Source organism: Hippopotamus amphibius, chromosome 5, assembly GCF_030028045.1.
Source record: "Hippopotamus amphibius kiboko isolate mHipAmp2 chromosome 5, mHipAmp2.hap2, whole genome shotgun sequence".
Taxonomy (NCBI): Eukaryota; Metazoa; Chordata; class Mammalia; order Artiodactyla; family Hippopotamidae; genus Hippopotamus; species Hippopotamus amphibius.
The window spans coordinates 70,564,386-70,708,564 of record NC_080190.1 but is presented as its reverse complement, the minus strand read 5'-3'; the positions used below and the strand labels follow the sequence as shown (position 1 = coordinate 70,708,564).

At 33.6% G+C, this 144,179-nt stretch overlaps 1 pseudogene; it reads right to left on the bottom strand.

The window, feature by feature from the left end:
- Positions 1 to 31,320: 31,320 nt before the first annotated feature.
- On the bottom strand, positions 31,321 to 32,298 carry LOC130854022 (nucleoporin Nup37-like; annotated as a pseudogene).
- Between the last annotated feature and the right edge of the window lie 111,881 nt (positions 32,299 to 144,179).

Sequence of the window (144,179 nt, the reverse complement as noted above, 5' to 3'; positions counted from 1 at the left end):
TTTAAAATATAACTATTGATGTGTCCCTGAAATTCTCTCCTTCAAAGTCAGATACTGCCTCTAGCATATTGACACTGCTGTCAGGGAATAAAGGGCATTTGGCTCATTTTCCTATACTTCTTTTTACGCTGCTTTCTAAATGACAATATGTATATTTGAGGGAGTAACTTTATATGTTCACAGATTGTAGAAAGTGATTTGGGATGGAGCTAGAGGCTAAATTCTTCATCACCATGTGAATGTTATTATTTCTCATGATTTTATTAAACAATTTTTTAAATTTCAGTTCAGATAAGTTTGTTTTACTTGTATGCTAAAGCAGCACCTGTCATTCAGGGAGCCTTTATTTCACTTTTAATGAAACTCATTAACTCAGTATTCCTGGAGTTGCATTAAGGAAGGCACAAAGTAATAATATTAGTTTTGTAGGTCGGGTTAGGAGCCAGATGTGAGGATTCGGAAATTTAAACCCCCTCTTCTCATTCTTATAGTATATGTAAACCAAAACTGAGACTGACAGCAAGGTAAACTGGACATGGGAGGAATTCAGCCTCCCAAGTTGGTTGTCATTGAACAGTATAATAAATCTGAAAAGCATAAATTAATCATAGAATAATTACTGTTACAGAAAGTAAGCATTTTTTTATTGTGGTGAAAATAACACTAAATTTACCATCTTAACCATTTTTAAGCATACAGTTGAGTCATACTGAGTATATTCACTTTGTTGGGCAACAGATCTCTTCATCTTCCAAAACTGAAACTCTATACCCCTTTAGCAGCAAATCCCCATTTCCCCCCTCCCAATCCTTGGCAACCACCTTTCTACTTTCAGTTTCTGTGATTTTGACTTCTTGAGATATGCCTCATGAGTGAAGTCATATAGTATTTATCCTTTTGTGACTGGCTTAATTTGTTTAGCATAATGCCCTTGAGCTTAATCCATGTTGTAGGAATTCCTTTATTTTTTTATTTTTTTATAAATTTATTTATTTATTTTATTGGCTGTGTTGGGTCTTTGTTGCTGCGCGTGGGCTTTCTTTTAGTTGCGGTGAGTGGGGGCTGCTCTTCGTTGTGTTGCGTGGGCTTCTCATTGCTGTGGCTTCTCTTGTTGCGGAGCACGGGCTGTAGGCATGTGGGCTTCAGTAGTTGCAGCACGTGGGCTCAATAATTGTGGCTCACGGGCTCTAAAGCGCAGGCTCAATAGTTGTGGCGCATGGGCTTAGCTGCTCCGTGGCATGTGGGATCTTGCTGGGGCAGGGATGGAACCCATGTCCCCTGCATTGGCAGGCGGATTCTTAACCACTGCGCCACTTAGGAAGCCCAGAATTCCTTTATTTTTAAGGCTGCAGCAGAGCAGCCCAGATGGCAGAGTAGGGAGACCTGAGCTCGCCTCCTCCCATGGGCAAACCAAAATTACAACTATTTACAGAGCAACTAGCAATGAGAACAACCTGCATACTATCAGGAAACATCTTCTACAACTAAAGACACAAGGAAGAAACCACAAAGACAGGTAGGAGGGGTAGAGATCTGATATAGTTAAGACCCACATCCGTGGATAGACAACCCACGAACAGGAAGGTAATCACAACTGCAGCAATTCCCCTCAGGGAGTGAGGGGTCTGAGCCCCACATCGAGTTCCTTAGCCTGGGGGCCCTGCACCAGGAAGACGAGTCCCTAGAACATCTTGCTTTAAAGGCCAATGGGGCTGGTGTTTAAGAGAGCTGGAGGGCTATAAGAAACTGACTGTACTCTTACAGGATGCAAGCAAAAATCTCACATGCTCCAAGACCTAGCTCAAAAGCAGTGATTTGAAAGTAACCTGGGTCAGACTTAGTTGCTGATCTTGGAGAGCCTCCTGGAGAGGCAGGAGGCAGCTGGAAGCCCCCTGGGGACACAGATGCTGACAGAATATATTTTGGGAGCTCATTCTACCAGGAGGATATTAGTGGCTCTGGTAAGTGTCATTGTGGAGTCCTATCTCTAGCTTATTAGCCCTGGGACAGCTGGTTGGCACCAGTCCCAGGACCAATAAGCAGCCAGCCATGTCAGGACACCCACCAGTAGGCCACCACCAGCCATAGCCACCCCACCCATTCTCCCAGCCAGCCACAACAGAATCAGGCATCACCCAAAAGTGGCCAGAAGACTCTGTACTAGGCAGTGCCTTGTAGCCAGCTGGACCAAGGCCAGCCCTGCGTACAAGCATGATCACAGTAGTATTCCCTGTCACAACAGAAAGGACAATGCAGCCCATATATGGGGCACCCCTAGAGCATATAGCTCTGGTGAAAAGAATGGAGTGAGCTGTTGGACCCTAAAAGATGTGTCCTACATAAGGCCACACTGAAGTTATGCTCTTTGACATTGGTCTTGGCAATATCTCTTTGGATCTGTCTCTTTAGGTAAAGGCAATAAAAGCAAAAATAAATAAATGGTGAACTTCCCTGGTGGCTCAGTGGTTAAGAATCCACCTGCCAATGCAGGGGACATGGGTTTGATCTCTGCTCTGGGAAGATCCCACATGCCACAGAGCAACTAAGCCTGTGTGCCACAACTACTGAGCCTGCACTCTAGACCCTGCAAGCCACAACTACAGAGCCCACATGCTGCAATGACTGAAGCACTCACACTTTAGGACCTGTGCTCTGCAACAAAAGAAGCCATTGCAATAAGAAGCCTGCACACTGCAATGAAGAGTAGCCCCCACTCGCCACAACTAGAGAAAGTCTGTGTGCATCAACAGAGACCCAACACAGCTATAAATAAATAAATAAATATTAAAAAAAATAAATGGGACTACGTGAAACTAAAAAAAAACTTTTGCGCAGTGAAGGAAATTATCAACATAACAAAAAGGTAGCCTACTGAATGGGAGAAGATGTTTATGAACAGTGTATCTGACAAGAGGTGAATATCCAAAATATACAAAGAACTGATACAACTCAACAACAACAAAGCGAACCATCTGATTAAAAACTGGGCAGAGGATCTGAATAGATATTTTTCCAAAGAAGACATACAGATGGCCAACAGACACATGAAAAAATGCTCAATATATCTAACAACCAAGGAAATGCACATCAAAACCACAATGAGACATCACCTCACAATGTCAGATGGCTATCAACCAAAAGACAACAAATAACAAATGTTGGCAAGGAAGGGGGGAAAGATACCAGTGTTTGCCAGAGGGGAGGAGAGAGGGGATGGGTAAAGGAGGTGAGGGAGATTAAGAGGTACAAGCTTCCTGTTACAAAACAAATGAGTCACGGGGTGAAATGCACAGCACAAGGAATATATTCAATTATACTGTAATATCTTTGTATGGCGACAAATGGTAACTAGACATATCATGGTGATCATTTTGTAATGTACAGAAATACCAAATCACTAAATTGTACACCTGGTACTAACATAGTGTTACAGGTCAATTATACTTCAATTAAAAAAACCCAATATGTAGACACTGGGAGGAAATGGATCAAAATGCTAATGATGATTATCTCTGGGAGAGGGGTAGGATTATGGGTGACTGTTAATTTTTACTTTATGCTTTCATGTATTTTTAGTTGTCTGCAGTGAACATGTATTGCTTGTAAAATTAGAAAGAACACAATAAATGTCATTAAAAATGATAGGCTGCCTAATACTCCAATGTATGTATATACCACATTGTCTTTATCCATCTGTCTGTTGACACTTGGGTTGCTTCCATCTCTTGGCTGTTGTGAACAATGCTGCAATGAACATGCGATAGCAAATATCTCTTCTAGAAAGTAAGCATATTTTGATTGTTCCATGGATGGTTGATCCATCCCATTAAAAAAATTAAACAGATTTTAAAAAACGAAACATATGAATTTGTCTACAGTTGCAGAACATAAAATAAACATGGAGCAGGAGGAAAGAAAGGCTTTATCTTTGTATTTTTGGTCCTGCTTGGAGAACATGAGGACAACCAGAAGGGTTTGGAAGTGCTCTACAGTTGGCCATGCATAAGGGCTTTTATATATGGCAAATTGTTGCCCACTGTGGAAGATGACAGCTGAAAGCAAGCTTAACATCTTCCCTCATCTCTATCTGCAATCCCCCTGCAACTCATTAATTGGGCAAAATAAACATAGTGGTGTTGTCATACAAAGATTCAAGAGAAATCCTCTCATGTCTTCTTTTAACCTCTTCACCCACATTATTGATCTCTTACTGTATATTAGAGCTTCCTGCTCCATTTATTTCATATACCTTTGGGCCACTGAATTTGAATTGCTTATCATACTTATTACTAAGCTAATATATGTAAGGTTTTATCATGGTTTCAAACAACCATAATATTTAAAATAATTGCAAAGAAGTAGAAATGAACGTTATTTCATTCCATAGACTTATTTTTGCTTGTACAAAAATGTTCACCTGAGAAATCTTATCAATGATTTTGCTTACCTACCCAATGAAGCAGAGAATTTTAAAATAAAGGAAAAAAAGTATACCCTCTTCCTTAATGCCTAATTAGCACAATATATGAAGCATGTCATTTACTTCAGTGGTCATATTGCCCGATGCTTTGTTAATTTTAGTGCTATTTCATTGTAAAAGTTCATTAAAAGCAAGAACCATCCTTTCCTCAACAACATGTTAAGACTGTTTTTGAATAATCTGTCTTTTCTACCACAGTTCCATTAATTTAGGGGAAACAATCTGATTCTATTGAATTTTATAAAATAAATACAAGATGTCTATTTAACCCATTCACCATCTAATATTAAAGGGTAACGTATACACCTTGAATTATGTGATACTTGAAAGAGGTAAACATAAATTAAATCCTTTTTATCAAATACTTAGTTTTTATGTTGCAAAAATAATTTCATTTTTTTTTACCCAATAGAATTTAAACTGCATAAGGGCAGAGACTCTGTTTAAACCACTTCTGTGTCCTGCAGTGCCTAAAAGAGGGTCTCTTACACAGTAGGCAATGAGTGAATTTTTAAATAATAAATGATTGAATGAGTGAGCTAATATGATTAAGAAATATTCTTTGATATTATTTTTGGCATATTATTCTATTCTATAGCTGATTTTATTGTTTTTTTAAGCTGGTTTATTTACCAAATATATCCCAAAAATATTTCCATGTCAAATTACAATAAATTCACTATATGTATATAACAGCTTATTTTCATCTGAACAATTAGATTATTTCTTCATTTTTCTCCTCTGTAAACAATGCCACGATAATAACTTTAGCTAAATCTTTGTGCATATTCATGATCACTTCTTGAAAATAAATTTTACAAAAGATAATTATAGAGTCAATTTATCTATGACTTATGCATAGAAATCAAATTTTTTTCCCTCCAAAATAGAGTATATTATTTTTTCAACTATATTGAGGCATACTTGAGAAATAAAATTGTAATACATTTAAAATGTACAACACAATGATTTGATACGTGTCTACATTGTGAAAGGATTCCTCGCATGTAGTTAATGAACATACCCATCACCTCACATATTAATCCTAATGACTTCACCTTAACTTGACCACATTTGCAAAGACTATTTCCAAATAAAGTTATATTCCAAGGTACTGGGGATTAGGACTCTTACATATCTTTTGGGAGGATACAAGTCAAACCATAATGGTATACAACCTGGCTGACCTATAAATAGCAGGATTACAGACTCATAAGAATGGAAAAAATTAATATTGATCTAAACATTGGGAACTAGTAATGTGCATGTGTATATAAAAGGAAGAAGACGGGGAAAAAAAGCTAAATCCTCAAAAATCTAAAACTTAAAAAAAGCATAAGATAATAACATAAGCAGTTTACTTACACCTTGAAAGTAATACCAAGAGAATCAGGAAAGTTGAAAGTACCTCTGAAGAACTAAACAGTTGCCATTAGACGGAAATAGGATGTAAAATTGTTTTTATAATATCTTTTAGAATTATGTAGATGTAAATATTAATTTTGTATATGACTATAATATGATAAAATAAAACTAAATTAAATCATAATGATTAAATACATGTCTAAAATGTCAGGCATTTAAAAGTATGGCAATCTAGAAGTCTTAAGTCTTAGGCCAACTTACTCTTAGACTGTTGAGACCCTATCCAAATTAGAAATGGGCTAATAAAATCAATACACTTACTAGATTCTGATGAAAAATATCAGTAAGATATACTAGGCATTCCTTATTCCTCCCTCTCTCTCTCCCTTCCTTTCTCCCTCCCTCATTCCCTCCCTCCCTTCTTTCCTTCCCTCCTTCTTTGTCTCAAATTCAGGTATTTTTCTGTCACCTCCATTCTACTGTTGAGCCAATCCACTGAGCTTTTATTTCAGTTATTTTATATTTTTGGTTTTAAAGCTTCCATTTTATTCTTTAATCTATTTTATTTTTGCTGAGGATTTCTACTCAGATATTTGATTCAGGCATGTTCATGGTTACTTGCTGAGACATTTTTATGATGGCTGATTTAAAATCTTTGCCAGATAATCTTCTCAGTTACTTTTGTGTTGGCATCTTTTGATTATCTTTTTTCATTCATTTTGAGATCATGGTTCTTCACTTGACCAAGTGGTTTTTTCAATTAAAAACACAAATTTTTTTTACAGTAATATTTACCCTTTTTATTGTTCAGTGAGTTTTAACAAATGCATACAGTCATATAACTATCACCAAAATCAAAATATATGAGTTCTATTTCCACCAAAGATGTCCCATTCCATCTTGTACATAATCCTTTCCCTCCTCCCTACCCCATTACCATTTAAATTTGAGAGTCATTTTGTTGATTTCTAAAAAAAAATTAAAAACTCTATAAATATTTTATTGAGGTTCTTTTTAATCTATTAATTAATTTTGGGAGAATTAGCATCTTAACATATTAGCCTTCCAATACATGAACATGGAATAGACTTTCATTTATTTAGATCTTCTTTGATATCTTCCTATTTTATAATACTAAGCATAAAAGCCATCTACATATCTTGTCAGGTTTATGTATTTGTTTTTCAGGCTCTTTGTTGCTTATGGAAATTGTACTTATTTTGCTATTATTTTGTTGTTGCTATTTTGTTTTGTTTTTAGTTTTGGTTTCCAACTGTTAATTGAAAAAATATTTGTGTATGTTGACCTTGCATACTGAAACATCCTAAATGTACTCATTAGTTCCAGTAGCATTTTTTGTGAAATTTTTTCAAGTTTTTAATATAGACAGCCATGCAATCTAGAAAAATTTTTTTTCCTTTAATTACTGCACTCACTAAGGCCTTCATTGCCACGTTTCATAGGATTCATGAAAGTGACTTATTTGCCTTGCTCCTGACATTAGGGAACAAGAATTCAATTTTTCATATAATATGGTTTTTCTTCTTAATCTGTTTATATGGTGAATTACAGAACCACTGCTGTATCCCTTGGATAAACCACAGAGTTGCAAGCTTCTCTGGCCTATTATCTAATACCAAGATAATTTTTTCCATTTCACTATTTTTTAAGAAAAAACTAATCAGAATATTGAAAAGCTAAAGGTGGAGAACGCAATCCAAATGCCATGTTGAAACCTGTGTGGGATCACTAGAAATATGCAGTGAAATCATGTACCTAATGGAGCAGTGAATTTCCTTGAAATTCCTAACATAAGTAAGCAGGACAAACTCCTAGCTCTTCAGCCTGTGTATGTCCTTCCATGGCATCATCTTTGCCTACCTCTCCAGCCAGTGTTTTGTTTTATACATTCTGTGAACCTGCCACAGAATAATTTTAAGAAACCTAACAACTGTAAATTCTTTTATCTTCATGCCTCTCCTGTGCCTAGAATATTCCCTGCTTGCTCTGTACTCTTTCCTAGCTTAGTCTTATTTTTCTTGCAAACTTGAGTTATGGTATATCATTCTATGGTGAATATGATCATTTTCTTCTAGTATGTGTAGGATGTCCTACTCTGTATTTACATAGTATTAAATGCCCTGTATTATGTATAGTGTTAAATATCCTGTATCACAGATACTTTGTGCTTTTGTGTGCTTATCTGTGCTACTAACTATAAGCCTTCTGAGAAAAAAAAACAAAAACAAAACAGAAAAGATACTAGTCTAATTTACTCTGTCTTCCGCAGAATCCAGCACAATGTCAAGCACAAGCTTAAAAAAATTAACGAGGAACGAGTGATTGATGGTATTGACTAATCGAGGTCTGATTAAGTTTCACTAGTAAGAAGTTCCTCAGGGCTGCATATTCTAGCTTATTTAGCTTATCGATTTAAAATATATTCATTCACTCCTGGGATAATTATGAGTTTGGCTTAGAGGAAAGTTAAAAAGCATTTGGATAAAGCACTTTTACTAATTATCTAAGACCTGCAAGCTAATGTCAGCTTATCAATTTTGTTTTGCTAGTTGAGAGGAGACAAAATGTGCCTTCCAAAATTATTTTCAATACGAATCCTTTAATAAGTGAGAAGTGACAGTCATGATTGTCATGGTTGAGAAATTTCATCACTGCTTCAAATGTAGCCTCATATAAATCATTTTCTGATCGGTTATTTTATGACTAGAGAGTAAAGGAAGGTCTGGACAACCGAATCTAAAAAATCACGCAAATATGGCTCTGATAAACCCAACAATGTCTCTACATATATCTGGCTTGAAAAAACAGATAGTTGATTTTTTTTCAGACTTTTCTTTTGTCTGCTTTATTTTTCAGGGCTTATCAGTGGCAGACACACAGCTCACAAGTTTATTTTCGCTTCAGTATTCTTTACATTTATAGAGTCATTAAGCTCACCATCACTGTATATTTCTCTGGATCATGAATTCATTTCCAGAAGTAAGTCCTTCCCTGTTACCACCATTCTTTGGTAATCTTATGTGAGAAAATTAAATTATGTCATGTATACCATAACTGAATCAATACATCATTTTAAGCATTGAAATTTTAAAATATTATTATTTAAATCTTAAATATGTTTACACTAATACATTCATATTCACACTGGATTAAAAATATAAAATTATTTCTAAATTTCTGATGAAATATTTACCTTTTTTACCACATATTTTAGAAAAAGCCCTGTCCAGCCGTCAGATGTTGTATAAATTAGTCTGGTTCTACAAGCATAAAATTTCTATGAAGGCATAACTCTGTCTTCTTCACACTTATATTACAATGTGCTTTGGCACATAATAGGTACTCAATTGTGTTTGCTGTGTGGATGACCAAGTAACCTTTTTGACTTGGCTCCAGGAATATTCTGACATCAGAAATATTAAGGTGTGCAATTATCTCTTTATGTTTGACTCTTTTGGCCAACCCATTATTGAGTTTTGAGCAGTTCACAACTCCAATTCATCTTTGAATCTCAGTCCATGCTTGATTCTGAACATTATGTATTCCTTCACATCATTCCTATAATTCACTCCATCTGTGGTCACTCTATGACCCATATCTCATCATTGAACCCTAGTGTTTGTTAACCTTATTAGCACCACTAACTCTGGTAGGTAGTAGAGGTCCTGGGATTTCAGTGAGTGACCAAATTAGTTATTTAAAATACTGCTCTTGAGGATAATAAATAGAACATAAACTCAGAGGTTATAATATGTGATTTTTCATCCAAATTCTGACACAAACTAGCTTTTTGACACTTTAATTAGACCCTTAATATATTCTGTTTATAGAATGCATATAATAATGCCAATTCTGCCTTTATGAGTGTAGTTATCATGATAAAATATTGACAAACCTGGGTAAACTGTAAGATGCCATGTAAGTTTAAGGACATTAAAAAAAAAAACCCTCCTGGAACTAATAAATGATTATAGCAAGTTGCAGGGTAAAAGTTTAACATACAGAGCCTTTTATACTAACAATGAGCAACTGAAATTTGAAATTAAAAATATACTACTGTTCACATTAGCAATCAAAAAAATGAAACACTTAGATATGAATCTAACAAGATATATATAAGAACAATTCTCTGAGCCCAGATAATAAAATAAAAAATAAAATTGATGGAATTGAGAAGCAGTAAAAAACGCTAGTCTTAGAAATCAAAAGAGAATTTTTAATGTGAACTGGAATATTTTCTAGGCTTGATTTTCAATACTGAAGGAGCTCTCTATAATTTTAACTGATTATTTTACCATTATTTTTTATTTAATTAAAAAACTTGTGCCACGGAGCACCTTTTTGTTGAGGATAGTGGCAAGGAGCAGGGTAATGGTAAAAAATCAAATTGTATTTTTTTCCTAGAATAAAATCTGTTTAACTAGCTTTGTAGAACCAACCCAAAGCCCCCAAACCATCAGGAAAACAGCGACAAGTGTAATAACGATAATATGTTGGTCACTTAGGACTTGCATTTTGGTGATGAAAAATAAAAATATAATCCAGAGCACTCTATTAAGCAACTTGGACAGACCCCCTTCACTGTAAGTGCCAGTAAACTGTTCCATATCTGCAGCAACACCACTGGATAAGTACGCAGCTACCTTTTAGACATAAATATCACATGTTCTGAAAAGCATAAAATTAATGGTATCTTTCACTACCAGCTATATTTTCTCCCTCTACCAATTGCAATAATAAAGTCAACTGAAATTACTGCATTGTTCATTTGGCTTGTATAATATGCTTGTTGGTTCAATATAGAAAATGTCAATTTGTACACTCAGGTATTTATATAAATTATGTTTTCTTTTTATTAAAATTTTAACGAAAGAAAACCCCACAAATTCCTAGATTAATAAGCCCCAACTATTCATCAGTCAGTGAATAAAGTGTGTAACAAAATATCACCAAGAGCAATAGGGAAACTTGAGATTTTAGAAAAACTTTGTTGAGTAGAAACTAGAAATATTTATATTTTAACATTTTAAACAATGTTTTTCTTTATAAAGAATGAAGGCTTACATTTACCTTTGACGACATGCTACTTAACTCTGGGGAAAAGTGATGATATATTTTTTTCAGTCATACTAATGTAGAACAAATACCTAAACATCCTTGGAGGAGATTCACATGCAGCAAAATAACTTCAGTAACAGTTGACATACTATGGGATCATTTTTCAAAATTAGATTGCATTTATTTGAACGAGGTTTCCATACATGTTGTGGCTTTCTTGAGGAGAAATGCTACATTTCTAACTGGATTTAGATTATCAAGAATGTTGTTATACTTGACAAACAAGTCTTATTTGAAGAGTGTTTATAATTTTGTTCCCTATTTTCCTCTCTTTGAGTATGTATGTCGTCTCTGTGTGTTTCCTTTATCTTTGTACTGTATTTATTATTCAGAATACATTAATTAGAAATGGTGAGAGATGCAAGATAAAAATATGAGCTACTCTGTACTAGGAGACCCTGTGGAGAGGAATCAGACCTCATTATTCAGGGTGGGAAAGCTCATTCTCAGAGAGGACCTCTTTGACCACTCTACCTTAATAAGGTCTCTTCTGCAATTCTTTATATTTCAAAACTGTCTTTTGGGGGTGTGTATTTTTTCCTAAAATTGAATGCTTATTTATTGTTACATTTGTTTTCTGACAGTATTGAAATACAATCACTAAATTTACACATGCAGGTCACCAAGGAGTTTTATTTTATTCTTATAACTAACCTCATTGTACTCTTGAGATTCTATTTTTTTGGAAGGAACTTAAAATTGTCAATTAAAGATAGCCTGGTTTCAAACTTTCAGTCTTGGGTAAACTTAGTTCCATATATATAAGAACTAAGTCATGAGAACCTTGCTTCCTTCCCCTTGAGAAATGGTATAGCTGTTTGCAACTGGGCTATTCGTTTTCTAAAGCGTGGTGCTATACGATGATTGCTCAACCTGTTTATTCTTTCCCTAGAGTCTTTTAGCACTTTGAGGTAGACTCCATGCCACGGAGATTATTAGAATACCCAAATATATATGTTTGTGTGAGGAAGCAAAATGAGGTAATCTGGCCCTTGCCTATAACCACAGGATAAAGTCAGGCTTGTAGGTTTGGTAAGGGGCCCCATCTAGAGACAGCAGTAAAATATCTTTGCTGTCCTTTCCTTCCCTTCCATCATCATTGAATATTTGGTAAAATTTTGTGTAAAGTCACAGCTTTACATGTAAAATCTTATGTAAACTCACAGTTTGGTTGTTCTACTAGTGTAGTGTATTAAGAATAAGATTTGCCCTGCGTGGTAATTTATTGTTGAGTATAATGGCAATAACCTGAGGGAAGATGTCTATAAAAAGGTCTAGGTCAACTTGACTTAATAAAGAATAAAACTAGAAGACTGGCTGAGGGTGGATTTAGAGAACTATATTAATCCACTAGGAATTCTTAGAAAAACACAGAAGAGGAGGTAGGAGTGATGGACCTTACAGATAGGTTTCCCTAAGGTAAAAATTCAGTAGAATTTGAACTTGACTTTCTTCTTTTTGTAATAAGAGCAGAAAAGAATGCAAACTTAATGGCTGATGGAGTTTCATATAAATTTATTTTAACCCACTCAGAATTTCTGGATATTTATCCTCTCACAATTATCATCCTTGACTTTTATATTGAAATATAGATTTAAACTGATTTTAAGTCTTTTTAAAAAATTTTTTGTGAGAGGAGTTCAAGAAAGTGTTGGGGGCTGAATGACATCTAGGATTTTGCTCATTTAGTATTTCTATGTGTATATTTTATTATGGTAATACATATTTAACATAAAATATTATTTTAACTATTTTTAAGTATACAGTTCATCAATATTGAGTATATCTACATTATTGGGCTACCATCATCACATCCACCTGTAGAACTTTTTTTTAAGCTTCCCAATTGACACCCCATATCCATTAAACAATAACTCCCTATTGCTTCCTCCTCCCAGCCCCTGGCAACCATTCTTCTTCTACCTCTATGAAGCTGAATACTGTGGGTACTTTATATAAACAGATTTGTACCATATCTGTCCTTTATGACTGGCTTATTTCACTTAGAATAATGTTCTTAATGTCCAACCATGTTGTAGCATACGTCAGAATTTCCTTCTTTTTTAAGGTTGAATAATACTCTATTATTTGTATATATCAAGCTTTGTTTATCTACTCACACTTCAATGGACACTTGGAATATTTCCACCTGTTGGCTATTGGGAATTATGTCGCTATAAAGATGGGAGTACAAGTAACTTTTCACGTTTCTCCTCTCGATACTGTTGGTATATACCAAGAACTGGAATTGTTGGATCATATGGCAATTCTATTTTAAATTTTTTCAGAAACTGCCAAACTTTTTCATAGTGGTTGCACCATTTTACATTCCCACCAGCAACATACAAAGGTTCCAATTTCTCCACATCTTACCAACACTTTTCAATTTTTGGTTTTTGGGTTTTGTTTTCTATAATAGATATCCCAATGGATGTGAAGTGGTATTTCATTGGGGATTTTCTTTTCATTTCCTTAATGATTATTGATGTTGAGTATCTTTTCATGTGCTCATTGGCCATTTGTATATCTTTGGAGAAATATCTATGCAAGTCCTTTGCCCATTTTTTAACCAAGTTATTCGCTTTTATGTTGAGTTGTAGGAGTTCTGCATATTAATATATCTGGGGTATTAATCCCTTATCAGGTTTATAATTCACATATACTTTCTTCCATTCTGTGGGTTGCATTTTCACTAGGTTCATAGCATTCTTTAATGCACAAAGGTGTTTTTTTAATTTTATTTTAAATAGTCCAATATATCTATTTTTTCTTCTGATATCTGTATTTTTGATGTCACAATTAAGAAATTATTGCCAATTCCAATGTCATGAAGCTTTTTTCCCCTTTAAGATCAAAGAGTTTTACAGTTTTAGGTCTTACAATTTAGGTTTAATCTATTTTTGATTTCATTTATTTTTGAGTTAAATATATTCTTGTATATGGTGTAAGGATCCATTCCATCTCTATTCTTTAATGTATGGATATCCAGTTTTTCCTGCATCATTTGTTGAAAAGACTCTCCTTTTCATCTATATATATTTATAATGAGTTTAAAATGGATATAATAAGAAATGGTAGTACTATAGTACTATCATTTGAAATGGTTTCTGATACACAGTATATTTTGAATAAGGAAGATTTTGTGATTGCAGATAATGAGAACAGACTTACATTTGCGGATAATTTTGCTATATCTATAACAAAATGAATTTGAGTTTTTTTTATGGTATATCCTATTGTTAAGCTTACTTTATATATTTCAAACTAGTGTACTATTCAAAATGTAGATTACCTTAACTTCCAAGTCCAAAAAAACTCAGAATAAAATAACATCTAAATGCATATTAGAATATGCTCTGGAAACAACAAAAACTGATTTAAAATGAATGGCTTTTTTGTGCGTGAAATTTGAGAGTCATAGTTAGATATTTTATTCCTTCTTTATAGACTTAACTAAAATGGGTACTTTCTGCTGATTTATGTATATGAAAATCCCCATAAGGGAGAACACTACTAGTATAGAACGTCTAAGAGGTGCAAAGTTTTCTTTAAGTAGAGTACAGTGTATGTCTTAAAAATCCAAAATAGAACACAAGAACCCAAAATAACAAGGGCTAAAATTTCCACTTTGTTGAAATTACTAAATTAAAATTACATTTTAATTTATACCTACCTGTAACTTTAATAATTTATAAAATCAAGAACTGTTTTTTTTTTTGCAAAGTAGTTTATTCATGCCTCTAAGGCTTCAATATGTGCTATTGTTAACTACTGAATATTATTTAACATTTCATTAAAGCATACTTTTGGAAGCTTAAGGATATGTTTCTTATATTTCAATAACTTTTAAATGGCACCATGATAACATATCATGTAATCATTGAAAGTTCTTCAATAGTTTTTCACCGAACGTTAAGTAAAATTAAGTACACTGATGGTTTGCCACGTAGTCACTGATTAGCTTGGTTGGACTAACCCTCCTCCCTGATAGTTATGATAAATTGTAGATAAAATATATAAAATGCATCATTTTGAAGGCTTTGGGGAGTGACCAATATATTACATTTATATATAAAAGGTATAGTTTTGGTACTGATAGCCATATAAAACAATGGAACAGAATAGAACACCCAGAAATAGACCTCCACATGTATGACCAATAATTTTGACAATATGCACAGAAACATGAATGGGCAAAGGCAATACTTCAATATACGGTGCTGAGAACACGGGGATATGTGTATAAAAAACAGATGATTGAACCTGGTGTACCCCCCCCAAAAAAAAAAAATACGGTGCTGAAAGAATTGACCACCACATGAAAAACATGAATCTTGATCTATATCTCACACCAATATAAAATTTAACTTAAAATGGATCTAGACTTTGATGTATAATATACAATTTAAAATTAAACAATTAGAAAAAAAATCTTGGGAGAAAATCTTTGTGACCTTTTGTTAGGTTACAAGCCTTATATATGATGCCAAGAGGCTTAACTATGAAAGAAAAGAAAAAGGAGAAATTGAAATTTATAAAATTTAAAACTTGCAACACCAATACTACTAGCTACAAATCTAGTAAGTACCTTTGACAATTTCTTTCATATTACAATATGAATACTTTCTACCATGAACGCCCAAACGAAGTATTAGTCTGCTCTCTGAGAAAATGGAAGTGATTTCACTCAAATACATCTACATTCACAAATATGTAGTCACCCACTATTTCTTCACCTTTATAGCATATCCAAAGATATATTCACCTACATGACACTATCCTTGGATGTGTTTTGCTGAAGCTTTAAAACAAAGCAATTCTTAGCCCAGATAGATAAGAGAATTACATCAGGTTGCAATTAACACTTTTTAATAAATTATTGTGCCTTCATGACATTGATCTTCCTGCAGTATTACTGTTATCATCTCTCTTCACTGCTAGAAAATAAATTTATCTTCAATATGAAGGTTAGTTTATCCAAATTCCTTGGCCTTGTACTTTTTTCCTCTACAGGCTGACACCAATTTACTTTCTCAACAGGTAAATCTGTGAGTACTATCTCTCCCCAATATGAAATGACCCCAGGCTTTCAGTCATATTATCACTTTTCTTGGAATTCCATTATTCCAACCACTTGGATTAAGGTACATTGTTAAAACCCTATGAGTCAGAAATTGTATTCAAAATATTTAACAAACGCTACTTGAAAGATATGCTCTAATAAAAATGGACAAAGACTAGGGCACTGGAGCCATGTCACAGAAGTTTCTGCTTTCCATGCATTAACCTTTTCACTTACAGAACTTGGGAAATTTTAGTTTCAAAGGTAGAACTAGGGCAGCTGGGTGTCAGGTGTAGGGTGTAGTAAGAGATATTGGGGTAACAACTATTTGGCAAATGTAATCTCAATATTTTGACATTGGCTAGAGACTTGTGGGCATGTTTCATCTGGAGAGCATCCCTACTTGGCAAAGAAACACATTCTAACAGTTCTGTAAAATCTACTCATCACAAAAGCAGGAAGTGCTCTGCCTCTCCTTTCTCACAGAACATAGCATTTGCTACCTCACATACAGATCATTTTATATACTGCCTCATACTGCAGATATTTTTGTTAACAGGACCTAAAGCTGCATATAACGGATATAATGACATTGGGAAGAATAAACCCCTCAAGCGCAAGGAAGATGCTTCGTGCATTTTATTGTAACTTCTTATATCCTCAGAATGGAACTTGGAATAGTGTAATTAACCAGTAAGTATTTGTTGATTTAATGGAAACATCTCATTGCTATATTATTTATATATTGACTCACTGCTTTGTGAGAAATTTGATTTTTCCTCTTAAATTTTGTTTTGGGTTCCTTAATAATTGAAAATGTTTTCTTTATTTTTTCAACTTGAATGTTACCCTAGGGCTGCTTATGGAATTACATCCTAGTGTCCAGCATTTCAAAAATGTTGATATGACTGTTATTTTTTCTATCAGATAAAATCAAGCAAATTGCTAGTTATCTCACCTTGACATGCTGCGTGAAGTCAAAATTCAAAGCACTGATAAATATTCAGTAATTTAAAGGTCTGCCAACCACACTAAAAGAAAGTGTTAGGCTCAAACTCATCTCCTTTTTTCCCAAAAGAAGACTTCCTCTATTTTAATCATTTAAAGTAGGGCAATCAATAAGTAAATATGTTAGGATAAAATAAAGCAGTTCTTTGATCAACATTACCTATAGAATAGAATATAGTATGAGAGACTGCTGTTTGTCAGAAATGGAAGCTACCCTGTAGCCTATGTTCATATCATCAAAAGAATTACTTTTCTAAAAAACTAAATTCCTAGAGAAGTAAGCAAGTGAATGTATTTTGGTTCCTAATTTCTCTTTTCATATTTGTTCTCTTTACTCCTCCCTTTATGCATCTCTTCATATAATTTAAATTCTTACACTTAATATGTTAGTATACTGAAATTTATATTCAGATCATTATAGGTGTTCAATAGACTCTGGGGCAAATTTTGACAAATTTTTATGGAACAAAAGCAAGCAATATTCTGTACAATTATGTGTATATATGTATGTGTAACGAAAGTACATACTACAGTGAGATACACGTCTTTATATAATTTGATTAGTTTTGACAAATAAATACTTCTCATTAACCAATACTCCAAGCACTATGTATTACTTTTTCATGACCAAAGAAGATTCTCTGTGCCCCTTGCATAGGCAAGCATTGCTCCGATTTCTGCCACTATAGATTAGGTTGTCTGTTCTAGAATTATCATATAAATGTTATAATACAGTGTGCACTCTTGTGTATGATTTCCTTTGTTTGGCATAATGTTTTGGAGATTCATCCATGTAGCTGAATGAATCAGACATATTCATTATTTTTAGCGCTGAGCAGCATTCCACTGTATGAATATACCAAAAATTTTGTCCATTCTTTATGTGATGAACATTTGAATTATGTTCAAGTTCTGGCTGTTAGGAACAAGGTTACTATAATCTTTTCTGTACAATTTTTTAACAGATGTATTCATATGTTAATAGTTTTCATTTTATTATGTATAAAAAAGACTTGAATGACATTACCAAACAACTTGAGAAAAAACTGATATTTATAAAACTTTCCATTCATCGAGAGAAGAATGCTTAGAACATTTATGAGGATAAAACATATACTAGGCCATAAAACAATTCTCAAAAACTTAAAAAAGACTGGAGTCAGTCTAATATATACCAAATGGGCATAAAATTAAAATTTAACTACTCATAGAAATTTGTGCTACTTCAGATATTTAAAGATTAAAATAATTCACCTCTAAATATATCATCCTCCAAAAAAGTAATCCCAATGGAAATTAGAAAATACTTTAACTGAATGAAATGAAAATGCAATGTATGGGATACAGTTACAGTCATCCACTGAGGGAAAATTTGGCTTAAAATACATATTTTAGAAAAATAAGTGTGTTGGGAAATAAGAACATTTTAAAATGTACAATGTACACTTATGCTCATAAAACTAGGAAAAGAAGAACAAATGAAACCGAAAGCAAGCAGAAGGAGAGAAAATAATAAATATCAAAGCCGAAATCAACGGATTTAGAAAAGAAACAAAAAAATACAGAAAAATCAATAAAGTCAAAGGTTGGCTCTTTAAAAAGACCAAGGACTTTACTAAATCTTTAGCTAGGATGACCAAAAAAAAAAAAAAGACAGAGAGAGAGCGAGAATATGCAAATTCACCAAAATCAGAATATACAAATTCACCAAATTCACCAAAAGAGAGGGAGCATCACAAGCAACTGTACATAAATTAAAGAGATTATGAGATAACATTATGAACAACATTTTACCAACAAATAATACAACTGAAATGAAATAAAGTACAGGAAAGACACAAATTAGCAAGAATGACTCAAGATTAATGAAAGACTCATAATAGACATATAAAAACTAAATGCACTGAATTCATAATTAAAATAAAATTTTAACATAGGAAAAAACAACTCTACATGATGTCACTGGTCAGCTCTAGCAAATATTTAAAGAGCAAGTAATACCGATTCTATAGAAACTCTTTCAGAAAATAGAGAACCAGGGAATACTTCCTAACTTATACTATGAGGTCAGTGTTACCCTGATAACAAAGCCAGTGAACTTACACACTAACAAACTCAGGAACCTAGATGTGTGATCCTTAACAAAATACTAGCAAATCCAATTCAGAAAAAAAAAAAAAAAAAGAAGGATTATACAACCACGACCAAGTGGGACATATTTCAGAAATGCCACATAGGTTGAACAATGAAAAACCAATTCATATAATATACCATGTTAATAGAATAAGGGACAAAACAACATGAGCATCTGAATAGATTCAAAAGAAGCATTTGAAAAAATTCAATATCCATCCACAATAAATTAGGAATGAGAGAATCTTCCTTAATACGGTAAAGAACAGATATGAAAACCCTACAGCTAACATCTTGCTTATTGGTAAAAGACAATTATTTTCCCCTAAGCATAACAAATTTATCTGTACTCACCAGTTCCTTTCAGCGTTTTACTGTATCAATGCAACTCCAGAAGAGAAATTGAAGGAATCTAGATAGGAAAGAAAGAAAATGTCTCTTTAATCATAGACCTCATGCTCTTTCATGTAGAAAATGCTGTGGGGTCTAAATAATAACTCTGAGAACTAATAAATGAATTTAGCAGGATTTAAGGATTTATGATCTATATAAATATCAATAGTGATCTATATGATCAATATGATAAATTCAAAAATAAAGAAAATAATTCAATTAAAATAGCACTAAAAAGAATAAAATACCAGCAAATAAACTGAATATGAGAAATTTAAGACTTGTACACTAAAATTCTCTAAAATACTGCTGAGAAAAATTAAAGAATTTCTAGCTTAAAAAGGAGACATTTATTGTTAATGCATAGAAAAACTCTAAAATTTAAGATAATTATCTCCAAGTTGATCTATAAAGTCAATAAAATTCTTAACTAAATCCAAATGGGTTATTTTTTTAATAGAAAATAAAAAACTAATCATAAAATTAACACAGAAATGAAAATGACCAAGGTTAATGAAAGATATTTAGAAAAACAACAAAGTTAGACTTTTACTGCCTGATTTCAGATATACTTCAAAACTTAGTATAAAGAACTATAATCCAGAGAGCACAGTTTTAGTGTTAAGGACAGGCATATATAAGTCAAAGGAGCAGAATCAAAAATCCAGAAATTAATCCTTGCATTTTTGGTCAATTTTTGAAAAAGATGTCAAGGAAATCCAATGGTGAAAAGAAAATCTTCCATAAAAATGGTCCTGGGATAATTGGATAACTATGTACAGAAAAAAATAAACTTATTCCCTTATCTTAATATATATGCAAAAAATTTTCTGAAAATAGAAACCTAAATATATAAGCTAAAACTTTAAAATTTCTAAAATATCTATGGATAAAAACTTTGTCATCATAGGTTAGTTCAGGTTTGCCAGGTGATCTCTCAATACACCTGCAAAGAATTACCAGTGCTTTGAAAATTGTTAGAGAATGACTAGTAAATTTAGCTGAATAACAAATGCCAGCTATTAAAATTGTTGAAAAATCAAACTAAGCACAGAACACAACAATGAAGGTGCAGTTTCACTTCGCTTGCATGTGGGATTAGCTAATACCAGGCCCTATTACTCAGAAAGTTAAATTGGCAGGAGACTTTCAGATGGTGTAGTTGATTACATCATCCTAGTCTGTAACAATGAATTTAATTGGACTGTAAAACTCTGGCAAATGAATGTTTTTGTTTGTTTTGCTTACTATTGTTGAAGTATGTACAAAGACTATATTTTACTCACCTGCATAATATACATGGTACTATACTAATCTAGGATTATTTTATATAAATTTAGTTTATCTTGACCTTATCAAAACACATCCTATTTTTTCCTTCTGTACTATTATAAATCAGGATGTAATCAGTAGACATAAATAAAATATGTTAAGCAGAGTTCAGACTCATTTTGAGAGACTTTTTTTTCTAATCTATATCTACATTTTCTGTTTCCATTGCTGTAATAACAGACACAGCACAGGAACGTCAAATCATTTCAGCTAAGAGGTAATGTGGAACATGTCTAATAAGAAATTTTCATTAAATAGCTTACATTGTAAAATGCTTCATCAAAATTTAATGTTGTAATTCTGGAAGCTACCATTTTTGTCCCAGATAGTGACTGTCACTGTTGACTTTCTTGAGTCTGATTTGAACCCATCTATGTAGCACAGTCTGTTTTACTGAACAAATGTCCACCTGAAGAATTACGGCACCCACTCTGGTCTTTTGACTTGACCTTCTAAAGTGTTATTTTTTTCTCCCATCAACTCATGGGTATATGCTATAATTTCAGTTTTACACATGAGAAAACTCAGAGTTAGATAAAGTAGCTTACAAGAATTAAATTTAATAGCTAGATTCGTGGCACAGCTAGGCTTATATCAGGGATTGTTTTATGTCAAAATGTGAACCAATATGCAACACTACTCCTGAAAACTTGTTATATCCAGATGCATTTTAATGTATAAAATAAACATTATTGAATTTCACCTTAGAAAACCATTTAGATAAAAACAGGCTCCTTATTTTTGCCTCTCTTCCTGCAGATATTATGTTCAATTGCCAGGTTCCAATTCCCAAATCCCTCTCAGATATTGGAGTTATTTTTCAATGATTTTTTTCCTAACCCAATCGGTCATGTAAAGACTGATATTTTAGATATTCAGCTGCTAACATTTCTGGATTTTTCCATCTTTTTTATTAGATTGCCCATTTACAATGCTTTCCAGAGTCCCTCTGAAGGTGCTTGCTGGCCTAAAAGCCAAAGATTTATAGATTATTTCCTGTTAAAATTTAATATTGATAAGAATATTGCTTAAACAAAATTATCCAGAAAACACATAGTTGACATTTTGGTAAATTAGATCCTAAAATCTACCTTCAATATAAGAACAACAAAAACTTACTCAATTCCTGTATCTTATATCATGAGCAATCCTAGAGGAATAAAAAAAAAATCTCCTTGCAGATGTCAAACTCTAAGATACAAAATGATAAGACAACATTTAGTGGTTCACCTGGTTCCTCTTCTGGCCCATGAAGAAAAGCCTAAAATAAGTTGGATGAAATATTGGCAATTATTTTAGTAACAAGTTTAGATATCACCAGTTGGATACTTGCACCCAAAGGGGGGCAGTTGAGCAAACATTTTAAGCTTAAAAACTAATTCAGGCTTAATGTTTTTTAAATATGACTGATGGCTCCTCTCCTACTGTAAAATTATGTTAGTTATTAAATAATACACCTGACGGCCAAAATTTAGTTTTGAAATTAAACCACATGTGTTTGTTATGTGATTAATGATCCTAAATAATGGAAACTTGGCAACAATCTTAGAAAGGTGGGAGACATTAGTGAGGAAAGGAAATTATGTACCAACAATTACGAATGGATACCAATATTTGGTAGTTTTTACTTGCCAGGATAAATAATGAGAGATAACAATTTGCTATTGATGGCTAAGAATTGATTTAATCATTTTTTAAAGAGTCATAAAGCATCAAAAGATTAGCTTTCTAATTAACATTTAATGGGGACATTCCATGTTTTATTTACTCTATAAAGAGAATCACAAAGTGCAAGTAAAGTTGAGAACAAATTAAAGCACTAATTCAATAATTTACTAATTTAGTTCAGAACACGCTAAATATCTAAGAAGTCTCATAGGGTCTAGATTGACTGTAACTAAGAAAAGAAAAAAAAAGAATAACTGCTGGAGACAATTAACTAAACTTTATGATCCCCTCACCTTTCTCCTCTTCCAAAAAGACATCATAGATTACACACATTTAAAATTTTGTAGATATAGTCAAATTCCTCACCAAGAAAGCTTAACAAATTTATAGTACCACCAAGACTGTTTAAGCATTCATTTTCCTTCAAACCCGCACTAACATTTGATATAACCAAACTAATTTGTGCCGATATAATAAATAAAATATGATGTTGTTAAACTGTTTTAATTTATGCTACTTTTATTATTTGGAGGTACAGGAGCATACTAAACATTTATGGACCAATTGTATTTCTTCTTCTGGGAACTGTATGTTCATATCATTAGTAAATTTCATATTGGTCATATGCATCTAAATTTAAAAAAAATTTAGCATTTTCTTAGATTTAGCACTGTTTAAAATTACAAAAAGGTGAGAGAAAACAAATTATCAATATCAGATGTGGATTTTGTTAGATGTTAAATAGAATCAATGTTCTATAGACATTAAATATGTATTTAGGGACTATTAAATTCTACAGCTTAAATAAGATGGGCAAAGAGTCCTTGAAAACATAACTTACTAAAGTGAAACAAGATGAAACAGAAAATGTAAATAGCCTCTGTGATATAAAGAGAGAACAATGTCCAGACTGATTTTTTTTCCAAAGATTCATTTTTTGCAGCAGCTGATAAAAATACTATCACCCAACAACCTTCAATTTTCAGCTCTTCTAATATTATTTCAGCTTCAGGGTCATTCCACTCAAGGTTGAGCCCTTGCCCAGAAGGCCCTCATTCAATGATCAGTTACTGGGGGGATGGGGGGGAATGGCTCTGCCATTGTGGCCTAACATGGGACAATTCTAATGAACTATTTTAATTCCAGAACTTTCTGTGTGTAAACTGAGTTTGAATTCAGTTCTTCACTTCTCTACCCAAGCCTGTTTTTTTGTTGTTGTTGTTTTATTTTCTCCTCCTCCCTTCCACAGGGATTGCTACCAAGGGCTCTCACAAATAAACTCTCTACACAGTAAGTCTGTCTAAGGGTCTGTTTTCCAGAGAAACCAAGATGCCATGCCCCTGTCTGTACTGAGGAAAGTTAATTTATTTTTATTGATATTTTAAAAAATCCCCCTACAGTGAAAATTTCAGGTGCAGATGGTTTCACTTGTAAATTCTGTCATGCAATTAAAAAAGAAATACCACCAATCTGATGTAAACTTTTCAAGAAAACAGAGGAGTAGAGAATATTATGGGGCATAAATGCAACACCAAAAACAAAATTCTAAAAAAAATATTAAAGACTAATATTCTTATTGAAAATAGATTTCTTAATTAAGTATAAGCAAATCAAATCTATCAATATATACTTGACAATACATTATAACCAAGTGGCATTTCTACCTGTAATATGAGATTGGTTTATCATTTGAAAATCAATTAATAAAATTCACTGCATTAATGAATGGAGAAAAAATAAAATCATCAAACAGATGCCTAAAACGTATTTCAGAAACTTCAATAACCATGAAGAACTTAAGAGCTATTATGGAAATACAGTTTTAAAACTGTGTATATAATGACATAATTATAGAAAATTAGAAGAATGAGAGAAAATATAGAGCCCAAATGTAGGCTCACCCTTCTACAATTTTTAATATTTTAACTGATGCAAAGCAACCCTATGAGCAAAGGAAAGCATAAAGTCTCTAGAAGAAATTGGTAAATGAGCTTGTGACATGCATGTGGCAACAGTTTCTTAAATAAGAAAGCAATAACTATAAAATTTTAAAATGCTTTATTATATTTAATCAAAACTTTAAGATTATGTTCATTAAGAAGTAACAGTAAGAAAATTAATAGAGAAGCTAAATATAAGAGGAAGGATTAACAATACACATACCTACCAAAAGTATTGTATCTGGGACATAAAGAGAACTCACAATTCAATAATGAAAGGATGAACTATCCAATAAAAAGAGATGTAAAGGAATTGAACAAGCACTTCACAGAGGAAGTTATATAGATTGTCAACAAGCACATGGAAAAGTGTTTAATGTCATTTTGAAATGCCACTACACACATACAACAAACTAAAAATTATGATACTGAATGTGGAACAGGTTTGCTCAACAATACATTCTATGATGATAAAAATGTCTATGTATGTGCTGCCTAATAGAGTAGCCACTAGCCACCTGTGGGCATTCAGCACTTGAAATGTGTCTAGTGTGACTGCAGAGCTAAATATTATTTAATTACAATCAATTTAAATTTAATAGCCATGTGTAGCCACTGGAGTGATTATACTTCTTATACATTGTATATGAGAATGAGAAACTGTACAACCACTTTGGTAAATGTCTGATAGGCTCTGATAAAAACCTACTAGATATTTACTCAATATCAATGTAAATGTTAATTTTACAAGATGACCACAAATACTTGAACAAGAATACCTATAACAGCTTTATACATCATAACCCAAACTGGAAAAAAAAAAAACCCAAATGCCCAACGAAATAGTAAATGGCTAAATGACTTTGGTATATTCATATAATGGCATACTACTCATTAAGTACAAGGTATAAAGAAAAACATAGGTGCATCTCAAAAATATTATGGTAAGTAAAAGGAAATTTACAGAACAACATATAGAACATACATTTTATATGATCCCATTTATATGAATTTCTGGAATAGACAATATTAACACAGTTGACAAATTAAAACAGGTTGTCTTTGGGAGTTAGAGAAAGGGGTTTACTGAAAAATGGTGTGAGGGAACTCTTTGAGGTGAGGGTAAGTTTCTGAATCTTTATAGATTTTGGAGTTGGACAAAGATATGCATTTTTCAAGGACTCATCAAATTATACATTTAAGAGTTAGGTATTTCATTGTATATAAACTTTACCCCAAATGAAACAAAAAAGGAATCAAACAAACATAGGACACTAGCTAATGAAATGTGTGTAGGTGTATTTTGGTGGAAGTTTACTGTTACTTGCTGTTTACTTTAAGAGCATATAAAGATGGATTGATAAGTAAATAAAGAGAGAGATATGATAAAGCAAGTATAATAATTGTTAATTATAAAATCTAGGTGTAGGTATATGGGTATTCAGAATAAATTCTTTCAGTTTTTGTGAATACTGGAAAATTTTCATAATGAAGTGCAAAAAATATTAAGCCCAAGTGATATATATATATATATATATATACATATATGTACAAAATATATTTTTCTCATAATTATATTCTGAAAATTTTATGTTTTTTTTCACTTTAGAACCAAAAGTGTCTCCTAATCTGTAAAACAATTTTTGAATTAATTTTTTTTCTAAGGACTATACCCCAAAATAATTACTTGAAGATATCAAGATCCTAGACTGTGATACCTTTTATTAGTCTTCAGTTCGATCTATGGCAGAAAATACAATATGAAAAGTATATTTTCTACAATGGGCTGACGCAGTAACTAAATTGAGGTTGCGTGAGTTTTATCAGATCCTTAGATTAACATTATGGATTATCAAAGTAGATGAAACTTCAGTGGATGTTTGACTACCTCCAATTGTTTCAATTAAAATACAAAATTATGTATTTTCTGAAAATGCAGTCTGTTAACACAAATGCTTCTAAAGAGGTAAATTTCAAAAGGATACATACTAGTTTTCTTGCTTGAAAGCTGTATATTCAAGGCAGTTGTAGAGTCATAGCTGGAATCATTCTAAGACAGAAAAAGAAGAGAATTTAGATTGATTAATGTATAACAAAATTTCTTTGATAAAATAATTTATTTGAAAAAAGTAAAGTGTATTTACAACTCACATTAGCTGGGTATGCTATATTCAGTAGATAACTTAAAGACATTGAGAGACATATAAATAAAAGCAAATAAACAAAAACTCAGAATTCATTAAGGAAAAAAAATGATTGATTGAACCTAATGCACTTTATTCAAACAACTAAATTACCGCTGCCAATGGATGTTTTAACAGCCTTAATAATGGAGTGACTTTTATAGAAAATATAACTATACTATATCATGTTAAGTGGGCTAGTATATCCTTCTGAAATATAAATGAAAGCACCACAAATCAGATATAGAATGTTTAATTTGTCAAAGATCTCAGAATCCCTAGAATAAAACATTGCTGTGTCATATTTTCAAAGCTCTCTATCCATTTATGTAGCTGAGTTAAAAAATAAAAGCTTTTATCTTTTTTTTCTCTTATGGTGAAATCATTGGGTCATGGTGCACAACGTAATGCAAGACATTTCCAAGCACAATAGGTTTAGACAGTAAATGTCAGAATCCTATTATACTGATTCTGCACAAAGCATGAATTATTAATGGTGCACCACTAATTACAATGATTGAACACATGTAAATGTGGGGAAGATATATTTTCTACAAGAATAAACATAAATATAAATTGAAAGTTCCAATAATATAAAAGCTTTAATGTATAAGTATACTTATAGTCAGACCATGATTTAGGTTGCTAAGAATTCCAGGAAATTGTATCATAAATTGAAGATAAAATATCAATAATTTTTGTATGCATTTTAGAGACACTACATACTATAACTTTGTAAAAGGGATGCCAAATGTGTCATTATTTTCAGATGATTATCTACTGGGAAAACTAAAGATAGTCAATGAAAAATCATTAGACTAAGAAACAGAGCTCTTCTGGGTAGTCAGTTATAAAATAAACTTTTTAAGGTGGTAGAAAGAGACTTAATTATCCTCTTCCCTGAAAATTACCTCTAGACAACAAAGAGAATAAGAAATAAGAATGTAAATATCATCTACAATCCTAAATTATAGGTATTATCAAATGCAATTTACATCATCTCAATGTAGGAAGAATAAACACTGTGGACTACTGAACTCAAAAAGCATTGGCAGATAAGTTTTCCAAAAGACGTGATGAAGCATAAGAGGTAAATCCAACCATTTCTTGTTGGCGTAATAGGGACAGCAGTTCCATCTGGTAATGAGACTCCCCTGAACCTCACTTGGCATCATGGAATAATATACTAAAGGAACAAAGGTGAAAGAATCAGGAAATAAGTCAGATGAAGAATGCTCAACCCCCTGCCCCTCAAAAAAGTTGCAACTTCACTAAGCAAATAAAATGTGTAACTACACTTATCACTCTGCATTAAGTAACTCAATAAAGAGACAGGTATTTCAGCACTGAGGAAAGAGCACAAGGCAACACAAAAAGGTGAAACAAGAGCTGGCAGTATTCAAGGAAAGAAATCAGAGAGAAAGATAAATTATCACAGAAGTGTTTCACACGGGAAGCAGTTTAAAGAGAATAAGTTAACACTAATAACAATGACAAAGGTGGAAAAGTGGATTTTATAAAATGAGCAAAATGCTTTGGGAAGGATTGTACTGTTAACAAGGCTTACAGAGAAAATAGTAGCTATTAAATGTGATGTTTGAGCATCAATATTTCTTAGTGTTCCTGATGAAGAGAATGAGAAAAAGGAAAAAGAAAACTATACAAACAGATGATTTTTAAAACCCTCCAGAAAAAATGTGAATCAAAATATTGAAAAGTTGTACGATGTTTATGGATAAATTGACAGAAATATTATCAACAACGAGCTCTGTCCTATTTAAAATCCTGAAGGACAAAGGAAAAGAAATAATCCTTTGTCATCTAAACAATCAGGCTGACCATAGGCTTCTGCACAGCAACATTTTTCTCTAAGCGACATTAAAATCATGCCTGTAATGTCTTCAGGGGAAGAAAAGTAGGATCAAGGATATAATTAAACTGCAAATATGACACTGGAATGTAAAGACTATATTTTCAAATTAACAAACATTCTTCTAAAAACGGTTTCCAGACAAGGACGAAATGAATAAGCAAAAAAATAATATATAAAAATAAAAATGAAAAATAAGCAAGAGTATGTCTGGTGACCAACAAATCTACTTAAATAAGGGATTTCATGTTAAGCTGTTGTAAAATGTATAAAACAAAATGTAAATTTTATACATAATGGCAAATAAAAATTCTATAACAAAAAAAAGATGGAAGGAAAAGAAAAAATGTTTGGAGTCCTTTTTTTAGTTGTAATTTATGTTATTTAATTTTCCAAATTTTCTTCAGTGAACATGTTACCTTTAAATCAGAAAATATAACTTTTAAGATAAAGTCAGTTACTATGAAAGTTCTAAAATTTTACACTATGCAAGCCAGCCTACCACAAACTCTGTAATTACATGTACAATAGGAGACCTCTGAGTTAGAGACAAAGACTATTTCTTTTACTTTCAGCAAAAGAAGCAGACAGAATAACACTGTAGTGCAAGTTCCTTGAGCCCCAATTCCCACAGAGTGTTATGGTGAGGAACTATACATACACAGTGAGGGTGATTGACAGGTGAGGAACCCTAAGTTCCATAGACTCTGACCTTACCTAGGGATTACCGACAAACATCCACACCTGCCCATCCTCTTTTCTGGAGAAAGAGAGATTATTGTTATCGTCCTGGGATACAAGCAAAGGTCTCCAGGCAGGGATGCCTCTAAATCTCTCTAGAGGAAGGCATTGTCTTTATCTTAAGTGATTCAGGAATACACATAGATTTTCTTCAGAAGAATTTCCTATTTCCATCTCTCCAGAGCCTTTATGTCTCCACAAATGTTCCTGAAAAGACAGTTCCGGAGCACATTGTCTCTTTACATCTGGACCTGTAGAAACGCCACAGATTCATGGAGAATCGACTCACAATAATGGTCCAATTTTGGAGGCCTATTTTTTCCCATTATTGCCTTTTATTATTGCCTTTCAAGAACCATGATTTCTTTTAAAATGAGTGGGTAACCTTTAAACACAATTTTACTGCATTTGCTAATTGTTTTAATGGAGGGAAACTAATGGCAGCTAGTACAGCACCTGGAAACTCTGTTCCATGTCACGGTGCCTATAACTGGGAAAGGATAATCTCTCTGAGCACCCACCTATTTGGAGAAGCCTTGAGGGGATCCCCAGGCTTGGCAGGCTGCCCATCTCTATTATATTCCCAATTGCTGGTCAGTTCTAGAGTAAGTGCCTGAGGCAAACACCTCATTCCTGGTATTTCATTCTTCAGGTAATTGATATTACATTTCAGAATCTGTGCTGTGGCTGCCAGGTCTCAGTGAAATGGTTAGAAATGACACGAGTCAAGAAGCAGGATCCTGGACCTTCTGTATCACTAGAAACAGACTTAAGCTTTGCTTCTGCAGTCACTTTTTATCAACATTATTCAAATTTCCTACTTTTTCACAATTTCCAACATGGGCCAAAGAGAAGCATTATTTTTTTGTGTATGTGGCATTGTAAAAAATAATTTATGACTATAAAAGTAGGAAGAATTCTGAGAAAATGTATACAAATTATTAATCGAGAGGTAATTTTTGTAGTGGTAGAAACAGATATCATGCTTGTTATTTGTAAACTATTCAGCAGATAGTCTGCTACTTGCATACACACTAACCTCTCAACTTGTTCTCCAAACCTAATGTAACACAGAGTTTATTCTTCCCCTTTGAGTGTCTCAGGAAAGGTGGCCCCGCAGACCCAAGGGTGAAACGTGGTACTAAACATGAAACCAGGAGTCTGCACACATTTTTCTGGAAAGGGTCTGAAAGTAAGTATTTTAACCTTGCAGGCCAGATTATCTCTGTCGTTATTAATCAAATCTGCCACATACAATACGGAAACGAGTGAGCATGGCTGGGTTCCAATAAGACTTTATTTATGGATATTGTATTAGCTTTTGGGGGCTGCTTTAACAGATTACCACTCACTGGGTAGTTTAAAACATACATTTGTTCTTTCACAGTTCTGGAGGCTAGAAGTCTGAATTCAAAGTGCCAGCTAGTTCTGGCTTCTTCGGAAGGCTCTTGTGAAGATTCCTTCACTGCCTCTCTCCTAGCTTCTGGTGTTTACCTTGCAATCCTTGGCATTCCTGTACTTAGAGCTGCATCACTCCAATCTCTGCCTCCACCTTCACATTGCTCTTTTCCTTCCGCGTGTGTCTTTGTCTCCAAAACTCACTCTTCTTACAAGGAGACAAGTCACTGAAACTAGGACCCACCCTACTTTAGCATGATCTCGCCTTAACTAATTACATATGTAAAGACAATATTTCCAAATAAGGTTACATTCATAGTATAGGGGTTGGGACTTCAACATATCTTTTGGGGGATACAATTCAACCTACAACAAATAATCAAATTTGAATTTCTGTAATTTTCAAATATCATGAAATACTACACTTATAATTTTTTCAACCATTTAATTTTTTTTTTTAATTTTCAAACTATCAACCTTTTATTTAACAAAAGCAACAGCTGGAACATTTCCAGATCTTACAGTATATATTTGATATAAAAATAAGGAATTCTTCAAAATATGTATTAAAAATAGTTTTATGAATCTAAGTACACAGAATATTTATCTTACATTTCAGTCACCCAAAACAACAGCTTGTGGTCTCCTCCAATTGCAGAGTGGGAGAGTCCTATGCCAGGAAAGGCCAGATCCAACAGCTACAGAACCAATGAGGATGGGCTGAGGGTGTCCTAAATGATGAATTTGAAACTGGCTGGCCATTTTGCCAGGATAACCAGTGGTTGCAAACAAGTTTTCATTAATTGTGGACCATCTGAATAAGCAGGCTTGATCTATGTGGACAGGTCTCTTATCTGAGGGTAACTGGATCGAGTAATATCCCAAATTAACCAATCATTCCCTGCAACAGCTCAAACTTTGAAGGTGTTTTTTAAGCACCAGTGTGCTGACATTAATGGCATCTGTTCTGATTCAAGAGATAAAATTGCCTGTTGAGCCAAAAGATCATAAAACTGAATTGTTCCATTCTTCTCTGCAACCATCAGCTTAAAACTTTCCTCAGGATACCAGCAGACACTTATTCCAGGGGAATGAAGAACAAAATGAGCTGTCTGTATTCCTTCCAAGTTCCAAATCCTGCAGGTATGATCATCACTCACACTTGCAATTTCTTGACCTTCTTTGGGATCAAATACCAAACCATTGATGAAATCTGAATGGCCCTCTAAAACCTTGTATTCATTTTTATCTTGAAGATCTGAAGTAAATAATCTAATTTTCATATCAGCAGCAGAAGTACAAAATTTGATTACTGGAGGCAATGAATCAAGTCTAGTCTCTGGGCTCCAAGCTATGCCGTCGACCCTGACTCCATGGTGAAATGTTTGTAGTGTTTTATACTGAATTCCTTCAATGTCTGCTTCTTCCTCCTGAAACGCACATGTGCCAATGACCACAAAATTATTGCCACCATATGCAATTAGGTTTCCTGAATCTCCACTCTCAAAGGGATTGAATTCTACCACATGCACATAATCTTCGCAGTCCACAGTGTAGGCAGCATTTCTTGTGGCATCTTGCTTCATCCTGTATGGCAAAACTTGCACACTTGTAAAAATAGCCTTCTATTGGACAAGGTCACGAAACGGAGGGCCCCTGGAAGCAGCTAGAAGGGAGCTGGTGTTCCCATTTAAATTATTAAAACCATTCTTGCAGGCTATACAAAAATAGGCAGCAGGTTGCATTTGGTCCACGGACCATAGTTTACTGAACATTGCTCTGGATCAAAGATAGTAATTTCCTTAAGAGTGTTTAATTTAGAGAGGAGAATGTGAAGCAACCTGGTCAATTAACTAAGAGAGGAAGAATTCTGAGAAAAGGGGATTTGAGGAAAGTTTTCTTCAGATTTAAATAATGCTAGAACAAAGGCCTTTTTTTCCTTCTTATTTTAAGTTTTTGAACAATAATGTATGAGGATGTTAGGTGACTCTGAGGTCAGTTTATAGCCTCAAGGAAATAAAGTTATTGAGAATGGCAGTTTGTTGAGAATGGGAAAGCAACAAGATGGGGGAAAAATCTGAATTTGTTGTGGGGCTGCTGACTTTGACAAAGTAAAACTGCTTGCCTTTGTACTTCTTTTCATGAAACAAAGAATTATGGAGCACCTGCTATGTAGCACACCGTCCTAGTCCTTGAGGTAAGAGGAACACTGAATGAAGCAGATGGTACTTTTGCACCCTCAAATTTTACATTTGAGTGGAAGAGAGATAAAAATGAAGGAAGGAAGGAAGGGGGAAAGAAAGAAAGAAAAAAAGAAAGGAAGGAAGAAAAAAGGAAAGAAAGAAAGAATCAGAGGAAGGAGAGAGGGAGGGAGGAAGTTAATGCTTCCATCTCAAACTTTCATTGTGCTTGGAAATCACCCAGATTAGGACCTGAGATTTTCACATGTTCCAAATGATGCTAATTCATACGGTTTGCAGACTAGACTTGAAATTGTAAGCATAGAGAAAAAGCGTAAGTAGTAAGGACTTGGGATCTGAGAGGATGGTACCCCTTCATTATATCATAAACATCTGTTGCCAGTCCAGCAGAACATACAACTTACTGTATGTTTCTTAATATTTCTTTCTTATTAATGTGATCATCGATGGAGGATTACTTGCTGAATTTCATATGAATCTCTTACAGTTAGTTTTCTCCAAATGCATGAGATTAGCAATCTAAAGTCTGGACTCTGATTCTAACCTTCACAAAACCTAAAGACATCCATAATATTTTGCTCTTTCTTTTATAATCCATAAAATACTCTTAAAGAATGATAAAAAATTATATCCCTCTTAATAAATATTTTCAGGTAGACAGTTAAAAAATTATCATAAAATTATATGACTGCAAAGGACATAACTTCTGGAAAATTCTATATGGTGAGTGACAGTTTTATGTAATATGGTTATATTGCTTTTTTAGGAGTATCTGATAGAATTTGAATACTATAGTAAGTTGAGGTCTATAATGATTTAAATAAATTAATAATATCATTTTACAATTGAAAATTTTACATTGTCTATTTCTCTTTGAAATAACTTCAATCTTACATTTCCTATAGACTACTACACTACAAACAAACATGTATTATTTAAAACTGTATTTTTAAAATTTATTATAATCATAAAACTACATTTTAAATTCCCTTTGAATAAAGCTATTACAATTGAGGAAAGAGTTGTTTTAAAGATTTCCAAAAATATATTTAAACATAAGATGTAGCACTATGTAAATGTACTTACTTACGAGATGGAATAGAGAGAAGGAAGCTATGAGACCTAGATAAAAGGAGACTTTGCTGCCATTAATATTTATCATTATCTCTTTGTTTTCAGTGCCTTTTTTTATATTTGTGCAATGTATTATAATAAATCAGGACTGATGATAGATACGGCATGTTCTTTTAAAGTGGAGAAGAACAATTGATGAAAGGAGAAATTGGAAAAAGAATATGTTAGTTCTCAGGTAATATGTTTTTAAAAAAAGAACATGTAGGAGACTCAGTTTTAACATCAACATATAGAGCTTAAAAGTCATAATTCTCAACCTTACAAAAATAAAAAGCTAAGGAAACTAAAAATCAATTACCTTTTTGGAATCCATCACAAAACAGGGGACAAAAGAGCACAGGAAAAGAATAAATGAAACTAAAATAAAATTATATTTTCTTATTCTTAGTTTACTTAAAAATAAATGTTTAAAACAATCATAGTAGCAATGTAGTAGCAATGTATTGCTAATTGTAGTGTATGGAGAAGTGAAATTCATGACAGCAATGTTATGAGTCACCGTAGGGAAGAACTGGGACTACACTGTCTTAAGCTACATGTATCACACATGAAGGACTATAGTGTTTCTGAATTTAGATTAGTCAAAAATGTATAGGTAGCCTCTAGGGAACACATTAAATTTTTTTTAAAGAAGTAAAATGAACATGCTACAAAAAAAAAGATAAAATGGAATCCTGTAAATGCTCAATTATAACCAGAGAAAGCAGGAGAAGAAGGGAAAAAAAGGAAACAAAGAAACTTACAATGATCAACAAATAGAAAAGTTATATAAACATGGTAGATATTAATCCAAATATATCAATAAACACTTCAAATATGAATGACCTAAATATACCAAGTGATGGATTAAAAAACAAGACCCAACTATATGTTATTTACAAGAAATCGCTTTAAATATTAAGACTCGAAAAAGTTAAAAGTAAGAGGATGAAGATAGCTATACAATGTTAACAATAGTCAGAAGAAGCCTGGAATAACTATATTAATTTCAGGCAAAACAAACTTCAGAATAAAATTATTATCAAGGATATAGAGAAACATGTCACAATAATACAGGAGTCAATTCTGCAAGAAGACATAATAAGCCTAAATATGTACACAATTAATGGAGCATCAAAAACTGATGAACTGAAAGGTGATACAAATTCACTATCCTACTTAGAGACATCTATACCATCTTTAGATGACTGATACCCAAACGAGAAAGAAAATCGGAAAGTATATAGTAAAAGTAAACAGTTCTACTAATCAACTTAATTTAATTCATATTTATAGAATACGTGGTCCAACTACAGCAGAATACACATTCTTCTCAAGAATGTATGGAACAATCACCAAATAGACCACATTTTGAGCCATAAAACATACTTGAACAAATTTAAAACAATAGAAATCATACAAAGTATGATGCTTTCAGACCATAGTGGAATTAAACTTAAGAACAATAATAGAAAGATAACTTTAGAACCATCTTAGGAAACTAGAGAAAGAAGAGCATGTTAAGCATAAAATAAACAAAATTAAAAATCATAAAAAGCAGAACACAAATCAGTGAGCAGCACAAAGTAGAGAAAATTAATGAAACCAAAATCTGGTTCTTTGAAAAAAAAAATCAATAGAATTAATAAACCTCTAGCCAAGGTAACCAAAGAGAGGACAGAGAAAGAAAGAGAAAGAAGACACAAATTACCAGTGTAAAAAATGAAAGAGGGGTCATTAGGACTGTCCTCACGGACATTAAGAAGAACTAAACAATACTATGAACAACTATGCCTACAATTTTGATAACTTAGATGAAATTGACTAATTTTTTGAAAGTCACAAGCTACTAAAATTTGTACGAGGATAAAAGCAGGTAATAATAGCCCTATATCTATGAAATAAATTGAACAGACAATGAATAATACTTTAAAAAAGAAAGTATCAGGCCCAGATTATTTCAATGATGAATTCTACCAGACATTTAATAATACAAATTCTCCACAATCTCTTCCAGAAAACAGAAGCAGAGGGAACATTTCCTAACTCATTCTATGAAGCCAACCTTATCCTAATAACAAAACCACATAAAGACATTAAAAGAAAACTACAACCAAGTATCTTTCATGAAGAGAAAACAATCTTTGATAAAGCATTAGCAAATCAAATTCAGCAAGGCATAATAAGATTATAAATCACAATCTAGTTGGATATTTATTCTAGGTATCCAGAGCAGGTTCGTCATGGTCTGAATGACTGCATTCCCCTCAAATCCTATGCTGAAATGTTAATGCCCACACAATGGTATTAGGAGGTAGGGCCTTTGGGAGTGGTTACATCATGAGGGCAGAGCCCTTATGAATAAGATTAATGCCCTTATAATAAAAAAGGCTCAAGACAAATATTGTGTTTTCACTGATATGTGGAATCTAAAAAAATAAAACAAGTGAACGAATAGAACAAAACAGAAACAGACTCACAAATACCACTAGAGAATAAACTAGTGGTTAGCAGAGGGGAGAGGAGGCAGGGGAGGGGCAAAATAGGTGAAGGGGATTAAGAGGTACAAACTACTAGGTATAAAATAAATAAATTACAAGGATATAACGTACAGCACAGAGAATATAGTAAATATTTTACAATAATTTTGTATGGAGTATATTCAATAAAAATAACAACTTACTACATATTCCCTTGCTCTGTTAGCTAAGAAGGCCTAAAGGAAATAGCAACAAGAACACCTAGCACCAAGACCTTAGTTTCTAACACCATTCTCTAATACAAGAAATCAGGGTTCCTTGAAGAAATTGCTGAATCTAGGTGTGGGGCATGAAGTATATAAGATGAGTGTGGAGCATCTTGAAGTGCCAATGAATCAGTATTGGACTATAACCCAAAGCATAAAATAAATATCACAGAAATCCATAATTACATCAATAAATTATTAATAGATAAATAAATGTGAGACAACAAATACCACGTGTAAAATAATTCCAAATAAATTATACAGAATCTCTGCTCACAGAAGAGAAGCATAATTCCCCATTCCTTAAACGGGGGCTGAGAATAACTTCCTCTAAAGAATAAGGTATAGAAAATGGGGGGAAAAAGAGTAACTTTAAAGGGAAACCTGATAAGCACTACCTCAGCTAGGATCAAGTTCCACAGCAGCAGTGATAAATTACGTTGCTAGTATATACCTTTGATATGATTTGATGAGAATGGCAGGTTTCCTCTGTGTTTTTCCTCCTCAAAACCCATAACCCCAGGCTAATCATGAGGAAAAATGTCAAATAAATCTCAATAGAAGGACATTCTACAAAGTACTTGACCAGTACTGCTGAAAGCTGTCAAGTTCATCAAAATCAGGGAAACCTAAGAAACTGTCACAGCAAAGAGGAGCCTAAGGACACATGACTACTAAATGTATTGTGTACCCTGGATGAGATCCTAGAACTGGATCAAAAATAAAAGTGATTTCATAAAGAAAAGATAGTTATAGCAGAATGACTAAATCTTTTAAGAAATTAATTTGCAAGCATTTCTCCTTTACTTGAAAAAATTACTCAAACCTGTATTTTCCACTGAGAAGTAGCTTAGTATTGTTACATGTACTGGCAAGGTCATAGAAATTCAAGCCAGAAAATACAGATTCTAATTATCGTACTTTTCCTCTTCTCTGAGAGTCCCTTATCTGTGTCAAAAAAATGCAAATCTTAAAAATAAGGCAAAAAGTTGGGTACGTATACTTCCTTGCTTTGTTTTTTCAATATCCTATGAGAGATACAGCTACTCAAGAGCATATATATGATTCTATGTGCATGTTTTTAGTGAGATTCACTGTTAACTTTGCTTTAGCCTTATTGAAGTATAACTGGCATATAACATTGTGTAAGTTAAAGATATACATGTTGATTTGATACACTTACATATTGCAATGTGACTACCACCATAGCCTTAGCTAACACCTCTACCATCACATAATTACCGTTTCATTTCTTTTTTGTGGTGAGAACATCTAAGATCTTTTTTCTTAGCAATTTTCAAGTATGCAAACCAAATGCGGTGCATTAGATAGCCAGAACTTGGTCATATTCTAACTGGAAGTTTGCACCCTTTGACCAACCCCTCCTCGAATTGTCCCAGCCCCTAACCCTGATATGACCAATGGGTCAAAGAAGAAATCAAAATGGAAATTTAAAAAACAAGCTCAAAACATATGAAAATGTTAACTATAGATTAAAGATCCCATACTTAATAAAGTCATATGCCAAGTTTTATTTTATTTGTTAGAGAGGCAAAAAATTGCTGTCAGTGGATATACCACTTTATGTCCTAGATGGACATTAACCAGTTTTACATTAAATCTAGCAATTATGTATATGTATATCTAAGCTTTTAAAATGTTCTTTGGTTATCACACCTCACTGCTTTCCTCATTAATTACTGAGATAAATAAAATCTTTGAAGTGTGTTTATTTTCTACTAGTATGAGCAGTATTATATTATTTCTTCTTTATACCTTGACATCTGCTGGAAGGGATGAATACAAATTCAAAATCAGTTTCAAGAAATACAGAGGACTGTATTGGGGTTACTGATTCTAATGCTATTAGAGATTAGGCAAATAACTGAGTTACTAAGTGGAAAATCCATTCATATGAAGTGAATAGGAAATATGAGCCGTAGAGATCTGGTGAGAGATGGAAGTATGTGTGGGAAATTATCCAGAGAACATGGGTTATTAAGTATCCTTAAACAAAATCTAAACATTGTTTTTCAATGTTGTCAACTCTTTCTAATCACACGTGTGTAATATCATCACCTTAAAGTAAAAAAAAAAAAAAAAAACTAATAAAAAATAAAATCTGAGACTAGAAATAACTCTTAGGCTACCAAATTAAAGTGTGTTTTAGGTGTATCATTTTTCTATATACAATTTATAATTACAAGAAGTTGCTTTCTCTCTAGCAACAAGATTTATATTAAAAGTGCCTTTATCACAATTAAAAAAAAATGTTGGGAGACTCTTGCTTATATCACTTGAACAGTTTCTCTAAAAGCAATGTCTGATCTCAGAAAAAGACAGTTCTAATATTCTAAGCAAAATCCATCACACAGGAAACAATATCTCAAACACGCTGTTAACATTTCACTCAGGAAATGAACATGGGCTAGCTACCTAAACACACTGTGTTGAACAATTTAGTGTTGAAATGTTGCTGATTTCCCTTTCCAGGTTCCTGAGCAGCTGACAGAAGAAGAATACAGTTTACACTTTAAAACCCCCTGATAATTGGAAACGAGCGTTTTGTTGCTCTTGTCTTTGGAGCAAGCAGTTTTGGAGTCATTTGGGGCGTCACATCAATGCATTTGACAACAAATTGCTGGATGGAAATTCCCAGCAGTGTTACTCCTGAACTTCTCTTTTGTTGCCCTAGGCTGTAGTCAAACTTTCTCAGCAGCCGACAGGTAGAAACTTCCCCAGTATCGATGTTTGTGATGGTATCATTTATTTATATGAAATAAGAACCAATTTCTCACTTTAAGACTGCTTAGATAAAATGAGCAAGTCAGATGTTAGACTGGTCCCTTAAATTATGTGGAATGACACTAGCAACACTGAATGCTATGTGCTTATAAAAAGCAAAAAAAAAGTTGACATATGGTCAGCATATGCATCTCTGTTCATCTCCTCTGTGTACCACTAAATGCTTTTTCAGCATGACCTATGCTGTATGAACACTGACTTAAGAGTTGGTCTAGAAACACCATTTAGAAAAGGAAAAAAAATATTTAAAGACTTGTATTCCTTCCTTTTCAAGTCCTCCAGCTTTCTTTGCAGAAATGCTTAGAAAGTTAGCCATTCAATCAGATTAGTAGAGCAACATTTTGTTAAATGGTTTTAAGTTAATGTATTATAGTATTGACTGGAGGCAAGTCTCTAGTGGTGTGCTGTCCTATCCTTACCTAGTTTAACATCATTACAAATGGCATTGATGCAATGCTCATCAAATCTGCATATTATACAAAATTGGAAGGAGAATTAATCAGTTAAATGACTGAAGCAGGAACTAGACTGTCTTTTAGCTAGAATGATGAGCTGAATTTAACAAGACTAAATGCCAAGGAAACTATACATATACAAATGTTTACATATATACATATATATGTATTCCACATATATGTAAAGATTATTCTAAGGTAGCACAAGTAAATGTTAATAATAGATAATATATTAAGCAGGAGTGAACTAAAATGTAAATAAATTTGTGACTTTTTTCACTTATTCACCAAAGTAATCTTGTGGGAAAATTCATTTATATTAATAAATCTAATTTGAGGGTCACTGTCTCTGCTACGGACAAGGTAACACATTGAAATAAAATGTAAGTATTATTCCATTAAGTTAAAAAGTTTTCCAGAATTAGTTTTGACCATATATCAACTTCTAAATTTTAGTTTTAATACTGTAAGAAACCTCTTGCATGCTACTTCAAAGGATTTTTTTTAATCAGGATTTTTTTATATGAAGAAAGAATTGTTACATAATCGTTTTTACAATGAATATAAGCAGAAAGAGTGCTAGATGAAGATTGCTAGATTTTTAACTGTCATTCAGCGAATTGGGTGAGTAGTATGTTTCCCAGAAGAGGTCTTAATTTCTTTATAGTTTATATGAAAATTGCTTAAGCACTTCATCATGAATGCCAATTTCTTCCTAGAAGGGTACTGAAAGAATCTGTCCACAACCATGTTTGAAATAATATTACAATAATATTTCTTGATTACTTATAATAATTTGAGGATAATTATCCTTCAATTTGTTATTCATTTCTCTTTTAAATTCTTTCTAACCTTTAAAAAATTTCTATATATTTTTGTGTGTGTGTTTTATTTTTTATTTGGGAAAAACCTTCTTCTGGTGATTTGAATATTATATGTATATGATAAATAAACTCTGTATCTATTTGTCTCTCCCCACCCCCAATCCCTGGAAATCACTGATTTTTAAAATTGTCTCCACAGTTTTGTGCTTTCCATAAAGTCATATAATTGGAATCATTACAGTATATAGCCTTTTCAGAATGGCTCTTTTAACTTAGTAATATGCATTTAAGGTTCCTCCAAGTCTTTTTATGACTTGATGGCTCATTTATTTTAGTGCTGGATAATACTCCATTGATTGGATATACCACAATTTATTTACCTCCTGAAGGACATATTGGTTGCTTCCAAGTTTTGGCAATTTTGCATAATGCTTCTGTTAAACATATTTGTATGCAGGTTATTGCGTGGACTTAAGTATTTAAATTCTTTGGATAAACATTAAGGAGCATGACTGCTGAATCACTCTGATAAGAGTACGTTTAATTTTGTGAGAAACTGCCCCAAACTTCCAAAGTATCTGTGCCATTGTGCATTCCCATCAGTACTGTATGAGAGTTCCTGTTGCTCCACATCCCTGTCGGCAGTTGGTGGTGTCAGCTTGCCAGATTTTGGCCATTGCAATAGCCGTGTAGTGGTATCTCATTGTTTTAATTTGCATTTTCCTGATGACCTATAATGTGGAGTACCTTTCCATATGACTATTTGCCATGTTTATATCTACTTTGGTGAGGGTCTGATAGAGTCTTTGGTCCATTTTTTAATCAGGTTATTTTCTCATTGTTGAGTTTTAAGAGTTCTTTGTATATTCTGGGTATTGTTTTTGATCAGATGTGTTTTTTGCAATTATTTTTCTCCCGGTCTGTGGCTCTTCTCATACTCTTGGCATTGTTTCCCACAGAGCAGAAGTTTCTAATTTTACTGAAATCCAGCTTATCAACTTTTTCATGGACCAAGCCTTTGGTATTTTATCTAAAAAGTCATCACTATATCCAAGGTCATGTAGATAGATAATTCTATTTTTATGATCATTTCTGAACCCTTAGGTAATGTTAAAATAGCTTAAATTTTATTAAGAATATAAATGAATTTTTTTTCTGGGAGTTTCTTTACTGAACTCTTTCTTTGATTTATATGAGTTTATTTTGAATTATAGCATTAAAAAATTCTAGCAATATTTGCAGGAATGATTTCTCATATTTACATATTCTTATAAAGAAGATCTGATAGGCAGTGATCTCTTTGACTACTATTTGCTTGTATAATAGCTTATAAAAGTTTGTGTTTGATTTTGTTGCATGCCACTCCCTTAATTTTCCTAATCCAGGTAAAAGGGGACTAAATGAAAACAAAAGTATGTACATATTTTGGTTTCATAAATAGATATCCCTATTCAGATGCTCAAAAACCTGAGAGAATTGATGAAATGTGAAAGTCTAGGAAGGCAGAGCAGAAATTTGACTGCTATTTTCAAATGCTACAAATGAAATCCATATTGAAGAAAGCAACTACTACAAAATGTGATCCTCAATTATATAAATTATGACTTTCCTCTTAGCTCTACACTGTAGGAAGTGTTAGTGGGAACCTGCCAAAGTAGTGTATATCTATTTGTTCATAATGATTTTCTATCTATGGAATTGAATGAATCGACTGTTTAAGACCATTGTCAAACTGTTCCCCTCTGCATTATGTCTTAGAGAAATGTCTTGATATTTTTGGCATGTAGATGGCATGCTTTCCTAGCTGTTGGCAGTAAAATGGGTTCTTGCCTATTTTATATTTAATCAGTTATGTCAGTAATAATTTTAGGGCTAGCAGTTGTTTTAAAGCTGGGCTTTTAAAGAAGTCCTCTCAATCAATTTATTTTTACAAGAAAATGTATTTCTCCTAAAAATCAGTCAAAGAAATAATAGCTAAGTTCACACCAAAATGATAGGCATGATTGTTGGTACTTACATCTCTTTTTAATCATTCAATTTATGTCTGTAACTGAACTGAAAAAAAAATCCAAATTTATAATTATATGAATAGGGAAACTTATTAAAAAGCACTCAAGAGAATGGAGTTCTAACTGTACTAACCAAATGACTGAAGTAATAGTATAAGTACAGTCATACTCATAGATGCTTCTCTTCAAGATAAGAGAGTTTGGCTTCATGAACAGTTCCATTTATTGCTTCTGCTTTAAGTTCATGAGGGATTTCTTTATATAGAGAAGGATATATTTGAATTTCATGTACTTTTCATGAAATTAAGCACTGCATAAAAAGAGCCAACTTTTGGTCTCCTTTACAAAATGTACTGTCTTGCATTGCATTCAATTCTCCTTTATAAGTACTTCCAGGCACCTAGTATTTATTAGTTAAAAAAAGGGGATAGTTTATCACTGGTGTAATATCATTCAAAAGCCTATGATAGAAGAGCATGAGAGCAGAATCAGCCTTATATTATATAATAATTAATGAAGAAATATTTGGTATTTTGAGAGCAAATACTATTTCTTAAAAGTAATTGTTTCAGCATAAAAGCAAATAAGCTCTATGGGGGCAAAAATGGTTGTCTCCTTTATTTCACTGATAAATATTAGGTGTCTAAATTAGGAACTGGCACACATGATAGTTGCTGTATGAACATTTGAAGTCGATGCTGAAAATATTTCCTCATTACAACTTACTGTTTTTCAGGAATGGATGAACTTTATAAGGAAAAATTAACTGAAATTCACTTCACGAATTTTTAAGCTGGTTTCTGCCAGAAAGCACTTTTGTGAAAGGTAAGGATGAGTCTTTTGCTTTGATAAACTCAGTAATATGTAGTTTTAAAGCTACTTTAAATTTTTTTCTGAATGATTGAATTCTGGAAGCCACTGCTAATACAAGAAGATCAGAGAAAGTTTGTTTGTGCCAAACTACTCCCTGAAATAATAGAGAGATCTGTAGCATCCAAACAAAAGGTGAAAATCATTAAATAAATTGATTAGGGAAGTGAACATAGTAAGAAAAAATGTGAAAACTTTCTGCTATTTAATTTCCAATTTTTGCTAAATTTTTACCAAAACCAGTGAAACTCTTGGCATAAGAAGTAAATTCATCCCTAAGAGAAGAAATAATTTCTACCCCAATTAATACTGATAGATAGATTATCTGACATAGATGTCAAAATGTTTGATATAGAAGGACTTTTCGTTACTTTCCTTGACTTTAAGCCCACAAATAAGTATTTGCCTTTATCTCTATTCACCTCAGTCAATCCTATTCAAAATTTGTCTAAATTAATGTAAAGTTTTTTGAAGAATATTTTACTTACCTTAGAAAAAGAAAACTTAAAAGGGACTATTTTTCATGTTACTTAAAACTTTCTTTTCACCTCTCACTGAATTGTACACATTCCATATAAAATGTATGTCTAAATGTTCTTTTAACTGTTGTCTATCTTATCCAGTTCTAGTTTCATTTGCTTCAACATTTTATACATTATTTCTTAACTTAAATCTTTCTTGACCTTTAACTACTGCATGTCCAAATAAAAGATAACTCTATTGCACATGTTGAAGTTAACTTCCTATAACCCTAGAATATGTTGGGCTCCTTTAAATTTGGGAATTGGGGGGGATGCATGTGTTCATGCTATTGCTAGATAGAGTCCTCTCTGCAAAAAACCCCCTGAAACAAAAAACACTGGGTAATAATATTTTCAACACTCCTGGTGAGTTTTGAACTGAAAATTTACACTAAAATATGGATAGATACCATGCTCAAAATAGCTGCTGTGGTTGTAGGAGTTGATTATTTCAGAATCAGTCAGCCTACATTTTTGTATTGGTATGCTCACACATTATCATGTTGAAAAATGTTATTTTATTTTGAGACAATAATAAAATGAATTAAATAGAATCATTCAAAACTCCTTAATGTAGGGTTCGTATTAATGCAAATCAATGACTATTTTTATACATACTTAAACAAAACCAGTATATTAGGTTAAATTATCAAAGAGACTCTGGTTCTAATTTTAATGTATAAGGAATGGCAGACCATTCTCCTACTGCATCATTTAAAAAACTCCACAGATACTGCAAATCATATTTTCAAAGACATTGAACAGAGCTGGGTAGGAAGACAGAGTTATACAAACAAAATTTCACAGAGTGAATAGGCTTTCTTACGTGAACAATCTGTCAGGAGTTATTTCCTTTCCTGGGGTCATTTGCTAGTTCCAGATGTGGGCTATATATTGAGCTCCGCCCACAGAGAGAGACAGAGAGATATGAGTTGGCACAGCAACTTGAAAACTTAAAAAGCTCTAAATGTGCAGCCTATTTCCCCATGGTACATTTATTCTTTTGAAATCTTCTATAGCAAATGTACCATGGCCTCTCCCTCAAGACACTTACCAAATTTGGAAGTGTAGTGAGGTGGGAGATCAATGGGTAAAGTTCCAAATCTCTGAAGGGCTGTCTGGGCTAAGGACAGAGGGAGCTGCCAGGCTCCCAATGTGAAGCCCACGCTCAGGGAACAAGGAAGAGAGGCAGGCAGAATCTTATCAAACCCATAACACAGAAGTCTACTGGCCCAACTGCTCACTGAATTTAGGTAATCAGAGCATCTTACTCTGCTTCTCCAAGAAAAATTGAGCCCTATCTGCTAGAAGATATTATCCAAAGTCGTGACAGTTCCTACACATCCAAAGTCTGATATATAATTAAAACTTACCAGAAGGCATGAAAAAGGAGCTATTAAATTAGTGTTCATTAATATGTTAAAGAGGATAGAGGAAAAGATAAAAAATGGATAAAAAGAGAATTTCAAGGTTTTGAAATCTATAAAATTTTTGATATTTAGAACTCATTGGATGAGTTTAATAGCAGACTGGACTCACACAAAAAGATAACTTCAGCTAATTCAAGGATAGGGCACTAAAGAATATTCAAAGTAAAGTGAAAAGAGGAAAAAAGAGTTGAAGAAATAGAAGAGAGCATAAAAGAGTTAATCCCACAACATTAACAGACTAAAGTAAAAGAACTGATATGATTGTCTCAGTATACTCAAAACTAAATTTCAAGAAGTTTATTTTTTAAATTTCAGAGGAAATTAAGAAAATAAGTACATTTTCTTAAGGTTCTAGAGCATCAAATTTAAGAGCATCAAATACCCTCCAGTTAACATTAAACATACTGGTGAAGTTTTAAGTACTTTTCCTCTAAGATTATAAATAAAAAAGGAGTTCCACTATCACTCACTTCAAGTTAACATTGCCCTTGTAGGAGAGGAAAAATGCTCTACCCTCCTTGGCTCTCTGGCTGGGCTTAAGAATTGAACTGACATAAAATGGATTACAAGAAAAAAGGATACAAATTTTATTGAGTTATTTACATGTTACAAGGGAGTCTTCACAAGAGAATGAAAACCCAAAGTGATCAGAGCAGGAAACTTTTATACCTTTTTTTTTTTTCTTTTTTTTTAAGCTCTTTATTGGATTATAATCGCTTTACACTGTTGTGCCAGTTTCTGCTGTACAACAAAGTGAATCAGCTGTATTTATACATATATCCCCATATCGCTTCCCTCCCGTGACTCCTTCCCACCCTCCCTGTCCCAACCCTCTAAGTCATCACCAGTCAAAAAATATGATTCTTAATTATACACCAGTGGCACACTTTGGAAGACTTGGGGAAGATATGCTGACAGAGGTTCTCTGGGCAAGTCTCGGTCCCAAAGGAAGGTAAGAGCTGCTGGGAATTTATAAAAGCCTTCAGAAGGCTGTCTTAGTGACAGAGAGAGCAGTATGTTCAGGAATCCTGTGATTTATTTTCATTGGAAGCCCAAATCTGTATAGAGATGCCATTAGTGTTGACTAATAACTTTTAAATGATTATTCCGTGTCATGATTTATCAGATAGAGTGGCAGCAACTGTTAAATATTTTTAAATTAGATTTTCAAGTATAGATTTTAAAGTCAACGTGGTAGATCTTATATGATTTAGAACCGTGTTCTTCAGACTTCCTTATTAATCAATCGAACTGAGCAAACAGCCCCAATATTTGTGTGCATCCCGCCCCGATACTGCTAACTTTGGGGGGCGGGGAGGGGCTTCAGTAACCCCTGGCAATATGACTGCAGATCCTTGGTTCCTTCACTTTTACTCTCCTAAGGATTGTTTCATCCTCTCTTCACTCTCCTCAAATATCTACTTCCCCCCAGGCTTGCTCAGCTGATGACCTTGCCCTTTTTTTTTTTTTTTTTTTTTTTTTTTAGGGACAGGAAACTTTTATACCTTTTAGACAAAGAAACAATAAATTTGTGAAGAATTGACAAGACAAAGGGATTTGTTCTTAGGGTAGTAAGTGGTGAAGAAGTAACTGGGAAGATAAGGGTTACACATACAATGTTTGTTCATACAATTGTCCCTCGGTATCCGTGGGAGATTGGTTCCAGAAACCCTGTAGATACCAAAAGCTGTGAATACTCAAGTCTCTTATAAAAAATGATATAGTGTTTATATATAACCTACCTTCATCCTCCAGTATACTTTAAACCATCTCCAGATTACTTTTAATACTGTATACACTGTAAATGATACATAAATAGTTGTAAATGCAAATATACATGCTATGTAAATAGCTGCTGGTGCTTGGAAAATTAAGTTTTGGTTTTGGAAATTTTCTGGAATTTTTTTTTTTAATACTTTCCATCTGCAGGTGGTCTAATCCATGAATGCAAAACCCACAGATACAGAGGGCTGACTGTACAGCCTTCTCAAGCCCTAAATTCTCTGTCTTTTGTGATTAGAATGTCCTGTATCTTCCTCGTACATGGAGGACACCTTTCACTTGGGAGATTTATCTCCTGCTTTCAGAAAGAGGAAGAAGGGTTAGAGTAACTTTCTTATACTGGCTGTTTCTTAAGTACCTTTAATTTAAAATAACCAATATGCCAAAGTGGTGTTATTTTGAGGTGACATATTCCAAACTCCGTCACACTGGAAATTCTAGCCAATGCAATAAGGCAGATAAAGACATAAAGAGTTAGGAGGAGCTATTCAAACTGTCAGTATTCGTTGATGACATGATAGTACAACTAGACTATCTACAAACTATTAAAATTAACATATGAATTTAGCAAGGTTTTTGTTTACATGACCAATATATAAAAATAAATCATATTTCTTTATATTATCAGAAAATAATTGAGAAATGAAATTTTAAAATACCCTGGACTATATATAGCACTAAACTGCAACTATTATCTAGAATTGAAACTAATGAAAATTATGTAAGACCTCTGCAATGAAAACTACAAAACATCACTGAGAGAAATTAAAGACCTAAATAAATGAAAGGGTATGCCATGCTTATACTACACAAGACCCTCCATTATTAAGACATCAAGTCTCCCAAAATTGTTCTATAGATATAATGTAATTCCAATAAAAATCCCAGCAGGAACTTTTTGTTGAAATTAACATTTCCTAGAATTTATATGGAAGTGAAAGGCAATCTTGAAGGAAAATAACGCTGGAGAACGTATACTACTTAATATCTAGACTTATTAAGAAGGTATTGTGTATGAAATAGTAAGTATTGGTATAAGGATAGACATTATAGATCAATAAAATATATTCACAGTGAGCCCAGAAATAACTCCCCATGTACCCAGTCATCATATTTACCAACCAACCAAACACTGTGATGTAGTGGAGAAAGGATATCACTTTTCAATAATTTATGTCAGAGCAATTAGATATGCATAACAAAACAGTATGTCTAGATCCTGTTTTGAAGTTTACATAAAAAATAATTTGAGATGATGTATAATATATATTCAATAGTAGAATATAAAATTAAAAAAAACTTTAAGATGAAAAAAGAAGATGGAAGAATATCTTTATACCCTTGGAGTAAGCAAATATTTCTTAAACAAGACACAAAATGCAGTAAAGTATTTTTTAAAAAATAATGAATTTTCAGGGGGACTCGAGGTGGGGGGGAGTCAAGGAAGGGCGGGAATACGGGGATATGTGTATAAAAACAGATGATTGAACTTGGTGTACCCCCCAAAAAAATAAATAAATAAATAAATAAAAAGAAAAAAATAATGAATTTTCATAAAATTAAAAACTTATGTTCATGAAAAGACAATATTAAGGACAAACAAAGGCAAGTCAATGCCTGGGAGTCGATATTGATCATACATATATAAGAAAAAGTACTCATATTTAATATTAAAATAATTATAAAATTAATAAGATAACAGACAACACAATAATGGACAAAAACCTGGATAGGCACTTTGCAATAGAATATACACAATAAAAATGAACATTATCAGTCATGAGAGAAATTTGAATTAATATCACAACACACTTCCACTTACACACCTATCAGAATACTTCAAATTAATCTTATGGCATAACAAAGTTCCAAACAACATGAACAACTGAGATTCTCCTGCATTGCTGATGGGAATGTAAATCAAAACAAGTGCTTTGGATTTCTGTTTGGCAATGTCTATTGGCCTATACTTGTATCTACCCCATACCCAACAATTTAATTCCTGAGCATATATTCTACAAAAAATGGCATCATGTGTTCCTGAAAGATCGGCACAAAAGTATCTGCAGTAACCTTATTTATAATAATCCCAAGTAGGGAAATGTCAAAATAATCTTAAAAATAGATACGGCTTAAAAATTGTGATATATCCACCCAGTGGAATATCAAACAGCAATGAGAAAGAACTACTGACACACTCAACAACATAAATGCATTTCACAGTAATCATGTAAACTGAGAATGGGAATGGATTTCCAAGGACTGGCCCCCATTGTATTCTGGAAGCACACAATTTATCTGGTCTTGTAGGTTCATAACTGGAGAGTAATTTTGCCTCAGTACGAATTATACGAGTTTCACCCATACCTGATTTATATGCTATTTAGATGAGATTTTGGACTTTAGAATTGATGCTGAAGTGAGTTAAAACTTTTGAGGCTGTTGGGGTGGAATGCATGTATTTTGCATGCAACAGGATATGAATTTTGAGCAGGGGTAGTGGGCACAAATGGAATGTTATGAACTGCATGTTTGTGTTCCCTCAAAATTTATATGTTAAAGTCCTGACCCCCTACTGTGATGGTATTTAGAGATGAGGCCTTTGGGAGATAATTAGGTTTGGGTGAGGTCATGAGGATGGGGCCCCCATGTTGAAATTAGTGTTCTTATAAGGAAAAAAGAACAGAGAGAGAGAGAGAGAGAAAGAGAGAGACTAAAGCTCCTTCTCTCTGGGCCATGAGGGGACACAGCAAGAATGTGGTCCTCTGCAAGCCAGAAAAAGGTCCTCTGCAGAATTCAATCACTTTGATCTCGGATTGCCAGCCTCCAGAATGGTAAGAAATAAATTTCTGTTGTTTAAGCCACCCAGTGTATGGTACTTTGTCATGGTAGCCCAAGCTGGCTAAGAGAGGACTCATTCATTTATTCAAATGACATTTACTGAGAACATATTGTATGCCAAAGCCTCAGGATACAGAAGTGAACAAATGAAAAAGTACCTTTTCAATGTTTTGTCTTCAATTAGCAAAACCCTGAGAGAGAATATAGAATTAAGTATGTAAACTCCAATACTTCGATGATATCCAAGATCTCATCTTTCACTCTGTGGCTGTTGATGCTACACTTCATATTCAGTATTAAGTTTATGTGAGTAAGAAAGTCAATTAGGTAAAAACAGCAGTAGTATTAGGATTATATATATATGCATCCACACATGAGGTGAACGATGTCTAAAATAAAAAATATTTTTGTTCTAAATGAGTCCAGAAATTAAGCCATTGATTTTGGGTGTTTACATTCCATAACTTTCATAACTCTTTTCTTTGCTATTTTGGCATAAAAACAGATCTTAAGTCATTTTCTTATTGGTTATATTCTGTGCTGCTATAGCAGAAGCACATAATCTAATTAAACATATTGTTCTATTAGCAAAATATATTCTAAATTTTCACCAATACTCAGGTCAGTCTTTTCAATGTTCCCATCTCCCATATAATTATCTAACTTTGTATTATGTATAAGGAATAGTCAAACAATGCTTGGCTTCTGTCTCTCTTTTTTTAATAAATTTATTTATTTATTTATTTATTTATTTATTTATTGGCTGTGTTGGGTCTTCGTTCCTACACACAGGCTTCCTCTAGTTGTGGTGAGCAGGGGTGACTCTTTTTTGCAGTGTGTGGGCTTCTTATTGCAGTGGCTTCTCTTGTTGTTGGGCAAGGACTCTAGGCACATGGGCTTCAGTAATTGTGGCGCATGGGCTCAGTAGTTGTGGCTCATAGGCTTAGTTGCTCCACGGCATGTGGGATCTTCCCAGACCAGGGATCAAACCCGTGTCCTCTGCACTGGTAGGCAGATTCCCAACCACTGTGCCACCAGGGAAGCCCTGGCTTCTTAACATAGTTTTCTTCATGGTTGACATATTTAGTCTCCAAACTGCACCAAAGCAAATATGTGTGCACTTGGTGATTAGCTTAAGACAAAATATTACAACTAGTAAAACTGAGTCCAATTGCTAGTTTTCACTTTACATCTCTGCTATTATAAAATGGTATGTTTTCTGCATATTTTAGTCAGCTTAATACGTTAATTAATATTCTTGTGAGAAAATAATGTTTCTTTTGAAAAGTTACTGTATTATACTAATAATGACTAGTGTCAGACACAATGTCATGGGAAGCAGCAAGGATTACATGGAAAGAACAAGTGTTGTTGTTGCTATTGCTGTTGTTGTTGGCTACAGCATGCAGCTTGCAGGCCCTGGCCATGAATCCTAACCACTGGACCGCCAGGGAATTCCCAAGAACAAGGTTTTTACAGCAAAAATCACCTTTTGTTAAGCAAAAAGGGACAGAACATAAGGCTTTGGAAAACTCAGCCTATCCATCTTGCAAAACAATGAGGACACTGAGGTTGTGGCCAAGGGACCTTCTGATAAAGAGATTGGTGTGGATGGGTCATTTAAACAGAAGCCAGGAGCTGTATTGGTCAAGATGACCCCAGGATCCCCAGGGCTCCCACTCCCATCAAAGGCCCAGAGTATACGAGCATGGGCGACACGGCTGCTTCCACCTAGGTTTCAAAGGACAGGGATGCCTGGCAGAGTCACAGGCATGGTACCATAACCTGAGAAAGCCACAGGCCCTGGCAGAGAACTGTAGCAGGGGCAGGGCCCCAGCAGAAAGCTGAACCAGGGCTGTCCCACAGAGCCTTGGGGGTGATTGACCACCCCACTGGGTAGAGACCATTAAGTCAAACAAGATTATTCTCAAACATTAAGGTTGAACGGAATTTTCCTCAGCAGTTTTTGGACTTATTTGGGACCTGTCACTTCTTTCTTCTTTCCTATGCCTTCTTTTTGGAATGGAAATGTTTATCCTGTGCCTGTCTCACTGTTGTATTTTGGAAGCATGTAACGTGTTTGGTTTCACAGGTTCACAGCTAGAGAAGAGTTTTTCTCAGGATGACTCATACTTTGAGTCTCACACATAACTGATTTAGATGATATTTACAAGAAACTTGGGACTTAGACTTTAAAGTTAATGCTGGAATGAGTTAAGACTTTGGGGGCTATTGGGACGGAATAAATGTATCTTGCATGCAAAAATGACTGAATTTGGGGGGGCTGAAGTAGAATGCAGTAGACTGAATGTTTCTCCCCAAAATTTATATATTGAAACCCAGTCCCCAATGTGATAGTGTTTGAAGATGGAGTCTTTGGGAGGTGATTAAGGCATGAGGGTGGAGCCCCGGGGACTGGGATTAATACTTATGAAAGAGACCACAGAGAGCCCCCTTTACCCATGTTAAAACACAGTGAGAGAATGGATGTCTACCATCTTGTGGTCAAACCCATGTGATGGGGAACTGAAATCTACTGCCAATAGCCACATCAGTCAAGCTTTCAAATGACTGAAACTCCAGCCAACAGCTTGACTTCAACCTCAAGAGAGATACTGAGTCAGAACCACTGAGCTAAACTGTTTTGGCATTTTTGACTTTCAGAAACTGTTAATAAATGTTTCTTGTTTTAAGCTTTTAATTTTGGGTTTCAATTTTTATATAGCAACAAATAACTAATAAAATGAGTATGTGGAAGCAAATGAAACAAAATGTATTTAGACATGGCAAGTATAATAAATAATTGGTGCAATAGTATAATTCTTAAATATTAGGATATTTTAATAGTCTTGTATAGATACAGCCTATGTTAGGTTTCTGGAAATTCTCTCAGTTTAGTTCTAAATAAGTTGTAAAATTCATGTATTGCAAGATCATTTGTCCAAAGCTAATCCCCTACAAACTTGACTTTTAGATGAGAAGCTGGTCTTTTGCAATCCCCAGGGAAAATGACTAAAACTCAGTGCTTAAGGCAATTGATTCTCAGTCAGTCACAAATCTTAAATTCTAGGCCCTGATCATACCAGGGAAGAGCTGTAGCTTCACCAGAATAAATGCTGATGTGGTCCGTCCTGATACAGACTTGTTACATTTAAAACTGTTATTGCTTATCCTTGGCTTCCCTTTGACTATAAAAGGCAGTCCTTCTTCATAACTCAGCTGGCGGCATGGGAGAGGAACTGGGCTCTGCCATATTATGCACCCTGGACTCTGACAAAGGCAAAGATGAAAGGGAGGCCCGGTACTTCCCTAAATATGCAATTTGAAAGCTCAGTTGCCAAATGATTGGGAAACTTTTCCCAGAGTCTATGTCCTAGTGTCTGATAGATCTTTGTGTAACTATGTACAAGGCAATGGGCACACTTCCACTGACTATGAAGGAATAACAGAGACCAGTCTGGTAAAAATAAAAAAAGATATATATATATATATATATATATATATATATATATGAATATATGAAACTGTTTACATATTTTGGACAATAGCTAGGGTAGGACTGCAAATGCAAGAATAAAAAAAAAAAACAAGATGAGCCCAACCTTTACCCCAGCTTTTTTTTTTCTTAATAAATTATTTATTTATTTATTTATTTATTTATTTATTTATTTATTAGCTGAGTTGGGTCTTCTTTGCTGCGTGCAGGCGTTCTCTAGTTGCAGCGAGCGGGGGCTACTCTTCATTGCAGTGCACGGGCTTCTCACTGCAGTGGCTTCTCTTGTTGTGGAGCACAGATTCTAGGTGCACGGGCTTCAGTAGTTGTGGCACACAGGCTCAATAGTTGTGGCTTGCAGGCTCTAGAGCTCAGGCTCAGTAGTTGTGGTGCATTGGCTTAGTTGTCCCACAGCATGTGGGATCTTCCCACACCAGGGCTCGAACCCGCGTCCCCTGCATTGGCAGGTGGATTCCCAACCACTGCGCCACCAGGGAAGCCCTACCCCAGCTTTTATATCAGATAATTTCCATACTATATCACAGGAATGAGGAAGCCAAAGTAATCTGGGAAGGTAAAGAAGGCTAGAATATGCAGAGAGATTCGATCTAACAGAGGAAAAAAAAACCCCAAAACCTACAGAAACTGGCATAGGAGATGCCGTAAATCTTTGCATGAATACCAATGTATGCATGGATATGGTGAAAATCCACAAGTCCTAGCAAAGTTGAACTTCAAGGAAAGAAAGAGAATCAATGGGTAGCTGAAATCTAATGCATTCCCAAAGCACAAAATAACAGGGAATCGTTCAAATTCCCACCAGACAGAGTGGTGAGACCATGATAAACTCAAAGGTCTTTAATAGCAAACCCAAAAGCATCATACCTTTCTAAAGGGCCTAAACCAGCTCTGGGATAAAAACTCCTTTAGACTTACCCTCTTTCATCTCAAAAATCACCGTAACATTAAGCCTCCAAATGACAGATTAAGAAAAAGATAAGAAAATAAAAACCATTCATTGAATATGACTTAACTGTGTTCAGAGACAAAACCCAACACTTGAAAGAAGAGAAAAGCAGTAAAAAAAAAAAAAAAGAAAAGAAAAAAAAAGTGAAAATTATAATTGCCAGCCTCTGATAAAAATTTAGTAGATTTGTGAAGAGGTAGGAATATATTATGCACAACCATGAGAAAAATCAGCCATTAAAAGCATACACAGAAATGAGAGAGGTGACAAATTAGTAGACAAAGGTGTTACAGAAGCTATTATAAATATGCTCAGTGCTCAAGTATTTAAAGGTAAACATGCATATAATGAACATAGACATGGAAGATACAAAAAATAAACTACAACTTTAAACATAAAAAATATAATATTTGAAATGGATACTTCCCTGAATTAGATTAAAAGTGCACTGAAGACAGAGATCATGGAACTTGATAAAATGAGAAGGTAATTCAGTGAGAAAAAATTCTCCAGAATTTCTTGTGAATAACTTAACATTAACAAGAAAAATAATTAATCTTGACCTTTATTTTATACCATACATAAAATTAATTACATAGGATTATAAATCTAGATATATAAGTAAAAATTAAACTAAGGGATATTATAGGATTAATCTTTACAATACTAGGACTTATAAGTACAGATGTCTTAGATAGGACACCAAAAATCACAAACCAGAAAATAAAAACTGATAAATTGAAACTCATCAAAATTTAAAATCTGGTTTAAAAAAATCATCCTTAACAAAATGAAAAGGTAATCTAGAACTGGGAGAAAATATATTTTCTGTCAGAGAACATATACTCAGAAGATTTCTTAAAAATCAATATAAAAAAAAGAATATTTAAACAAATACTTATAAAAAAGGAGTTAAATAATTTGAATTACCAAAAAGTACATGCAAAGAAGACCATAATCAGAGAAATTCAAATTAAACTCACAGTGAGATATGATGACACATCACTGGAATGGATGTATTACATCCACTCACAGAACCGAGTGTTTGTGAGGACGTCGAGCACCTACAACTCACACTACTGTCAATCTGGCAACCAGCTTCCTTCTCTCCCCCTCCCTTCCTTCCTCCCTCCCTTCCTCTCTTCCTTCCTTCTCTCCTTCCCTCCCTCCCTCCCTACTTTCCTCCCTCCCTCCCTTCCATCCTCATTCCTTTCCTTCCTTTCTTCTCCCCTTCCTTCCTTCTTCTCTTTTCTTTTCTGCTTTTTCAATCCTTTTCAATGTGATCTATAACATGGTGAGTTCTGGAGGCTGGTGCCAGCATGGTCAGGTTTTGGTGAGAGCTCTTCCTGGCTTGCCCATAGTCACCTTCATTCTGTGTTCTCACATTGCAGAGAGAAGAGAGAAAGGGTGCACGGAGGAGATGGCGGAGAAGAGAGGAGAGGAGGGGAAAGGAAGGAGCTTCCAGTTTATCTATTTCTTAAAAAGTTAAACATTCACTTATCAAATAATCCATCCATTCACCTCTTAGGTACTTACTTAAGAGAGGTAAAAACACATGTGCTCACAAAAATGTACACGCAAAGTTTGGAGCTGCTTTATTTGTAATTGCCAAAAACTAAAAACAACCCAAATATCCATCACCAGGTTGGTAGATAAACAAAGTCTGGTGTATGGAGTAGTATGTGGTATACACACTATGATTCTGTAAAGTGGAGTCGGTAGTGAAAAGGACAAACTGATATGTGCACAACATGGGTAAATCACATAAAACATAGAGCATAAAAGGTGTTAGTCTCAAGAATACAAACTGGTTCAATTTACAGGAAATTTTAGAAAAGCCAAATACGTCTATAATTACATAAAGCAGATCAACGGGCTGAAGGAGGGTAGAGAGGATTGACTGAAAAATGGATGATGGTAATATTGTTTATCTCAGTTGCCACGGTTGGTACTCAAATGGATCCATTTGTCAAAATTCATGGAACTAATCAAATGGTTGCATTTTGTTGTATGTAAATTATAACTCAATAAAGTTTATTAAAATAAATATGGAACAGGCATGGTGGAATCTGCACATCCTCTGCCAGTTGTTCTTGTTGTAAAATATACCTTTATTTTCATGGAAAGTAAACAGTAAAGCAAAAGGCAGAAAATAATATGATCGAAAAAAACATAAATTCTCTGATTGATAAAGGTTAAATGTCCTACCCCCAGCAATATTTCTTAAGAGTTCAGTCGTTTAATCTTCACTTCTACAATCCAGTAATTTCAAGAGAATAAATCAGAGGTCTATGTATTCAACGTTAGCGTTTCCTGAGTATTCGCACTCTTGAACACTTTAACTATAAGCAGATGGAATTACTAAGTCATAAAATAAAAAAAAAGATTATTTTTTCATGAACCTTTCTTGTTTTTGTCCTGGCTTTTCTGGATATTTTACAAAAGAATTTACTGTACCTAAAAGTTATACTTTGACTTGAAGTATGATAATAGTGGCTAATATGTATTTAGTCCTTACTCAACCCCCAGCACTGTGCTTTGCATGTTTTAAACCATTAGCCATTTAGTACCCAAAGTAATTAGAAATGGTATAGTCACAAGGTAATTCAGCTAATGAGAGTATTGAGTTTTCAAAAAAGACTGAGAAAAATATACAAATTAATATCATTTCTCATTCTCTTCAGCAGAATTTCATGACTTCAAGAAAAATGTATGATATTTTTATTGTTAAATGCATGTGAATTTATTTCTTACAGTTAGATATTACTGTCAAAAATTAAACCCATGCCTTCTTTAAATTTATATATTTTATTAAACTTGTAAACAATGCTTATTCGTATTGAAAATCAGAAACAAAATCTTAGAAAATCCACAAATTTTTAGATTAAGATTTTTTACCACAGGAAATAAAATTTTCTAACCAGTTCCTCTAGTTTAAGTAAAATGATTATGAAAAACAGTAAGTTGAATCATTTTTTAAAGTCCATATTTCAATTTTAAGACAATATGGATTGAATCTCTGTTATGCAAGATGAGGACATTTATGCTTTTTATACTTTCTCTTAACTCCCTTCCTCTTCATGTATTCATATATGAAATAGAAAATATTTATTGATTTGTACATTTGCTTTTTTGAGCAATGACCAAGAATCTTGCCTCTAATACTGAAGAAATTTTTGTAGTGATAAGCTAAACTTCAATGAAAGAGCAAAATGTAATTTCTCAATCCAAGTAAAACAAATCCTAATACTCATAACATATGACTGGTTTTATAGATGAGTACCTAATTATTTGTTGCTTTCATGGTTTCCAGAGATTCTTTTAATGCTTCAATTGACTCTTCTTGTTATACAGAGAAACTGAAACATTTCCCACTTATGTAGACTAAAACTATTTTAGAATGAGCAAATAACTGAATCATCCTAAGAAAACAGTTAATCAAGAATTTCAGTTTGTTTATTCAAATTGTATGGATTTATCTGGATTACAAAATGATTATTTGCTCTCTAAAGAGATTTGCCAGATTTCTTTCCAAAGCAAATTGCTCTAGGACACTTAAAATTTGTTTTGACTCATGACGTGGCAAGTTTACATCTACAATTTAATAATCACAAATATGCTTTAAATAAAACACTAAAGTATACAAGCTCTTTTTCACATCTCATGTTTCTCTCACAATGACAGCATGAGATCATTATTATTATGATCCTTGTTTATATCTTAGGAAACTGACACTCAAAAAGATTAAACAAATTAGCCAAAGTTAGGCAATTAATTCATCATTCAGGCTGAATCTAAATCTTGTGTCCTTACCAAACCTTTATGTTAATTAAGGTCCTCATTCTTAGATGACCTAAGTTGTTCTCCATTGACCTGTGAATCGATAGCTTACAGATTTCTTCAGACTATCTTTTAAATTTGAAGATTAGTTTAAATCTATGAACTAAAAATAGTTTCTTATTAAACACAGTGAAAATTATGGTAAATTTATATAGGCACAAATGAGCTCTATAGGCCTTCCACTGATATTAAAATAGTGGTATCTACATTATAGGTTGGGCAGGGGAGGATAAGATTGGGAGCATGAGGGGTTTGTATCTTATAACTCACAAAAATAAATAAATAAATAAGGTATTCTTTCAGCAACAATATTCATGGTGCTTTACATGTTATATAGCTTGAGTTTTCTATATTACTTTACTAGATTTGCACATAAGTCCTGTGACTCAATTTTATTGGAAAGCAAGCTGATAGGGTAGAAAGAAAAATGATTCACCCATGACCAAAATAACTACAACATCACTTACTGGGAATAAATGGCAAAAAGACTGTTTTGACAAACTGACCCTAAAACTTACTTGGAACTACAAAGTCCAAGAACCTTCAGTAACTCCTGAACAACAATTTGGGAAAATGGCTGTACCACTTATCAAATGATACAGAAAGAGATGAATAGGCAGGTGGAACAGTACAGAGAGTTGACAAACTAACGCAAGCATGGGAATTTTATTTGCGTTTATAACAGTTAAATAAAATTTATTTTATTTAAGCATTATAATGTAATTTGAAGAGGGTGGATCATTCATTCAATAACTGGTAACTAAATGACTAGTTCTGTATATAGAAAAGAAAGCTTACTTCAACTTATAAAATGTCAACTTTACATGAAATTTAAATTTATATTTGAAAGACTAAAAAAAGAAGCTCTATGATTTGGGGAATGGACATTGGCAAGATAATGGACAAATATTTTGTGCAATAAAAATAAATGAACTATAATTAAAGGTATCAACATACATAAGACCAGAAAAAACCTAGTATTGAACAATAGAAACAATCCCAGAAATCTATGTACATAAGATACTATTTACGTAAATCATTAAAATAAAAAAATATATGGTTCAAAGATATCTGTGGTTTAGGGATATATGACAAAATATATAAGAAAACTTAGAGAATGAATAATACATAGTCCTGGTGTGGTTATCTTTGGGGTACAGGGACAGGGTTGTAGTCTGGGATAGAAGCTCACTGAGCTTCTGAAGTGCTAATAAAATTCTGTTTGTTGAAGTATATAATGAACACTTGGGTGTTCAATTATTACTATATGTTAAATATGTATATCTCCGTTAAACTTACATTTTACAATAAAACTACTCTAAAGGTCTCTGTTTCAATTCTGAATTTGGAGGAAAAGATTGATTTGAATTTTAAGTGGAAGCGATGTGGTATAGCTGAAAGATGCACAGGTTTTGGAACTGGACATACTTAGGTTTGAATGTCAACTTGATAATGTTTAGCATTTCTAACAGCAAAGCCTCAGAAAAAATATTCTCGTGGCTCTAGTTCTCCAAAATTTTATGTGGATTGAGAACTTCAGAACTCTTGGCACATAAACATTCCATCCAAACCACTGTACTAAGAAATGACAAACTCTAGCATGGCTTCCAGCAGCTTACAGCCCTATTCCTAGGATGACCCCAGCCTTTCCTTAAAATGCCTCAAGGCTGCCAGGAGCATTTACTGTTTGTTCCAGCCAAAACCTGGTGATAGGCAGATAGGCTCTTGAACCCTCTCTTAACAGCAGTTACTTTAGAAAGCTTGAGACTATAAATGCTTACTGTAAACCCATCTAACATGATTCAAAATGGAGTAACACCTGTCAAGGGCCCCTATTAAGTCTCTTTCAGACTCCCAAGAACTGGAAAATTACTGAAGACTACAAGTCTATTCTCCGAAAAACCACATCCTATAGAGACACAGCCAGCCAGACACTGCTGTGGACCAGAACAGACATAAACGCACCCCCTTTTCTTGCATCCTGCCCTTTGAAGCCCAATAAAAGACTCAAATCCCCACCCTTCAGTGACAGTCAGATGCCACTCTATGTGTCTGGCCCCTTCCTCCCTTGGAAAGTCAATAAAAACTTTCTTTTCTTCCCTTGCTAATATTTCTGTGAATTCTTTCACAATCCACTTCCTCTCACCTAACACTTAGAGAGACATAAAACGACCACCCCAAACTAATTCCTCAGGGACGTTCAGGAAGAAAACCCTTCCTTTCTCAGTCCTTGCGGGAGGACACAGGACAAATTTCCAGGGATGCCTTGTTTCAATTTGCACCACTGCCTCCCATTATAAAGAGAGAAGTTTATTTCTCCTCTGGATAAACTCCAACTAACAAATCCAGGTGGCCTAGTCACATGAAACAACCCCGCTCAGACCCGTTAGTGCCTTTCCCTTATGTGCTCCAGTCTTTAAACAGCCTCCAGCCTTTTGTTTCAGCAAAGTTAAGTTCAGTTCATGCTAGAGTCTCTTCCCTATTGTGATAGTATCACTGAATAAAATCTATCCTTACTGCTTTAGTGTCAGGCTTCATCTTTGACCGAATGAAATGATACAGCATATGTAAAGCATTTACAACAATGTCTGACCAGTAAAAGATATTTTTCAATAAAAATTTCTGTCATTTCTTTCCTCCTACAATCTAATTGCCAAGTTCCCTTAGAGAATTCATGAAGTTCTATAGATAAAGTAAAGCTCATTTAAATAGTATACCCAAAGCTCCATAAAGCAACTGCATAACTGCAAAAGTTATAAGTTGAAACTTTATAGTCAAGAAAATAGTGAAATGTATAATATTTATTAGTGTACACCTGTGAATGTTAAACTTTGAGCCATGGGCTCCTCTGAATATTTAAAAGACTAGATATGAATCCTCTACTCATATGCACATAAATTTCACATAATTTCATTAAGCTCAAGAAACCCTTTGATCCTTGATCTTCCTGTAACAAACTCTAGTTTACATTGTTATTTATTGAAAACCATTTCAAAGCCTTAATATTTAAAAAGACAGGAAAAATAAACAACTTTTCTTGCAAGATAAGTTGACATTGCATGAAACTTTTATTTTCAAATATTTCAAATTTGAGTAATGAGAGAGGGCAAATGGAGTTTACTAGTATGTCTTTATACTAGTGTGTATTTTTTCACTTCTCTCCTATAACAGTAATAACTAAGAGAAATAAAAATTCATGAGAGTAAATTTACCATATCTGTAGGTGTATTAGATGGTGTGTGAAAGAGTGTTGAAATCTAATCAGTTATGAACAAAATCAAAAGCATTTTAATAAGTTACATTTTGATAACCTCTTTTATTGTTGATAGTTATTCAAATATGTATTATATAAAAGGTTTGGTGTATTTGATAATGTCATTATTAATCAATATGCAAATTATGGTATTAAGTGCAGTCTGTGATTGAGGATTTTATTAGAGATGAGAAAACATACGAAATGTCAGAAGTAGAGGGAAAGAAATGTGGCTAAATTATATTGCCAACATTCTTTGAGCAGTTTCCACCTATAAGAGTAAGTTTAATTGTCATAAAAAATGATTGGCTAACTAACTATATTTTGAAACTGTTACTGTCTTTTGAAACAAACACTTTAGTTAATATTCTAGTAGATTATACTTAAAAACTCACTTTTCTCCTTTTTGAGGAAAATAATTTTTTGTTTATCATTTAAAAAGTTAACATAATATAAATATACAAAAATGATAATTCATCTATTCAATCAGTTATTAAGCATACAGGATATGCATATTTGTATACATACATACTATATATGTAAACATGTGTATGTAAATATGTATGAGTGTATATATATGTATATATGTATATTGTGAGAGTGTGTGTGTGAATGTAAAACCATTCAGTTAGTCAATGATTTTGTGCCTAGCATGTACCAGACCCTGCCTTAGGTGCAGGGTATAAAAAATTAATAAGAATAAAATACAGTCACTATGTTCATTAAGTTCACAGACTCCTCTGGAAGACAGAAATAGAAACAAATACTCATGATGCATATTCCAGTAAAAGTTATTTTTACACTTTAATAGTGACACAAATGCAGAAGAAATTCAGTGCCTAGGCATGACTTAGTATTAATCTTTCAGGAAACTTGAACTGTGGAGCTATGTCTGGAATACTAGTTAAATGTATGGGTGGCAGATGAGATTAGAAATATTGATGGAAGTAAAAGTTACATATCAGGGAAAGTCATTTGTCCTCTATTCTACAGACAATAAAAAAAAATGACAGGCCTAATTCAAAAGAGTGGTAGGATTGTTTTCATGTTTTAGACAGGGAATAGTTCCATCATATTGGGGAAAACTGAAGAAATCTGAAGTGGCAATAGTAAAACCATTTTGAAGATTACTCCAAAAATCTAAATTAGAAATTAGAAGAAAATTCTTTAAGCTGGTAGCAATATATAGGCCATGAAATTCAGAAATGATAGAACTGAGAAACATTATTTGACAGATATATTCAACTTAGTTGGAGTAAAAAGAAATAAGAAGCTGGGGAAAACACACATAGTTTAATTGAAAAACCCGGATGTTGATGATATCATGAACAAAAATTACTAAATATCCATAGAAGCTCAAGTTCAGGAGAGAGGATAAGAATAAGAAGGGCTTGAAATTGTTCCATGTTTAATGAGGTAATAAGATGGAAATTTTCAAGAGACATCAGGGACTGTGGATTCTTAATTAGGGGTATATAAATGGAATTTGTCATTTTAAGAATTATCAATATTATCAAACAGGTCTTTCACCTAAAATGCTGTTGAATTGTTTTTCTTCCCCATAGGACTAATATTTGAATGTCTTCCATCAACCCTTGTTTCATCTTCTGGGTGCATAAGTATAACCAAGAAGTATGTCTTCCTGTAGATAATTAATAGAGTAGGAACAATGGAGAAGTCACAAATACGTACAACTAAATGTCATAGGCTATAATAAAAATTTGGGGAAAAGTATGCAATTTTAAGTAGAAAGGAAGAAATGTCTCTCTTTGCCTGGGTGAATAAAGAAAATAGTCAAAGAAGGCACACAAAGGAGGCAGCAGATCAACTGAGTTGTAAATGATTTGGTTAGAATTCATGAGAGAAGTGTGTTTGGAGAGGATTGTTCAAAATAGAGAAAAGAAAAACAGATACGAAGTAGAGAAAGATATGAGGGTGCAAAAGTCTAGTTTATGCTGATCATGTTTTATTTAATTTGTAATGAAATTATTATCATTATTAAGATTTTAATTTAAAGTACTGCAGTAATAGCAGGTCAGTGTATTTATGCATTTATATACACGGATCAATAACCATATGCATGCACCAACAATTACAAATCTAATCTAAAATGTTTCTTAAAATTTACCATTCACTTTATTTTCTATCAGCTTCTGTCACTTGATTGCTATATTACCAATGACTATTTTCTACACATATTTTCTATGTTCCTTCTCCATCAGCAAGAAAGATGGAATTCCATATATCACTGATCTTGAGTCTAGAGATGCAGGGAAAAAGGCATCATAGGGGCTCACATTAGGGTGATTGTAGAAAATATTTATTAGTGATGAAATAATTGATTCCTTATTCTTTATGCAGCAACACAGTTAATTCATAAACAGAGTTTGAGACCACTCAATTATTTCATGTGAAGCAACCATTAGGAAAAGCATATCAAAACAAATGTATGTAACTCTCAGTATTTTGGTTGTGCAATGCTTTTCATAAAAATATATTTTCTAAATAATATAACACTTCATGATTTTCAATGAATCCTTTCCAAATATAAGTTTTCTTCCCCAATTTTTCATTCTTTTTTTGCATCCATAGTATTTAATGCATTGCCTAGCAACAGAAAGCTCAATTAATATTTGTAAAGTGAGTGAATAAATGTATGAATGAATGTCAATGAATAAATCAATTAATGAATTAGTGCTAGAAGCTTATTTTATTTTAACTCATAATCCTTGAAATAGTATTTAATACTGTTTTCTTCTAGGCTTAAAAGAACATAATTATGTACAGAATCAGAGATGGTTATTTTTATTACATAATATGGCCTCATAATGTCATTCATCAACATATTTTTCCATGAGTACCTACTATATATCAAGAATTGTAAAGAACCATAGAAATTTCAGTCTAGTTCCATATTATGTGTAAAGATTAGTACTTGTTTTCTTTAAATATATATAAATCTTATTTAATATAGAATTCATTAAATTTTAGAATCAATACTGCTAAATGAAGTACTTTCATAGGCATATATATCTGAAGTCAGTTTTCATGTAGAAGTCACTTCTAAACGAGTGGTATCTTTCCTACTAGTCAGAAGTTAAAACAAGCCCTCTGAAATATATGTTGAGCCAAAAACCACAATTTTTTAAGTTGTTGATCACATATTCTCACAATGATCTGGAGCTGCTCTTAAAGACAAACCTATATTCTAAATAAGGCCAATTATAAAAGTTTTTACCAGAAGTATTTTTTAAAAGAGGTAATTTCTTAAGCACAGCTGTTGGGAAAATTCTTCTTTAATTTTATTTGTGAAAACCTCTTCACATATTCTCAGTCGGGATAAAACCATAGAATTTCATAAATGAAAGAACTTTAGAGATACCAGAAGAGCGTTAACACAGCTCTTCTGAATTTCAGAGAGGAAGTCTAAGTAAATAGTCCAATTGCACTGAGTAAACTTAGGGTCTGATCGAGGTCTAATAACACTTTTCTGACACAACCTCAACAGTTTTGTGTGAATTACTGTATCTATCATGATAGTATAGGATGTGCTGCATTTAAAAAATCCCAAATTCTCAGTGGCATATAACAAAGAAAGTGGTTTTTAAAGCTTCTGCTCAAAATGACACATCATTGCCACTCCCATTCAATGGCCAAAGCAGGTGACATGGCTACTCCCAAGACTGACAGGGTGGGAGTTCATCCTCATCTTCAAATGAGGGGCAGGAAATGTTTAGAAAAATAATAAAATCTATCATAAAGATTTAGTGGATGACTTCTTAAGGCAAAAAAAAAAAACCAAAAAACAGGTCCAATTATAAAGCTGCTCTTATGCAGGCACTTTCTGTGTTATTAATTCTACCAGTGATTTAAAAATGGAAGTGACATGTGCGCTGAGGAAGGGCATCGTATTGACTGATGTTTCTTGGAAACTTCTTAGGCTCCACACTGAGTATGTAAATCATGTTATAGATATCTCACAAGAAAGGCGAAAAGTCCAATACCATCATCTTTACTATAATTTATCTGCTAGGTCTAAGGATTTTTACTGAATCCTATAATGGTAATTTTTTCAGAGAAAGAGAAAGAAAGAGAAATTATGAATCTAGTGATTTTACTTGAAACTTTCCATTTATAATAGTTTTCCTTCAACAATTACAAATATACGGTTAGCTTTAGATATCATTCCAAGAGAAATGATTAATTCCTTAGTGAAATTAATTTTAGTAGATCCTCACTCAATTGGTTCTCTTACTATTGTGTTTATACCTCATTATTTCATAAAGATCTGGAGTGAAATAGATCTAATGTACTCTATACAATTTATCATGACAAGCCTCATATTAAAAGCCATTTATAATCGAATTCAATTAATTTAAAATGATTTCCTGAACAACTTTTCATTGCCCAGCACCCCAGTCTATGGAATGCTCAAAAAGTTTATAATCTCTTTTAATTTTATAGTCATGACACACTAATCCCAAGCTGTCTGTGAATTTAGGCAAGTTACTTTAAATTTTTTAATCTTCAGTGCCCTCATCTATAAAATGGGTATAAAGGTAATAACAATAACAGTCATCATAGATTGGTTGTGAATATAAAATGAACTCATTCATGTGAAGTACTTTAATGTATGGAAGAGAGTAAGTACATACTTGTATGTTGTGTACAAGTTTACAATTACACACGTGTATACCTATAGTATGCTTATTATAATAAATAGGCAGCCGATAAGAAACCCAGCTGGGCAGTAGCCAAGTACACAGCCTCCAGCACATTGCATCATTATGTTTATATTATAAAAACACACCTCCTTGCTGACATTATAATCCCTTTCTCTATAGTCCCAAGCATTTGACTTAACTGCTTATTTTCAAAATGTTACCAGATTGAAAACTTATGATTTAATGGCATTTAATTTCCAGACAGTGATACAAGTTGTCTCTTTAAGGAAATTAACAGAGGCGTAGCTTCTTATGCTGAAAGGAAAGAGTGGTAACCTGATCCAAGTCTGCATTCCACAAAGTGAGAAAATTATGTATTTGAAAGGGAAGCAAATTGCCTGAAATCATAGATGTAGGTATTCCTCCATCAGAGACTATGACATCAAAGACAACTTTGACTCTGCCTGGCTGCATTCCCAGGAACCCAAGAAAAGCAAATATGCAAGGATATATTTATACCAAAATCAACTGGGCATTAATTTTCATTTGGCACAGTGAAAAGTGAGAAGTGCTTTTTAAGACAATGATAACCAAATCCATATACAGAATTAATAGAAAATCTTGCCTGGAACCTAAATTACGCACTTACTTTGTGAGATTCTTGAGGAGAGAGGCTCTCTCTTAGTCATCATCTTTCTTCCAACTATTTCATGTCGACTGGCATATGGTAAATACGCAAAAAATGCTTGCTGAATGAAATTGCCTAAACTTGAACTGTCAGGGTACCTACCAACTGTCAGATTTAGAATTTTGTCATATTTTCTGACAGCTATGCAGATTTTCTGACCATTGTGCAGATGCCTGTTCTATCTACTTATTTCTGAGCCAGTGAACAGCAGAATGGGCTCAAAAGCACTAGAAGAAAAACATTCTACCAACTCAAATAAATTGATATATACAGCATAATAATAATTCTGATCTTGGGTTCACCAAAAAAAAAAGGTTCCCACCCAATCGAATTAAAGGTTCTCAACATATCAATATGTATCACAATTACAATAGTGGAACAACACCATGCGAAATTATTCAGGAATTACTCTTGAAATATCCATTCCATCTGATTTTCTGAAGGGGAACGTGTTGCATTTCCTAAAGAAGGGTTCCACACTTTTGTTAATCTCAGGAAGAGTGCATAGCAGCCAAGGTAAATACTTGAGTAAATTTCAGTGAGTGCAGTGAGTAAATTTTCCATGGTCCTTGAAAATTCAGTTTTATTAAATTATAGAAAACTTCAAAATTAAGGAGTTTAAGAATTTTCCCCCCATGGAAATACTGCATGTATTGCATTCTCTTTGTCAAATATACTATAAAGCATATTTCTGTAGCACAAGTTAGTTTATACACAATTGATAAATAGAAGGATGATGTCAGTACTTCAGAAGTCAAATTGGTTCACCTTTGATATTGCCAAGAATCCACATCGATGCTAAGCATGCTAACACAGCTGAGGGTTGAAGGGAGAAAATATAACCTTGTTCACAATGGCAATTCACCCCACATTTTTCATCTTTGCAATATCTGACTGTGTGCTCTGTCTTGAAAGTATTTATTGCTTGTTCTGTTCTCCATGTTCTGTGATTTCCCTCTTGCCTTCCTAACAGCAGCCTCAAACCCACCTTATACTCCCTCTATTAAGATAAGTTTAGCTTTTATTTTTAAAGTTTAATTTTTACTATGGTCTATTCTATACACTGTAAATTTAATATTACTTTTTAAATGCTTTAGAAGCAAAACTTAATAACCAGACTCTTACAAATCCATACAATTTTGTCTTCTGTTAGTGCTTTGATTACAAACTCAAACTGATGTTGAGTGGCTTACCCAATTTTCATTCTTCCATTAGCTCTGTTATTTTCAGTCCATGATTTTACAGAATGCAAGGTGTGGTAGGAATTACTTTATTCTGATATCACCCAAAATCAGGCCTCAATCTGAGGAAACCAAGATAATTGAAATGAAGCCAGAGTCTTAAAGGAGTTCAGTTTCATGAAACACTTTGACACTATAACTACAGATCAAGGAATTAAGAGAACACAGAAAAGAGAGAAGCGAATCCAATCTAGAGGTGGGATTTGCCAAAAAGTCAGGATGGTAGGTGAAAAATGGAGTGAAAAATATTCCAAGCGTGCTCACAGCCACCAAAAAGATAAACCAGCATTCCCGAGCATACGCAGGGTTTTTGTAATTCTCAGGATACCTAACCCAGTGCCAGTGCCAGAAACACAGTTTTGGATTCATTACATATTTTTGGTCTCAGTTATTCTGTACGTTATGCAAAGACTATATTGTCAGGATTGAATGAATGATATTGAAGAGTTGGCAGTAGTAGAAGAAACAGCAAGACAGTAATAGTTAATGGAAAAAATGGCACAAGAGAAAACATACCCTATTGTTAAAAAAAGTTTCAAAAAAGTGGATTTTATAATAAAGCATGCAAGTTTTTATTTTGACAACATCCACTTTACAGAAAAGAAGGGGGAAAATGCTAGAAACCAAAACGAATCCAAGAGTTCACAGCCTAAGGAATGTAATTCACAAAAGAAATATTAGCATAAAACTTGAAGCCAGCAGAGTGCAGAGGGCTCTCCTAACATACAGTTTTTCAAACATTACACAGAGAACTAACAGACTGGCATCTGCATTTTTTCCTGAGAATAAAAAAATGGTGGATTAATCTGCAGTGAACATACTCAGAATTTCATTACAAATAAAGGCCCAAAACAGGAAGCCAACTTCTAAAATCAGAGGTGTAAAGACCTGTGACAACAAGGTGTGTGTCTGAAGGCTGGAGTCAGTACCAGCAGTTATGGCTGGGCTTACAAGGATGATAGAAGAACATACGATTTGATTCTTATTGTTATAACAGAAGCATGTATTTCACTTAGGATTTCAGTGTTCTTATCATTCTGTAATTGGGGATTAGTTGAGAAATGTCAGGTAACAGGTAACCACTGTGTAGTTCCTGAAAATGCAATATAAACTCAGAGAAGAATGAAAAATATATAGCTTTGCAGATGCCTGGTGATTTGGGGTTTTTGCGGCTATTTCATTAAAATAAGCAGTTTGTTTTCAACGTACTGCTCTATGAAATTCAAGAAGCAGGGGGGTATAAGCAACTGTTTACAAATATCAAGTTAGATAGGTGGCCAAAAAGCAATGCGTGGCTTTGTGAATAATCGGTGGCCTCGTGCAGATCTGATTCGGGGCTGGGGGGGTGGGGGGTGCGAGTCAATTTTCAAAAGGGCGTTAGCCTTGCTTCAAAGGTGAAAATGGAGACGATACAATCAAAGCAGGAAACATAAAATATCATTTGGATCACATGACTGCATCATTTTAATCTGATTATTTAAAATAATAATCTAGGCTATATTTTAATAAGTAGACTGATTTTTCAATTTCATTACTGGAAAAAATTTTGATATTTCCTCAAAGATGATATGCAACTGTTTACCCTGTTCTTCTTGCTTCAGCCAATTTGCAACAATTATTAAGTGTCTATTGTGAGCAAAGGCATGAAAGAAACCACGATCCCTGCCTTCAAAAAGCGGATACTCATTACCACAGGTAAATAAGCAAGAAGCCGGAATGTAAAGATAATAAATGGACAATGAATTGTGGGAACACAGAAGAAAAAGTCACTGATGCTCAAAGAAATAAAGATTTGTAGAAAAAATGCATGAGCTAGGCCTCAGAGACTGGGGGAGGAGTTTTCAAAGAGACATAGAAGATAGAGAAGAAGCCTGTTATGGAGAGAGACAGATTTGAAAGGCAGAAAGTTACTATTGTCTTTCAAGGTTCTCTGAGTGCTCTTTGAGGCCTGCAGTATGAGTGGGAAGAATGAGATGAAAGAATAGACTTGATTTGACAAAGATCACAGAGAGGTTGGAGTAACATTACGATGACATTAGATTACATTTTTTGTCAATAGAAAATCATCAAAAATTGCTGATTAGTGGTTAAGTGGGCCAGAGTTTTTCTTTGGGAAAATTCCATTAGTGTAATACGTGGAGTCTGGATGACTCACAGAATAAAGCTTCCTTAACTGAGCAGCATTTTAAGAAAAGGCAACAAATTATATCTAATTACTAATCTCTCAGAATCGATTAAATGATATCTGTCACATTTACTTCAGTGAAAAAATAATCACCAAAAAAGTTCTTAATTAATATTATACTAATAGCATTATTGTGAACCCTATGACATTGTTGCTATTCAACTGTTTTGACTTACAAAAATGATAATTTCAAAAAGTTCAACTGAATCTAAGCCATAATGGCTTTGGTGCTATAAAATTAATTCATTTATCAGGTGCCTGAATTCTATGTCCAACAGAATACAGATAGCTTTTATTTTAGAAGAAAAATATGCTTGAGTACAACGTGTACATATAATTACCTTGCTTATGAATTTATATATTATCATAAATACAACCACCATGAATTTCCACTTATAGATATCTTCAAATGGTGACTCAAACACCATTATTAGTAATTTAATTTTTCTAAATGTTAAACAACTCTTGGTAATGTTGTAAAGAGAAGAGTGAGAAAAAGCAAAGAATGAGAAAGACGTCTTGTTTCAGCAGCATGATGGACTGAGTTAAGAGACCTCTTTTTACTCCACCACCCTCCATTACTAAAACTAAAATGCTGAATAAAATCAAATTATTTAAGAATGTTAAATTTGTGGAGAAGCTATAGAGAAAGGTGCCAAGGAAAAAGGGGAATTTGGAACAAGTGCAGCACGTCCTGCAGGTACAGGTGGATGTGTGAACTCTGGAGACATGTGTTTGGCCCCTGACAGGTAGGGAATGGGAAAGGAGGCTGCTGCAATAAGAGAGAACCAGGTGCACAGCATGTACAGACCTTCATCCACCTTCCAGGGAAGCCAACAGGAAGCTTGTATCTGCCTCGCATTTTAGATGAAATTAAAAAAAATAAAACAATAAAAGCCAAGTTTACACTTCGCGAAGGTGCAACAACATTGAAATTTACAAACCAAGAAATTTACAAAGAACTGTTCTTCCTGTGACCCAGCAGAAGCAAAAATGTCATCTCACAAATCATGAGGAAAATGGCAAATATAATGATAGCAATATTTATATACTGTCCACCACTACTGGAGTGAATACATTACTCTTACAATCTAACAACTCTATGAGGTAAGTCTTACTATTACCGTACTTTTTACAAATGAGGAAACTGAGGCATCCTGAAGTTATATATGGTTAAAATTATACTGTTAGTAAGCAGAGTGGTTTAAACTTGACAGTTGAGTCCAGAGTTCACGCTCTTATCAGTCTCACTAAGGTGTTTCTTCCACGTGAATGACTATATTAAAATTTAAAGTTAAAACAAACAAAAAAATTTCTGTGACAACCCATCTTATACTAGGTGAAAATACAAGTCATAAATGAGGAGAAGATACTATAAATATATACAACTGACAAAAACTAACAGACAGAATATGTGTATCTCAATTTTTAGAAAGGGAAATGGGGAGACGTCACTAGAAAAATGGGCCAGGTTATAAACGTTTAATTGAGAGAAGACTGATTTTAAATTTCAGAGAGTGATGTACTAATTGCTGTTCAGTTCGACCACTATAACTTAGGAAAATGCAGATTGAACTTATAAGACTTTACTGTTTCACACATCAGAGCAGGAAAAAAAAGGAGAAAGTATCAAGTTTCTGAGAGGATACAGAGAAATGTCTCCTAGTGGGAGTAGGCTTTGGTAAGGTACTCTACAACCCAGCACTTCCACTACTACTTAAGTACTTCCAACATAGCTTCCCATCTGGTATGCTTTATAAATAGGTTACAGACTGGTTAAGATAATGATCTCCTTGGCCTGAGGGGTGGCCAAGAAGCTCCTGGGATGACAGAGAGAAGGAATAATGAAACTGTAGCCTGCTGATACCACGGGATGCAGCAGCTAATATGAATGGTTTCAGCTGCAGTTAACAATATGGATAAATCTCAAAAATCTAATTTTGAATGACAGAAAGAAGTTTTTAGACAGCATAAACTATTTATGCTCATTGAAATACGCTTAAGAAATACAACTACTTGGTTTGACATTTTAACAAAAGCATAAAATCTATACGTGAAGAATGCACACCAACTTCAGATGATCATGTATTAGTTTTTTCCTGGGGAAGAATGGGAAAGATGAAGAAGGATAGCTCTCTCTATTTGATTTCATTTCTTGAAAAAAAAAACACATGAAGCAAAGGAGGCAAAATACTGTCATTTGTTAAATCTGGGTCATGAATACCTGGGTGTCTATTACATGATTTTATGTATTTTTGCATGCTTTCCATATATTCTGTGATTAAATTTTTTTAATACAAATGTTAATGAGTGAATGAAACCAACAATATCATTAATAGTAGTAAGCTCTAACTTCACCTTCACTACAGTTTTTAATTCATGAATATATGTAATGCACTTGAGAAACATGCTCACGTGACATTAGGAAATATGCAAATCCTTTTTAAAAGAAAAAAAAATGTGATCCATGATTTCTATTTAGGGCATGTAACATTTGCTAAATAGAGCCCACATTAGAATACATGAATTTCAGAAGATATAAGGGGAAAAACTGAGTTAAAACTGTTTCAGTTAGCACTGGTATACATCACTACCCTCCTGCCACATAATGCTAACTCACAAATCTCACCACATTTCACCCCAATATAGCAAGTATAAATTGGCAGTACAAATCAGATGGGTGCCATTATAACTTTATTTTTCTCATTGAACTTAATTTCCTGTATGAGACTCTATGTGATATAGAAAATATAACGTTGATTCAAGGTATTTTAATCTTTTCAACTATAAAAATCAGTAAAATTCTAGCCAGATTAATTAAATGAATGTTTAAATCTCTCTTTGAACTTTTCCCATTCTCAAGGGTTTTCCTATGTCTTTAGTCCTAGCTCTGTTCGTAATTTCACTGAGCTTACCTTGGCCCCTTGCCTGTCAGTAGCATGGACACTGGTGTTACCTTATATTATTTCCCAAAACTCAGTTTTTTTCTGTTTTTGTTTTTAGTTTTTTTCCCAGCTTTACTGAGGTATAATTGACATTATAAGTTTAAAATGTACATGTTGATTTGATACACATATATTATAAAATGATTACCACCAGAGTGTCAGCTAACACCTCCATCATATCACATAACTATCATTTCTTTTCTGGGAGAACATTTAAGATCTACTCTCTTAGCAACTTTCAAGTATATAATAAAGTATAATATAATTATCTATGTATTAATAATTACTAATAGTACATGCTATACCCAAAGCTCAGTTTTTATTGGCAGAGTTTTCTTCAGTCAGCAGTCTCTAACTGCCTCAAGCTTATGACTTGAATAAAATGCACCCTATTTGTCCCCCCCCAACCCCCCCCAACAAAGGAATTCCTATAGAAATACCAATACCCTTGCTCCCAATGAGACGGACTGGTGGCCATCTGTGAAGCTGCTTAGGCATCCCAGGCCCCCAATAACTTCTGCAGCCTATTTTTGGTTGCAAAGAAACAGATCTTTTCATTCCAAATTCATCTCCATAGGAAACTATAACCAGTCTTATCATCTCCTATGTAGATAAGGTCCTACACCATGGTTTTAAGATTCTTCCCTGAAATTGCCCAGATGCTCAATGCTGGGCTTTTCTGAGGGTTTGGTTGCTTAGAGCAATTCAGAAAGGAAAACTGGGCAAAATGTATAAGTGATCTCTCTCTGCTTTTTCCAACAACTTCATGTGTATCTTCAATTATTCAAATAAAAATTTCAAAAATAATTAAATTAAAAAAATAAAAATCTATTAGCATCTACAAAAAATGTTTTTAAAACCTTCCACGTATTTATATTACAAAGACGAATTATGACCTGTTCACTCCTCCATTTTAAGAAGGCATTCAGGATCTCCAAAGTTAATCTGCTTTTTACATTTTTTTCAAAATTCAATCTACTAATGGATAGCTGAGTTAAAAATACACACACACCCACACACACTCCTCTACTAGAACTCTTCTAATTGCACTCTCTGAAACTCAAGTTTTAATGTCAGCAACGTCCCCTATATCCTTAAACTCTTCTGTGAATATTCCCTTAACCTTTTAACCCAAACCGAAATTTAGTGTGCCCCAAGAACTATTTTCCTGAAGCTCTCTCAAGGAATAGCATGGACCTGGGTGTTGGTTAGTATTTCCTTTCCCTTTATTACAGCCCAGAACCATTCCTCTTTATCCTCTATTATTACAAAAAAAGAAAAGAAAACAACAACAGCATGAAGACAGTCTCTAAGCTCACGCATGAGATGCAGTTGACTAGAGTTCACATAACTAATTCCTTGATTCCTAGAGAGTTTAACTTCTGACTTATTCCCATTCTTTCCAATCCAGCTACATTTATTCTATTTCTTAGTCTTCTCAGTACAACCAGACATGACTCACTTCTCTCAACTCTTTGATCCAGTTAGATCCAGGGTCTACTGTGATTATAAAGATAATCACTTCCTTTCATGCATCCATATCTTGATCTTTTCTCTCTTAGTATGTAACAGAAAAAACCTCAGTTAAATCCAATACTTTCTGCTTCACACTTGTGCTCCTTCAGTTGAATATAATTGAAGAAAAAACTCATAACTTATTCAACTGGCCTCAATTAAATTAATCATTCTTTTTTTTTTTAAATTAATCATTCTTAACTCTATGTGGACCCTTAGTACTGTCTGTCGACTTACTACTCCCCCACAGGCCAATAACTTTCTCACTGAATAGACTCCTATGTCAAAACATCTAATCTCACCTCAAACCACCATGTAACTTCCACCCTCCACAGTCTCAGCTGATGACTTGAATTCCTGTTTCTCACAGAAAATAGACACAACCTAGAGAATGTCTACATGATCCCACCAATGTCATTACTGACTTAACTGTGTACATTTACACTGTGCTTTCCTGCCTATTGCTGTAGATGAAATGTTCTTACTCTTGTCAAAGGCCAACGTCTCCCCTTCTGGACTGAAAGTTGTATCTTCTCATCGACACGTGTAGTATTCTAGCATTCCTTCTCTTCCACATTATCACGTTTCCCTTCCTCCTTGATCATTCTCATAAGAATACAAATACAGGAAAAGGGAACACTGTATTGAGTCACGGAGGCACGATATTGTATAATATGGTTTGCAAACCTTGTATAAGTCCACCAACTGAAGTGTAATTTGCAAGACAAAGTCTATCAAGAAAAAAGAAGTCCTAATATGAAGGAGTTGGGTAAATTTTTGTTGGTTAGCCAATTAACTTTATCTCATTATTTCATTTCTTCTTTTTCCTTATGTTTCTCTTCCCCCAAATGATGTAGAGTGCAGAAATGATTTGACTACTATTTACAGCTATGCATTTACAGATATCTTTTTATTCTCTCAGAAAAGAGTTATTTCACCATTGTCTATCAGTTGATAAATATTACACCAAAAAACTCAAAAATTATTTTATCTGACATTTAATCAATGTGTTAAAAGTATAATTTATATCTTATTGTTTCACATCAATAGATGATTGATTTTTGCAACAAAAATTACTAGAAAATTAATTTTGAACTGGAAATAAATTGAAGGGCTAAATTCAATGTTTTTTCAAGAAAATACATCCTCTTTTTTTCTTGAGTATCACATTAAGGGAGCAATTGTGAAAATCTGAATTAGGACTCCATATTTCATAACAGTAGTCAGTGAATGTTAAATTTCCTGAGTGTCATAATTTATTATGTTATGTGGAAGTTAGGCTATGTCTGGTTTGTTCAAATAGTGTATTTGTGTGTGTGTTCAAGAAAAACTTTATTTGTAATCCCTTGTCTTTTATGTAACAAGGTTTTATTTATCCTTACGTCACCACACATTTTCCCTCTGTAAACTTAACAACCAGAATTAGATTTTAGGTAGGTTATCACCTCAATCATCACCATCTATATCTGTGAATTTAGACATTTCTTTCATCAAACCACTTTCCAGAAATGTTTGGCTGACCTTCTCAGAACACATTTTTCAAGCCTTTATTGTTTACTTCCTTAATCTGTGTGTGTGTGTGTGTGTGTCTGAAGTTCCATTGCTGGCTGTGTTTCTATGTTGTGTTTATTTTTGATTATTGAATTTATTTATATTAAATATAATAAAAATGGGAAAAATTTGATTGCTTATAAAATATGAATAGCGTAAAATCCCATTATTGAGTATATTTAGATTTGACCTTTGGAACTTAAATGTGATTCTAGAAATTTATTTATTTTTATTCTAGGAACATTATTGTCAAAGATAACATTTTCCTGCTTTAGAATGTGTTTTTACTTCAAAGAACACTTAAGATTTGCATATGTGTATACAATATAGTATATATATATTACATAAATGGAGTTATTCAATTGACCTCAAGGTCCATTTTCGAGGCCTCTATTGAGATAAATTTACATACCAAAGAAATTAACCATTTAAAGTACAGAATGAAATGGTTTTCAGTATACTTCAGAACTGTGTAACTATCACCACAATCTGACTTTAGAATATTGTCATCATCCTAAAAAGAAGTCCTGTACTCATTAGCATTAACTCCCCATTCCCATTCCTCCCCTCCAAACTCTCTCCATACCCCTAGGCAACCATTAATCTACTTTCACTTAGCATGTTTTCAAGGTTTATCCATGTTGCAGCATGTTTCAGTACTTCATTTCTTTTTAATACTGAATAATATTACATTGTATTTATCCATGTTTCGTTTGATGGACATTTGGGGTTACTATGAATAACTCCTCCATGAATATTTGTGTACAAGATTTTACATGAACATATGGTTTTATTTCTTTGGGGAATAGAATTTTTAGTTATATAGTATCTCTTTGACGCTGAGGAAAAGTCAAAATCTTCTCACTGGTACAATATATTTTCACAGGAGTGATTACATAAACTATAATTATTTAATGAAGTAATCAATTATTTTAAAGGGTGTCTTGAGTGCAGAGACTCAGACTTATTCAGATATATTCTCAGCAACACTTGTTTATTAATCATCATTGCAACTATAACCTTAAAGTATTTCTTGGCTCACAACAACTTTTCCTTCACAATGTTCATTATTTTGGACTTTTAGCAGTGAATATTTACTTTCAATTATTGACTTCTAGAAAGCATCTCAGAATTTTACATTGTTTATAACCAAGGAGATAATATGTTGGAAAAAATTCTTTAAATTAGAATTTTTAAAACATCAAGCAGTCAATTTGACATTTTTTTCACATATAACTTTCGACTAGATTATAGACAGATAAATTAAGGGGATTCATATAATTAAGGACATTAGAAAGAGCTTTGCTCTCAAATTAGCCCACTTTGTGCATAGAAAACACACTGGTCTCCCTTTAGCCTTGAGGGGTACATGTGTATCTTAATAACCATAAAGAGATTAATTTTCTGTATTATACTCTGAAGCATTATCCTTTCAAATTCCATTTTATGTGGTGTATTCAAATGAAATGTGATCAAATAGAAGCCTTGATATTAAGAATTTTCAATATCCCCATCTTCTTCCCAAGTAACAAACTGGCTATAAAAGCAAGTCTCTGTATTAATTTGCAAATGAACAAGGACTTTGGAGTTATATCCACATTGGTCTCAGGCTGCTGTTGTATTAATTATTAGATAGATTAACTACACACTGAGCTGGCACTTTTCATTAAACAGCTGCTAAAACATGAGGGATGAACAATGGCTTGTGCTTTAGCTTCAGATGCATGCACCCTGAGGCCATTTAATATGCCTTAATAAGCTACTGTTTTCCATGCAGATAAATTTCACTTGGCTGGTGAGTGTTCTGAGACACCATAGGTCGGCATTTGTCAATGTCTATCTTTAACTTTTGAATAATAAAAGTGTCAAATAATCATACCTGCTTACCTTTCTAAATTCATATTAAACTATTTTAATTAGAATTAGGCAATGTAAGTAAAGAAAATAAATGCGCTATGATATCAAAACCATTAAAGATAACTAGTAAAGGCCAAATGAGGTCATAAAGGGGTGTGATCCAATAGGGTCAATGTCCTTAAAAGAAGCAACAACAGAGTGCTCTCTATCTTTCTCCACATGCACGTACTGAGAAAAGACCATGTGAGGACATAGCAGGAAAGAGACTCTCTGATGGATACCAAGGTTGGGGGGGGATAGATTGGGAGATTGGGATTTCTATATATAAAATAGGTAACTAATAAGGACCTACCATATAGCACAGGGAACTCTACTCAATGCTCTGTAATGACCTATATGGGAAAAGAATCAAAAAAGAGTGGATAAATGTATATGTATAACTGATTCACTCTGTTGTACACCTGAAACTAACACAACATTGTAAATCAACTATACTCCAATAAAAATTAATTAAAAAAAAAAAGAAAGAGGCAGTCTCCAAGCCAGAAAGAGAGCTTCTCACCAGAGACTAAGCCAGCTGAAACCTTGACCTTGGACTTCTAGTCTGAAGAACTCTGAGAAAATAAACTTAGGTTGTTTAAGACATCCAGTCTGGGACTTCCCTGGTGGCGCAGTGGTTAAGAATCCACCTGCCAATGCAGGGGACACGGGTTCGAGCCCTGGTCCAGGAAGATCCCACATGCTGCAGAGCAACTAAGCCTGTGAGCCACAATTACTAAGCCTGAACTCTAGAGCCCGAAAGCCACAACTACTGAAGAGCTTGCGTGCGATAGCTACTGAAGCCCGTGCGCCTAGAGCCCATGCTCCACAAGAGAAGCCACTGCAATGAGACGCCCGCACTCCGCTTGCCAAAACTAGAGAAAGCCCACGCACAGCAGGGCAGCAACAAAGACCCAACAGAGCCAAAAATAAAGAAATTTAAAAAAATAATAAACTTAAAAAAAAAGACATCCAGTCTATGGTATTTTGTTATTTCAGCCCAATTAGACTAATACACAATGAAAGATGCAGAATCTTCAAAGCCTCTGAATCAGAAAATCAGGAAATGTGTGATCTAAACGATTGTATAGTTTTCCTTTAAAGCACATATCTTGTTCCATACAGCCCTGACTTTTTCTTTGAGCTTCAATGTTGTATATTCAAAATTCTGCTGAATAGACACAGCGAAAGCCCATAGGAGCCTCAATCTTATTACACCTCACCCTGAGCTTACTTTCTTCTCCCCCAAATCAGCTCTTTTCTCACTTATTTTCTATCAAAATGTATGGCATCACTACTGTCCCACTCATTTTGAGTCGTCCCTTTGCCTTCATTCATTCAACTAGCCAATTTTACCAGCTAAATGTGTCTAAAATTTGCCTCCTCCCATAATGAGCCCTTCACTGAATCACTCCCTAAACGATCAAGGTAGAACACATTTTCAAAAAAAATATTAGTACTAAGTACTGGATACTTAAAAAAGAAAATGTGTAATGTACATCTTGAGGTCACCTTTTACTTACCTTTCCAACTTAATTTGGATTAGTTTATAAACAAAGAAATGCCTGCTGTATGAAAAGGAAAAGGAAAAACAACACAGACATGCTTTCTAGGCAGATATCTGGATGCTAATAATTTCCTACTACTTACACAATTCTTCCATAAATTCATGAATGGGATAGATTCACCTGCAAATATACATGTAATGATAATTTTCACCATTGTCAGCATGTAACCATTTAAATAATTGCTGTTATGCAGCTAATAGTCGCACTCTTACAGGTCTATTCTCTTTTTTTTATTATAGAAGTTGGAAAAAGTTAGGAGGGCATTTTATGCCTATGGGTTTATTTTATTTTATTTTTCTTTCATGCAAAGCTGGTTGATAACTGTGACATTTCAACCAAGATCTTATTATTATCATCTCATTTGTACTAAATCTCTAAATAATTAAACAAACGAATTAAATTCCCTAGAAGGTCACCAGTTCTATTTATACTCCAAACTCTATGAGATTCACAGATCATTGTAGCTAGATCTAAATTAATATATTTCATATGCAAAACAGTTGTGTTAGAGTATTTTAATGTTATATTTATTCATCTACCTATCTGCGGAACAATTACTTGAAAGACACAAACTACCAATATTCACATAAGGATAAACAGATAATCTGAATAAGCCTATATCTATCAAAAAATTGAGTCAATAATTAAGAACCTCCAAATTAGAAATAATCAGATCCAGAAGAAATAATATAAATTTTCCAAAATTTCCTCTAGAGAACAGAAGCAGAGGGAACATAACCCGTTTTATAAGGCCAGCATTACTCTATTATCAAAACTAGATAAAACTACTGTATAAAAGAAAGCTACATATCAATATCTGTATCAATATCTCTTATAAAAATGAATGTGGATCTTCAAAAAATTAGCAAAGCACACAATGTATAAAAAGAAATATACACACTAGCCATTTGAGATTTATTCTAAGTACTGGTACATTTGAAAATCAAAGAATGTAACCCTCCACATCACTACACTAAAGAAGAAAAATCATATTATACAATTAAGTAAATATGTGGATGGTGGGTGCCTATTTCTCAGTTAATGTGGGAGTTTCCAGATAAGCAAGGGGAGGGAAGTTAGCATGATCCATGTGCTAATGGACTAGAGGCGGCAATATCAATGTGAACTCATGTTTAGCTTAATACAGATACAGATGGTTACATACAGAAATATCTATAGATATATATATGTTAATATACACAAATAATTTATGTTGATACTCTGCCCTCAAGGAGGAGTAACATAACTCCCTACTACTTATGTGAGCTGTGTGTAGTTACTTCCTTCCGATGAGTACAGTACAGAAAGGGGAAAAAAGAGAAACTTTAAAGGGTAAAAATCTTATAAACACTGCACCATCCAGGTGATCCAAATCAATATTATCAGTAATAAATCCTGATAGTTGGCACACGTGTTATGAAGTGATGGCAATGTCTTAACTCTGTGGTCTTCCTTTTGCAAACCTATAAACCCAGTCTAATCAGGAGGAAAACAACAGACACATTTCCATAGACATCCTACAAAATAGGTGACCAGAATATCGATAAATAACAAAGTCATCAAAAACAAGGAAAGTTTGAGAAACTGTCACATCAAGAGTAGCCTAGGGAGATTGACAACTAAATGTGATGTGCTCTCCTGGGTGAAATCCTGGACAGAAGAAGATACAGGAAAAAATTTTTAAATCTGAATAAACAAAGGTCAATGTTTTAAAGGTCAATGGCACCACATTACTAATTGCTTCAATAAAATGTGTTCTTGGGGATCAATATCCAGACAAAAAAATGCATGTTTCTATAATCATCAAAATATTTATTAGTTATCTAACTGTAACAAAGTTAGATAATGATGAAAAGATACAGTTACAGCCTTCAGTGAACTCATGAGCTCATATTACTGCTATTGCCAGTAAAAAAAAATATATATATGTATATATATATATGTACAGCTGACATTAACACATAGAAGGAATATTCATCATAAAAGTCACTATTTAGAAAAAAGATAAACAAAATAAGTTACTATTTATTGAGCATCTACTATGAATCAAGTATATAAGGTGATGCACACACACACTGGACACATCTTGCTCAAGATTATTCCTAATGTTTCTTAAAGCCTAGACTTACACATAGGCATGATTATTTCCAAAATACAAAATATAATTCTAATTCTAGAGTGTACCAAAAAATCCACATCTCTTCTAGAGCTTCTATCCCCTATTTGAACTTGAGAGAGTTTCAGGTGCACTGCTGAGAAAATAATAAAATTTAATGATACAATCCTCTCCCTCAACTCATTACCATAATTCTGTCGTCTACTACTAACACTTCAAAAAACAACTAGGGGGGCAAAAAAAGACTATTGATCCTGCAAATCTTAGCTTATTGGATTTATTGAAATAAGGGAGAAAACCACCTTGACAGACTCAGATAGATAGTGTCTCAAAGTGGGGAGAAAAGGAAGAGATTTGTAGAATTTTAGGGATGTGGGTAAGATAATTTTAAGGCAGATTTTACAAGGGAGCAAACTGGTTGAGATTGAACAGAGTTTATGACAATAATAGCTTTGAACTGGAAGGCAGAGAAAGTCAAAGGTCTTTAAGCAAGTCTTTATTAGTAAGTTTTAATCTTGATAAGTAATGTATTTAGATTGCTTGCAGTCTTACGTTTCAGGGCACATACTTGCTAGAGCAAGCAGCAGGGTTACTGCTTGGACAAGATGTAGTTTAATGCAGGGACAGGGAAGTACACAGTGATGAGAATTATGATGGTTCTATTTCTCACCATATTTATTATCATGGTCTTTCCTTTTCAACTACAAGAGAAATAAAACAAAACTGTATGTCTGGGGAAACAGGTTGAACGTATACACGGAGTAAATTTATAAATTATAGGAAGGATTAAAAGGTGAATTTTTCACCTAACATTTTGTTATGAAAATGTTCAAATACAGAGTGTAGAAAATGTAAACCAGAAATACAGAACAGGAATTGCCCTTAAGATACACAGGGTCATATAAGAAGGGATATGGGTAAATGCAAAAGACAAATACTCAGAACTGAGATGAGGAAATCAGCAAAAAGTTCTCCACAGGTCCTTAATACACACAGTTCCAGAATTTATCTTGGCCTAGATACCATAAATATACATGTACACACTGACTATAGTTCAAGGAAGAAGGTTGAGAACATTAGTAAAATATTTTAAACCATAAATGTTCTGTAATATTTTAATATCTATTATCTTTTGAAAAAAGTGTGAAAACTTTTTTTTTTTTTTGGCACACGGGCTTAGTTGCTCCGCGGCATGTGGGATCTTCCTGGAGCTGGGATCGAACCTGTGATCTCTGCATTGGCAGGCGGATTCTTAACCACTGCGCCACCTAGGAAGCTCTGAAAACTTTTTAAAACATATTTTTCCATATAATCTTCCCAGAAAACTTTCCAAATATGTATTAAAATCCATATTTTATATAGGAGAAAACTGATGTTTAAAATATTTAACCACATCCTGAAGGTAACAGAACTAATAACAGAACTTGAATTGAGAATCAAACCCAAATCCTTGGTCAGTGTTAGAAAGGTATTATTGCTTCTTTTCTTCCCGAACTAAGAAAGAACAGTTTGGGCAAAATATATTAACTCTAGTTTTAAAATCCATAATACACATAGGTTTCTTTGGAAATTTAATTTTTAAAAACCATTATCTCTCTTCCACACACCAAGTCAAAGGCTGCTTATATTTGTGTGCAATTTATAATTTCTTTGTCTTCCTGCTCCTGTTTTTCTTCTTAAATTTTACTCCCATTATTTCTTTCAGTGTAGAGTTTATTATTTCTCTTATCTAAATGTCAGTCATTTCCTAGGTTACAGCAAGATTCTGTTTAAATACCACAACATTGTAATTAAAGCTTCAATATCTGTATTTGCAGCCTCATCGGTTCAATTAGATAATGTTGTCTATACTAAATGACAAATGTCTATGTTCGTATGACACATATAGTCATAACTAATAGCATGACCTTAAATATATTTTCAGATGTAAATGGGATGGCTTGTATGTTCAGTAATATTCTAAACTGATTTTTTTCTTCTAAAACTTTAAGTTAGCCATAATACTATATACCGAGTCAACTGAAACAGTTTCCCTTTATGGGAATGCTGATTTCTATTTCCTTTCAATTTATCAAAGAAAGGAAAACCTTAAAATTATGGCATAAAATCTCCAGAAAACCACCAAAAAATTCCTCTCTATTCTGTGAGTATAATCATTTCTTATTTCTTCTTGACAAAAGCATATAAAGATAGCATGTTATTTCCTAGAACCCATTATTCTAGACTTACTAATCATTTGTTTCCAGGCAAATGGCTAATAAGAGCAGGCACAAATTTGGGAAATATGATTTTATAATTAAAAACTGGGACACTAACATATCTACATTAGAAAATGTCAATGTATTTTTTTTTTTTTTTTACTTTTTAGAATAAATACAATTTTTCTAGTAATATTCAAACTTACTTTGGATAGTAAGTTTATTTAGGTCTCTCAGGAGATCGTTTTGTTCAGGAATTACATGTAAAACTTTGCAAATGCTTAAATGGTGCTAAAGGCATTTGTTTCCTCCATACTAAAACACAATTAAATAAAAGGGGCTGACTTTTTGACTAGACGGTTACTTTTGTAGTATAATTTGAAGGGAGTGAGGATAAATAAGCATGAAACTAAATAGTATCCTTTCCACAATAACTCAGAAGTCCATATTTTACATTCTAATTTATTAATTCAACAAATCTTCATTAGGGGCCACTATACATTAGGCATGATCTTATGTTCTAAGATTACAACTGTATTCAAGATGGACAAGATCTATGTATCATGGCACGTGCATTATAAGGAAGACAAGTAAAAGCAAATGGACAAAAAATACTGCAGGGTATACAGAATCTGGCATTGAGACTACCAGGAAGAAGTTTAGATTAGTGGTTGACATTGCCCTTGCCAAGGTGATATATAGATTAAAATCTGATAGGTGGACTTCCCTGGTAGCACAGTGGTTAAGAATCCTCCTGCCAATGTAGGGGACTCGGGTTCGATCCCTGGTGCGGGAAGATCCAACGTGCCCCAGAACAATTAAGCCCATGTGCCACAACTACTGAGCCTGCGCTCTAGTGCCCGCGAAATTGCTGAAGCCTTCATGTCACAGCTACTGAGCCCACATGCCTAGAGCCCATGCTCCACAACAAGAGAAGCCACCGCAATGAGAAGCCCAAGCACAACAACAGAGTAGCCTCCGCTAGCAGCAACTAGAGGAAGCCCAGGCGCAGCAACAAAGACCCAATGCAGCCAAAAATAAATAAATACATTTATAAAAAAAAATCTGATAGGTAATAAGGGGATATCATTCAAACTTGGGGAAAGGAAAAGACAACGTTTACTTTGGAATTTACAGAATATTTACAGAATGAATACATTACAGGAGTAGGGGTAAAAATTGTGTGAAATGATGCATTTGGAGAGTGGACAAGTGCCAATGATCAAGGCATGGTAGGTAACCACACAGTTTAATGTTGTTAAAGTGTAATGAGAGGCATGTTTTACATGGTCTTTGCACAGACATCACACACACACACACACACACACACACACACACACACACACACACAGAATTCATGTAATTCTAAAATAAGATCTTTGCCTGACTCAATATTATCATTTATGAATTAGTTAATTGGTTTTTCTATTGAGATCGTGGAAATATTGAGAGAAGGAAGGGAGGTGGAGGACAAATGTTACTGAGAAGCATCATAGCTGGAAAAGAAAATTTCCTTACTTTGAAATTCTATCCCTATCTGAGAGAGCTAATAATATTTTGATAATATAAAAACATCCTGAGCACATCTCCCATGGCTACAAGCAGAAGGGAAAATTTACATTTAAAAGTAAATATAAGTTCTACTCATGGAACACCACAGGGCAACAAGCCATTGGATGATGAAATAGCTTAGACTCTTGTGCCAATGCTGTCTCTCTTCAATTTTCCGCAGGACAAATTTCCTTTGAGAATTCTCCTAAACCAATGATGCTACATGGTGTAGCTGGTTCCTAACCACTTTATTCCTCTCCCCTAAGGAGGTGGAATAGGATGGTGGAAAAGACTGACATTAGGAAATACACAGTAAAATCCCTAGCTTCACGGTTACTCCAGTTTTTGTTTTAATTTCACAACTTTTTTTAACTTTTTGAGACGTTTAAAGTACGTATTTTGCTAAGTTGTCTTGAAAAGTTATTTTAGATTGTTAGTGTTCCATAACTGTTATTTGCCTCACCTTGTTACCCTTTCTCTCTCACAGGAGACTACTACGAGATACTGAATTTTGTGTGTGTGCGTGTGTAGAGAAAAAGAAAGAAGGAAAAGAAATTTGTACATATATGTACACACATGCATAAATCAGGTTACATATGGATTGACTGATATAGACAACTACAAATAAATATATACATTGGAATATATATATACACACAACATAATATGTTTATATAAAATAGGTTTTTCTTTACCTTTTCTCAAACTTGTATTTCGCCATTTAGGTGTACACAGAGTGAATGCCTTAAAGATAAGGTTTAAGAAAACCTATTGTATCGCTACAGGACATAAGCGTACCTTCCAACAATCTAAAAAATAAGAATGTTAGTAATTTCTGGAAGGAAATAAATAACTAAAAAGAAAAAAAGGAAAGGAAAAGACCTTAATATTTATTTTAGAAGTAACAGGAAGTTTATGGAATATATGAATGGACATACATCCTCTAAAGATTAACACTTTAAACAGACAGGTTAGTATATATAACAAGAAACAAAGAAGGCCATTACATTACTAAAGGTCAGTGAAGAGAAGCTCTGCTTTTTTAAAATGAGTTAATGAGCTTTTTTAAGTGGGTGGCCAGATTAAAGATACATGAGAAAAAAAGAAAATCTATATATTTTTTCCATTTCAGCAATAAGCAGTAATAGAATCTAATATTTTTTTTAAATTACTCTATTTGAACTAAAAATGTATAATATTAGTAAAAAAGAAATCTAGTAAGACCTACAAGAAAATACACAAATTTAGCAGATAACAAAATTGCTAATATAAAAGAAAATACATAATGTGTTAGCTGAAGAAGGTAATTTAAAATTGAAGATGCTGGGACTTCCCTGGTGATGCAGTGGTTAAAAATACACTTGCTAATGCAGGGGACAGGCTTGGATCCCCAACTAAGCCAGTGAGCCACAACTACTGAGCCTGCTCTCTGGAGCCCACTTGCCACACTGCTGAGCCCACTCACCACAACTACTGAGTCTGCATGCCTAGAGCCTGTGCTCTGCAACAAGAGAAGTCACCCCAATGAGAAGCCCATTCACCACAACGAAGAGCAACCCCGCTCACCACAGTTAGAGAAAGCCTATGCACAGCAACAAAGACCCAACACAGCCAAAAATAATTTTAAAAAAATAATAAATCTTTCTTTAAAAAAATTAAAATTGAAGATGGCAATTTCCTTCCAGTTAATCTACCAATTTTTAAAATCCCAATCAACATCTGTATTTTTAAGTAAGACTTGAAAAGTACATGCTAAATATAATATGAAATGAGAAACTGAAAATAATTCCAGAACATCCTGAAAAAAGAAAACAAAATGTGTTTTGCACCATCAGGTGTTAATACCAATTATAGGTCCATGAAATTTATAAGACCATAGTATTACATACAAACTAGTCAATAAATCTTGTCTTTATGTTACATTTTCTGGGGAGTTTGCTATGATCAATCTTTTAGTTTATTAATATTCTGCTTAGCTGAATCTAATATACTACTTAATACATTCTTTTTAAAAAAATTTAACAAACATTTCTCATTTCCAGAAGTCTCATGTGTTTATTAAATAATTTCTCTTCATTACTGACAAGGGCTTAATTTCAAAAATATCCAAACAGCTCATACAACTCAACAACAAAAATCAAACAACCCAATCCAAAAATGGGCCAAAGACTTAAACAGACATTTCTCTGAAGAAGAAATACAGATGGCCAATAGGCACATGAAAAGATGCTCAGCATTGCTAAGTACACTATTAGAGAAATGTAAATCAAAACTACAATGAGATATCACTTCACACCAATCAGAATGGCCATCATTAAAAAGTTTACAAATAACAAATGCTGGAGACGGTGTGGAGAAAAGGGAACCCTCTTACACTGCTGGTAGGAATGTAAGTTGGTGCAGCTATTGTGAGAAACAGCATGGAAGGTCCTCAGAAAACTAAAAACGGAATTACCATATGATCCAGCAATCCTACTCCTAGGCACGTATGTGGACAGAACTATAATTCAAAAAGATACATGCACCCCTATGTTCATAGCAGCACTATTCACAATAGCCAAGGCATAGAAACAACCTAAATGCCCATCTACAGTTGAATGGATAAAGAAGATGTGTTACACGTATATAATGGAATACTACTCAGCCATATAAAGAACGAAATAATGCCATTTGCAGCAACATCGATGCAGCTAGGGATTATCACACTAAGTGAAATAAGTCAGAAAGAGAAAGACAAATACCATACGATATCACTTACATGTGGAATCTAAAATATGACACAAATGAACACATCTATGAAACAGAAACAGAATCATGTACATAGAGAACAGACTGGTGATTGCCAAAGAGGAAGGGGCTGGGGGAGGGATGGAGTGGTAAGTTAGGATTAGCAGATACAAGCTTTTACATATAGAATGGATAAACAGCAAGGTCCTTCTGTATAGCACAGAGAACTATATTCAATATCCTATGATAAACCATAATGGAAAAGAATATTAATAAAAGAATGTATATATATGTATAGCTGAGTCACTTTGCTGTGTAGTAGAAGCTAACACAACATTGTAAATCAACTATACTTCAACCAAAAAATGTTTCCCTTCATTAATAAAAATATCATTGTTTGAGGTTTTTTGCCTTTTGTTTTTGTTTTGTTCTGTTTTTTGGCTGCGCTGGATCTTAGTTTCCCAACTGGGGTTTGAACCCAGACTCTGGCAGTGAAAGCGCCAAGTCCTAATCACTGGGCCACCAGGACTCACATGTACACACTGCTATATTTAAAATAGATAACTGACAAACAAGAACTTACTGTAAAGCACAGGGAACTCTGCTCAATACTCTGTAATAACCTAAAGGGGAAAAGAATTTGAGATACGTGTATATGCATAACTGAACAACTCTGCTGTACAACTGAAACTAACACAACATTGTTAATCAACTCTACTCCAATATAAAATAAAAACTAAAAAAAAAGAGTAAAACCGGATCCCTATCTTACACCACTAACAAAAATTAATTCATAAAGATCATAAACAACAAGGTCCTGCTATAGAGCATAGGGAACTCTAGTCAATATCCTGTGATAAACCATAATGGAAAAGAATGTGAAAAAGAATGTATATATATATATATATGTATGTATAACTGAGTCACTTTGCTGTACAGCAGAAATTAACACATTGTAAATCAATTATATTTCAATAAAAGTAACCAAATATAAAAATTCAAAAAAGATCAGATAAAAAAGTATCATTATTTGCTCATCTATGAGATAATAATTTCTTTAAACATTTTTAACATGTGCGTTTTGAAATAGTCTGTATCTGACAGCTCATACCTCAGTAGTATTTTGGGCTCTAAAACATTTCTACTAATGCCTAGTACAAGATAGCTTACTACCAATTCTGCCTGGTGATCTTTGATGTGGACTAGTTGTTTTATCTTAATCACCAGAGTTCTCAATTGAAGAAACTCCCAGAAATAGAAAATTTCCAATGTTTCTACTGAGATACCAGAAATAGTTACAAAACTGTAAACAGGTTAGTCTCAGTCAAAGGTCTGTGCTTATCTTTGAGTCTCAGGTATAGCTCTCTGTCCTTACTGCTGGACCAGGGCAAGATATTCCAGTTGCAGTACTGTGACTGTTATCTGCCCTTAAGGCCACATTGACTCTCTCTGTTTCCATCTTATTTGTGTGTGTGTGCAATAATAGCAATATTTCAACAAGAGTGCTCTATCATATCTACTTGTTCTAATCAGGTTCCTTCATCTTTTATACTTCATCCTAGTGCTGGAGGCAAATATCTAGTATAATTCCCTTTCACCAAGAAAAAAGATACAGTTATATGTTTATTCTTTGTGAATATTTTTGTCTCTTTAGGTTGTAACTTTTATTATTTTAATTTTTATTGATTTTTATAACTACTTCTCAATTTTTATTGTTGTCATAGAATGATTCATGTGCAATTTCCCTTTTTGGAAGATACAGATTTTTTCTTTGTGATCTTATATAAAATTGTTTTTATAAATAGCATATGTTAGTATAAAATATATATTTATGATAATAAATCTGATATTATTTAAGAATCTACACTGATTTTCAGATATATTATTTAATATCCATTCACATTTTTACTTCACTGAGCTATTAGAAATATAATTAATAAAAAATAAAGCATTTTCCCAATTTTGTATATTTAAAACTTTTACTATATTCATCACAATGCAAATATAATTATTGCAATAAATTTTTGAAATTATATCTTAAGTATTATAGCCTGTATCATTACAAAATGTCAGTTTAATTTCGTGATTCTTGGTTTCAGGTTTTGATGTTTAATTGCCACATCTTTATTTTAGATACATACTTTATAAATTCTAGCTAGAAAGAAATTGCTGTTTGATCTTAATGTAAGAATTTACAAAGCAGTTATTTTAAGATCTGTTTTATGCATGAATTACTGAATATCAGTTTAATGTCTGTTTTTACAATAACTAGTAAAATTTTAACCCATAAAAAACAAAAGTCTAAGTAGTTTACATTAATACATAAATTTGAGAATCCAATACAGAAAATGCACAAATAAAAAACCACATTGATAAATGTTTAAATAGAGAAAGCACAAAATGGCATGCTGGAATTAAGATTACACATGTTAGGATCATAAATAATGATTTAAACAACCTTATTAAAATATTTTGCTTCTGTTGAAATTTTGCAGGCTTACTGAAAATTGAAAATAAAATCTTGCAGTCCTATTACAAGGATAGTTATATCCAATATATCAAATATTTTCAAATATACATAGCATTATGCATATAAGTAACTAATAATTTTCTGTTTCCTCTGCAATTTGACTTATGGGCTCAATACACATCCTTAGAATAGTTTACCAATGCAAACGGGATGTTTTTTAGTGTTATAAATGAAAATATGTTGCAATAAAGTTTCATAAATAATTTTGTAAGAACATTGATCATCTTTTGTGGCTCTTTAATTATTAAAATTTTATATATTTTACTTGAGCTACCAATAGACACTAAATTACACCTTTGTTTTACATTTTCTTTTACAAATATTTTGGGAATCCACATTAAATTATGTAAGTATATCATGTGGATTTTCTCATTTGTATGATGATATTATCAACTAATACCATCAGTAGTAACCACTAACAGGTTTCCTAATGCCTACTCAAAATATTGCTTTAAAGTAGATTTTATAATCCTCTTCCCTAAATACATCAGGATCAAAATAAATAAATAAATAAATAAATAAAGATGAAAGGGTTTTTGAAAATAACATTGGTAAATATTTACTGCTTGTCTTGATCCTTAAGATTTTCTAGGAGAGCTAAGGAACTTGCACAAAGCGAGCCACTAACAGGATTTTATTTGCCTCCATCGATGTGTATTCTGAAAGCCGTTTATTTGCCCTTGCAACTTGGCATCACAAGAGAGCCATTAGAGCATCTGGGGTAATCATAAACATTATTGACAGGCAATAACTGCTTTTGAAAATATCCACCCAAAATTACTATAATAATCTTATTTGCATCACAATAGAGCTGCTTAAGCACTCAGACTATTTAGAGGAGAGAAAATAGAAAATTCGTGTTGGATCCATTGTTGCTCTGTAAATGATATTCTATTTGATATTAATTTCTTATCAAGGTGAAATATTGTACGAGATTTGCACAGAAAACTTGATTAACATGCAGAAATTGAAATTCTATTTTTAAAATCCATCATCTATACATCTGACAAAGCTTGAGTACAAGCAGTAGGAAAAATGCTTTCTATATTTTTCTCTATCTGAAATATCCTTCATTTTTCCCACCTTCCCAACTGTTCTTTTTTTTCCTCTCACTTTTTTAGCACACCCTTAATTTCTCTTCAACTAAATTTATGTTACACTTTACCCTCAATTAAACTCTTATTTCTCTTTCTGGTATTAGCCATCCATAATTAAGTATTTTTATATTTTCTTCTATTAGAATTTACATGTCCTAGAGTGCATTTCTTTAATAAATGATGTAATAAAAAATATGTCCTCTAAATTCTATAAATATATGAATGTTTAACACATTGTTATTTTAATGCAATCAAGAAAATATAATAAAGAGAGATTAAAATATTCAAATTGTTAGTTAAGATAGTCAAAGTTATACACAATTTTTGAGGTCACAAAAATATAGCATAGACCAAAGCATTACAACTGTGAGAACCAAAGCTTCTAATACCATAGATTCTAAGTTAATAGGGACAGGAAACACAAAATCTACATGTAGGTCACTACATGAATGAATGAATGGGGCAAATTCTTCTTGAATATATAGTTTTCCAGACAAGTATATTCCAGCTACTGGGTGCACAGCCCACAGAGTAGGCATTAGTTACATCCATATGCCTTTTTTCTGTTTTGGAGTACAGTGCACCAATCTCTCAGAATGTGTGCCCCGAACTGGCACCTTAACTGAGAAATCAATAGGTTATTCTACTTTTATACTATAATGGTTGTCTCATATTTGATGGAGTAAATCATTAAAAACTAAAGAATACCAACCAAAAACAGTGAATCATGTAGTCATGAGCTCATTGCTGTAACTCCATTGCCAGAAAACTTGTCTCTGCTTTGGTTGGATGCAACGTTGTATGACAGCATTTCAGTAGATTGGGTGTTCTGTAAGCTGTCTTAGGTGGCAGTGCTGGTTGAGGTACTTAAGGCAAAGGAGACAATACCATACATGAATATGCATGGATTCTCTTAAAGATGCATTTCTACCCACATAGAATGGAAGTCCAAGTAGTTAATTGGTCAACCAGAAAAAATGTTGCCCCTATAGGGATTTGCATCAGTCTGTGGTCCTGGCTGACTGGGTCCATGATGGTCATATTTAAATGAGTCTCAATAAGAGTTAGCCATGTTTGTTTGTTTGTTTGTTTGTTTGTTTGTTTATGCCCCCCGGAATTCTAACCATTAGGCCACCAGGGACCTCCCAAGGCAGCAGTATTTTAGAGTTCATCATTCCTGCCACCTGTTGATGGGCTCCCATACTGGGGGTAGTTGAGAAAGAGAAATGGGTTGTAAAATCAACCTGTCTATCTGGTTATTGAGTGCCTCTTCTTAAGTAGGTGTTTTTTGATGATGGACATTAAAATGAGACACAAAGATTCAAATGTTTTTACTCACTCCTATAAATAAATACACAGGTCTCTTCCCAGAACTTCCTTGCGCCTGAAATGCCACTTGTGTTTCCTGCAGGCCCATAACAGAAATCAGAGTCAATCCATCCTTTAAAATATTTCTCCCTCCATACAAAGTAGAAGAAAACTATACTGCTCACAAGAATGGAAAGATTTTCTTTTACCACTGTCCTTCAGGGCTATTCATGGGTGCGTCTTTAATGCTACAGCAGTCCAGTCCTGGCTGGCACTAACATTTTGCACTGGTTCATCCATGGCCACCGTTAAGAGTCCTTTATTCCTCTGTTCTCAAAGGGGATTTTGCTAAACTTCTAGGGGTATGTTGAAGGAGAGGCACCAGAATTATAAAAGTGGGTGACTTGTTCATATAAATTTGTCTTTTAGACATCCCATGCTCAGGCTAAATACTGAATGTATCAGTTTTCATCTAAAATTGATTTCTGCTGTGTCTCTACAGCTTTTTCATTCATCGTATTTTATTAACACTCTGCTCATAATGATATCAGGTCATATAAACAATCAGTGTCTATAGGCAGGTTCTCATTTTTTTCCTATTTATTCCAATACAATGTAAGGAGCTGTTGTTTAAAAGGAAAGTAGACCTTGCTTCATTGACCTTGCTCCAAAAACCTATCTATCTGAGACTCTCCTAATTAGATAAACCAGAAATGTCCACAAAGCATTTGTATCTACCCAAGACACCTCTAAAACCATGGTGGGTCTTATGGCTTAAGTTGCAGGAAATCTTGCCCTAGAAGCTGGAGTTGTGGTAAATCCCTCTCTTGTTCTAAGTCCCACTTGAGGAAAGCAGCCCTCCAAGCCACCTGATAAATGAGTCAGAATAGTATTTCTAAAATCACTGTGTGCAACTCTAAAATCCAAAGAGGACCACTAAATTTTGTGGATCTTCTTAAGATGTGCAATACCATTTTTACCTTTGCTTTAGAGATGCTAACAAAATGCCTGCAACCACTGAAACCAAACATTTGGGTTGGCAGGACTCTAAATTTCCATAAGGTTTATTTTTAACCGTCTGACATACAATTTGCTTATTAGCACATCTACAACACTTGAAAGTTTTTGCTCAGCAAGTTCAACTTGCATAGTATCACTAACCTAGAGGGCCAGCATGATATTCTTTCAGTTGTCAAGATTATCAAGATCCCTGCCTATATCTTTCCTAAGTAATGTTGCTATCATCAAGGAACTTGTTGGCAATTTATAATCTCAGGTCCCTCTCTAAAACTACTGAATCAGAATCTGCATTTTGACAACATCTCCAGAGGATTTACATAAGCATTAAAATTTAGATACTTTGGACCATATTATGATAGAACTTAGGGGAATTAACATAACCTGGAAGCAAGACAGTGAAAATACATTGCTAAAATTTGGCAGGTAAAAGTGAATTCCTTAACACTTGCTCTACTGATGGGAGTTGAGAAAAGACTTTGTAAAATCAATGGCCACTTACCAAGTGCCAGAGACTGTGTTGCTCTGCTCCAGTAAAGATAAAAACCTGACAGAACAATCTATAACTGCTAAAATTATTAGTCAATTGTGTTCTCACCATTATCCATCTGGTTTTTGCAAAGGCCAGAAAAGTGAATTCAGTGGTGATATGATGGAGGTCACAACTTCTATGTGTCAAGGTTTCCTAACGACCATGTTGTCTGTTCATTACGATAATTATGCCCATCTTTCTCCTGATGAATATGCTACCACCTGGCCTCTGTCATTCCAGAATCACATACTCAAACCATCGATCCTGGCCTGCATGAGACATTCACCACTGAGCTGTGCTTCCTTCCCGCGCATTCTTTATTATCCCTGTTAAAGGAGTTCCCTTTCCTTACCACTGGGGACAGTCAGATGCTGGATATAACCAGCTACATAGTAAATTCATTCTAATACAGACACCTCTCTGAGTCCTCTGATATCTTTCCTATATATCAATTCAATGAAGTTCCAGTATGTCATCTAATTTTCTGTATGTGACATTCATGTCCAAGTTTCAAGGAGACATCCAACAAACTGATAAGACCAACTCCAAATGGTCCTGATATAATATTGAATCCTTTGTTACAAGTGAGCATTCCTATATCAATGAGCATTCCTATATTTCCCTGTTTGTTTTTAGAAAATGGAACAGAAAGCATAAAATATTGAATATCAGCAAAAGCTATATACTACGATGGAAGATTTAAGGTATTTTAAAGTGCTTGTGCTTTCAAAAATGCATTTATAATAAAGATTTTAAACATAAAATAGACAGTATTTGATTTTAAGACAGATTATTCTGACTTAGCTGAAGAAAGAATTGAAAGAAGCATTCCTAGAGACAAATCATGAAATTATATAATTAATCTACGAAGGTTGGTGGAAATTTGAAATGGGGTAGACTAAAATGAAGATATTTAAAAAGAACACTAAGAGGTCAAATTCATAGGCTGTGATGATTAATTGCAGTGGGGGAAGTGCAGAAGACAAGATTGTTGCCTAGAATTTGGCTTTGAAATATACATACATATACACATACACCTTATTATTTCATTATATGTCTGTCCTTCATTTTCATTTTGTATTGTTGTATTCTTTGGAAAAAAATTATAGAAGTTTTTAAAAAAAACATAAAAATCATAAACTATAAGTGAGGTATTTTATATTTGTATTATTAGTTCCTGATCTAATATTTTCTCTCTCTTTTTTTTACAATTCACAGTAGCCATAGATAATTTGATTATTAAAATATCACTCCTGCTTTTATAACTTTTTCCCCCAGAAATAAAGTGGATTTAACAAAATAAGAGGGGAAAATTAAGCCTAAAACTATTACAACTTAAAAAAAATTTTGTGGTATATTCACAAAGTGTAATGTTAAAGAGCAGTCAAAATAAATGGACAACAGCTGTGTTCAACATGAATGAATCTTTGAAATATAATAATGATTTAAAAAACATTAATAAAAATGTATAATTATATTTGTAAACATGTTTATATAATCATAATTTTAAAAGCGAGCAAATAATAAAAAAACCTGTCAACATATTGTGTGTAGAGACATATGTACTAAAAGTGCACACACACACACACATACAAACACACAAAGAAATAACAAACAAAATTTCATAATGATAGTTAAATATTGAGGTGGAAGAAGGAAAGAGTTTTATAGAGAGACACATGCAGGATTTGATAATGTCTATTTCTTAATTTGGGTAGTAGGTATACCGGAGATTATTATGGTTTTTTAATACCTTGTGTACATTTGATATATATTATCTTGTGTGCATCAAATACTTAATAATAAAACATAGAAAAAATCTAAATTTCCAGAAGCTAGCTGAAAAAAAAGCTCTTTGAGTAGTGTGTGTGTGTGTGTGTGTGTATGTGTGTAATATACTCATCTCTATAAGTTTATGTACATTATCTTTATATATAAACATAGTGTAATTATACAATTACGATCTACAAATACTTGTGTGTCAATATGATGATTCTTAAGCTAATTCTGAGATTCTTGTGGGGCTGGCAAATATGCCCTCTCCATTTTATTTCAGCATCTTTCTCTTCACTAAATGCAGCAACATGTAATGAAGAAAAATAGTATTTCAGACTCAAAAATGAAAGGGCAGAAAAGCACATATAAAATAAAGCACTCTCCTTTCACTTTCCATGAAGAACCCACTCTTTTCACTCTAGAAAATGAAATATTACGTATGTAAAAATGGTCTCTGCAAAACATCCATTACACAGCCGTGAATAAACTTTGTATTTAATGCCCATAAATCAGATTTATTTATTAAGCTGAGCTTGGCATACTTCAGACCCAGAGGGCTGTCTATAGAAAATGTGCTTTCATTTAGCTTGGTTGTATTCAGAACTGGAGGCAATATCTTCCAAGAAATATTTTATAGGAGTAGATTGGCCATCACTAATTTAAAGCCTTCCGGCTGGGTAGCCTCCTCCACAGTGCCAGAGTCTGTAGCAGGATTTTATCAGTTCCTAACGTATTAAAACTCTGTTAAGGATCTGATTTCTGTTCTGGGCATCTATAGCTATTTTTTTCCCCATAAATGTAGTTAAAAGCTTGTGACTGAAGGGAGTAACAGTTGAGAAATACCACTACCTCTTCACTAATAAAAGACCTCTTCATGAATAGTTGATAGACATTATTAATATATTCTGCCACATTTAAATTTTTTCATGATATTTATATTTCTAATTCTGCATGAAATCTTCAAACCAAATCTCAAAGGAAATATCCAAAGCATCGTTAATTTGGGAGATATATTTTGGAAAAGAAAACGTGTATAATGTTTTAAAACTCTTCTCGTTTATATTAAAAGAACAAGTTATTTAATTTGTTAAATACATTACATGTAAACATTATACATATGCCACACTACATATGTACTACTATATACAAGGGTGGGTCAAAAATTATCCGCACTTTGGCTGTAGAATTTATTTTAATTACCTTTTAGAAAAGACAAAGACATCATTTTTTGACATAATCTCCCTGCTCTTCAATACACTTTGTCCATCTGTCAACAAGCTTTCGTATTCCCTTATTAAAAAATGTTTTAGGCTGAGCTATGAGCCACAAATGCACCACTGTCTTCACATCTTCACATGGACAGGCGTCTGGCTCCTCCTTGATGGCTAACATTTGTGCAACCTGCCTTGAACTTCTCTATCCATTCATACACACTTCTTTGCAACAAAACAGTTTCTCCACACTGCACACAAAGTCTTCGATAAATAACGGCTCCCGGTACACCCTCAGACCACAAAAAACGAATCACTGCACGCTGCTCTTCTTTGCCCACTGCAAATCACAAGTGGGGCATCCGTTTTTGCTCTCACTGCAGTTACAAATGAACTGATGTAATATGTTCACACCTGCACAGCAGTGACAGGGACGACAGTAGCCTTGAATGGAAAGCACCGATAAGAGTGTGCAGCCAACAGAAATTTTAATATAACTGGAGTGCAGATAATTTTTGACTCACTCTCGTATATACATACATAGTTAACTGTGTATATGTGTACATATATTATATTCATTATATGTGCATATATAATCATTTTATAACTTTTATAAAACTCTTTTTATGGAAATAGTATTTCAATTCTCTAAACAGACCTCAACTTTTTCACTTTGTTCATAATTAAATCTAAACCTGAAGTTGATACTAATACCTTCTGAGGAAATCTTAAGGAAATTATAAAGGAATTAAGAGGATGCATTAGAGAGAGATGAAGCAATATATTATATATATATCATTAAGAAATCCCCTAGGAAAGAAAATATTCATACATAAACAGCAACATATCTAAGTGAAACCCAGTGTCTACCAAATCTTTGCCAATTCTTGTCTTGGGCATATAAGGGGCCTATAAATATAATCTGAATATCAACTCTGAATCTGAGAATACAAAGAGATGATTTAAGGTTAGTGGATATGTGGAAAGGGTAAAACTGAAAAGATAATTCCAGTGCAGTGGGAACAATTGTGAAAATCAATCCCAGCCTGGCATACGTGGCATTATAACTTTTCTGACTGCTTATCCTGTTAGAATGTTCAAATACTGAATCCGTTTAAGGACATTTCAAGGGCACGGGCAATATTTATTTATTGTTTGTTTGTTACAGTAATGTGACCCATCTGCTTTCTCAAAATATTAGAGCACGCCATAGTTGAATACACTTCAAATTGTCCAGTGACCTCACCATTTCATTTGCCTGCTTTCACAGAGTGACATAAAAAAGGATAGAGAAATAAAGGAATCAACAAAGATTTATCTGGGACTTCCCTGGTGGCACAGTGCTTTAGAAACTGCCTGTCAATGCAGGGGACATGGGTTTGATCCCTGGGCTGGGAAGATCCCACATGCCATGGAACAACTAAGCCCGTGTGCTACAACTACTGAGCCTATACTCTAGAGCCTGCAAGCCACAACTATTGAGCCCACATGCCACAACTACTGAAGCCCACGCACCTAGAGCCCCGTGCTCCTCAACAAGAGACGCCACGGTAATGAGAAGCCTGTGCACTGCAATGAAGAGTAGCCCCCACTCACCATGCGTGAAGCAATGAAGACCCAACACAGCCAATAAATAAATTAATTAACTGTAAAAAAGTTTTAAAAAAACACACAAAAATTTATCTGCACAATTGAGGAAACAAGAAAATATGTAGAATATCTAATGTTTGATCAGTTAAATATCAGCTTATTAATCACTTTAGCCCATTATACTCTGTCACTCTTTTAGCAGATTATCATCTATATATCATACTTTCTATCACTTGCAATCCAATTTATATTATCTGTATCATTCAATATAAGAAAAAAGATGTAATTCAAAATTACTTATCACAATATGAGACGAAGCGAGAGAGTAGCACAGACATATATATACTACCAACTGTAAAATAGATAGCCAGTGGGAAGTTGTTATATAACAAAGGGTGTTCAACTAGAGGATGGAAGATGCCTTAGAGGACTGGGAGGGGGAGGATGGGGGGGACTCGAGGGAGGGTGGGGGGGGACTCGAGGGAGGGAGGGAATACGGGGATATGTGTATAAAAACAGATGATTGAACTTGGTGTACCCCCCCAAAAAAATAATAAAAAAAAAAAGAAAAAAGATGTAATTCAAAATTATTTATCACAATATTTTTCCACCTGATTTTTGAGTATATGATATTTAATTATATTAAAAAGCAAAGCAGAAAAATAAATATTTTTATGCATAAAATTTGTGCACATCTTTGGCAATATTTTTAGAAAATCCAATAAGTGACAGGGTCTAGTAAGAAATCATATTTTCCTTGCATAAAATATTTTCAGGCTAGTATTTTATTCCACTATCTCTTCTAAATATTTCTGTATGTTTCTGAGCAGGTAACAGAAAATCTAACTATAATTGGTTTATGCTAATCATAGATTTATTATCTCCTTTAACTGAAAAGCCCAAGGATAAGCAGCTTCAGGTATAGCTTGATAAAGATGTAAACGACATCTTAGAACATATTTTTTCTCTCTTGGATTTGCTATCTGCAATGGTGTCTCCATTCTCAGATGTCTCTCTACAAGTGATTTTCAGAGGGCTGCGAAAATTCCAGAGGCATACTCACCTAGGATCAAGTCGAGCAGAAAAGAGACAACATGCTTTTCTGAGAGCTCAAACATCTTATCACTGGTTGTGTTGGCTCTGACCACTATGATGTGGGTCATGTGTGCATCCCATGCTTTAACCAGTCACAGGATGGGAGTTTTTTTCCTGAAGTACCTAGAGTAAGAGAAGGATAATTTCTGGAAAGCAAGAGCAGTGTACTATAAATAACAAGATTGTGTGTGGCTGATGGGTGGAAAAATAACAAACAAGAAATGTCCATTACAACTCCCATGCCCCACATTTATTCCCATGCTCAAGGAAAAATATGTTAGAATGCAAAGAATATTAGGCTTCTGTGTTAGGAGATGCAGCGCAATCTCCAGAATAATTTTGGTATTGAGAACTATTATATTCACATGGTTGCTTTTCATGAAAACAGTTTATTTTCTTTCTGTATATGTGTGGTGGGAGGGGTGGCTTAGTAAAGCAGCTTATAATTTGTAGGGACTTGGGTGTGCCTAGAACTGCTATTGCGGAGAAATTCATGTTACAGCAAGAAAAAGAAAGATGGAGCTAATGAGTTGGCAGAAAGCTATGCAGTTCAGGATATAAACTTTGTCACCATCTCCAAATCTTTAGTAAAGTTGCCAACTCTCAAATTTTGAACAGACATCATTATTTTACTTTGAAAGTTACTTTGGACTTGGATAAAAAGGAGTTGATACCACGGAGCGTGATTAATCAACTGAAGCCTGCTTTCCAAGTAAAGCCTGAGCACTTCAGCCAGTTGAATTCAGAAATTGCAGGGACAAGTTTTGATTAAAAGTAGTTATGGGTTTGGGGATTTGACCCATGTTCACTTTATGGCTGAGGATAGTATTGTTTAAAGGTACTTTTCTTAGTTTGGTGAACTGTGTATTGGGGACCACTAAACGCTCAATATTGTGTGTCTAAACACAGCCATAATGGCAAGAATTTTAGCTTTAAAAAGAAAGATGAATCCTAGGCTTTCTAATCACAACCTGTGTGACCTTGCATACATTACTTAACCTACTTCATCTCATTTTCCCAAATGAAAAAAATTGGTTCATTTTAACTCTGACACAGCAGTTTTGGCCCCAATCATAACTTTTCCTCTCAAACCACTTATCGATATTCCTCTAAGATAGCTTTCTACTTGAAAAGCACATGTACGGACTTCAGCTTCATTGCCTAGAATTTAATAAGCCCTCAGTAATTATAAATCATTTTTTCTTTATAGATAAAAATTGCATAAAAAGTTCATCTACATACATTATTTATTCTTTGACCACAAAAAAATCACAGAATAAACAGATATATAAATAAAACATTCTGCCATCAGCAAATTTATTAAAGTAATATCTAGGCAATCAGCAATGAACAAAAAGATAGGAAAGAAAGAATATGTATTTTAGTACCCATAATTTCATTAATAATATCACTTTTGTAGAATTTCTGACTTTTATCAATTGCATTTCAACATAAAATATTTTTTGTTGTTGAATGTAAACTTTAAATGTGTATATGTATAGTCAAGCCTACCACTATCTTAACACACATAATCTTTTGAAATTATATTCTCTCAGTTACATTAAAATATTTCTTCATATATTCTTAGGGTACTTTATCGCTTTGGATTTTATTTTTATTCTGAAAATGATTAAAGATACAGAATAGTATTATGACTTGCTATTTTTTAATTGTGAATTTTATAATGATTTTATAAAAAATTTTACAATGAAAACTTATTTCTCATTTTATAATACTTTTTTCAGAGAAAAAATATACTTTGATTCATCAAGATCAATTTATATGAATTGCATGAAATTTATCAGATATTCTCTATTAAATAATACAAAGTGTAATAATATTATTTATTTGCTTTCCTTTCCCAGGACAGGAGGAAGCCTCGTAATCACAAATTTACGTATCAAATGGCAAATGAAAAGAAGAATCATCATATGCATGGTCCACACAATAGTTAGAGAAAATTCAGTTTCAATATAATGGGATATAAAACAATGGCAAGGATTTTTTTCATAACATTGAGTATATTAGCGACTTTACAATATATGACGATGGGAAGAATCAAAGTATTTTTTTTTGCTACTGAATAGCCCCTAAATCCTAATCTTCTCAAACATTAAGGCTTGTTTCTAAGGGAATATTTTGCACAAAGATATACATTTTCAGAAACTGATCTCTAACTGTCCATTTGAAACAAAAGCAGATTAGCCTAAACTCTCAACCAGAGTGTAATTACTTATGACATAATCGAGTTCTCAAATGTGAAAATAATGACATTTAGCTATTTAGTTTAGAAACACTTTCATAAACATTGTTCATTCATAGTCATTTAACTAATGTTATTTCAGAGCATAATATGAGTAAGGTAAAGTTCTAGGTGCTAAATAAGAAATTGGTAGGTAATTGTTCATTCTTCAAGGAAAGATGATTTTTGGAGACGTGCTATGGAAAGGGAAAGAGGCAGCACGAAAATTTTAATGCAATGTATTAAGTGCATTGAGCAATAAGAGCAGGTGTTAAGGTTGAGCTTCAGACAATACCAAGACATTAATTTTCCTGTACATTTTATACGTCCATTCATTTCTACTATGCTTGGGAAAATCTTTTTTTTTAATTTTTATTGGAGTATAGTTGATTTACAATGTTGTGTTAGTTTCAGGTGTACAGCAAAGTGACTCAGTTATGCATGTACATATATCCACTCTTTTTTTACATTCTTTTCCCATATAGGCCAGTACAGTGTATTGAGTAGAATTCCATGAGCTATACAGTAGGTCCTTATTGGTTATCTATTTTATATATAGTCATGTGTTTATGTTAATCCCAATCTTGTTTGGGAGAATCTTTAAATAATCTTTCCAGGATCCCACAAACACACAAAATAAAATTAAGCATGGTTCCAGAATTATATTCTGGCATCAAGGTGAGGTGTGGTGAGCCTCGTGGGGAGTTTGCATAGCAGTGCGAATTTTCTGTATCACCCATACTTGGGGCACAGCCATTCTTAAAGGGCCACAGACTGTCCTAAGGGGCTCTTACCATACCACACAACTCTATTCTCTCTAGGTTTTGCCAACTTCCTGACTATTTCACTGGGAAGTTTTACCACCACACCAAGCATAAAATATCTTCTTCTCATTTTGTGAGCTGAGGAAAACTTTCCTTCATTCGTTCCAGGCAAACATATTTTCTTTTCCTTAATTCTCTTTTCCTTGCTTCTGACTAAGATTATTTTTTTCTGTGCCCTATATCTCCTTTCTGCTCTGAGATATGGTTTTGGGGACAAAAAAATATTATTAACAGATTCTTTCAACTTGCTTACTATGTTATCCATATTTTTATGTCATTTCATCTTTATCGGCAGTTAGTGCCTTTGCTCAAAGGACAAATGGTAGAAATATGGTAGAATTATTTCCTGACAAATCCTAAATATAAAAGTTAAAACTATAAATCTTCTAAAAGAAAACACTGGAAAAATATTTGTGACCTTGTGTTAGGCAAAGACTTCTGAGATATAACAATAAAACCTAACCCTTAAAAAGAAAGACACACTGTACTATATAAATATCCAAATTTTTTACTCTATAAAAGATACTTTTAAGAGAATGCAACCAAAAGCCATTAACAGGGATACGATTTTATAAAATCGCACTTCTGAGAAAGGACTTATATCCAGAATATATAAAGAACCCTCAAAACTCAATGGTAAGAAAAAAATAATAAATTGGGTAAAAGATCTAAACAAACACTGCCAAATAAGCTATATGAATGATAAAGAAACATAAGAAAAGATGATCAACATAATTAATCATTAGAAAAATTAAAATTGAAACCAAAGAGATACCATGTCTATTAAAATGTCTAAAAATGAAAGTTATAAATGCTTTTTGCTAAATGAAAGAGGCCAAAAACAAAAGACAATGTATTGTATGATGCCATTTTAAGACATTCTGGAAAATGTAAAACTATAGGAATAAAAAATAAATTAAAGGTTTTTCAGAGACTGGGCATAGGAGGAAGGGTTGACCACAAAAACAGAGGTACAAGGGAATTGTTGAAGTGATGGAAATATTCTGTATCCTGACAGTTTGGTGGATTTATGGCTTTATGTATATATCAGAACTTACAGATCTGTAATCCATAAAGATAGAATCTTACTGTATATAAATTTTTAAAAAAATACAGATACTGGAGGAAACTAAAATGGAATACAAATTATCACTGTCTTATAATTTTGCAATTATAACAACACTGAAGGAGGTGAGGACGTAAAAATCTAACTCAAGTTGAGTCTGAAAATAATATTTTGAATACATAATTTAACACAAAAGACAAAGAAGGCTATACAAAGGCCCTCTGAGAGGGTCACATATAAATTCATCCTAGATATTGGTTTCTAAATGATTTCCTCAAGTAAAATAAACCACGGTTCCTTTCAAAACAGTTAATTCTAGGCTTCAGAGAGAAAAAATTCACAATGATCATGGAGAATATTATGACACCAAAATAAAGAAGAGCATAGTCAAGGAGGGCGGCATGCAAAGTTCTCAAGAACCTCCAATGGCCAAAGTTGGAACAATTTATCAAAAACAACAAAATAATGAGTGTTGGTTAATGACCCATAAAATAATACAGTAATGAGCCATTCTAATAAAATAATAGCACAAATAAATAGGTGAGAAGGGACAGCTCTTCCCTATCAAAGAACTTATATTGTTACATGTAGAATGAATGAGGTAGATAAACATTTGCACTAAGGATACCAGAGTAATGACTGTTTCAGGTAAGATCTATTCATAAATGCAACCTTCAGTGGTCAAAATTTTGAGAGAAATGAGAATATTTGCTGGCCACAAACTATCTCCCTCAAGATGTATATTAACTACAGTGGAGAAAATAGTAAGTTTATAGTGAAGAAACCTGGCAGAGACCATCTTACTCAGTAATTGAGGTTAACATTACCTATAATAAGACAACTTGACATCATAAAACTTCAATATAAGACACTGAAAGGGCACATCACTTGTGTGGTATGCTTGCCAAAAATGCAAAACCCCTATCTACATGAGAAAAAAATCAGGCAAACCTAAACAGAAGGACGTTCTGTAAAATAACTGACAAGTACACTTGAAAAGTGTCAAAGTCATGAAAAACAGATTCTGAGGAACTGTCACAGAGGAGGAGACAAAGGTGACATGACAACTAAATGTAATGTGAAATCCTGGATCTGATGCTAGAAAATAAAAGGAACATTAATGGAAAAACTGGTAAAATCCAAGTAAAGTCTCTACCTTAGTTAACAGAATTGTATCAATGTTAATTTCTTAGTTTTGATAATTGCACTATGATCATACAAGATGTTACCCAAGGGGGAAGGTGAGTAAAGGGCATGTTTGAAATCTCTGTATTACTTTTACAACTTTTTGTAAATCTAAAATTATTTCAAAATAAAAAGTTAGAAAGCATACTTTAACATTACTATGAATATCAATATTTGCATTTAGGAGGCAATTATATGAACATGTGGTATAAATAAATATATATTATCATCATCAGTATTTCAATTATATATATTTGTATATATAAATAATAAATTTGTGTATATAAAATAATAGTGTCTGTATCAGGAAAGATGGCAGAGAGAAATGAATTTATGGGTATTTAGAAGGCAAAAATTATGAGGCTTGCTGATCTAAGTGATATCAAGTAAAGGATGGAATAATATTACAATTTCCAGATCAGGCTGCAGCAAACATATAGATGCTGATGATATTAGTAATTATAGGTGAAACTACACTAACTATATATTAAGAAAAAAAATGAGGTCAATACTAGAGATGTTTTATTCAAGGTACCTGTGGGACATCTAAATATACTAGAAAAGCTGGAGGTTCAGGTCTGAACAATACAGTATCACAGTAAAAGTAACACAGGAATAAGGTTGAGAGAGATTTTACCATCTTCACACAACTTGAAAGTATTGAAACCAAGTTCTTTCTGCTAGTTTTGTGGTTGTTATTAAATAATTTCCTATGGAATAAGGTAGTAAACAAAAACGTAAGTTAATAAGTTTTTCAGTGATGAGCTGTTCACCTACAGAATAGAGGTTCACCTATAGAGCTATTCATCAATAGAATCACTACAGGAATCTGTCCAAAATATTCACAATAAGATTTGCAGAGCAAAGTACATGATCATTATAGTCATGCTAGACTCAAAGTTATTAATACGTAGTAGAAAATAAAAGTCCAATTAAATGATTAAAAAGTGAGAAGACAGATTTTCTTTAAACTTTATTTTTTTTCTGACAAACTACATTTATTAGCAAATAGGAGTAAAAACATCACACAGCCTGTTTTTGTAAACCTGGGGCAATTCTGTCTGTCCTCAGAAGACACCGATGGTTTCTTGTATGAACTACTCACTCCAGGCATCCTGGGCAGTATTTTGACTGCAGGACCAACCGTATGTGGGGTCAGGGAACAGAGACCCCCATGCAGTGGTGATCTGGATCCTGCAGTCCAGTATACATGCAGTGCTGCTTGTAAAATGTGAGGCTCTGGGACCTACTCTCTTCTGACACTGTGTTCACCCAGAGCAGTAGTGGCTCAACAGCCTCATATTCTAAAAAATTCATTTCACCCATGACAAAATTACTTATAAAAGCCGTTTATACTAATTAATTAACTTTCGCATGTAGATTTCTTTTTTCTCCAGCTTTATTTAAGTATAATTGACCAATAAAATTGTATATATTTCAAGTGTACAACATGGTGATTTCACACACATATACTTTGTGAAATGGTTACCACATCAGGTTAATTACCATATCCATCACCTCATTCAGTTAACTTATTTTTGGTGATGAGAACACTTGAGATCTACTTTCTTAGCAAATTTCAAGTATACAATATGGTATTATTAACTAGAGTCACCGTGCTGTACATTAGATCACCAGAACTTATTCAATGCACGCATGGAGACTTTTATCAGCATCCCTCTAGCTTTCCCACGTCTCAGCCCCTGGTAACCACCATTCTACTCTCTGTTTCTTTAACTTTTTTTTTTGTTTTAGATTCCACATATAAGTGATATAATTTAGTACTTGTCTTTCTCTATCTGGCTAATTTCCTTTAGCATATATCCTCCAGTTTGACCCATGTTGTTGCTCATGGCAGGATTTAAAGCTTTTTTATGGTGGAATAATATTCCATTGTACTCTAAGGTATTGCCACAAGCTATCAAAATAAAAGAAAGATATATAATAAGTGTAATCTGTCATTGCTAAAAATTTGGGAATGTTTGGGTTGAAGATATAATTTTAGTGAATCCTTCAAGACATGTTAATTTTGTTGAAGCTCTTTCAACACGGCTGGTTGTAATGCTAACAAACTTCATGAAAGCCCAGACCTCTGGTGTATATTTCTCTTCTGTTTAAAAATATAGTATAGTACTATGACACTATGTGTTGCTAAAACCTAGGTATACCATTCATGCTTTTAATCCTGTCTATGAATTCTAATCATGTCACTAAAAAAATTCAATGTAGTCTAAAATGAAGTGTTCAGTGTGAACTTTTACTAGCTCTTCAACAAAGAATTAAGATCACCAACTTTGGAATTAGACAAATGTGTCTCATTTTCACAATGTTTTCTCATTTCCTTATAACTATGTACCCACATGGGAAACATTTTTCTACTTCGATTGAGATATGGATATAATAAATATTTTACTTCCCCATGAAATTTCTATTAAAAAATGACATTCGAAATCAATTAATGTAATATACCACATCAACTGAATAAAGGACAAAAAAGTCACAGGAACATTGCAATAGACACAGCAAAAGAATTTTACAAAATGTAATACCCTTTCATGATAAAAGCACTCAATAAGCTAGGAGTAGAAGGGAACTTCCCCCATTTGATAAAAAGCACCATAAAAACCCCACAGCTATATTTAATGGCGAAAGACAATAATTTTCCCTTAAACCAGGACTAAGGTAAGAATGTCCCCTCTCACCATTCTATTCAACATTGTTCTGGAGGTTCTACTGGGGGTGATTAGGCAAGAGTGAAATAAATGGCATCCTAATTGGAAAAGAAGAAATAAAATTGTATTTGCAGGTAACATGATTCTGTATATAAACAATCGTGAGGAATCCCTTCAAAAATTATTAGAGCTAATAAATGAGTTCATCAAGGTTGCAGAAAACATTTAATATATAAAGGAAAGGTATCCTGTATTCACTGATTAGAAGACAATATTGTAAAGAAGACAACACTACAAATTAATATACAGGTTTAATGCAATCCTCATCAAAATCGCAGCAGCCTTCTTTACAGAAATTGACAAGCTAACACCCAAATTCATATGGAAACTCAAGGGATCCAGAATAGCCAAAACAATCTTGAAAAGGAGAACAATGAACAATTTACAACTTCAAAATTTACTATAAAGCTACAGTAACCAAGACAATGTGGAATCGGCATAAGGATAAACATATAGAACAATGGAATAAGGTTAAGTGTTCAGAAACGAGCCCTCATAGTTTTGGTTAACTCATTTTCAACAAAGGTTCCATGACAGTTAACTGGGAAAAGGATAGTTTCTTCAGCAATGATTCTGGAACAATTGGATAACCATATGAAAATAAGGAAGATGGACCCCTATCTCATACTACATGCAAAAATTAACTCAAAATGTATCAAAGACTTAAATGTAAGAGGTTAACTGTAATACATTTAGAAGACAAGATGGGGAGGGGTGTAAATCTTTATGATCATGGATCTCGTATTGGTTTCTTACATATAACACTAAAAATACAGAAAAAAAGGAAAAAAAGAAACTGAACATTATCAAAATTTTAAAACTTTTGTTCTTCTAATAAAACCACCTAAGAATCAAAAAATAATCCACATAATGGGTGAACTTCTTACAAATCATATATCTTATAAAAGATTTATATCTAGACTATATAAAGAACCATTACAACTCAATAGTAAAGAGGGATGAAGGAGAGTTAGAAACTTGCTCAGGAACTGTAGATACCATGATGTTACTTAGAAAATGATGGGAATACCCTTGGAGGTCTGGCTAGTGTTAGATTGGGTCAAATCACAAGTAATTGAGAAGTATTAGTGGTGAGGACCCTTTGAAGATTTGTGTTTTAGAAGAAACACCATGGCATTAGGGCAGAGGCTGATTTGAAAAGAAAGAAGCAAGAAGATGGTTTTAAAAGTGATTACCATAGAACTAATAAGAAAAGGTAAACATTGAAAGAGCAACAAAAACATAACTTTGTCTTTAAATGTGTGGTTAACTGCTTAATGATGTGATTGTGAGTGTCTGTGTGTGTGTGTGTTTCCATGATCATTTGCTGCTGACATGCATCTAAGATCACAGAAAAGTATTTGCGAGTATCAAAATGTTAATTATTTAGGTTGCATTTATGACACATAGAATCTGTAAATTAAATTTGATAAGCCATAATAAAAACCTTCATGGATTAATAGGAAGCAACTGGACAAAAAATTTCTGGTTTTAGATACTGAAGCAAACGCAATGATTACTAACATTGATGAGAATATAAACGATGCTAAACTAACTTCAATTTCTTATCTTTATTAAAAAGTAAATCTCCCCCTCACCACTAGAAGGACTTCAGGTTGCAAGGTAAAGTTTTGTGAACTGTGGAAAAACTTGTGAAGGTAAACCAAAATGAGCACACAGAAAGATAACAAAGTATAGTCACTGGCTGCTTCATTTAGAACCTGTTACACGTATTCCTATGTCTCTTTTTACAACACATCACTGTGAATAGAACAGCTAGTATGTAAAATTTTTGGTGGGCAATATGTTTCTAAAACATCTGCCACATTTTAATTAAATTACCTCTTTGTATATACTTTAAGATTCTATTATAGGATGACAGAACACAAATGCAGCTTTTTTTTTTCTTTGCCAAAGGAAAACAGTGCCACCTAAAGTTAACTATCACTGGTAATACATGTGGAAATTTACATAATCACTCAGAAAGAAACTGATCTTTCAAAAGATTTTTCTTATGAGAATTCTATGACTAAATTACAATTTGAGATTTATATGAAAGGAAAATAAAACCTATACACATTTGAAATCATACTTGGTTATTAAAATAACTTTTCCAACATTTTTCTCAAGCCTTCCATGTAATTTTTAACTTATTTATATCTGAATTAGGCACCTCTGCATCCCTTGTTGCACTAACATACAGGTTTAATAAAACACTTACCGGTTTGAACTCTCCTACATAATGTAGCTATGATAAAAATATTTAAATTCTAAATATAGATGAAAGACTACAATGATGTAAATGAGGGAATATGTATTTAGCTGTTCATTTTAAAGTTGTAAAGATAATGTATAATTATTACAGAAGATTGGAAAAATTCCAGAGTAGAAGGAAAAATAAATAGTATCATCAGCCAGAAATAATCTTTAAAAAAGATACTTGAATATTTCCTTAGAAGGTTTTTGTAGAGGTAGTTTATACTGTTTTATGAACATGTCTGTTTAATTTTAAAGTTGATTTGTTATTTTTATTTAAGCTTTCTAAACATTTACATTTGATTTCAAAATCTCTAAACATTTAGTGCTTTAATTATATTTCTTCAAATGGAATAGTGTCATTTACTTAACCAATTCTCTATACTTGGATATTTAGGAGGTATCACATCTTAATATATTACAAAATTTTAAACAGTGCTATGATGTTTATCTTTGCCATATATTATTTTAGCAATATACTTTTTTTTAAGCTCTTTATTGGAATATAATTGCTTTACACTCTTGTAACAGCTTTTGAGGTACACCAAAGTGAATCAGCTGTATTTATACATATATCCCCATATCCCCTCCCTCCTGCGACTCCCCCCCACCCTCCCCATCCTGGCCCTCTAAGGCATCACCCATCATCGAGTTGATCTCCCTTTGTTATACAGCAACTTCCCACTAGCTATCTATTTTACAGTTGGTAGTGTATCTATGTCTATGCTACTCTCTCACTTCGTCCCAGCTTCCCCTTCGCACTGCCCAACCCCGTGTCCTCTGCAGCACTATACTTTTAAGATGATATCTTTATGCTAGGAGAGAATTCTTTTAACTGCATAAAGTTGTTGATGTTCTACAGTCTACCACTTGTAACTTTTTATTTCACCTGATTTTTTAAAAGAATAATTTCAATAAAAAGATATCTTTATTTTAATATTAAGAAATCCAGAACCTCAAAATTATCATTAGCTATAAAAGTCTAAATTAGAACCCAGATAATTATGTGTTAATTCAATACTATTTTGTTATGTGTTAAAATATATTATAAAAAAAAGTCTCTGTTTTTGTATGTACCCATGTGACTGAATATTATTTTTTAATTTTTAATAGGAATTAGTTTTATGGTCTCCTTTTAAATGTAATTTAATCCCCGTCCTTTCTCTAACAGTTAAATAGATTTAAATTAGCAAATGAGAAACACGAATGCCTACTAGTGCTAGATTAAGGGGATGTGGATAATCAATTTTCCTCAAACCATCCTTTGCCATAGAATTTACAAAATAATATTTACTGAAGTACAACTTACTGTATAGCAGCATGCACAGATCATAAATATACAGCTCAATGAATTTTCACAAAGTGAGCATGTATATGTAACTAAAAGATGTTCCAACAGAACATATTAGCTCCCCAGTGCCTCCTCCCATCTCCCTGTTTAGACTTTCCTTCAGTCTCCATACCACTCCTGCCCTCCAACTACTAACTCCCAACAAAGGTAACCACTTTTCCAACTTTTAACACCACAGATGGTCAGTATATAAGTGGCATTCTGAAATTTGTACATTTATGTGTTTGGCTTCCTTCACTCAAAAATAAGGAAGATTCATGCATGTCGGTGCACGTAGCTGTACATGTTATTCACCATTGGTCTCTAAGATTCCATTGCTTCAATATGCCACACGTTACCTATATATGCCACAGGTTTGGGAAATGATAACTTGTAGGCCAAATCTGGCCAGTCATCTTTTTTTGTCACTGAATTCTTATTGAAACACAGCCATGCCCACTTATTTATGTACTTTCTGTGGTGGCTTTCACACTATAACGGCACAGTTCAGAAGGTATGACAGAGACCATAAGTTTTGCCTATGTCCTAAATTATTTTCTATCTGGCCTCTGACAAGAAAGGTTTGCTGAGCCCTGATCTATGCTGCATATGATGGACATTTGGTTTGTTTCTAGCCTGGAACTTTCAAGAGTAGTATTTCTATGAACATTATTAAAAATATATTTTGGTAAATATATGAACACATTTTTATAGTCCTCATATCAAGGAGGAGATTCCTAGTTCAGCAGTTCTGGATATCATCTGAAAGTTTACTTTCAGATGATATTGGTAAAGTGTTTTCTAAAATGAGTTTACCATTTACTTACAGAAGTGTTTCAATAAACCTATATCTGTAGCCAGGCTAAAAGTTGGTATTATTTTACCCATTCCACTGAGTGTGTAACAGTGTCACATTGTGATTTTAGTTTCCATTTCCTTAATAACTGAAGAAGTTGAGCATCTTTCAATATGTCCATTGGCCATTTGGTAATCTTCCTTCTCAAAGTGCTTATTCAAGTCTTTTATCTGTTTCCCTACTGGGCTGTCTTCCTTTCCTCTGTTGTATGTGTTATATACATATACATACATATATATATATAACATGAATCATTTGCAGATGTGTTTATTGTGAAATATTTTTCCTACACTAGTGGTTTGCCTTTTTACTCCCTGAATTATGACTTTTAAAAGAACAGAAGTTTTAACTTTAATGCTGTCTAATTTATTCATCTTTTTTTCTTAAATATTTAAAAATGTTGTCCTTTTTGAGATACTTTTGACTACTTCAATTCTGAGAAAGATTTTCCTTCTTTTTTTTTTTAAGGCACACTATGTTACCTACACACCTAGAGTCTGTATGTTCCTGAAATTGACTTCATTGTGTTGTGTGAGATACTTTAGTCTTTCTTTTCACTATGAATATTCAATTTATCCTACGTTTACTGAAAACACAGTTTCTCCCCCTGCACTGTAATGTTATCTGTACCACACTAGATTTTAATGTCTTTTCTTTCACATATTAATTTTCCTTATGTCTTTGCTTCTATTTTCAGGTTATCTATTCTATTACATTGTTGCCTATCTGTGCTAGTACTTTAACTTCCTAAGTCTCAGTATCTGATGTAATTCCTCAAAATTGTCTTACATTTTTTCTTTACAAAGATAGTAATGCTCGCCAAATATTCCACGTGCTATCTTTTATTTATCTGCCTCTTTGAAGTTAGGTAGAGACGTGATTAGTCCTGTTAAAATGGTTATAAGCAAGTGTCACTTCTGGGCCAAAGCATTAAAGAGGAAATGAAAGTGTTCCAAGCACTCTCTTCACTTCTAACACTGAGGAGACCCATTGCTAAGCTGCAGAAAGGATAAGATGAAAAAACCTAGATTCTTAAGTCACCAAAGACAATTCCCTTAGAGGATCACTAAAGCTACAAGAGACTTTGCATTCACAAGAAAATCTGAGGTGGGGGGAGGACAAGCCACTGAGTTTCTAGGAGGGTTGCTGTTTTAGCATAATTCTATACTATTTTGACTAATTCAACTGTTCTGAGTAGAGTTTTCATTTCTCATGCAAGTTAAAGATATAGGTGCTTTATTTATTACAATAGCCAGTTAGATGGATTATGTTGCCATCTTGCTTAAAAAGCCATTGTGGATAAATAAAGGAATGTAGGCATCAGGAACAAAAGTATTCTGCCTATTATATCTCTTATAAGAGGCAGCAACATTTATTTCACATAGATGTAGAGCCATTTACTTTTTCTGGAACCTGACTTTCAGCACTATAAGAATCCACCTCCATCTTATGACCCTATTGATATTTTGACCTTTAGTCAGACAAAATCTTAGGAGATGCTATTTTCTGTTATATTCCTCCCCTCCCCCTACCTCCCATAACATAGGTGTCGAGCAAATCCCCAGGTGGAACTCAATACAGAATAAGAGCTTTTCATAAAGATTTTATAACATCAATTTTCTTGGTCTTCACTTGCCACTCTTCTTTCACCTCTCCTAGAAGGACTCTACAAATGTCTATCCTTTTCCTGTCTTATCCCTGCTCGTCACCTTCTAGCAACAATATTAGATATTTTTGTGGCCATCTTATTGCCCATGTATTTTTGTCTTCTTTCCTACACAAAATAGTTCTTGAAGGTAAGCTAGGACTCTGGGTGATTATGAGGTGTCAGTGTAAGTTTACCAACCGTAACAAACTACCCTGGTGGGGAATGTTGATAATGAGGGGATGGTTATGCATGTGTAGGAACATGGGTATATGAGGAATCGTTGTACCTCCCTTTCAATTTGCTGTCAATCTACAACAGCTCTAAAAACCTGAATAGGCATATTTTATAATCATATACTTGACTTAGATAACATCAAAAAAGAATGTTTTGGCAGTCCAAGTTGGATATAATAAAAATCTAAATTATGTTTATCATATAGACAAAAAAAATCACTTTTTCTATCTACATTGGGTATAGCAGCACCAATTTTCCCTAAGTAAATAAACTCTTGCCCTTAATATAACTGTAACATAATTTAGTTAATATGTTACTAAAACAGTTTTGGAAAAGAAGCCACATACGACTAGAATTTCAAATTCATCCTGTGTTAAGGAAACATCATTTAGTAGGAGACAAAGCAGATTTACCTATCTTCTGAGATCTTTTCATTAATGCCATGTCTTGTGTGATTATTAATAGTATACCCCAATTATTTATTCCCAGACAAGATACTGGAGCATGGAATGGTGTTAACCAAATAGATTTTGCCTTGTCATCCCCAAACAAGTCTTCAGTTCAATACAGGTCTTGCCAACCAATATGGTACAGTTTCTATTAAGAATGAGATAGTCATGTGCCTTGGTTCCACGTACTGTACCTGACTTCACATTTCTCAAGAAAAAACAATCTCAAGAATCAGCTTGAGCCAAGTCTTAACAAGAACAATTCCACTGTTACTATAGAAACCAACACAGAGAGGCATCATTTTTTCATGCTCTCCTTCTCATTCCAAATCCCCAGAGCCTTCGGATACAAAATTCCCATCCATCAAGGTTATAAAGCCTGGTGGTAAGTGATGAGGACACTGAGTGGGGTTGACCACTGATCCACACCTCACACTGGGACAACAGAGCAAGTGCAGGCACTGAAATTCATAGATAAGGAAAAAGCAGTCTTTCTCAGAATGAGCTATAAAAAGAACCCCCAAAGTAAGAACCCAACATATGTTATACCCAAACTACTGGCAAAGCAAACGCAATTACCTCCTTCCAAACCAAGTGTTTATTACATTTAAAGGACAAAAGCATTAAGGTATTTAAAAATGAAGAGTTCTGGAGCATCTTTACACACATTCCAGAACAAAAGCAAATAAAATTCACGATGAAAAAAACATTAAGAGTTCTGTAAAATAAGCTTTTAGGAAAAATAATAATGATATAAGAACTAGCAATCAAAATTTTTTTACTTCCTATAGTTATTTAAGGAGAGAACACAAAAATAACTTGGCACATCCAAAAAGATGAAATCAGAAACTTTAGAAAACTAAGTTATCTCACACATGAGGGAAATAAAAAAAAGAGTAAAGAAAAATATTTTAATAAATTTTGCTTTATAGATTGACACACACCCACATATATACACTCCTCTGATTGTACTGGAAAGAAAACACATTTAAAAAGTTAACCCATTAGTCACTTGGACTTCCCTGGAGGTGCAGTGGTTAAGAATCTCCCTGCCCATCCAGGGGACAGGGATTCGAGCCCTAGTCCAGGAAGATCCCACATGCCGCAGAACAACTAAGCCCATGTGGCACAACTACTGAGACTGCATGCCACAACTACTGAAGCCTGTGTGCCTAGAGTCCATGCTCCACAACAAGAGAAGCCACCACAATGAGAAGCCTGCACACCACAGCAAAGAGTAGCCCCTACTTGCCACAACTAGAGAAAGCCCTCGCGGAGCCACAAAGACCCAACGCAGCCATAAATAAATAAGTAAGTAAATAAATAAATAAATAAAGTGTTAAAAAAACGTTAACCTATTAGTCACATGCTGAATATTCTTTTTGGATTCAGACACCTTTTTAGGACATCTTTAGCTGAGCTCACTTGAACTAAAAATCACCTACTATTGTCCCAATTATATATATTTCCTAATGTAAATACAGATATACATGAATGATTTGTGCCAACTTTTTCTTCTAGGCTCCCTATACTGTAATAACATGTACTAGGGCTCTTTCAGTTATACTTGCAGGTTAGTGCAAAGAAGCAAGCAATGCAAGAAAGCTTAAGAAATCCTTTCAGATCATCTGATCATACATTCATTAGAGATACATTTTGATTCTGCATTTGAGGACGCCATCAGTCTTGCTGTAGTTAAGAATATATATGAGGAGAATCATGGAAAACTTCCAGGTTAGGGTGTCTATTGCCCAGAGTCTCAGATTGACTGACTGAGTGTGCTGATCAATCCAATTTGATGTACCCAACACTTATTGAGTGCTAAAATCATGAAAAGTCTGTAATCATTATCGAGGAGATATTAGGTAGAAGGAAATAAATCCTATCATGAAATGTTGGGAAATACTATTAAAGTGAAGAGGATATTAAGTGTTATTATGGTATCAGAGATGGCTCCAGAGTTGTAGTATTTTCAGGGTGCTTAAAGTATAAGCCAGAACTTGATGGAAAAGAAAAGTAGAAGAAAATTTCAGGTAAGGGAATAGCATGAACAGCAACAGAGTACATGTAATACTAAATGATATTACTAAAGTCAATCTCAATAAAGACAATTCCAACTCCAAATTATTACATATCAGCTTTTCATTATTTCTGATCTCACATTATTATGAATATTAGTAAGTCAAATGTGTTTTCCATACTTTCTTTCAAGGGAAATTAATTTTGGTTCCAGAGTTCCATAGTCTAAGTTTGACCACTGGTTCATGTCTGCTTCACAAACTTTACATTTCTTTACTGCTTACTAATCTGAGGATATTTTAAAAATATTTCAAAAATTAAAAACTTGATTTTTGGTCTGTGCTTATTTCAAAATTGTTATCAATATTCCTTTCTTTTATTCCCTTCTGCTCTGTTCTTGAATAATGAAACATTGCACATTGATCTTTCAATAGACACAAAATACAAATCTCAAATATAAGCCACAGCTTTTAGAAATGTTAAACATTACAGGTTAGATATCAACTTATATACAATGTATTTCAACATTTGTTAAAATTGCAGACATAAATTTAAGATTTGTGATTACAGTTATTCAGAAAATAAATATTAATATAGATATATAGATACATGGCTTATCATAAATGTAACAGGGAAAACATTTTAAGGATATAAAAATATTATATCAATAACAGTTTTTAACATATGGCAATTTTTATGTATATATACATCAATTATTATTAACTATAACTTTATAATTAGTAATTTAGGAATACATATATCATGACTGATTCCTTATTATGAAAGAGACAACTATACTGTTTTAATTTATTTATTTTTTATTTTTTAAAAATTATTCTAGAACTACCATATGATCCAGCAATCCCACTACTGCACACATACCCTGAGAAAACCATAATCCAGAAAGAAATATGTACCACAATGTTCACTGCAGCACTATTTACAATAGACAGGACAGGGAAGCAACCTAAATGCCCATCAACAGAGGAATGGATAAAGAAGATGCGGCACATATATACAATGGAATACTACTCAGCCATAAAAAAGAATGAAATTGAGTTATTTGTAGTGAGGCGGATGGACCTAGAGTCTGTCATACAGAGCAAAGTAAGCCAGAAAGAGAAAAACAAATACTGTATGCTAACATATATATATGGAATCTAAAAAAAATGGTACTGATGAACCCAATGACAGGGCAAGAATAAAGATGCAGATGTAGAGAACAGACTTGAGGACATGGGGTGGGGGGTGAAGGGGAAGCTGGGATGAAGTGAGAGAGTAGCACTGACATATACACATTACCAAATGTAAAACAGATAGCTAGTGGGAAGCTGTTGCATAATACAGCGAGATCAACTCGGTGATGGGTGATGACCTAGAGAGCTGGGATAGGGAGGGTGGGAGGGAGGCTCAAGAGGGAGGGGATATGGGGATATATGTATAAATACAGCTGATTCACTTTTGTGTACAGCAAAAAATGGCACAACAGTGTAAAGCAATTTTATTCCAATAAAGAGCTTAAAATATTCTATTATTCCATAACTCTCCTTTTTAAAATAAATTTATTTATTTATGGCTGTGTTGGGTCTTCATTGCTGTGTGCAGGCTTTCTCTAGTTGCGGTGAGCAGGAGCTACTCTTTGTTGTGGTGTGCAGTCTTCTCATTGCGGTGGTTTCTCTTGTTGCGGAGCACGGTCTCCAGGCACGCTGGCTTCAGTAGTTGTTGCACATGGGCTTAGTTGCTCCATGGCATATGGGATCTTCCTGAACCAGGGATCGAATCCATGTCCCCTGCATTGGCAGGCGGATTCTTAACCACTGTGCCACCAGGGAAGTCCTGCTGCTTGTTTTTAAATCTCAAGCCTTTCATAATTAAACCTCAAAAACCTTTCCAAGATTGCCTTCATTTTTACTTGCATGAGTTCTCTGATCCTTTTGAAAAGCCCTGTGACACCTTTAATTATCCAGCCACTACATACTGACCAGGAAAACATTATTAATTAATCCTTTTCACCTTTCCAATCACTCTTCCATGGGTTATAAAATCCAGCAAAAGTGCCATTTTCTTCTTTGTAATCTTTCAAGACTAACTCATCTTTTCTGATTCAACGTCCTCTGTGATTTCCATTGTCCTAGTACTGACAAGTAACATGCTCATGCAAAACACAACCCCATCAGTAATAGTATGTTACTACCAGTTGTAACATAAGGCAATCTGCAAACTAGGCACAATCTCAGAGAATTTTAGCTCCACCCTTTTCTCACTCACCTATCCAATATGCATTGGCAGTAATGTTAAAAACTTCTGGTATGTATTACCAATCACTATTACCCATGTACCGCCTGAGACAAGTTTTCATACTATTTTACTGTTCTTATTTAAACATATGATAGAATGTATTATTGAATATATTGTTTACTTCTTATTATATATTATTATTTATGGTAAATATCAGATGTTTCTAAAACAGAATGTATCCTGTTTAACATTACAATTATTGTAACTTATTGCTGTTCTAATAAAGATTCTTGATCAGAAGAAGAGTTCATGTCTTTCAATATCTTAAAGAATCAAGCTGAATGATTTACAACTCTTCAGTGGTAACTACTGGCTATAAAAGTACCATAAAATTTGTGCCAAGGATATGCACTTTTTACTATCAAGAAGTTTACAATTTAATTACTCTTAATATCTAACCAAAAATAGAAAAATAATAATTTTTGCAAGTACTCAACCTCTCTTCCCTGATGGAAGTTCATGAAGGCTTTGGGACAGGTAAATGGAGACCACAGTCTTAGAGACTGCAGTCCCTCATCACGTTCATGAACATCAAGTAAATAAGCAAGGTGATAGCTCAAGCTTTTCTCAAAATTTGAGCAAACTTTATTTCTGTTACTGAAAAAAAAACAACAAACCTTTTCCTTTTGCAACAATTCAGAGTCTTCTTTGAGTTTCACATTATTTTCATTAATAGATTCACTATCCCATGAAAAAGGAAGAGAATGCAAGTTGAGTTTGACTCATTACCAACACTTATTTCTAACTTAAAGAGGTTAAACTTGCAGATCTCTTCAATTTTCTATGTTTAAGAATGAAGCACTTTCCAACTTACAACATCTGCCCATGAGTATCTACAATCGTAAAGCATTATATGGACATCATTCAGGTTCATAGGCAGCATCAATAGAGCAGAAAAATGCAAGATTATATATCCTACATATTAACTAAAAGAAATGTGACTGCAAAATATTCTAAGACAAAAAGGAGTGCAGGCATTATTTTACATATTTATGTTGATACACTATAGCTTTATTTCTTCTATTTGAAAAACAAATAAATGCATTGTAACAAGGGCTTTTAACATCTTCTCATCTCAAATAATAAAACCAAGATACATCAACCAGAGATGATTTCACCCCAAATCCCTATACTGAACCAGGAAATCAATGAAAAAAAGATGAAGAAAAACCTCTTGAAAATTTGCTTATTTTCCCTTTATTGAGACTTCTCAAAAAAATAAGTTATACAGTACAAGAAATATCACATAGCACAAATGTCACAAGGCTTGATTAGTTGCCAAATGATATTACTAACAATTAGTGTTAGAATTTGAAATTCAGCATATTGTGTTTATGAAGGATACACTCATGGGCATATCTATTAATTCTCTTTTCTGCATTTTATCTGACACCAAGAACATATTATCAATCAGGTAGCATCGTCTTAAAATGGAGCAAATTGCATACATTACCATTTCAGAATATTACTGCCACCCCTTTTCAATCTGTTAGGCTAAATATCCAATTCACTCTGAAGGTGAAGGTGAGTTTAGGTAAATCAAATAATTATAGCATTTACATATTAAAAGTCAGACCACAGCCAATCAAAAATGTTACTATAAAGAGTTTTAAATATCCTGTAAAGAAACTTAGGATATAATATTTACTGAAAAATGCATATTTTAAATCAGTTTGCTTTTAATTCTTGTGTAATCTCATCTAAGTAAGATATATGTGCATATCTACATGTGTATATGTATAAAAGAATCATCATAACATGATTTAAAGTAAGCATACCAAAGTAGAATCAGTAGTTGAATCTCAATGCTTCTGATAATCGTCATGATAATAACTACCAATGATTACCAGCAGTTTTAAATATATTTAATTTTCACAGCAGCACTGCAAAGTCATGGGTGCTCTGCTTATATAGATAACCTTCATTAGCTTCACCATCCCCATAGCAGCTGCTATTAAGCAGACATTTGTAAAACATGACCCTGTTTCCTTCCTCACAGTGAATTGGACTTAGGCTGAGTACTGGCCCGTACTTGGGTCAATGAGGGTACCTTCCATGGTTATTTGTTATCTGATCTAAGAACTAGACAAAGAAGAATGATGTTATGTGTAACAAGAGAAATAGAGTTGGGAGATGGTTAACAATTGCTCCTTTATTTTCAGATTCCCTCCACTGCCAGTTTTTCACCTTTCTGAGGTCCCATTATATTTCTGTATCTGAATTTATAAGACACCCTATTTGTATACTTAAATTAATTTCTGAATATGCCTCTGTGAAATTGAAACCATTTATGTATAACCAACCTAGTCTCAATTACTCTAACCACTTAATACCTGAGGAAATGAGGCTCAGGGAAGTTAAGGATCTTTCCTCCAAGGCATACAGCTGTTGGAGGTCAGAGATGTCTTTGGACTCAGGTCTGACTCCAAAGTCCATGCTTACCCTCTTATACCAAGATCAGGGTGAGTGAGGGATTACTGATGCTTTTCATGAGCTGCTAAGTTTTTTCTCTATTTTCCAGGTATTTATGGATTGGTGGGTTGACTGAAGACTGGCTGGCCAGGGCTGGCTCAGCTCTGTTCTATGTGTCATCTCATCCTCTAGCAGGATAGTCAGGGCTTGTTCTAATCAGGGTGACAGGGTTGCAAGAATGGAAACTTGAACTTTTTTTTGAAACCTATGCTCAGATCTGCAAACTACCACTTCTGCCTAATTACTTTGGCCAAAGCAAGTCCCAAAGCCAGCACAGATTTAAGGGGCAGGAAAAAGACTCCGCCTTCTGCTGAGAGGAACCAAAGAGTCCCATAGTAAAGGGTACAGATATTGCAATTAATCTACACCTGATAATTACTTATGAACTTATTAGTACCCCATTACTTTTGAGTTAATATTTGAGTCTATCTTACTTGGCTTTTCTACTTATCCTCTAAGGGAGGATTGATGTGGTTTACTTAGTCTTACATGACTAGACTATTATTTCTGTTTCTAGGAACTTTTATTGTGCAGATTGGTGCAGCTAGCAATACTGGAACTATTGTCTTTTTGTTAATGACAGAAAATAATTTTGTAAGTGGCATTATATATTTATTTTCCATCAGGCAGCAACATTAATTCACAATCACATAAAGTACTCTGGCTAGGAGATCAGGTAGTTGCTTAGTGATACTCTGTTTGTCCCCAAGGAGTTCACATACCAGCAGGCTTAGTTATGTTTACTTCAAGTGGATATGTCATGTAAATTTAGTTTTTGACATGCAATTCAGGAAATTGAGTCTCTTTTACACAGTTCACTGCTTGTAAAGTCCATGAACAGTTTATTAGTTTCCACTCAATCAGTCTGTCTGGCATAATTTTTCCCAAGGGATTGAAACTTCATGTTGTTATTTCAATCCCAAGTAGGTCTACTTGCATTGTAATAGTTGCGAACTTGTGATTACCCTTTACAGTGAGTTCCACAGACTTGTTATTAAATTGTTGTTCTCTTTACTTGCTATTCTAGCAGCAACCCCAGATTAAAAAAAAAAAACACACAATTGTAAATAAAATAAGACTATACAATGTATGCTCCATTAAGCAAACAATCACTGGGAATATTTCCTATTATTTTTCTTTTCTTTTACATCAGGAAGAAGCAAAATTCTAAATGTGTACAAAATAGCTACTGTTTTTTTTCACAATGTCACCATTTTAAAATCCTGCATTCCCCCAATGTCATCACTTTTTATCAAGTTATTATTAAATTGGTGATGTTTAGCATGGATGAAGAGACAGAATAACTTATCTCAACAGCCCACTTAACTAAAGAAAAATGTGGGTTTCAAAGGCCATGTGGTATTGTTAGGGACAATTATGCTTTTTATTTTTAATATTTATCCTTATAAACTTGATTCACAGATAAAACAATCAGCAAGTATTTATTAATCTGCTACTTTAGAACCAGCACTAGAGCCTGCAGTCTCAGAAATAAAGATAAAAAGCATGAGAAATATCCCTCTTTAGAAGAACTGAGGTAGAAAAATACTAACATTACAAAAAGCATCAATATTTATGATCCAGACTAATTAAATGCATGTGTACACACATTTTGAATATTTATTCAGAAAATTCATGGACCAACAGATTTTTAAGGATCATGTAAAACACTGTAATTCCTGTCAAATTCTCCCTGTACCTTTAAGCCTGCAAAAATGTGTACTCCTCAGAACTCTCAAAGCAGTAAATTTATACTGCTTTTATACATTTATCACAATGTACCTTCCTTTATAGTTATTTATGACCATATGATGTTCTTATTTTGGAGAATAGATATTTTGATTAGCAGAATCTACATCCTATTTCTTTACATATGCTCCACAATGCCCAACATGGTTATCTGCACATAATAGGTGATCAATAAACACCAGTGAATGATTAGTTATTGAATACAGGGTAAAAATCAATGTACACTGACTAATTTAAAATTTCTTTGAGGAAATTTTAGGTTTGAAAACAAACAGTATCTAAATCAGGAAATTTCTGAGAAGAGATTTTAATAGAAAGACAGAAAGGATAAAAAATCTACAAATGAAACAAATCTGGAGACTGAACATATTTTCCTAGCTGAAATAAAAGCAGCTGTTGTGGATTGTGGTAGATAGAAAGATAATTTGAAGGCAGTCTATGGAAGGACCTGAACATCAGATGTCAGACTTTAGGCTTTATGAGCAAATAATTAGGATTCAGTCCTGGGTCTTGATTAATGGAATAAAATTCTGAAAGCAAATCAACTCACCACTCGCCTCCTCACAAACCACCAACTGAACGTGTTTTCCTTAATGCACAGTGTAAGTCCTATGAACTAATTAATCTTGGCTTGACTAACCAGTGGGATTTTCTCAAAGCATTCCTCTGCTAGAATACTTGTGCTTTACTTTTTCTTTTGCTTATGCCTACTAAAATCTCAATTTAGGCCTAAATTTATCTAAGAAATCCCCTTCCCCATAGAACCAACCTTGGAAGACCTACATTGTGAGCTCCTCTCTAAAGTATTGCTTGGTATTATTAATACAAATCTTTTATTTCTGCCAGAAAAATCTACACGCTTCTTTAAAGCATTCACAGATGGCACCTCTTGTTTTAACAACAGCCTAGCATACAGCCTGGCATGCATTAAGCACCCACAGTATGATTTTTGAACAAGCAACTACTGTGGGTAATGTTATGAGTGCTATATAGAAAAATCATGGCTTCTGCCCTCCAAATGCCAACAGTCAGGCAGACAAAAGGATATTAAATAAGTAAAATAACAATTAAAAAAACACGGACATATCAAACATTCAAATGGTTTCTGTCCAATGAATTATATAGATGATGAATTCTTCAGTTTTCAAGGTGGAGCAAGTTGTGTGATCTGCAGTTTTAGGATGAAATCACAAATGAGACAGGATTTGAGCTGAGTGTCAAAGGATCCATGGGAGAAGCAGGGAAGACAGGAAGAAAGAAAAATCTGAGTGAGATTTTGTGAGCAAACAAAAGAAGAAAACAAGGAATTACAAGGTATATTCCATGAATATGGAGTAGACATTTTGGTAATGCAGAAGTTCATATAGGAAATAGCAGATTGTGAGATTGGATGATGAAATTAGGGATAGACTGGGTGGAAGGTCGTTAAAGGTACAAACTTCCAGTGATAAAATAAATAAGTCATGGGGATGTAATGTACCACATGGTGACTATAGTTAATAATACTGTATTGCATATTTGAAAATTGTGAAGAGAGATCTTAAAAGTTCTCATCACAAAAGAAGAAATTTTATAAATATGTATGGTGATGGATGTTAACTACACTTATTGTGGTGATCATTTCACAATGTACACAAATATGGAACCATTATGTTGTACACCTGAAACTAATATAATGCTATATAGCAATTATATCTCAAAAATTAAGGACAGATTATGAACATTCTTAAAGGTGGCTCTGGGATGCAGGATTCAGACAGAGGCTCCTTTAAGACAGAAAATGGGAAGCTCAGAAGATCAGAGCCTCAGTCCATCAAATGTATCACCTGCAAGAACTGCCACCCATGTTGTTATTAATGCAAGTCAGCCATTTTCTCTTTCTGTTTCCCCTCATTATATATTGATTTCCTTTCCTTGACCTTTGACTCTATGCCCATTCAGAGAATTTTGTCTTTTTTTTTTCCCATCTAAATTTTTGCATTTCTTATTGCAGTAGCTGGTGTCTAACATTGTTTCTGCCCCCACTTCCATTTTTGCCTCACCAACAAGTACTAAATCCTGGCCATACTCATATTTCTACTCCCATGTTTACGTTTACAATTTCAGGTTTTTGTTTGTTTCTTGTTTTGTTTTGTTTGTTTTTTGGCTTATCGTTGTCAGTCCATCTTATTCCACTCTGGTACAGGACATAAAAGTTCATCAAACAAAACTATTCAGATTTTAACCCATATACAATTAGTGATATTAGAGAATTTTGAGCACAGTCAAGGTTGTAATATAGATTCTCCATGAAGGTTAATTTGCAAGCGTACGTGAAAAAGACGACAGGAATTTATGGGGTTATTTCAGTTTAGATAATAAACATGGTCTACCTGTTATAATGATAGACTTGAGATAGAAAGGAACAGCCATCAGAATCAGGGAGGAAAGAGGTTAATAGGCTTGGTTAAGAAAAAAATCATCAGCATACTAAAGATGCAAAAAATAAAGGGAGTAAAAAATAAAAGATGACTATAAATGCTTATAAATGCAACACAGGAAATGCATATTACTGACAGGTTGGTGAGAAAGAAAATGGAAATTCACCTTAGAGTAGGATGATCAATTGAAATCTTAAGTTTGAGACAATTGTGAAATACTCCGATAAACATTTCTAGCATGGCGTGGAAGATGTGGGGCAAAGATATATGACATATATGTAGAAAACAGATTTTTCTACAAATATACAGAGGGAATTCATTGGAGAAATGACAGTGTTTCCACAAATGATGCTGGAACAAGTCAAAATCTGTATGTGAAAAAATATGAATAATTCTTACCTTGCACCTATAGGAAAAATTAACTCAAAATGGATGGTAAACCTAAATGTCTACCTAAAAAAACCTAAAACTACAAGCCTTCTAGGAGAGAACACATGAGAAAATCTTTGTGACATTGGATTAGGAGAAGATTCCTCAGGTATGACACAGAAACCACAATCAATAAAAGAGCAAACTGCTATATTGGACTTCATCAAAATTAAAAATTTCTTCTCTTCATTGGGTACTGTTATAAAATGAAAAGAAAAGCCACAGACTGGTTTAACATAATTGCAAATAATACACTTGATAAAGGTCTTGTATCCAGAATACATAAAGAAATCTCAAACCTCAATAATAAGAAAGTAATACAAAAACCTCAATAAAAACAGACCACCCATTTAAACAAACACTTAACTGAAAAATATAATACATGTGGATGCAAATAAGCACATGAAATGATGCTCAACATTTTTAGTCACTGGGAAAATACAAATTAAAGACATAATGAGAGACCATTCATTATGAGAATGGCTAAAATTAAAAGACTGACTATACCAAGAGTTGATAAGGATGTGGAGGAACTAGAACTCTCATGCTGCTCTGATGATTTGTAGAATGGTACACCTAGTTTGGGAAACAGTTTGGCAGTTTTTAAAAAGACAACCATACATCTGTCATTTGATGTAGTTATATTCCACTCTCCCAAATATCCAAGATATGTCTATACATAGACTTGTACCTTAACAGTATAGGCTTGTTTTATGAATCAATATTTCAAACAACAACATGGATAAGCCTCAAAATAATTATGCTGATGGGAAAAAGCCATCCAATAAGAGTACTATTTAATTCCATTTTTATAAAACTCTATATACATAGTGACGAATGCAGATTGGTGTTTGCCTGGAGGAAGGATCGGATGGAGGAGAAAAGGGAAGGAAGATTTATAAAGGCCACACAAGGCACGAGGCCACTTGTGGAGGTGGTGGATATCCTCACTATTCTGACTATAGTGATGGTTTTGCAGCAGTACACATATGTAAAAATTTATCAAATTGTACACTTTAAATGTGTGCAGTTTATTACCTGTCACTTATCACTCAATAAAGGTATTCAAATTAAAAATGATAAAACTAAAATAATGAAGTGTGATTAGGGCTAGAAAATGTGGGAGGAAGCGACGTTATTTTCAGCAAAGTGAACCTTCATAACTGACTCAGATCTCAGAAGAAAAATGTGAACTATCATATTATATTTCTCTCTCTCTCTCTCACTCTGTGTGGTGTGTGCATTTCTCCCTGCCTTTCTGTATTCGTCTTTCCTTCCTTCTTTTCTTTTTCTTTAATTATTTCTTTTGGCAAGTATAGTAAGTCTGCACTATCAGTTGGCTGCCTAGTCATTTTTTTACTATTTCAAGTTTTTCACATAGACTTATGTCTATTCTATGTATACTTGATCAAATATTATCTATGTCCACTTCAACTGTTAAGTATCATCAATACTGTAAACAGAAAATAAGTAAAAGGTAGAAAAAAAAACTATTATAAACTTATAAAAGTTTAATGCAGTATTAACAAATAAATTTCATTTAGTTTTAAGATATTTTGTGGTATCTCAGTTTAATTCATATTGCAGGGCAGAACTCTGTTCTTATAAGATTGTATTTTTTCTTCCATGGTGTTCCATTGTTGAATTTTACTGCCACATAAAACAATTTATTTCTGCTTTCGAGTTTTAGTTGTTTTGTAATACTTCCTTATTTCATCAATATCTCTTTCTATTTTGTCCTGTTGTCTTTAATCTCTGCTAATTCCCTCCTACGATTTTCCTGTTTCTATTTCATAATAAAAATATATAATGTGATACATTGATGATCCAAATATTTCCTATAATTTTTTTTTACATTCAGGGATTTTTTTCTTCTTAGGCTTTAGAATCATTTTCAATGTCCCTTGGTTTGCTTTTGTTTTTATGGTAGACTCTATTTTCCCCCAGTCTTTATTCATTGTAAAATGAAGGGATATGTATCCACAGCTGGTGTGTGTCAGTAGACAAAATATGAGGCATGTCTTAATATGTACTAATACTAAGATATATTTTATCAATAGCTATGTGTATCAGTCAACTTGTACTGCAGTAATTCTGTGTAACAAACAAATCCAAAAGTCTTACTAGCTTAGAACAATGAAATTTTGTCATTTCACTCACATTACATTTCAGCTGTGGGTGCTGTGATTCTAACGGTTTGTTTCTGTGTTGCAGTTTTCAAAGCTGCAGATTGACTATGGGTCTGTTCCCTATAGGTCTGCAGTGTCTTCCTATTTAATTTGCAAGTATGCTCCCTCATGATTAAGGGGAAAGCAAAAGCATTCAAAACAAAACTATGTGATCACTAAATTAGCTCTGCCAAGCTAGAGCAAAATTTACTGTGCTTGCATCCCACTGAGCAAAGTATGTAACATTACCAAGTTCTAAATCAATGATGCAAGAATGTATACAACTCCCAATGGATGCATAAGCAAGTCCCATAGCAATGGGTGAAGAGACTTAATTCCATTACAGAAAAAGAACAATAGTTGGGGATAATTACTTGGTCTACACCACCAATTCATAAGATAATTTTTACATTGCCAAAGATTTCTTCTGCTTCTGAGAACACGAGAAAATATTACAGCATCCTGGAAATCTTAGAAAACACTTTAGATGCTACCATGTTTACTGGAAATTGGAACAAGGAATTTTATGGGAATAATTTAAAACAGACACTCTGCACAAACTTCATATGTAAAAGAGCAAAGTCCTTTCTCATAGCAAAATATCAAAATTCCTGGCAACTTCAGCTCTATTGCAGCAATGTAACATCCCATAACACATTTTATGATAAAAGATAAGGAGAGCTTTTAAGGAAAAATTGGAAAACTTCCTCTGCCACTGTGATATAAACTCTTAAGTTAGAAATGTCAGTTCTGCATGTTACTCCTCATGTTCTCTTATGAATTTGACACTACTTATGACATTCATGTAAATATAATCAGATCACTCCTTTATGTACACATTTTCAAATTCATATAACTACATACAAACACCAGATGGATAAATAACATTATTTTAAAATATTTGAAACTTATGGGACTTCAAAAAATTATTTCTAGGCCCTACTCACCATCAATTAAATCAGAATTTCTGAGTTAGAACCCTAGTCAATAATTAAAACATGCTTTCAAGGCTGAGAAGCACTATTATGAGAAAGATATAATTATACGATATTACCAGATGACTTTGTGTAAATAAAAAAACTGGAGAGATTTTATAGAGGCAAGACTGGCTCACTGCTGGATCCAGATGTAATTCTGACCTCTAGGATCTCAGAATAACTCCTCCATTTCATATTAAAGCTATCCTAATTATTCTCTATGCTCCTTGGATACTAGCTGAATACTCCTCTCATGATGCATAGATGATTTATGAATATATTTTCTAGATTCTCATGTAATATGTATGTGAGTTGGGGGATAGTTCAGAAGGCACATATAATACAATGTATACTCCTTTGATCATTTATTTGGGGAACTGCATGCGCTGGCCTTTTGAAGTATACCATAGCCACATTTTGACATATGGAAACACTACCCCTGGAAGAAATATTCAGCTGACAAATTCAGATTCACTCTGCATCTGCATATAATCCATATGTAGCCACAGAAAGTATAATGTGCAAAACCCATGCATTTCAGAAGACTGTAGTGTTGTTTTTAGATTGCATTCCACATACACAGTCACATTTCAAAAGATCAGACAATAGAAAACCACGAAGTTTTCCTGATGCTTCATAAGTTTCAGAAAATGTATTGAATTTTTTAGTAACATAACTCAAATTAGTAGAGTTATGATTGTCCCTTTATGAGATATTTCACAACTCTTAATTTAGAAGGGGGGGAAGTAATTTCTTAGCTGCACACTAACTAGCCGTATGAATTGTTTTCCTCTTTGCAGAGGCTGCAACTAGGGGTTTAAGATCTATGTGAGAAAACACTATTCAATAGCAATAAATTAAAATATTGATTGGCCATTGATTCTATAACTTCTAAAATAAGGAGTATTCTGATGGGGAACAGTTGTCAAGATTTCCTTAATTCATCCTTAACTGTTTCTAGACCGGGGATTTGCAACAAAGGAGACATATAAAAAATACATGTAGAACTTTTTAAAAATTGAAGATGTCTAAGTTCCAACTCCAGCTACTACAGTTATAGTTAAGTTTAATGTGGGAATAGGCACATCTATTTTGTATAATTCCCATAACAGATTCTTACAAGTAGTCAAGTTGAAAACCAATGCTATTCAACTTACTGAAACTTTTCCTCATTTGCCTGGCTAATATTTCCAATACATTGAAACAAGGCTAAAAGCAGGTGTGCAAAAAATAAAGCCCAGGGACTTCCCTGGTGGTCCAGTGGGTAAGACTCCTTGCTCCCAATGCAGGGGGCCTGGGTTCAATCCCTGGTCAGGGAATTAGATCCCACGTGCCACAACTATGAGTCTGCATACCACAGCTAAAGATCCCATGTGCCACAACTAAGGCCCCACCTGGTGCAGGCAAATAAGTAATAAATAAATGTGTTAAAAAATAATAAAGCCTGGGAGAAAATAGGTATTTAGCTGTATAGCTGAATTTAGACTCTGCCTTGGTTTGTGGCTTTCAGTTAAACTCAGTTTGTATGTCACTTGTTACCCTCTGTTACCTGGTGAAAATTTCATGTGGTTTTGCTCTCTCAAGTCAAGGAGTGCCCCTCTTGTTTTATAACTGAATAAAATCAAGTTTAATATTATAACATGCTTGCCTCTAAAAGGGCCATTAAATGAATTTCTCACAAGACAGCGAATACTGTTATGGTGCTGGGAGGCTGCGCCAATAGGTTTAGAAAGGTTCCAGCTTTAGGTTATGGGTTCTTTTCAAAATTCCCTCAAGGCCAGTTCCTAGCAAATTCTTGTATACTCATAAAGTCTTTTTACAGAAAAATGTCCAAGAGTGCCTTAAACAAGCTTTCCAAATAAACACAGAAGTGTTTTGTGTGTATGCAAATTCCAAGGTTATATCTGAGAGGAAGCGGGAATAACTCTCTAAGGATTAGGTGCTAAGAATACGAAGGGAAACGTAGGAAAGCATGACCATAAAAATTTGTGAATGGATTGAAGGGATGACCTTATTAGTAATGAAAGCATTTTTTCAACATTTCTGGCTTTTATAGATTCTCTAGCCTATCCCCTGTCTCTATCCAAGGATGGGACCCAAGTGGTGGTTCTAGATGCTATCTTTCTCGTCCGAGATATGTGACTGGGCTATAGGCACCAATCACAGCACACACCAGAGCCTGAGGTAATAATGTGAAATTGAAACTACTTCCATTTTCATAAAGTAGAACGATGCTCTAGTTAAAAATATACAACCAGCTCCAGTTATTGTATAAGTCATTTGTAGTGTTCTTTTATATATCATAACTCTGAGATAATATCTGGGAAGAATTTGTTTAGCAGCAGAATGGGCTGCTCCATGACAGCGGCACCAAGACATTCCTCCTAAAATAGGAAAGTCCAGTTGCCTTATTTTCACTTATTTTAAAAAATTGCTTTAGAAGAATGTTCAGTCATCTCTTAGCTCTCTCAAGCACGTCAATGCTTTCATTTTTATTTTATTCAGTCTATTTGAAACTATTTTCTGATGTGTACAGCCAGAATGACATTTGTTTACTACATTAAAAGAAGCTATTTCTAGATGCAATTACAAAGTAATTTGTCTTCTGTCAATATTCCTCCATTTTTCTTAAGCTCACTCAAATATGAAGTCACACAGACAGTTTCCATTTGTTCTTATTTCACACCTCCTTTCCTTTCCTGGAATATTTTCTATGCTTTGGTAGAAACTTCCAAAACCTAATTAAAAAAGAAATTCCTCTCAAATAGATTGACTTGATCAGCCCTTCATAAACTTGCAGACATAACAACAACAGCAGCAGCAGAAAAAAAAAAAAGCTAATAAAAGCAAATATGAAATAATTTTCATATTAAAATCACAGTTTTTGAAAATTTTACGATCAATATATCATTGAAAAAAAAATTGTTCACTAAAAACCAAAGTGTGGATTACTAAAAAGGGATTAAAAAGACAAAAAACAGAATTTAACATGGTGTACTACCAATGTATCACACTTTCCATTTGACCCAGGCTTAAGCACAGTTATTTGTGGGAAGGCTTAGTTTTGCTTTTTCAATTAAAGTGTTGTTCAGTGTATTGCCAGGTTGCTATTTGATTATTAATTAAGGGAACTCTTCTCACTCCCTGCCTCATACAATGATTCTTGCAGAATTTTAAAAAAATAAGTATTTATAAAAAACTGTATGTATCTAAAAACAAACATTTTAAGTATAACTGGCATAAAATACCTAATAATAACAGTAAGTAACATGTATGTGCACTTATCATACACCAGGTATGTTAAGATACTCTGTATATATATCTTACATATACACCTGACCTTCCCACACTCCCGTCAAACCCTGTTCATCATACCATCTCAGTTCCAATCTCACATTAGGAGACTTCAAGACATTTCCACTGTTATTATAGGTCAGATTCATTTCTTAGAGGTATATATATGACCTCATTTCTTTTTTCAGAATTACTAAAACTATTAGAAATTGTACACTGATTATTGTGAATATTTTTCAAATACGTCCATCATTCCTCCAATAGACCGTTAACTCCATCAGACCAAACAATATCTATTCTGCCCTCTTCTTTTTAATCCTAGTACCTAGTGTAGTCTTGAGCTCACAGTCCATACCTAATAAATATTTAATCATGCAGTATATTTGCCTATAAAACTTTCTGAACATAGGGGTCATTTTTAGGTGTAGATCTTTGATTTACATTTCTTTTCAGCTTCTTGTATCTTATGTGTTCATATTTTACTTAAAAAAAATCAACAACTTTATGTTGGTTTTTTAAAATTTCTTAATATACAGTTCTACCAATCTCCAACTTACAACTTTTAAAATCTACTTCTTGTAATTATATTCTCCCTATAAAAATTATATAAATATATATAAAATGTATAATGTATTTGTATTTATATACATGGAATGCATATAATCACAATGTATTATATTTGTAATGTATATATATTATATATGTAAATATATAGAACGCAAACATATTCTATATTTGTACTGAATAACATTTGTATTCCAAAGAATTATATATTATATAAATTTATTAAAATATATATCATTATATCAAATTGCTTGTTTTAAACTTTTTTTCTGTTTTATCATGTAACTCCTCATTCTTTTAAAAATTTATTATGCTTCACGTTTACTTGTTAGGAGATCATTTATTTACTTTCTACCTGTTTATTAATAACTATATTTAAACTGATATAGTATCTTCATAGTACCACTATAGCCACATTAGGAAGGTTTTGATTCTTTGTGCTGTACATCCTTAGATAAGTACTCTCAAAGTCATTAGTTATTTCACTTAATTTTTTATTCTTGTTTTAAAAAATTTAATGAATTGTAATTAGAACAGTGCACATGCTTTCTTCATTTTGGATATTAAGATTTTTAAAAAACTTTGATAGCCAAGATATCATCAGTCTTTGTGAAAATTTCATGAATGTTTGAAAACAATGGGCATTCTTTATTTTGCTTCAGTTTTTGGAAATTTTAACATACATGGTTCTATGTACACTTATAGATCGGGCATATTATTTTATTCGGATTCTTTATCTTTGTCTCTGTTTTCGGTCTAAGTGCCCTTCTGATGTGAGTAAAAGATCTTCTGAAACTTACTACAGCTCTCATGAGTAACTGTGATGGAGCTCTGAGGGACAGCAAGGTCTGCAGCAGTATGTCTCCTAAGACTCCAAATACAATTTGGAGAAATGAAAAGGAAAGAAGATATAGCCTTATTATTCTTGGATAGTTTGCTATAATTTTACTTTTAACTATAATGATTCAAACATTTTAAATTATTTGATTACTAAAATGTGAGATGTTGTAAAATCTTATCTATAAATTGTAATATTTATAGATTTACTCTTTTAGTTAGTGCCTATATTTTTTAAATGAAAGAATGACACAGTATCTGATTTCAGTACCTCAATTTACTCTAAAAACTACAAAATAAGTCTTTTTTTGCTGACTTCAAATATTACTAAAGCAAACAATTCCGATATCCATTTTTGCAAAAAGATTTTTCTGGACAACTTTATTAAATTAACAATCTTCAGTTTAGTACTGGTCTCCTAATGAGGTTAATATATTTACTCAGGTTATGTTCATTGTTATTGTGTATTCCATATTTGAGAGCAAACTGTCTTGACATTTTACCCATAAACTAGTTAAAGGGTTGGATGTGTTTCCAAAGTAACCCTTAAGTTAAAGGGTCATTCTAATTGATACCCCAAATGTTAACAGGATCAACTGTCAAAATTTACTTTTGATTTATAAGTAGATGTATTGTCTAGTTATTGACATACAAGTTTGATATCTGTATTTAAATCCAAGTCTAAGAAACCTGATGTCCCTTCCTCAAGATTCAAAGAATATATTTATTCACTGAGAATTTTCATTATATGTTCCGCTATACTCTCTTGCAAATAACACTCAGCGAACAATTCTTGGTTTTGTATCTCTCTCTCTTCATATATATATATATATATATATATATATATATAAACTTTTTGGTCTTTCTTTTAACTTTTATCTCTATCCTGCAATTCAGATACTCTACCCTGTGTTGAAATCTTAAGCAATATTCAAGATCTATCTCAAATACTATTGTACTGGTAGTCTCACCTTGCCTCTCAGTTAAAAAGTATATTTATCTATTTTGAATATTCTCAAAGTATTTCTTAACTTATCTGCTACAACTCATCATTTCAGCTCAAATCTTATTTGTGTGCTTCTTCTTTGCCTTTTTATGCCACAAACACTTCATTTCACCTTGTATAAGTCATAAATAAATGTATTGAATAAATTAGTGAATGAAGAAATGAATTATTTCCCAGTATGAGAGATGATTGTTGTGGTGTATAAAGATCACTTCATAGGGAAATTGATTGTACTGGATTAATCAGCTTTGCTATTGTAATAAATGACCCTTAAATCTTGCCTTGCAACAAGAATGATTTCTCTCTAATGCTACCAGTTTCTTCTTCTGGGATTTAGGCTGAAGGAGTAACTCCTTCTTCTGTCATGACTTTCTCATGGCACAAAAGCAAGAATGCTGAGAAAAATACTCCCCGGCACTTAAAAACTTCTGCTTGGATATCATTCATACCATCAGTGGCTACAGTGACTGCCAGAGCTAAAACAATTATCCATGGAATATGAAGGCAAACATTTCCTATGGGCACTTTATGTCACATGACAATGGAAAGGGATGTTTAATCCTTTTATCAGAAGTGAATATGTTCTCCACTATGGAAAACAGTATGAAGGTTCCTTAAGGAACTAAAAATAGAGCTACCATATGATCTAGCAATCTCCCTCCTGGGCATATATCCAGAGAAAACCATACATCAAAAAGATACATGTCCCCCAATGTTCACTGCAGCACTATTCACAATAGCCAAGACATGGAAGCAACCTAAATGTCCATCAACAGAGGAATGGATAAAGAAGATGTGGTACCTACATACAATGGAATATTACTCAGCCATAAAAAAGACTGAAATAATGCCACCTGCAGCAACATGGATGGACCTAGAGATTATCGTACTAAGTGAAGTGAGTCAGAGAAAGACAAATATCTTATGATACCACTTATATGTGGAATCTAAAATATGATACAAATAAACTCATTTACAAAACAGAACAGAGTTACAGATGTAGAAAACAAATTTATGGTTACCAAGGGCAAGTGGGGAGAGGGATAAATTAGGAGGTTGGGATTAACATACACACACTACTATATATAAAACAGATAATCAACACAGACCTACTGTATAGCACATGGATCTCTACTCAATATTCTGTAATAACCTATATGGGAAAAGAATATGAAAAAAAGTTGATGTATGTATATGTATAATTAAATCACTTTGCTGTACACCTGAAACTAACACAACATTGTAAACCAACTATACTCCAACATAAAATAAAAATTAAAAAAAATAAAAATTTAAAAATAAATGTGAATGCAATTATCAGCCTTCCACAACAATCTGTCAGATTGAATAAGTGTAAACAATTTCTTTTTTTTAAAACATATATTTATTGATGGCCTGCTACCTAACAGGACAAAGCCAAGAGAAGGAAACAAAAACAAATAAGACCATTTAGAAGAAGAAAATAATCTAATTATAAGAAGAAAATAAAACTAGGTAATGAGATAGAGAGGTAATAGGAAAAGAGGAAATTTATTTCAAGACCTGGAGGAAACAGACTTAAGTGACAAACTTTTTATACTTTGGAAAACCTTGAAATCTTCCTGTCATTCTTGGTTGCATCTCTCCAGTGTTAGGAAAAGAGCTAGAAAAATAATAAGCGTTATAAGTCACCAGCATCAAAACATGATACATGTTTGGTGCTAATTAGCCCTCAGTGGGACAATCAACCTTCCAATCAGGACACAGCTGGAGGTCAAATTCCAACACAAGTTACATATGGGAAACAGAAAGAGAAGGGAAGCTACATTTCTTGAAGAACAAGCCATTAGGATACAACCTCATTTACCTGTTCCTATGTCCCTGCCAGGATTCCGAGGAGACAAAAATCTTCACTGAGGGAAAATATAACCACAATCTTGGCTTTATGTGTGTTTGCCTTTATATATATATAAAAAAAAATCAAGATACAGTATTATCTTAAAGCAGTTGTGTATTAGAATGGCCCCAGTGTGGCTCAGGCAAGCAGAAAGCCTCTTTGGGTGAAAATCATCTTTATACAAAAAGATTTCCACAGAACAAGATGAGCTAACTGAATATGAACACATCAAAATTATAAGCACATAAAAAAACTGACCACCAATGAGTGAGAATTGGCCAAAAAAGATAAAATAATAGAATATAAGGACATAGACTATGGATTTATAAGATGAATATGAAAGGGCCTAAGCTATTTAAGTATATAAAAAAGGAATCAAATTGTTGCTTTTTTTAAGCAAATTTGTAATAACTTGGAGATTCCATAAATAAAATATATGATAACTGAAACTAAAATCTCAGAGAACAGACTAACTGCAGATTATACGTAGATGTAAATATGCTAAAACTCTTTAGCAATCAGGGACAGAAGCGAAATATAATCTGTAATTTAAAAAAAACTCCCTGAGAATAAAAGTCCAGGACCAGATGGTTTCACTGGGGAATTCTACCAAACATACAAAGAAGAACTTATACTGATCCTTCCCAAACTCTTCCAAAAAATTGAAGAGGAGGGAACACTTCCAAAGTCATTCTATGAAGCCACCATCACCCTGCTATCAAAACCAGACAAAGACACCACCAAAAAAAGAAAATTATAGGCCAATATCTTTGATGAATATAGGTGCAAAAATCAACAAAATATTAGCAAACCAAGTCTAACAAGACATAAAAAAGTTCATATACCATGATCAAGTTGGATTCAACCCAGGGTCACAGGATGATTCAGCATACACAGACCAATCAATGTGATACATCACATCAACAAAAGTAAGGACAAAAACCACATGATCATCCCAATAGATGCAGAAAAAGAATTTCATAAAATTCAACATCCATTCATGATAAAAACTCTTACCAAAATGGGTATACAGGGAACATATCTCAACATAATAAAAGCTATTTATGACAAACCCACAGCCAACATAATACTTAATGGTGAGAAGCTGAAAGACATCCCACTAAAATCTGGAACAAGATGCCCACTCTTACCACTTCTATTCAACATAGTACTGGAAGTCCTAGACACAGAAATCAGACAAGAAAAAGAAATAAAAGTTTTCTGAATTGGAAGAGAAATGGTAAAACTGTCATTATATGCAAATGACATGAAACTCTATACAGAAAATCCTAAAGACTCCACACAAAAACTACTAGAATTGATAAACAAATTCAGCAAGGTAACAGGATACAAGATTAACGTACAGAAATCTGCTGCATTTCTTTATAATAACAGTGAAATATCAGAAAGGGAAAGTTAAAAAAAAAATCCCTTTTAGAATCACATTAAAAAAATACTTAGGGATGAACCTGACCATGGAGGTAAAAGACTTGTATGCTGAGAACTGTAAAACACTGATAAAGGAAATTGAAGATGATTCAAAAAAAATGGAGGGCTATCTCATGCTCTTGGATTGGAAGAATTAATATTGTTAAAATGGCCATACAACTGAAAGCAATCTACAGATTTAATGTGATCCTTATCAAATTGCCCATGATATTTTTCACAGAACTAGAACAAACAATCCTAAAATTTATATGCACCCAGAATTGCCAAAGCAATCCTGAGGAAAAAGAACAAATCTGGAGGCATAACCCTCCCAGACTTCAGTCAATGCTACAAAGCTACAGTAATTAAAACAGTGTGGTGCTGGCACAAAAAAAGGCATGTGGATCAATGGAACAGAATATACAGGCCAGAAATAAACCCACACACATAGGTCAATTAATATTTGACAAAGGAGGCAAGAATATACAATGCAGAAAAGACAGCCTCTTCAGCAAGTGGTGTTGGGAAAGCTGGACAGGAGCATGTATATCAATGAAATTAGAACACTCCCTCACACCATACACAAAAATAAACTCAAATGGCTTAAAGACATGACACCATAAAACTCCTAGAAGGGAACATAGGCAAAACATTCTCTGCCATAAATCGTAGTGATGTTTTCTTAGGTCAGTCTCCCAAGGCAACAGAAATAAAAGAAAAATAAACAAATGAGCCCTAATCAAACATAAGCTTTTGCACAGCAAAGGAAACCATAAACAAAATGAAAAGACAACTTAGGACTGGGAGAAAATATTTGCAAATGATGCAACTGACAAGGACTTAATTTCAAAAATATACAAACAACTCATACAATCAAATAAAAAAAATCAAAAAATGGGCAGAAGACCTAAATAGACATTTCTCCAAAGAGGACACACAGATGGCCAACAGGTACATGAAATGATGCTCAACATCACTAACCATTAGAGAAATGCAAATTAAAACTACAATGAGGTTTTACCTCACATGGGTCAGAATGGCCATCATGAAAAAGTCTACAAATAACAAATGCTTGAGAGGGTGTGGAGAAAAGGAAACCCTCCTACACTGTTGGTGAGAATGTAAATTGGTACAGCCACTATGGAGAACAATATGGAGGTTTCTTAAAAAACCAAAAATAGGGTTGCCATATTATCCAGCAATCCCACTCTTGGACATATGCACCCAGAAAAGATAAAAACTCTAATATATTATTTAAATACATTTATCAATACAATAAAATTATTTTTAAAATTTACTTCCTTACAAAGATTTACATATAAATGCCCAGCTTTATTATCATTAGACAAAAACTGGAATAAGCCAAATGTCCATCAAAGGATGAATGGATTAACAAACTGTGATATAGCCATACAATTCAAAGACCTAGCACAACTAGCAATAAAAAGGAAATAAATACCATTACATGCAACAACGTGAGTGAATCTTAAAAACAGTATAACCTTAAAACAATTCTAAAAATAATATTTACAATTTGTTTTCATTTACATGGTACTCTATATTAATGATCAGCAAATTAACCTCAGTGGGCTAAGTTGCTTACTTGTTTTATTTATTTATTTTTTTTGGGGGGGGCACACGGGCTTAGTTGCTCCGCAGCATGTGGGATCTTCCTGGAGCTGGGATCGAACCCGTGACCTCCGCATTGGCAGGCGGATTCTTAACCACTGTGCCACCTAGGAAGCCCTGCTTACTTGTTTTAAAATAAAGTTTTATCGGAACAAAGCCAAACATTTATTTACGTAGAGTCTATACCTTTTTAACCTACTACAAAGGTAGGGTAGAACAGCGGAGACAGAGACTTTTCACCCACAAAGCTTAAAATATTAACTATCCTTTTGTCCTCAGAAAATGTTTGGAGACTCCTGCTTTAGGTTAAAAAAAAAAAAAAAAAACAAGAAGTATCAAAGGATACAGAAAGTATGTTAGTGGTTGCCTTGCACCAGGTGTAACTGGGGTATTGACTAGGAAGGGTGCAAGCAATCTTTATGATGCTGAAAATGTCTATCTTTATCATACAGGTGGTTCCATAGGTATGTATATTTGTCAAAAACCATTTTACCAAATAATTAACATGCTAGATGTGATTATATTTAAATTATACCCCAATTAAGTTTATTGAGAAACAAGGGAATATTAAACAGAATTCACATAATACTTTCTTATAGGTGAGGAAGACAGAGGGATGGGTTAGGGATGGAAATATAGATTTAACTATTTTCAGTGACTTATGCTGATTGTTTAATTTATAGGTGTTTATTATTTATTAAATTAACCCGCAAAATAGGAAATTCCCTTCTATCCCTAGCTTCATAAGTGTTAACATAATTAAGTACTGAATTTTACCAAATTCTTTTTTCTATACCTACTAAAACAAGTATATATTTTTTTCTCATTTTTGTTCTAGAAATATGGTGAAGTCTGCCAACCTAAAAAAAACAGACTGCCAGATACTTCTCCAGTAAAGTTGAATTAATTTGGGATCAGCAGAGAATTGCAATTCAGGGTCTGCAACCATGACTAGCCATGTGCAAGTACCCCACAGCAATGGAAGAAGATGCTTTTATAGAGGAGAAAGAAAGTTGGCTGGGCTTAAGTAAACAGACTCCATGGCTTTTCACTGGCTGAGTCCTTGCCAAGAAAGAAGAGTAGTCTTTCCTCTTCCCATTGGGCTCTGCTATTGTCACAGGACATGTGAGCTACCCCTCTGGTCTTTCAATTCTATTTAATCGAAGTATCTGTATGTTAATTTTTTACACTTTCATGGATTTCCTACAAGCTTGTGTTTCCACAGTAAACCTCACTTGGTCATAACATATTAATGTAAGTTTGGTTTTATTTGCTAACATTTTGATTAGAATTTTTGCATCTATGTTTATGGCAGAAATTGTTCTATAATTTTTATGTATTGAAAATCCTCAGATTTGATTAGATTTGGAGGCAATGAGCTACAGCAGGAAGATTTTTGCGTTTTTTTGGTCCTCTGAAATTTGCTGTAATATTGGTGCCCAAAGGTTTAGAACAATCCACCAGTGAAATCATCTGGACTGGGAATTTCTTTATATATATACATATATATATATATGTGTGTGTGTGTGTGTGTGTGTGTATTTGCGTGTGTATATATATGTTAGCAAAAGCTTAAATGTCTGCAAATATCAATTTTGTGCATACTAGAGAGCATCAGAAAATTCCATATTTGACTGGTTTAAATTGATTAGACTATTTTGGAAAAACAACTTGGGATTTTTTTTTTAAGAACTTTTATTGAGATATAATTGACATACAATAAACTGCATATGTTTAAAGTGTACAATTTGATATTTTTTTCTTATTAGTAATGTATGTATGGCAATCCCAATCTCCCAATTCATCCCACCCAACCGGCATTTTCTAGTGAAGCTAAACATTCATATACCCACTCAGGAAAACCACCATCAGGAAAACACTCAAGCACCTCTCTTGTTTATGTGCACTAGGAAACATGAACAAAAATATTCACAGCAATATTTTTTTCCAATAGCAAACCTGGAAATACTGAAAATGTGTATTAATAATATTTGTGAACAGATTTTTGATATAGTCACATAATAGAATAACATATAGCAATAACAGCAAAGAATGACAGATATATACAAGAGTTGAAATTCAAAAACATAATGCTGAGCAAAAGAAACAAAAAATAAAGTCTTTGTACAGGACCACATAAAATTCCATTCTTGTAATGTGCAAACTACAATTTAAAGGATCCAATTATACATACAAAGAATATAAATAAAAACAAAGGAATGACTATTACTTAAGTCAAGATAATCCTTAACCCTTAGAGAGGCCAAAGTATTTGCACAGGGAACAATGAACAGGAAGTGTCTGGAGTACTGGCAATGTAATTTTTTTTCACTTGGTTGGTACTACAAATCTGTTACCTTTAAACTTAAGCAAACAAACAAACAAAAACACTGAACTCTCTTTTAGGTATATGAAGTATTTCACCATAAACAATAGAAGAATAAAGGACAAAAATCAGGTACAAACAGTCCAAATTACTGGCATTGATTTGCAACAGGGAAGCTCCTCTTAGTATTCCTCAAGGGAAATAAGCAACTGAGAGTCATGTACCTGATGATGGTTAACAAGGATCCCAGGCCACTCACTGAGGGTCAGATACACATAAACACACATGGGCAGGGACTTTCCTGGTGAAGCAGTGGTTAAGAATCTGCCTGTCAATGCAGGGGACATGGGTTCAATCCCTGGTTGGGGAAGATCCCACATGCCACGGAGCATCTAAGCCCGTGCATCACAACTACTGAGTCATGCACAACAACTACTGAAGCCTGCACGCCTAAGGCCTGTGCTCCACAACAAGAGAAGGCACCACAATGAAAAGCCCGAGCACCGCAATGAAGAGTAGCCTCGTCACTCTGCAACTAGAGAAAGCTTGCACGCAGAAACAAAACACCCAATGCAGCCAAAAAATTAAATTAAAAAAACAAAAAAAAAAACCCCTCCACATCACGTATTTATATTTACATGAAATTCATGAAAATAAGATTTAAAAATTGAAAATGTTCATCCTCAACTGTTGAAAGTGCTTGTAGAGGGAAGATGGCCCAATGGGGCAGAGCTACATAAAACTGGTTTGAAGATGTAAGTAAACAAATGAAACAATTTTATACAGAGTTATTTTTATAAAGGTAACAGAGAAAACTTTGTGAAATAAAGTTAACATTAAAATATAAGTAATTATAGAGATGTAAGATAAAATTTAGAACCTTATAGCTAAGAATGAATGCAGTTGAGGGATGGAGCATGTATGAAAGACCAAGTCTTCTTTTGGTATGCTTTTTATAATCAGTTACCTTATTCAGGTATTGAACTATAGGTTTCACCAAAA